We start from the raw sequence: 144179 nt of genomic DNA, 5'->3' as shown, positions 1-144179 counted from the left end.
GGAATTGCGCACCATATTTTGCGTTTTGATTAAACTTTGCACACACAAGGCTTGTCAAAAACATTTTAGATGGTCCTTGTCCTATTTGACAGTACCCCAACGTGCCAGTATCCCGACGTGCAAGTACCCCAACGTGGCCCGGGTTGCGAGGGCCCTTTATAGCTGCTCGCAGCTCTAGTTATTATTCTTCTTCTTCTTTTTCTTTGTTATTATTCTTTTCCGCAAACAACCACATTTTTGAGGCACTAAACATGAACGAAAACTCACCAAACTTTACACGCAGATCGGGCCTGGCGAAAAATTTGATATTTTAAAGTCGCCATACATGATAACAGAAAAATGGCTCTGTAGCGCCACCTACATAGGTTTAACGGATCCCTGTCCCGCTACGATTGTCCTATGGCTACGAAAATTGTGTGGCACCTGTAGCACATCCAGATGAACAAAAACCTCTTTGATATGTGTACCCTAAAATAGACAGGAAGTGAGGTATGAGTATTTGAATGTCCAATTTTGGCCCATTTTTGCACATTTACAGGGGTCATACTTTTGCCCGCTTCTCCTACACGGTTAACCCGATTGACTTCAAACTTGGGCTGTACCATCTCAACACCTGGGACAACATCATGGTAAAAAAATCTAAAGTTTTTGACATACTATATGACGGTGGCGGGGCATCAAATTTACAGTTTCAAAATTCTTACTTAACAAAGCATTGCCGGTGGTACGTTTAATTGAGAGCCACGAAAATTGGTACACATATGTAACAGACTATGATCTACAAAAAAGCCTGTTGGTGCCATATGCTAAACCTAACAGGAAGTCCGCCAGAGGCGAGGCATCAAATTTTGTGTTTCAAAATTCTTATTTAATGAAGCATTCCCGGCTGTACATTTCACCTAGAGTTACCAACATTTGAAGACATATGTAACAGCCCTCAAGGTACAAAAAACTCTTTTTGTACCATATGCTAAACCGAACAGGAAGTCCGCCATTTTGATTTACTTTGGAACGTGTTGCCATTTTTTGGGCCATTTCATAGGGGTCTTATTTTAACGAACTCCTCCTACAGAGTTTATCCGATCATCTCCAAACTTGGTGTGATTCATCTTAAAATGTTGAAGATGAAAAGTTATTGAAAGCTTTTTATTTCGTCGCACGCTGTTGCCGTGGCATGCACAGTTTGCAAAGGAAAAAAATTCCCTCTTAATGAAGCATTCCTAGTTGTACGAAGCAGCTAGAGCTACGAAAATTTGGAGACAAATTTAACAGCCCACGATGTACAAAAAAGTCTCTTGGTGCCATGTGCTAAACCCAACAGGAAGTCCCGTAGGGGCCGGTCATCACATTTTGAGGTAAAAAACTCCTCTTTAACGAAGCATTCCCGGTTGTACGTTTCACCTAGCGCTATGATAATTTGGAGGCATACATAAGAGCCCACGATGTACAAAAAAGTCTCATGGAACCATCTGCTAAACCAAACAGGAAGTCCGCCATTTTGATTTACGTCGGCATTTGTAGCCATTTTTTGTGGCCCTTCCTAGGGGTCATTCTTCTTCTTCTTCTTTGTTATTATTCTTTTCCGCAAACAACCACATTTTTGAGGCACTAAACATGAACGAAAACTCACCAAACTTTACACGCAGATCGGGTCTGGCGAAAAATTTGATATTTTAAAGTCGCCATACATGATAACAGAAAAATGGCTCTGTAGCGCCACCTACATAGGTTTAACGGATCCCTGTCCCGCTACGATTGTCCTATGGCTACGAAAATTGTGTGGCACCTGTAGCACATCCAGATGAACAAAAACCTCTTTGATATGTGTACCCTAAAATAGACAGGAAGTGAGGTATGAGTATTTGAATGTCCAATTTTGGCCCATTTTTGCACATTTACAGGGGTCATACTTTTGCCCGCTTCTCCTACACGGTTAACCCGATTGACTTCAAACTTGGGCTGTACCATCTCAACACCTGGGACAACATCATGGTAAAAAATCTAAAGTTTTTGACATACTATATGACGGTGGCGGGGCATCAAATTTACAGTTTCAAAATTCTTACTTAACGAAGCATTGCCGGTGGTACGTTTAATCTAGAGCTACGAAAATTGGTACACATATGTAACAGACTATGATCTACAAAAAAGCCTGTTGGTGCCATATGCTAAACCTAACAGGAAGTCCGCCAGAGGCGAGGCATCAAATTTTGTGTTTCAAAATTCTAACTTAATGAAGCATTCCCGGCTGTACATTTCACCTAGAGTTACCAATATTTGAAGACATATGTAACAGCCCTCAAGGTACAAAAAACTCTTTTTGAACCATATGCTAAACCGAACAGGAAGTCCGCCATTTTGATTTACTTTGGAACGTGTTGCCATTTTTTGGGCCATTTCATAGGGGTCTTATTTTAACGAACTCCTCCTACAGAGTTTATCCGATCATCTCCAAACTTGGTGTGATTCATCTTAAGATGTTGAAGATGAAAAGTTATTGAAAGCTTTTTATTTTGTCGCACGCTGTTGCCGTGGCATGCACAGTTTGCAAAGGAAAAAATTACTTCTTAATGAAGCATTCCCAGTTGTACGAAGCAGCTAGAGCTACGAAAATTTGGAGACAAATGTAACAGCCCACGATGTACAAAAAAGTCTCTTGGTGCCATGTGCTAAACCCAACAGGAAGTCCCGTAGGGGCCGGGCATCACATTTTGAGCTAAAAAACTCCTCTTTAACGAAGCATTCCCGGTTGTACGTTTCACCTAGCGCTATGATAATTTAGAGGCATACATAAGAGCCCACGATGTACAAAAAAGTCTCTTGGAACCATGTGCTAAACCAAACAGGAAGTCCGCCATTTTGATTTATGATGGGATTTGTAGACTTTTTTTGTGGCCTTTTTTAGGGGTCATATTTTAACTCCTCCTACAAAATTCATCCGACCGTGTTCAAACTTGGTGTGTTTCATCTTAAGATGTTTAAGATGCAAATTTATCGAAAGTTTTTTATTTTGTCGCACGCTGCTGCTATAGCGATGCATTGGTTGCCAAGTAAAGTGCTGCTTTGTTTTTTTTTATCTATACATGTGTGAAAACTCGTGAAACTTTGCACACACATCAGACTTGTCATTAACATGAATTTTTAGAGATTTCTTGTGCAATTTGCAATAAATCGCACCCTCTATACATTTTTTATGGAGCATTTCCGATTGGATGATTCAAGCGCAAAATAACTAAAGATGACTTGACTTGACCTAGATTTGTGAAAACTCAGAGGCATACCTATTATATTATTATTATTTTTTGTACCTTACAAGATTATCTCTTGTGCCACATTAAACCCCTTTGCAGGCCTGAGCCAAACCACGGTCCATACATTTGATACCACTGCTTTATTTCAATGGTCAAGTACTTCATAACCACACCTACTTATGCTTGTCCTTGCATATATAGTAGACAACAAAGAGCTCTTTCAACAAAAGACATTTCCATCTACAAAGTCATACAAGGTAAGCACTCTATAAATTCTGCAATCACTACACTTCTATTCCTAAATTATCACTTCAAATACCAACAATGGTTAATACAGCTACAAATTTCTTGTATGTTTATGAAGTATGATACTGTATTTATTTCTACTCCTTTGCTTTTCTACAGAACATGCACAAATCAACAAGCAAATTCTCTTTTGATAAAGACCCTCTAATCATCTCCATACGCAAAGATTGCCAACTTTTTTCCGTAAGTATACAATACATGAACTAAACAGGTCAACTTTCTCAATCATATACAGTATGCCATACATATATGTATTAAGTTCTCATTTATTAACAGGTTTGTTAAAGGCACCTTTAGTGTGTTTTTCTGTTTGTAATGTTTCTCCACGAGCACGTCTAGCCATTGATATCATGTAGAACACATATGCTAACCTTTTAGAGACAATTGAAGCTTACTTGCACAGTAGCCACTATCTTAACCACTTAATTCACATGTCTACTTGACAACTTATTACATGTAGTGAAATGGTACTTTGTGCGTCTTATGCTTTTTTCTGAACACTGCTTTTCAACTCTTTCCTTAAAACCAATACATGCGGCACTGTTATACTGTATAAATATATATGTCCGTGTGTATATATAACCATTTATGTACCTGTCGTATCCTTACTTTTATTCATCATTTCATCACACAATCCTAAAACATTGCTTTTTGACCCAGAGGATTCAACTATACCATTTTTGCGTGTCTTATTACTTACTAGCTATATTATTTATTAACGGGCAAAAACTATGAATATAAGATCACCGTCAAATATTACGTCTGTAATATCCATATACAGTGCATTACATAATATGCATTTGTATTAAGACACTACCATGCTAAAAATATGCACACGACTGTTCTGTAAACTACACCTAAGACAACCAAACTTCACAGATCTAACATGATTCTTCATTCTTTTTTGTTCTACAGATGTATCAAATGCTGCCACACAGACAGAAGAAGCCACTGAGGACATGCACGAAGACGATGATCACAATATAACAGGACAGGTTAACCCCCCTGAAGTTTTAGCCCGCAGGTCAAAGCGTCCTAGGACTAATTCATCCATGGAGGTTACATTATCCTAAGACAGACTATGTGCTAACCCAAACTCTTTGACCCCAAGGGATTCATCTGTCCCAGAAAACTTTTACACTAAAGAGTTTATCTGTCCTAGGGCGCTGTTAACCCCAGGTTAAAGTGTTATTTAATCTGTCCTGTTACAACAGCTATACATAAACAGCTGCATTCCTCTCCTGTTCCATCTCTCGCACTTCTTTCATCTCTTTTTCTCCTCTACTTATACCTATGCTTGCTCATGTGCTTTTTTCCCCTTTAGATGATGTCATTGGTTAGCCTGCTTCAAAGCTAAATTTTTTCTTGAATAACTGTCACACATTTACTGTTTGCTGGACCCTACAAAACTGTCACAATACTTCACTATGTCATGAATACATATGTGTTGCACAGCGACACCACATTAAGAGTCATCAAAAAGCTTTTTATTTGATCACACACCATCTCTGTGCCATGCAATGTTTTCAAATAAACAGATGCTGGTTTTGAATATCAAACGAGCGACTTTTCATGAAACTTTGCACACACATCAGAAAGTCCACACTTTTGAATTTATTTTGGGAATTGTGCATCATTTTTGGCCTTTTACTGCACCTTTTTACACACAAGGCACGGCAAATGCATTTCTATTTTCCATGGTCCTTGTCTATTTAACAGTACCCCAACGTGCAAGTCCCCCGACTTGCATATACCCCAACGTGGCCCGGGTTGCGAGGGCCCTTTATAGCTGCTCGCAGCTCTAGTTATTCTTCTTCTTTTTATTTGTTATTATTCTTTTCCGCAAACAATCACATTTTTGAGACACTAAACGTGAACGAAAACTCACCAAACTTTACACACACGTCAGGCCTGGCGAAAAATTTGATATTTTAAAGTCGCCATAGGGGATAACAGAAAAATGGCTCCATAGCGCCACCTACATAGGTTAAACAGATCCCTGGCCCGCTACGATTGTCCGACGGCTATGAAAATTGTGTGGCACCTGTAGCATATCCAGATGAACAAAAACCTCTTTGATGTGTGTACCCTAAAATAGACAGGAAGTGAGATATGAGTATTTAAATGTCCAATTTTGGCCAATTTTTGCACATTTACAGGGGTCATACTTTTGCCTGCTTCTCCTACACGGTTAATCCAATTGACTTCAAACTTGGGATGTACCATCTCAAGACCTGGGACAACACCATGGTAAAAAATCTAAAGTTTTCGACATACTATATGACGGCGGTGGGGCATCAAATTTAGAGTTTCAAAACTCTTACTAAACGTAGTATTGCCGGTTGTATGTTTAACCTAGAGCTACGAAAATTGGTACACATATGTAACAGACTATGACCTACAAAAAAGTCTGTTGGTGCCATATGCTAAACCCAACAGGAAGTCCGCCAGAGGCGGGGCATCAAATTTGGAGTTTCAAAATTCTTACTTAATGAAGCATTCCCGGCTGTACGTTTCACCTAGAGTTACCAAAATTTAAAGACATATGTAACAGCCCTCAAGGTACAAAAAACTCTTTTTGAACCATATGCTAAACCTAACAGAAAGTCCACCATTTTGATTTACTTTGGAACGTGTTCCCATTTTTTTGGCCATTTCATAGGGGTCCTATTTTAACGAACTCCTCTTACAGAGTTTATCCGATCATCTTCAAACTTGGTGTGATTCATCTTAAGATGTTGAAGATGAAAAGTTATTGAAAGCTTTTTATTTCGCTGCACGCTGTTGTCGTGGCATGCACTTGTTTGCAAAGGAAAAAAATTCTTCTTAATGAAGAATTCTCAGTTGTACGAAGCAGCTAGAGCTACGAAAATTTGTAGACATATGTAACAGCCCACGATGTACAAAAAAAGTCTCTTGCTGCTTTGTGCTAAACCCAACAGGAAGTCCCGCAAGGGCCGGGCATCACTTTTTGAGCTAAAAAACTCCTCTTTAACGAAGCATTCCCGGTTGTACCTTTCACCTAGCGCTATGATAATTTGGAGGCATACATAAGAGCCCACGATGTACAAAAAAGTCTTTTAGAACCATATGCTAAGCCAAACAGGAAGTCCGGCATTTTGATTTACTTTGCTATTTGTAGCCATTTTTTGGGGGCCTTTTATAGGCCTCATATTTTCTACAAAACTTATCAGATTGTCTTCATTCTTTGGCATGTTTCATCTGAAGTATTGCCGGTTATACGTTTAATCTAGAGCTACGAAAATTGGTACACATATGTAACAGACTATGATCTACAAAAAAGCCTGTTGGTGCCATATGCTAAACCTAACAGGAAGTCCGCCAGAGGCAGGGCATCAAATTTTGCATTTCAAAATTTTTACTTAATGAAGCATTTCCGGCTGTACGTTTCACCTAGAGTGACCAAAATTTGAAGACATATGTAACAGCCCTCGAGGTACAAAAAACTCTTTTTGAACCATATGCTAAACCTAACAGGAAGTCTGCCATTTTGATTTACTTTGGAACATGTTGCCATTTTTTTGGCCATTTCATAGGGGTCTTATTTTAACGAACTCCTCCTACAGAGTTTATCCGATCATCTTCAAACTTGGTGTGATTCATCTTAAGATGTTGACGATGAAAAGTTATTGAAAGCTTTTTATTTCGTCGCACGCTGTTGTCGTGGCATGCACTGTTGGCAAAGGAAAAAAAAATCCTTCTTAATGCAGCGTTCCCAGTTGGACGAAGCAGCTCGAGCTACAAAAATTTGTACCGGCAAAGACGACACGAAATGCACACGGGATCAATTAACACGGAAATATCAACAAAAGGCGACGCGGAAACACACACGTGAATAAAACTTAACTAAAGACGACGGCAGATTCAAAAAACTTTACCAACAGGAAAACGCCGGAGAACACTTGGACACAATGGTGAGCAAATAATAATCCGACAGCTGGCTGTTGCTTGTCGGAGTCCTCTTATAGTCCTGATTGCCAACTCGATGCAGGTGCGGAGCTGGGGAACGCCCCCCTTGTCATTGACACTGAAAACACACACAAGAGCACAACAGGGCTGAGAACCGAACCATGACAAGAGCTATGATAATTTGGAGGCATACATAAGAGCCCACGATGTTCAAGAAAGTCTCTTGGAACCAAATGCTAAACCAAACAGGAAGTCTGACATTTTGATTTACTTTGGTATTTGTAGCCACTTTTTGGGGCCTTTTATAGGGGTCATATTTTAACGAACCCCTCCTACAAAATTTGTCCGACTGTCTTCAAACTTGGTGTGTTTCATCTTAAGATGTTTAAGATGCAAAGTAATCGAAAGTTTTTTATTTTGTCACACGCTGTTGCCATAGCAATGCATTGTTTGCCAAGTGCTGCTTTTCTTTTTTTATTTATACATGTGTGAAAACTCATGAAACTTTGCAAACACATCAGACTTGTCATGAACATGAATTTTTTTGAGATTTATTGTGCAATTTGCAATAAATAGCGCCCTCTAGACATTTTTATGAAGCATTTCCGATTGTATGATTATGCTAGACCTACAAAAAAGTATTATGTAGCCATTTGCCAAACCAAAGAGGAAGTCCGCTATTTTGATTTTATTTTGGGAATTATACATCATTTTTGGCCTTTTTCATTATACTTTGCACAGACAAGGCATGGAAAAAACTAACATTTTAAATGGTCCTTGTTCCATGTAACAGTACCCCAACGTGCCAGTACCCTGACGTGCAAGGAACCCAACGTTGTGCTCAATAGCGCCCTCTATGCATTTTTATGGAGCATTTCCAATTGTATGATTCAAGCGATACACAACTAAAGATGACTTGACCTAGATTTGTGAAAACTGGGAGGCATACCTATTAGCTTAAGACCTACAAAAAGTATTCTGTAGCCGTATGCTAAACCTAAAAGGAAGTCCGCCATTTTGAATTTATTTTGGGAATTGCGCACCATATTTTGCGTTTTGATTAAACTTTGCACACACAAGGCTTGTCAAAAACATTTTAGATGGTCCTTGTCCTATTTGACAGTACCCCAACGTGCCAGTACCCCGACGTGCAAATACCCCAACGTGGCACGGGTTGCGAGGGCCCTTTATTATTCTTCTTTTTCTTCTCCGCAAACAATCGCATTTTTGAGACACTAAACGTGAACGAAAACTCACCAAACTTTACACGCACATCAGGCCTGGCGAAAAATTTGATATTTTAAAGTCGCCATACATGATAACAGAAAAATGGCTCCTTAGCGCCCCCTACATAGGTTAAACGGATCCCTGTCCCGCTACGATTGTCCGACGGCTATGAAAATTGTGTGGCACCTGTAGCACATCCCAATGAACAAAAACCTCTTTGAAGTGTGTACCCTAAAATAGACAGAAAGTGAGGTATGAGTATTTAAATGTACAATTTTGGCCAATTTTTGCACATTTACAGGGGTCATACTTTTGCCCGCTTCTCCTACACGGTTAACCCGATTGACTTCAAACTTGGGATGTACCATCTCAACACCTGGGACAACATCATTGTGAAAAATGAAAAGTTTTTGATATACTGTATGACGGCGGCGGCGCATCAAATTTTGAGTTTAAAAATTCTTACTTCACGAAGCATTGCCGGTTGTACGTTTAATCTAGAGCTACGAAAATTGGTACACATATGTAACAGGCTATGACCTACAAAAAACTCTTTTTGAACCATATGCTAAACCTAACAGGAAGTCCACCATTTTGATTTATTTTGGAACGTGTTGCCATTTTTTTGGCCATTTCATTGGGGTCTTATTTTAACGAACTCCTCCTACAGTGTTTATCCGATCATCTTCAAACTTGGTCTGATTCATCTTAAGATGTTGAAGATGAAAAGTTATTGAAAGCTTTGTATTTCGTCGCACACTGTTGTCATGGCATGCACTGTTTTTAAAGGAAAAAAAAATATCCTTAAAGAAGCATTCCCATTTGTACGAAGCAGCTAGAGCTACGAAAATTTGTAGACATATGTAACAGCCCAAGATGTACAAAAAAGTCTCTTGGTGCCCTGTGCTAAACCCAACAGGAAGTCCCCCAGGGGCCGGGCATCACATTTTGAGCTAAAAAACTCCTCTTTAACAAAGCATACCCGGCTGTACGTTTCACATAGAGTTACCAAAATTTGTAGAGGTATATAACAGCCCACGAGGTACAAAAAACTCTTTTTGAACCATTTGCTAAACCTAACAGGACGTCCGCCATTTTGATTTACTTTGGAACGTGTTGCCATTTTTTGGGCCATTTCATAGGGGTCTTATTTTAACGAACTCCTCCTACAGAGTTTATCCGATCATCTCCAAACTTGGTGTGATTCATCTTAAGATGTTGAAGATGAAAAGTTATTGAAAGTTTTTTATTTCGTCACACGCTGTTGTCGTGGCATGCACTTTTTGCAAAGGAAAAAGAATCTTATTAATGAAGCATTCCCAGTTGTACGAAGCAGCTAGAGCGACGAAAAATTGTAGACATATGTAACAGTCCAGGATGTACAAAAAAGTCTCTTGGTGCCATGTGCTTAACCTAACAGGAAGTCCCCCAGGGGCCGGGCATCACATTTTGAGCTAAAAAACTCCTCTTTAACGAAGCATTCCCGGTTGTACGTTTCACCTAGCGCTATGATAATTTGCAGGCATACATAAGAGCCCATGATGTACAAAAAAAGTCTCTTGGAACCATGTGCTAAACCAAACAGGAAGTCTGCCATTTTGATTTATGATGGGATTTGTTGCCATTTTTTGTGGCCTTTTTCAGGGGTCATATTTTAACGAACCCCTCCTACAAAATTTATCCGACTGTCTTCAAACTTGGTGTGTTTCATCTTAAGATGTTTAAGATGCAAAGTAATCGAAAGTTTTTTATTTTGTAACACGCTGTTGCCATAGCAATGCATTGTTTGTCAAGTGCTGCTTTTTTTTTTTTTATACACATGAAAACTCATGAAACTTTGCAAACACATCAGACTTGTCATGAACATGAATTTTCAGAGATTTATTGTGCAATTTGCAATAAATAGCGCCCTCTAGACATTTTTATGAAGCATTTCCGATTGTATCATTTTTGATTGCCCTTTATAGCTGCTCGCAGCTCTAGTTATTATTATTATTATTCTCCGCAAACAATCGCATTTTTGAGACGCTAAACGTGAACGAAAACTCACCAAACTTTACACGCACATCAGGCCTGGCGAAAAATTTGATATTTTAAAGTCGCCATACATGATAACAGAAAAATGGCTCCATAGCGCCACCTACATAGGTTAAACGGATACCTGTCCCGCTACGATTGTCCTATGGCGACGAAAATTGTGTGGCACCCGTAGCACATCCAGATGAACAAAAAACCTATTTGATATGTGTACCCTAAAATAGACAGGAAGTGAGGTATGAGTATTTAAATGTCCAATTTTTGCCAATTTTTGCACATTTACAGGGGTCATACTTTTGCCCGCTTCTCCTACACGGTTAACCCGATTGACTTCAAACTTGGGATGTACCATCTCAACACCTGGGACAACATCATTGTGAAAAATGAAAAGTTTTTGATATACTATATGACGGCGGCGGCGCATCAAATTTAGAGTTTAAGAATTCTTACTGAACAAAGCATTGCCGGTTGTACGTTTAATCTAGAGCTACGAAAATTGGTACACATACGTAACAGGCTATGACCTACAAAAAACTCTTTTTGAACCATATGCTAAACCTAACAGGAAGTCCACCATTTTGATTTACTTTGGAATGTGTTGCCATTTTTTTTGGCCATTTCATAGGGGTTTTATTTTAACGAACTCCTCCTACAGTGTTTATCCGATCATCTTCAAACTTGGTGTGATTCATCTAAAGATGTTGAAGATGAAAAGTTATTGAAAGCTTTGTATTTCGTCGCACGCTGTTGTCGTGGCATGCACTGTTTGCAAAGGGGAAAAAAATCTTCTTAAAGAAGCATTCCCAGTTGTACGAAGCAGCTAGAGCTACGAAAATTTGTAGACATATGTAACAGCCCAAGATGTACAAAAATGTCTCTTGGTGACCTGTGCTAAACCCAACAGGAAGTCCCGCAGGGGCCGGGCATCACATTTTGAGCTAAAAAAACTCCTCTTTAACGAAGCATTCCCGGTTGTACGTTTCACCTAGGCGCTATGATAATTTGGAGGCATACATAAGAGCCCACGATGTACAAAAAAGTCTCTTGGAACCATCTGCTAAACCAAACAGGAAGTCCGCCATTTTGATTTACGTCGGCATTTGTAGCCATTTTTTGTGGCCTTTTTTAGGGGTCATATTTTCACGAACTCTCGTACAAAATTCATCCGACCGTCTTCAAACTTGGTGTGTTTCATCTTAAGATGTTTAAGATGCAAAGTTATCGAAAGTTTTTTATTTTGTCACATGCTGTTGCCATAGCGATACATTGTTTGCCAAGTAAAGTGCTGCTTATTTATTTTGGTCTATACAGGTGTGAAAACTCATGAAACTTTGCACACACATCAGACTTGTCATGAACATGAATTTTTAGAGATTTCTTGTGCAATTTGCAATAAATCGCGCCCTCTATACATTTTTATGGAGCATTTCCGATTGGATGATTCAAGCTCGAAATAACTAAAGATGACGACTTGACCTAGAATTGTGAAAACTCAGAGGCATACCGATTAGTCTAAGACCTACAAAAAGTATTCTGTAGCCGTATGCTAAACCTAAAAGGAAGTCCGCCATTTTGAATTTATTTTGGGAATTGCACACCATATTTTGCGTTTTGATGAAACTTTGCACACACAAGGCTTGTCAAAAACATTTTAGATGGTCCTTGTCCTATTTGACAGTACCCCAACGTGCCAGTACCCCGACGTGCAAGTACCCCAACGTGGCCCGGGTTGCGAGGGCCCTTTATAGCTGCTCGCAGCTCTAGTTAGGGCCCGAGCAGCGGCGGCGGCGGTGCCGCTGCGAGGCCCTATTGTTTTTGTAGGAATTCTTCTTATTATTATTATTAGGGCCCGAGCAGCGGCGGCGGCGGTGCCGCTGCGAGGCCCTATTGTTTTTGTAGGAATTCTTCTTATTATTATTATTCTTATTATTATTCTTCTCCGCAAACAATCGCATTTTTGAGACGCTAAACGTGAACGAAAACTCACCAAACTTTACACGCACATCAGGCCTGGCGAAAAATTTGATATTTTAAAGTCGCCATACATGATAACAGAAAAATGGCTCCATAGCGCCACCTACATAGGTTAAACGGATCCCTGTCCCGCTACGATTGTCCTATGGCGACGAAAATTGTGTGGCACCCGTAGCACATCCAGATGAACAAAAACCTCTTTGATGTGTGTACCCTAAAATAGACAGAAAGTGAGGTATGATCATCTGACTGTCCAATTTTGGCCCAGTTTTGCACATTTACAGGGGTCATACTTTTGCCCGCTTCTCCTACACGGTTAACCCGATTAACTTCAAACTTGGGATGGACCATCTCAACACCTGGGACAACATCATTGTAAAAAATCTAAAGTTTTTGATATACTATATGACGTCGGCGACGCATCAAATTTAGAGTTTAAAAATTCTTACTTCATGAAGCATTGCCGGTTGTACGTTTAATCTAGAGCTACGAAAATTTGTACACATATGTAACAGGCTATGACCTACAAAAAACTCTTTTTGAACCATATGCTAAACCTCACAGGAAGTCCGCCATTTTGATTTATTTTGGAACGTGTTGCCATTTTTTTGGCCATTTCATTGGGGTCTTATTTTAACGAACTCCTCCTACAGTGTTTATCCGATCATCTTCAAACTTGGTGTGATTCATCTTAAGATGTTGAAGATGAAAATTTATTGAAAGCTTTGTATTTCGTCGCACGCTGTTGTCATGGCATGCACTGTTTGCAAAGGAAAAAAAATATCCTGAAAGAAGCATTGCCAGTTGTACGAAGCAGCTAGAGCTACGAAAATTTGTAGACATATGTAACAGCCCAAGATGTACAAAAAAGTCTCTTGGTGCCCTGTGCTAAACCCAACAGGAAGTCCCCCAGGGGCCGGGCATCACATTTTAAGCTAAAAAACTCCTCTTTAACAAAGCATACCCGGCTGTACGTTTCACCTAGAGTTACCAAAATTTGTAGAGGTATATAACAGCCCTCGAGGTACAAAAAACTCTTTTTGAACCATATGCTAAACCTAACAGGATGTCCGCCATTTTTATTTACTTTGGAATGTGTTGCCATTTTTTGGGCCATTTCATAGGGGTCATATTTTAACGAACTCCTCCTACAGAGTTTATCCGATCATCTTCAAACTTGGTGTGACTCATCTTAAGATGTTGAGGATGAAAAGTTATTGAAAGCTCTTTATTTCGTCGCACGCTGTTGTCGTGGCATGCACTTTTTGCAAAGGAAAAAAATCCCTCTTACTGAAGCATTCCCAGTTGTACGAAGTAGCTAGAGCTACAAAAAATTGTAGACATATGTAACAGCCCACAGTGTACAAAAAAGTCTCTTGGTGCCATGTGCTAAACCCAACAGGAAGTCCCCCAGGGGCCGGGCATCACATTTTGAGCTAGAAAACTCCTCTTTAACGAAGCATTCCCGGTTGTACGTTTCACCTAGCGCGATGATAATTTGCAGGCATACATAAGAGCCCACGATGTACAAAAAAGTCTCTTGGAACCATGTGATAAACCAAACAGGAAGTCTGCCATTTTGATTTACGATGGGATTTGTTGCCATTTTTTGTGGCCTTTTTCAGTTGTCATATTTTAACGAACTCCTCGTACAAAGTTCATCCGACCGTCTTCAAACTTGGTGTGTTTCATCTTAAGATGTTTAAGATGCAAAGTTATCAAAAGTTTTTTATTTTGTCGCACGCTGCTGCTATAGCGATGCAGTTTGCCAAGTGAAGTGCTGCTTTGTTTTTTTATCTATACATGTGTGAAAACTTATGAAACTTTGCAAACACATCAGACTTGTCATGAACATGAATTTTTAGAGATTTATTGTGCAATTTGCAATAAATAGCGCCCTCTAGACATTTTTATGAAGTATTTCCGATTGTATGATTCTGCTAGATTTGTGAAAATTAGGACAGACCCCTATCAGCCTAATACCTACAAAAAAGTATTATGTAGCCATTTGCCAAACCAAAGAGGAAGTCCGCTATTTTGATTTTATTTTGGGAATTATACATCATTTTTGGCCTCTTTCTTTAAACTTTGCACAGACAAGGCATGGAAAAAACTAACATTTTAAATGGTCCTTGTTCCATGTAACAGTACCCCAACGTGCCAGTACCCTGACGTGCAAGTAACCCAACGTTGTGCTCAATAGCGCCCCCTATGCATTTTTATGGAGCATTTCCAATTGTATGATTCAAGCGATACACAACTAAAGATGACTTGACCTAGATTTGTGAAAACTGGGAGGCATACCTATTAGCTTAAGACCTACAAAAAGTATTCTGTAGCCGTATGCTAAACCTAAAAGGAAGTCCGCCATTTTGAATTTATTTTGGGAATTGCACACCATATTTTGCGTTTTGATTAAACTTTGCACATACAAGGCTTGTCAAAAACATTTTAGATGGTCCTTGTCCTATTTGACAGTACCCCAACGTGCCAGTACCCCGACGTGCAAGTACCCCAACGTGGTCCGGGTTGCGAGGGCCCTTTATAGCTGCTCGCAGCTCTAGTTCTTATTCTTATTATTCTTCTCCGCAAACAATCGCATTTTTGAGACACTAAACGTGACCGAAAACTCACCAAACTTTACACGCACATCAGGCCTGGCGAAAAATTTGATATTTTAAAGTCGCCATACATGATAACAGAAAAATGGCTCCTTAGCGCCCCCTACATAGGTTAAACGGATCCCTGTCCCGCTACGATTGTCCGACGGCTATGAAAATTGTGTGGCACCTGTAGCACATCCCAATGAACAAAAACCTCTTTGAAGTGTGTACCCTAAAATAGACAGAAAGTGAGGTATGAGTATTTAAATGTCCAATTTTTGCCAATTTTTGCACATTTACAGGGGTCATACTTTTGCCCGCTTCTCCTACACGGTTAACCCGATTGACTTCAAACTTGGGATGTACCATCTCAACACCTGGGACAACATCATTGTGAAAAATGAAAAGTTTTTGATATACTGTATGACGGCGGCGGCGCATCAAATTTTGAGTTTAAAAATTCTTACTTCACGAAGCATTGCCGGTTGTACGTTTAATCTAGAGCTACGAAAATTGGTACACATATGTAACAGGCTATGACCTACAAAAAACTCTTTTTGAACCATATGCTAAACCTAACAGGAAGTCCACCATTTTGATTTATTTTGGAACGTGTTGACATTTTTTTGGCCATTTCATTGGGGTCTTATTTTAACGAACTCCTCCTACAGTGTTTATCCGATCATCTTCAAACTTGGTGTGATTCATCTTAAGATGTTGAAGATGAAAAGTTATTGAAAGCTTTGTATTTCGTCGCACGCTGTTGTCATGGCATGCACTGTTTTTAAAGGAAAAAAAATATCCTTAAAGAAGCATTCCCATTTGTACGAAGCAGCTAGAGCTACGAAAATTTGTAGACATATGTAACAGCCCAAGATGTACAAAAAAGTCTCTTGGTGCCCTGTGCTAAACCCAACAGGAAGTCCCCCAGGGGCCGGGCATCACATTTTGAGCTAAAAAACTCCTCTTTAACAAAGCATACCCGGCTGTACATTTCACCTAGAGTTACCAACATTTGTAGAGGTATATAACAGCCCTCGAGGTACAAAAAACTCTTTTTGAACCATATGCTAAACCTAACAGGGCGTCCGCCATTTTGATTTACTTTGGAATGTGTTGCCATTTTTTTTGGCCATTTCATAGGGGTCATATTTTAACAAACTCCTCCTACAGAGTTTATCCGATCATCTTCAAACTTGGTGTGATTCATCTTAAGATGTTGAAAATGAAAAGTTATTGAAAGTTTTTTATTTCATCACACGCTGTTGTCGTGGCATGCACTTTTTGCAAAGGAAAAAAATCCTTAATGAAGCATTCCCAGTTGTACGAAGCAGCTAGAGCGACGAAAAATTGTAGACATATGTAACAGCCCAGGATGTACAAAAAAGTCTCTTGGTGCCATGTGCTAAACCCAACAGGAAGTCCCCCAGGGGCCGGGCATCACATTTTGAGCTAGAAAACTCCTCTTTAACGAAGCATTCCCGGTTGTACGTTTCACCTAGCGCGATGATAATTTGCAGGCATACATAAGAGCCCACGATGTACAAAAAAAAGTCTCTTGGAACCATGTGCTAAACCAAACAGGAAGTCCGCCATTTTGATTTATGATGGGATTTGTTGCCATTTTTTGTGGCCTTTTTCAGGGGTCATATTTTAACGAACCCCTCCTACAAAATTTATCCGACTGTCTTCAAACTTGGTATGTTTCATCTTAAGATGTTTAAGATGCAAAGTTATCGAAAGTTATTTATTTTGTCGCACGCCGTTGTCATGGCGATGCATTGTTTGCCAAGTAAAATGCTGCTTTTTTGTTTTGGTCTAAACATGGGCAAAAACTCATGAAACTTTACACACACATCAGGCTTGTCATCAGCATGAATATTTTAGAGATTTCTTATTAAATTTGCAATAAATGCTTCAATAGCGCCCTCTAGACATTTTTATGAAGTCTTTCCGATTATATGATTCAGCTAGATGTGTGAATATTGGCAGGCATGCCTAATATATTCAAAAAGTATTCTATATAGCCATGTGCCAATCCATTTTGATTTTATTTTGTTAATTGTGCATCATTTTTGGCCTTTCCATGAAACTTTACAAACACAAAGCATGGAAAAAACGTTTAAAATTTAGATGGTTTCCTATTTGACAGTACCCCAACATGCCAGTACCCCGACGTGCAAATACCCCAACGTGGCCCGGGTTGCGAGGGCCCTTTATAGCTGCTCGCAGCTCTAGTTATTCTTATTATTATTCTTCTCCGCAAACAATCGCATTTTTGAGACACTAAACGTGACCGAAAACTCACCAAACTTTACACGCACATCAGGCCTGGCGAAAAATTTGATATTTTAAAGTCGCCATACATGATAACAGAAAAATGGCTCCTTAGCGCCCCCTACATAGGTTAAACGGATCCCTGTCCCGCTACGATTGTCCGACGGCTATGAAAATTGTGTGGCACCTGTAGCACATCCCAATGAACAAAAACCTCTTTGAAGTGTGTACCCTAAAATAGACAGAAAGTGAGGTATGAGTATTTAAATGTCCAATTTTTGCCAATTTTTGCACATTTACAGGGGTCATACTTTTGCCCGCTTCTCCTACACGGTTAACCCGATTGACTTCAAACTTGGGATTTACCATCTCAACACCTGGGACAACATCATTGTGAAAAATGAAAAGTTTTTGATATACTATATGACGGCGGCGGCGCATCAAATTTAGAGTTTAAAAATTCTTACTTCACGAGGCATTGCCGGTTGTACGTTTAATCTAGAGCTACGAAAATTGGTACACATATGTAACAGGCTATGACCTACAAAAAACTCTTTTTGAACCATATGCTAAACCTAACAGGAAGTCCACCATTTTGATTTATTTTGGAACGTGTTGCCATTTTTTTGGCCATTTCATTGGAGTCTTATTTTAACGAACTCCTCCTACAGTGTTTATCCGATCATCTTCAAACTTGGTGTGATTCATCTTAAGATGTTGAAGATGAAAAGTTATTGAAAGCTTTGTATTTCGTCGCACGCTGTTGTCATGGCATGCACTGTTTGCAAAGGAAAAAAAATATCCTTAAAGAAGCATTGCCAGTTGTACGAAGCAGCTAGAGCTACGAAAATTTGTAGACATATGTAACAGCCCAAGATGTACAAAAAAGTCTCCTGGTGCCCTGTGCTAAACCCAACAGGAAGTCCCCCAGGGGCCGGGCATCACATTTTGAGCTAAAAAAAACTCCTCTTTAACAAAGCATACCCGGCTGTACGTTTCACCTTGAGTTACCAAAATTTGTAGAGGTATATAACAGCCCTCGATTTACAAAAAACTCTTTTTGAACCATATGCTAAACCTAACAGGACGTCCGCCATTTTGATTTACTTTGGAATGTGTTGCCATTTTTTTTTGGCCATTTCATAGGGGTCATATTTTAACAAACTCCTCCTACAGAGTTTATCCGATCATCTTCAAACTTGGTGTGATTCATCTTAAGATGTTGAAAATGAAAAGTTATTGAAAGTTTTTTATTTCGTCACATGCTGTTATCGTGGCATGCACTTTTTGCAAAGGAAAAAAATCCTTCTTAATGAAGCATTCCCAGTTGTACGAAGCAGCTAGAGCTATGAAAAATTGTAGACATATGTAACACCCCAGGATCTACAAAAATGTCTCTTGGTGCCATGTGCTAAACGCAACAGGAAGTCCCCCGGGGGCCGGGCATCACATTTTGAGCTAAAAAACTCCTCTTTAACTAAGCATCCCCGGTTGTACGTTTCACCTAGCGCTATGATAATTTGCAGGCATACATAAGAGCCCACGATGTACAAAAAAGTCTCTTGGAACCATGGGCTAAACCAAACAGGAAGTCCGCCATTTTGATTTATGATGGGATTTGTTGCCATTTTTTGTGGCCTTTTTCAGGGGTCATATTTTAACGAACCCCTCCTACAAAATTTATCCGACTGTCTTCAAACTTGGTATGTTTCATCTTAAGATGTTTAAGATGCAAAGTAATCGAAAGTTTTTTATTTTGTCACACGCTGTTGCCATAGCAATGCATGGGAATTGCACACCATATTTTGCGTTTTGATTAAACACCTAAAGCTATGATAATTTGCAGGCAAACATAAGAGCTCAGGATGTACAAAAAAAGTCTCTTGGAGCAATATGCTAAACCAATCAGGAAGTCCACCATTTTGATTTACGTTGGGATTTGTAGCCATTTTTTGTGGCCTTTTTTAGGGGTCATATTTTAACGAACTCCTCCTACAAAATTTATCCGACTGTCTTTAAACTTGGTGTGCTTCATCTTAAGATGTTTAAGATGCAAAGTTATCGAAAGTTATTTATTTTGTCGCACGCCGTTGTCATGGCGATGCATTGTTTGCCAAGTAAAATGTTACTTTTTTTTTTGGTCTAAACATGTGCAAAAACTCATGAAACTTTACACACACATCAGGCTTGTCATCAGCATGAATATTTTAGAGATTTCTTATTCAATTTGCAATAAATGGTTCAATAGCGCCCTCTAGACATTTTTATGAAGCTTTTGCAAATGTTTTGTGTTTTATGATTCAGCTAGATTTGTAAAAATTGGGATACCTATCAGCCTAAGACTTACAAAAAGGTTTCTAAAGCCATATGCTGAATCAAAAAGGAAGTCTGCCATTTTGATTTACTTTGGTATTTGTAGCCATTTTTTGGGGCCTTTTATAGGGGTCATATTTTCAACAGAACTTATCAGATCGTCTTCATTCTTTGGCGTGTTTCATCTTAAGATATTTAAGATGAAAAGTTATTGAATTTTTTATTTTGTCACACGCCTTTGCTGTAGCCATGCATTGTTTGTGAAGAAAAATGCTTTTTTGAGAGTCTAAATATGGGTGAAAACTCACAAAACTTTGCACACGCACCAGACCTGTCTAGAACATGAATATTTTATTTAGAGATTTGTTGTGCTATTTGTAATAAATGGCTCAATAGCGCCCTCTAGACATTTTTATGAAGTCTTTCCGATTATATGATTCAGCTAGATGTGTGAATATTGGCAGGCATGCCGAATATATTCAAAAAGTATTCTATATAGCCATGTGCCAATCCATTTTGATTTTATTTTGTTAATTGTGCATCGTTTTTGGCCTTTCCATGAAACTTTAAAAACACAAAGCATGGCAAAAACGTTTACAATTTAGATGGTTTCCTATTTGACAGTACCCCAACATGCCAGTACCCCGACGTGCAAATACCCCAACGTGGCCCGGGTTGCGAGGGCCCTTTATAGCTGCTCGCAGCTCTAGTTATTCTTCTTCTTTTTATTTGTTATTATTCTTTTCCGCAAACAATCACATTTTTGAGACACTAAACGTGAACGAAAACTCACCAAACTTTACACACACGTCAGGCCTGGCGAAAAATTTGATATTTTAAAGTCGCCATAGGTGATAACAGAAAAATGGCTCCATAGCGCCACCTACATAGGTTAAACAGATCCCTGGCCCGCTACGATTGTCCGACGGCTATGAAAATTGTGTGGCACCTGTAGCACATCCAGATGAACAAAAACCTCTTTGATGTGTGTACCCTAAAATAGACAGGAAGTGAGATATGAGTATTTAAATGTCCAATTTTGGCCAATTTTTGCACATTTACAGGGGTCATACTTTTGCCTGCTTCTCCTACACGGTTAATCCAATTGACTTCAAACTTGGGATGTACCATCTCAAGACCTGGGACAACACCATGGTAAAAAATCTAAAGTTTTCGACATACTATATGACGGCGGTGGGGCATCAAATTTAGAGTTTCAAAACTCTTACTAAACGTAGTATTGCCGGTTGTATGTTTAACCTAGAGCTACGAAAATTGGTACACATATGTAACAGACTATGACCTACAAAAAAGTCTGTTGGTGCCATATGCTAAACCCAACAGGAAGTCCGCCAGAGGCGGGGCATCAAATTTGGAGTTTCAAAATTCTTACTTAATGAAGCATTCCCGGCTGTACGTTTCACCTAGAGTTACCAAAATTTAAAGACATATGTAACAGCCCTCAAGGTACAAAAAACTCTTTTTGAACCATATGCTAAACCTAACAGAAAGTCCACCATTTTGATTTACTTTGGAACGTGTTCCCATTTTTTTGGCCATTTCATAGGGGTCCTATTTTAACGAACTCCTCTTACAGAGTTTATCCGATCATCTTCAAACTTGGTGTGATTCATCTTAAGATGTTGAAGATGAAAAGTTATTGAAAGCTTTTTATTTCGCTGCACGCTGTTGTCGTGGCATGCACTTGTTTGCAAAGGAAAAAAATTCTTCTTAATGAAGAATTCTCAGTTGTACGAAGCAGCTAGAGCTACGAAAATTTGTAGACATATGTAACAGCCCACGATGTACAAAAAAAGTCTCTTGCTGCTTTGTGCTAAACCCAACAGGAAGTCCCGCAAGGGCCGGGCATCACTTTTTGAGCTAAAAAACTCCTCTTTAACGAAGCATTCCCGGTTGTACCTTTCACCTAGCGCTATGATAATTTGGAGGCATACATAAGAGCCCACGATGTACAAAAAAGTCTTTTAGAACCATATGCTAAGCCAAACAGGAAGTCCGGCATTTTGATTTACTTTGCTATTTGTAGCCATTTTTTGGGGGCCTTTTATAGGCCTCATATTTTCTACAAAACTTATCAGATTGTCTTCATTCTTTGGCATGTTTCATCTGAAGTATTGCCGGTTATACGTTTAATCTAGAGCTACGAAAATTGGTACACATATGTAACAGACTATGATCTACAAAAAAGCCTGTTGGTGCCATATGCTAAACCTAACAGGAAGTCCGCCAGAGGCAGGGCATCAAATTTTGCATTTCAAAATTTTTACTTAATGAAGCATTTCCGGCTGTACGTTTCACCTAGAGTGACCAAAATTTGAAGACATATGTAACAGCCCTCGAGGTACAAAAAACTATTTTTGAACCATATGCTAAACCTAACAGGAAGTCTGCCATTTTGATTTACTTTGGAACATGTTGCCATTTTTTTGGCCATTTCATAGGGGTCTTATTTTAACGAACTCCTCCTACAGAGTTTATCCGATCATCTTCAAACTTGGTGTGATTCATCTTAAGATGTTGACGATGAAAAGTTATTGAAAGCTTTTTATTTCGTCGCACGCTGTTGTCGTGGCATGCACTGTTGGCAAAGGAAAAAAAAATCCTTCTTAATGCAGCGTTCCCAGTTGGACGAAGCAGCTCGAGCTACAAAAATTTGTAGACATATGTACACATTTGTCCACATATATATATTTACATATGCATGTAAAAAAATTATGTCAGGCTAAACTAAATGGTTGATTAGGCCCCACACATTCTCACCTTACCATACCCGGCCCTCTTTGCAAAAGGTTTGAACACTCCTGGCCTAAACCTAGGTGTATACTCAAACTATGCACGCACATAAAGCCTGGAACAAAATGTGTAATTTAGAGGGTTCTTGTTTTGTTTTTTGTATTCCTTATATTTCAGGTCATTATACTTGACACACTATTTTTACTACTCACTGAATCAGTTATAAGAACATTTAATTGATACAATCCAATCACATCCTAGAGAATTGAAAACACATTCAATCATGAGGTTGTTAAGACACATTTACTTCTGTAGCACTTAACCACAAACAAGTTGCGACATCCCCTGATCTAACCCTCCAACCGGGCAAGGAAAAACTTTCAGGGGTCATATTTTAACGAACCCCTCCTACAAAATTTATCCGACTGTCTTCAAACTTGGTGTGTTTCATCTTAAGATGTTTAAGATGCAAAGTAATCGAAAGTTTTTTTATTTTGTAACACGCTGTTGCCATAGCAATGCATTGTTTGTCAAGTGCTGCTTTTTTTTTTTTTTTATACACATGAAAACTCATGAAACTTTGCAAACACATCAGACTTGTCATGAACATGAATTTTCAGAGATTTATTGTGCAATTTGCAATAAATAGCGCCCTCTAGACATTTTTATGAAGCATTTCCGATTGTATGATTATGCTAGACCTACAAAAAAGTATTATGTAGCCATTTGCCAAACCAAAGAGGAAGTCCGCTATTTTGATTTTATTTTGGGAATTATACATCATTTTTGGCCTTCTTCATTAAACTTTGCACAGACAAGGCATGGAAAAAACTAACATTTTAAATGGTCCTTGTTCCATGTAACAGTACCCCAACGTGCCAGTACCCTGACGTGCAAGTAACCCAACGTTGTGCTCAATAGCGCCCTCTATGCATTTTTATGGAGCATTTCCAATTGTATGATTCAAGCGATACACAACTAAAGATGACTTGACCTAGATTTGTGAAAACTGGGAGGCATACCTATTAGCTTAAGACCTACAAAAAGTATTCTGTAGCCGTATGCTAAACCTAAAAGGAAGTCCGCCATTTTGAATTTATTTTGGGAATTGCGCACCATATTTTGCGTTTTGATTAAACTTTGCACACACAAGGCTTGTCAAAAACATTTTAGATGATCCTTGTCCTATTTGACAGTACCCCAACGTGCCAGTACCCCGACGTGCAAGTACCCCAACGTGGCACGCCTTTGCTGTAGCGATGCATTGTTTGCAAAGAATTATTTTTTTTATATGATTCAGCTAGATGTGTGAATATTGGGAGGCATACCTATCAGCCGAATACCTCGACAAAGCATTCCATAGCAATGTGAACAAACACAAAAAGCATGGCAAAACATTTACAATTTAGACGGTTTCTTATGAAACAGTACCCTAACGTGCCAGTACCCCGACGTGCAAATACCCCAACGTGGCACGGGTTGCGAGGGCCCTTTATAGCTGCTCGCAGCTCTAGTTATTATTATTATTATTATTATTATTGTTATTATTGTTGTTGTTATTATTGTTATTATTATTTTTATTATTATTGTTATTAGCAGCAGTAGTAGTAGTAGTAGTAGTAGTATGTGATTAACAGCTGAGCAGGGTGTGGTTTCAGCACATTCAGCAAGATTCAGATTCAGATTTTTTATGATATTAAAAACTCATTTTATAAACTGTACTTGCTATTTTTTATTGTTGAAATTTGTCAGCGTTGTAAACAATACTTTTCTAAAATATATCTTTATTTATTTATTTATTTATTTATTTATTTATTTATTTATTTATTTATTTATTTATTATTTTTATTTATTTTTTACTTTACTTTACCATCAGTGGAAACTGATTTTTGTTTCATTTTGTTTTTGCGTTTTACATAGGAATATTTACAATCCACACACAATCCTGAATGTTAATTTAGCAAGATGTTCATTTAGTTCTTTGTGTATTAACCATGCAATTGTAACCCACTTACCAGGAGTGCTGTAGGGACGAAAAAAGCCCTGAACATTCTTAGGGCCCATGTCTGATAGAGGCCCAAGAAAGTAACACTTAAAGTTTGTGGCATCCGTGATCCCAAAGTGATTTTTTTTTTTTTTTTTTTTTTTTACAACACCCAAAATCCAGATTGTCTAGCAATGATAAAATGAATTTCAAAAGTCTTTCTCCACCCATCCACGTTAGTATATCTTTTTTTTTTTCTTGTTGAAATAAAAGAAGCAAAGAAATATTTGCGCTAGGCTTGTATTCTGCTCTACATGTTCAGCTTTGCCATTTTGCTCTCGGCTAATGTGGTCAAGGGTGTGGTTTGTAATGTATGAGTAAGAGAAAGTCAAGACAAGCTTTCTCATTGCCAAAAGATGCATATTTCTAGCCCACGGAGGAAGCTGCAGTGCTAATGTTAATTGGATTATATCTGTCTGTTGTGAAATACAAACCACAATTTCAATGAAGTTGGGACATTTTGTAAAATTAAAATAAAAACACAAAACAAAGATTTGCAAATTATTTTCAACCTATATTCACTTGCGTACACTACAAAGAGCATATTTAATATTTAAACTGATAAACTATCATCTATCATAAATGTTCACAAATTTTGAATTTGACATGCAACTAGTTAAAAAAATAACATGTGGGGGGCATGTTTACCACTCTATTACATAAGCATTCCTTTAAACACTCACTAAACATTTGGGAACTGAGGACATTTATTGTTGAATCTTTGCAGGTGGAATTTTTACCGATTCTTGCTTGATAAGCATCTTCAATTGCTTAACAGTTCATGGTCTTCATATTGCAACACATATTTTTAATGTGAGATAGCTCTGGAGTGCTGGCAGGCCAGTCTAGTACTCACACTCTTTTATGACAAAGCCATGTTGTTGTGACACATGCAGAATGTGGCTTGACATTGTCTTGCTGAAATAAGCAGGGATGTCCTTGTAAAATGCATTGCTTGCAGAGCAGCGTATGTTGCTACAAAGCTTTATATGTACCTTTCATAATGAATGGTGCCTTCACAGATGTACGAGTTATGAATTCCATGGGCACTGTCTAACACAGCCCCATACGTTCACATATGCCGACTTTCAAACCACACTGTTAAAAATCCGTAATGTCATTTTCCTCTTTGGCTCAGAGGACACAATGTCCAAGATTTCCAAAAGGAATTTGAAATGTGGACTCGTCAGACCACAGCACCCTTTTCCACTTTGCATCAGTCCATGTCAGATGAGCTCGAGCGTAGATAAGCCAGTGGCGTTTCTCGGTGTTGTTGATATATGATTTACTTTGCATGGTAGATCTTTAACTTGCATTTATATTTGTGGCGACACAAACTGTGTTATCTGACAATGGTTTTCTGAAGTGGAAATGGTCAATGCAAGCGTCTATAAATAGAGCAGGAACTTTTAAAAGTTTTCAGGTTCTCAAAGTTAAAACAAAAATAGCAAAACAGAAAAAAAATAAGCTGCTATTCTCAATGTGGAACTCCAACTGAAGTTTTCAAGATAAGCAGACTTGACAGCGTTGACTATTACACACTGTTCCCTGTTCGATAAGTGTGACATACACATGTATGGTGTCTGCCGAAAAATTAAAGCATGTCAGCTTTGTCAAAAGAACCTGATGGTCACCAGTGCCAAATGTCTTCCTCAGGTCCAGGAATACACCACCTACATACAAACTTTCAACCAACAGGCTCTCCTAACCTTTTCCAAAAGCGCCCAGTTTGCTCACTCAGGAAGGTGATAAGGACATAAATCCAATCTGCATAAAGTGGACTAGGATGATTTGGGTTATGGTTCCATCTTTTTTCACATAAGTGATTGTCAATGCCTATTGCAAGCTGTAAGTCCTTTTTATGGATTGATGCCCGTTTGGGCTTGTGCCACAAACGCACCCAAATGTCTTTGGTGAACATGATGATTTAGCTCATGTGTATGTGAAAGAGAGGCTAATCCTCTCTGGGAACGCATGCAGCTCTCATGACCACACCTTGATCATGGAGCAGTAGCACATGCACAGTGAAACTGTCATAATTTGTGTTTGTGTGTTTTTGCATTGTTGTGAATAGATTTAATTTTGTTTCATGTTATGTCTTGCTTCCCTATGTACCTTGTTTATGTTTTGTCTGTTTGGATGGTTTTGGTCACATGTAAAATTGTTCCAATCATGTTATGTGGAGCTTGTGTTTCTTTGTTACTGTGAAATTTGCTTTTTACTATTTTAATGTAGAATTTTGATAATCCATCATGCCTTGTTTTGTTTTTGTTTTTTGTTTTTTGTGAACAAATACTTTTCTTGGAATAACCCAGCTTCAACCCCCTGTATTTGGGTCCACCATTGGGTCCACCAGCACACGTTTCACACTTCCATGAGGGAAAATAGTCAAATGCAGTGGTACCACATTTTTTTGTTTGTTTGTTTGTTTTTTATTTAGTACATGACAAACATTTTGTGTCAGTTACCAACTTACCAATGCAACTTGTATTAAAGCAGGAGAATACGCAATTATATGAGGGAATCAGTTTACACTTAATTATGGTTTTCAGTTGGCCAGGATTTATCAGCGTAAACTCCCGTCTCTATGACAGTTCTCACAAAGAACATTAGCCTGCACACATTCCACCACATGTGCAAACAGGGCCGCTTGAGATGTCACTCATATCATTCCAGCTACATTAGAATCCACATTGTAAAAAAAAAAAAAGGCTTTGTGACATTGAAAAAAATAAAGAAAAGAAAAATTAGCATATTCTTCATGGATTGTTTTTAAATGTCTTTGTCTTTAATAATGACATGAACATGTCTGCTCTGTCATTCTGCGCATTGTTTTTGTATTTAAATGCATACCAAATACAACTTATAATAATATATACTTATAAATAATTTACCTATTTTCAACAGCTTTAATGTGCTTGTAAGTATTGTAATGAAATGTTAAAATGAGTTGAGTGTTCTGATCAAAGTTGTGCATCTGAGAAACAAATAGCTCATGTTGCAGAAGACAATGAAAATGTGAATTTTTCAGATTCAGACAACTTTATTGATCCCACCCCCAAGGAATTCCTTTGCAGCTCCAAATGCACATTCATTCTCAACAAAAAAAAAAAAAAAAAAAAAGAAGAAGAAGAAGAAGAAGAAGAAGAAGAAGAAGAAGAAGAAGAAGAAGAAGAAGAAGAAGACAAGGTAATATAAGACATAGTTAAGTAAATAATAGGCTATGGAAGAGGTTGCTATAAGTATATACTGTACATAAAAGCAACTTAAAAAAACCAATGCCACAAAATGAAATATTTTCATTTTAGGGTAAAAAGAGAAAATATCATATAAGCTGAAACACATTAATTGAAATGCTTCACAAGTCCTGCTCTTCTAATTCAGTTCCATTGTAAGGCCACCAATTCAAACCGTGAGAAACCTCAGCAGGCCTCATAGAGCTGACTTCCACAAGAATCAAAGCTTCTAGGTTGGGCGTGCGTGCGTGCTTTGCTGGCTTTATTTTTTCTTGGGTAACAATGCAATTGAGGCAGCTATAGTGACCAATGCATCTGAACATGGTTACTTAGTATGTCTAACCACAAAATCAACATGCAAAAACCTTCAATGAGAGCATTTTGGATCTAAAACAAGAAGCCATGGAAAGTCTTGTGGGGTGTGACTTGCCCTCCAGCACTTTTAAGAAGGAACATTTGCAGAAGAGCGACTATGAAGACAACAACACCTCAGCCACAGTGAATGTGATGAGTTTCAACAAGTAGAAACAGGGCATGAAACCTTGTCTTCTCTTTACCTCTGATGTTGGGTCATACGTAAAATTACATAATTTACAAACTACCAAAAAGTATTTGAGGTGACCTGCTTTTAAACATGTCTACACTATTGCTAATGTAGACTAATTCCAAGCTGGAAAATTTAGCCATTAGCTTTTTTTTTCTCTTTCTTTTTTGTTCAAAAACAAATGCAACTAGTTGTTGGAGGGATGCTCGTCTGCGTCCTGACTACTGACATGCAGTACTGTTTGCACACACCTTTCACTGTCATCTCTCCTTGTATGCTTGCATGTGTGTGATCTGATTCTATGTGGTGTGCAAAACAAGAGTGAAGTGGATTTCCTTCTTGAGGGTTTAGTATATTAAATTATCCAGCCATCCTTTTTCACTTCTTCGTTCAGGGTCGCAGATAATCTTATTTTAAATGGGTAGTTGCACCCACTACTATAGTACAGTACTATGACTAATAAAATAAAATAAAATAAAATAAAATAAAATAAAAAATAAAATAAAATAAAATAAAATAAAATAAAATAAAATAAAATAAAATAAAATAAAATAAAAAAATAAATAAAATGAAGAAGAAGAAGAAGAAGAAGAAGAAGAAGAAGAAGAAGAAGAAGAAGAAGAGCTAAGTGAACATGGCAGTTGTGGTAAAATCTGGGGTGGGTGAGAGTCTCCAGGATTTGTTAACACATAATCTGCAAGCCCAAATGCATAATTACTTGGATTAAAAGGAGTTTTTGTGAAGAAAAAAAAAAAATCCAAAATAGGTGGAATCACAAATTATTGAGGGAAAGAAGAAAATTTCATACTGTCCTGATCTAATTTGTGTACTATAGAACCTGCTGGAGACTGGAGAATTTTAATATTATGTTTTGGTAATAATATATTTGTATTGGGTGTGTACTGGTACATGCTGCTGCCTTTTGTACAGACGGGATCGGCTCTCAGCCATTGCTCAAATACATAGCCATTGCCAGTCCCAAGCCCTGATACAAAATGGGTGGGTAGCATCAGGCAGGGCATTCCACGATAAAATAAAATGAAAAATAAATAAATAAAAATGAATAAAAGGAAGCAAGCAACTTGCTGTTTTGACCTCTGATGGGACAAATTAAAGTCACAACAGCAACAATTTTGACACCTTTTTTTTTTTTTTTTTTTAAACATACTTCATCCATCTAGGTGTGTCAGGCCAGCTCATTTTACAAGGGTGGCAACGTTGCTTGTTTGAAAGCCCCAATTCCTGCAGGTGAACCCTCCATGTTCCTTGTGATTGGAGCACAGTTGGGAGGTGCAGAGGAGGTGGAGCTCAGTCGGTACCTCCCTCGCTGTCAGAGGCGCATAAAAACCCATCAGGTACTGAGAGCAGGTACTTAGAGGGACTTGACTCTCCTCTTAGTGGAATCCTCTGCTCTGCCAAACCACTCTTTCCCTCTGCTCCTCCTTTTGTCTGTAACTCCTTTTCTTCAAAATGTCGTCCATGCGTAGCTCTAGAATTGTGCGGACGAGTGCCGTAAGTGGTGGCGGTGGCTATGGAGGTGATCTTGGCATGTATGGCGGTAGCAAAGGGGGATACAGCTCAAAATCTGCAATTAGTTTTCGATCAGTTCCAATGTCATCCTCAAGTGTCACTATGCTTAGGTCAAGCATGCGTGGTGGTGGTGGTGGTGGTGGTGCTGGAGGTTATGCCATTGGTTTTGGAAGTGGTGCAGGGTATGGTGGTAGTGGTGCAGGTTATGGTGGTAGTGGTGCAGGTTATGGGCTTGGTATGGGTTTCGGTTCTGGTAGTATGATGGGTGGCGGTATGATGGGTGGAGGTATGATGCCCCCACCTATTACAAGCGTCCAAGTCAACCAGAGCCTGCTGGCCCCAGTGGACATTAAGATTGATCCCACCATCCAGGTGGTCCGTGCACAAGAGAAAGAGCAGATCAAGGGTCTGAACAACCGCTTTGCCACCTTCATTGAAAAGGTATGTGGCCCTTTGATTTTTGAGGTTCATCTGTAGAAAAAAAAAACTCAAAACATGAATTGGTGTGTTTATGCAAAACTGGACATTTATTTTCTGTTAATCTGAAGTGGTGCCTCTTTAAACAACGATCGAAATGTGGATGCTGCATATGATGTCTAAATATAGATTATAGACTACATACTGTACTATAATTCCAAACTGCTTTCTTCAATGTACATATTACATAGGAAGCCACTTCCCATTTAACGTATCTATGACCGTAGCTGGCCCTCTGCCATTTGTCTCTACAGTGAGAGGTAGAAACACGAGAGTGGTCGTATCTAGTGTCTGATGCTTCTGACCTCAAGGGAGATCAGGTTATAAATGATTGGACTGGAGAGTGCAGCAGCACTGACCTATAACCAATAGAATTCATGTAAAAGTGAGAGTGCACGATAATGCGTGTTTACCTTGTTGGACTGTAGATAATAATGCACCCATCTGCAATAAATGACTAGAGTATCATTTCAGGGGTCAGTGTGGCTGAAGCCTAATCCATCTGTTTTAGGGCAAATGGCAGAAAATCCCCCAGAATGATCACTAGTCAGAGGAAATTGATCAGTGACACCACAGTGCTTAAGATTTTTCAGAAATTCTCGAGGACAGGCACTCGTTGAAAGGGTGCTCCCTACGGGCCAAAAAGCTGAAATGCACGTCTTGAGGGAGGGGCTTAATGAGGTGTGGAAGTTAAAATGGAGGGATAGGCCTCACCCTCCTCTGGGCACTTCAGCTTTCAATTCATGTTCAGGCAGCATAAGTTCAATCATGTTTGTCAGAACACCGCATGCTCTGAAATGATGTCATTACATTTTCACAGCATTTTAGTTCAAATTGGATGGTGCGTGAGGGTGCCCCAAGGGGACTTTCAAATTCCAGCAACGACAATATAAGTACATAAATGGCCCTATTTGGAGTGGTGGTGGTGATGCGCGGCAATGCCAGGAGTCACCACAGACACCACACAAGGAATTATCTGTATAACACTATTTGCATGCCATAAAGAAATTCCATCCCTAACTCTACTAAGTGTGGATTTGAACCTTCCTTGTAGGTGCGCTTCCTGGAGCAGCAGAACAAAATGCTAGAAACCAAATGGAACCTTCTGCAGGAGCAGACCTCTACCCGCTCCAATATCGATGCCATGTTTGAGGCCTATATTTCCAACCTGCGCAGACAGCTGGATGGACTTGGTAACGAGAAACTTAAATTGGAGTCAGAACTGAAGAACATGCAGGGCCTGGTGGAGGACTTCAAGAACAAGTGTGTCCCATTTATTTACGTCTTCTTAACAGGATTTGATAGCCGCAGTCTATTTTTACTTATCGTGTCCATGCTTCCATTGTTTCAGATATGAGGATGAAATCAACAAGCGTGCTGCAGTGGAGAATGAATTTGTTCTCCTTAAAAAGGTGGAGGAATCTTAAAAATAAAACAGCAAATGGAAAGCTTATATGTGAAGAAATTTAAATTCACTATTTCTTTGTCTCTATCACCGCCTCTTCTTGATACAGGATGTTGACAGTGCCTACATGAATAAGCTTGATCTTGAGGCACGGGTCGATATTCTTCAGGATGAGATTGACTTCCTCAGAGCTGTCTACGACGCAGTACGTAAAACAAAAAACTCACTTCAGTTCTCTTAATGAACCCAGCAAATAAGCACGCATTTTCCGAATTCTAATCCTTTCCAGGATTAGAATCTGTCCTGTGAACCTGTAGCTTAATAACAACCAAACTTCACAATCATCAATGCCAAATATGTTTTCTATACAAAATATTAGGAGCTGCGTGAGCTCCAGAGCCAGATCAAGGATACTTCAGTTATTGTGGAGATGGACAACAGTCGCGAGCTGGACATGGAGGCCATCATAGCAGAAGTGAAGGCTCAATATGAGGACATCGCCAACCAAAGCCGTCAAGGCACAGAGGAGTGGTATCAGCAGAAGGTAGGTGGCAAATGCAATGTCAAATGTAGACCTCTGCCAAGGCCAAGCAATAATGCTTGGTGATGGTAGACTCCTCATAATGTTTATAACTTGGAATTGGAAGCATAGATAGATACCGTATGCCAACTTGTTCTGGTCACACGTAGAAAAAAATGTCATTATAAACTGTAAAGGTAAAGTTTTGGTTGATAATGTTCCACCCCAGTCCTGTAAGTGTCAGTAAGGAACATTATACAACGTAGTTAGCAACTACCAAAAACATGCAGCAAATCCTGTATCCATAATTGTTCTTTTAGACCATGCTACAGTCATCTGTTTATGATTCGTGCTGGTAAAAACATTCAAATAACCATCTGTTCAAAAACACAACATCAATAGCTGTGATGTTTCCACTCTTGCCCTTCCAGTATAAGGACATGGAGAGCTCTGCTGGCCAGTATGGAGATGACCTTCGCACCACCAAGAACGAGATCGCTGAACTCAACCGCATGATTAGCCGTCTCCAGAATGAGATCGACGCAGTCAAGGGACAGGTAGGTCGTTTAATTGAAGTTAGTTCTGCACAAAACGTAGGTCATTGTCTATGTTTTTAAACCTTCTTCTTGAACACATGGTGACCTCCTTTCTACATGCAGCGTGCCAACCTGGAGACTCAGATAGCTGAGGCCGAGGAGCGCGGTGAGCTGGCTGTAAAGGACGCCAAGGTCCAAATCAAGGAATTGGAGGATGCCCTGCAAAGAGCCAAGCAGGACATGGCCCGCCAGGTCCGCGAGTACCAGGAACTCATGAACGTCAAACTGACTCTTGACATTGAGATCGCCACCTATAGGAAACTGCTGGAGGGCGAGGAGCAAAGGTACTTGGCTTGGCAACTTTCAACTCTGAAATTGTTTGTGATTCATTATTGGTGTAGTTCATTTTTGAATTTCTTTGCAGGCTGTGCAATGCAGACACCACCATTCACATACAGTCATCCGGTGGAGGCGCTGGTAAATATTGACATTCAATTCTTTCATTTTCAAGAATCATACTGAAGCCTCATTTACATTATTTATGTTTCATTTGTCCCATTGCCAGGTGGTGGTGCAGGAGGCGGAATGGGTGGAAGCATGGGTATGGGTATGGGTATTGGTGGAAGCATGGGTATGGGAATAGGTGGAGGCGGCATGACTGGAGGCTACGGAGGCATGACCCGCATGAGCATGGGTGGAGGCGGCAGCAGCGGCGGCGGCGGCATCGGCAGCAGCAGCAGCAGCACCATGATGACATCGAGAACCGTCTCTCGCCGTTTATAACAGTCCTACTGGGCCCATTTTGTCTCTTCCTGTCTGTCATCAGGCCACTACTTGGAAAAACCTTCCTTAGCTTCCACATACCAATGCATTTACTGTTCTCTATACTTCTATACTTCTTCGGTTTGAGCAGCACACACATTCAGAGAGTCAGAGGTTCCATCAAAATCCAAGCAGAGGCAGAGCCATTATCAGAGGACCAACGAAAAGCAGAGCGTCCAAATGAATCAGTCCTTTCTTGTGCTCGTGGCTGTCTTTTAGATGCTAGACAAGTGCAAACTTGTAGTTGCATGACAGAGAATCGGAATCCCTGCAATGCAACTAATCAGTGCATGCTAACATGTTAGACACAAGAGGAGGTGCAGATGTCTTACATAGTATTTTCAAGAAAGAAATATATGACATGGTCCTCTTTTCTACTGTCTTACAACACAGCGTGTATGAAGCAGCCACATACCATATATCACTTTCATGCAATTTCTGGCTTATCTGTCTGAGAGTGTTAACTCGACAGCAGACACATTTTCATCACTTCCGCTTGACTATGAATGGAAAATTAAAAGAGTCTCACTGGGACAACCATGTTGTTCTCCACTAAGTCTGGAATAAAGGCCACTTGAGTTCATCTGACTTTCAGAGTTTCTTGTGTATATTAAGATAACATTCACTAAAGTCTGTTCCATGCTTGCTTTGTTGCTGTTACAAGGGGATGTTCATATACAATAATTAATTGGAGTACAGTATGTTGAAATATAAAGCACAGAATAGCAGATAATTAACATCTATCATATAGCTTATTTAACGTTTCAATCAATAAAATACAATGTATTGTGTGCCCACTAGACGCTGTAAACAATATGGGCACTTGATTCAAATAGGTTGCTAATGATATGTGCAAACATAGCAACATAACAGCAAAGTCACCAAATAGTATTGAAACTAAGAAATAATTGTAATTGTAGTCTTCAGACTTCAGCCAATTATGTTGTTCTTGAATGTTTTCTTTGAATGGTTCCTCAAAAAAAAAAAAAATTCTGTGCACTTAAATGTTAAATCTTATTTTGAAAGTGAGTCATCATCTTGTGACATTTTCAAGTCTGATCATGTAAATTGCAACACACATCTGGGAAAGATCAACATGGATTCAAATTTGGCCTAGAAATTTGACAGACTAAATCCACTTTGATGTGCAAATGAGTCTTTGTCACACATCACTTCAGGTCATTTGAAGTAAAAGAACCGGATTTTTATCCCTCAGTTTCACAGAGCTGTGTAATATAAATAACAGTAGTCAAATCATTTCAGATAATCTGGCATCAATTGATAGAAATAGAATAAAAAGTGCAATTGCAACCATGCAGAACCCTGTGGTAACAAACCATGCTTGTGGCAAACAAAACTATTTTCCTGGACAGGCGCCCATGTGTTCAGTGTAAAACGAGCATGCCGGTGCAAGTCTATGTTACCATGTTTGGGAATTTAGCAAACCGTGTTGCACCTCACTGGCCTTTGCGGCTTATTCTATTGCACACCCCCGGCACAACTGGCAATTTCGTGACCAAAGGTACACTTGATTTTAGACCAACTAAAAGCAGGTCAACGTTGTGGCGCAGATTGTGTTAGTTAAAGGTTATAGTACCACTGATTGTCACACCCACCTAAATGGGTCCCAATCATTCTCCACATTTAACCCACACCCTGAGGGAAACGGTGAGCAGCAGCAGGGGCAGCGCTAGGGAATCATTTGGTGATCTAACCGCCAAATCTAACTCTTAATGCTAAGTGTCAAGCCAGGAGGTAAACGGGTCCCAATGTTAAAGTCTTTGGTATGACCCGGCCCGGGATTGAACCCAAGGCATTCCAGTGTCAGGGCAGATACTCTAACACTAGTCCCTGTGCTGATCTGTGTGGTGCAGGTCGTAATATTTCCTTCATATAGGCCCTACGTTTGAATAAAAATGCCGGAATCCCTCTGAATGATTGTATAAAATCAATTAATCGAAAGAATTATTATTATTATTGTTACCTTAAAAGTATTTGTAATAGCACACCACTGCTCGCATAGCACAACTATGTGGGGTGGGGGTGACGCCTGACTAGGGGTAGAAGGCATTCTCCAAGTGCCCACCCACACAGACCAAGCTTACATTTTGCAGTTTCTAATCATATATACTTTGCATGCACAGATCTGCTGCATCTCCATGGCAGTGCTCGATGCCGTCAATTTAAAGAGAATGAAGGGAGGTGGTTCGATTAGCTGTGATTCGGCTGCTTTCCTTCCCACAACGTTGCACAATGGAGCAAATGCGCACTTCTACCTGTGTTCGTCTAGGAAAGTACACAAAAAAAGAAAAAAAGAAAGAAAAAATTCCCCCCATGTGCAATGTTTGACTGCTCCTTGCGCTAGACTTGCGCTGGACACAAACATAGGGCCCAAGGTCTTCTGAACACTCCATGAGAAACATAAATGAAAAAAAAAAATCAGATCTTGTGCTGTCGGTAAAACTTTCGACTGCTATCTTTAATAGCTGACATTAAATCTAATTTAGAAGCAGTGTTATTGCTATTAATGATGCAATTTAATAATCAGTGACCATACTATTGGTATACATTTAAAATCTGAGTTTCCTTGGAAGAGATGTACAAACACGAGATTTTATTTGTTTAAACAAAAGGTGAGTGATTGACATGGTCAGAGAGGTATTCATTTGAACAGTTTATTATTGCAGCTGTTGTAATGGACTGAAGTGCATCGTATTGATAGGTGAATTCCATTAGTTTGTATGTTGTCTTGTCACATGCAAGCAAAATTATGAGCTCTGCAATTGACCCAGAATAAAAAATAAACTAAAAAAAAAAACTTGATTTCACATAAACACAAATTACCTCAAGTTGTCAAAAAATAAATAAATGAATGAATAAATAAATAAATAAATAAATAAATAAATAAATAAATACATACTGTACATGACCCAACACTAGTTTATATTGCGTTCACACTGTTTAGGCTTGTTTGACTTGATCTAATGCTGCTCCCTAGTGGTCATCACTAGAACTCCATATGACTACTGCTACGTCTCCATTGCCTGAGAGAATCACGATATTTAGTGTAAGGCTTTGATTTTAAAGCCTTACACTAAGGCTTATTTATACACAAAAGTATAAACAAAAACAAACCAGATATATAAATGAATAAGCACATAATAACCAAAGCTAGCACTATAGATTCCATATATTATTATCAATCCATCATTTGAACCGCTTAATACCTCACAAGGATCGCGGGCCTGCTGGAGCCTATCCCAGCTGTCTTTTGGGAAGTAGGTGTGGTATGTATGGCCTTTTCAGATACGGGGATAAGGATTTTATTATTATTATTATTATTATTATTATTATTATCATTATTATTATTATTATTATTATTAATTCAATCTCTGGTATAACCTTATTTATTGATTGAATTATTATTATTATTATTATTATTATTATTATTATTATTATTATTATTAATTCAACCTTATTTATTGATTGATTGAATTATCTTTTTATTTTATTATCTGTTCTTATTGCTGCTGGATATGTAAATTTCCCAGAGGGAGCCATCCCAAAGGGATCAATAAAGTCAAGTCTAAACTCTGCTTTATGATGTTATAAAACATATGCTAAATGTGTATGTAGGCCTACTGATTATATGGTAAAGAGGTTAGTGAGGCCGCTATTGTTTTCCGTATCAAAACAAAACAAAACAAAACAAAACAAAACATTTGACTAATTAAGTCATTTGAAATTTTAACAATTGGTCCCAGTTTAGTAATTTCAGTCAGGCAGGCAGTTAATGATTAGGACACGATATCTTAGGTTTATTCAACATTAAACATATTTAAATACTTACATGCTCACATTTGTTTGAATCTTTTTTTTTTTTAACAGCAAAAACATCGTATTAATACATACATACATACATACATTATGACAAAGGTAATAAATGGAACATTTCAACATCATATTTGTTATGAAAAGTAACTTATGAACTGGCCACAGAATTACTGTGTTAGAGCGTAGCAGAACATAATTTCAAAAATGTGATGCACCCACTTTTCCAACAGGAAGGGGATTCTTTTTCCTTTTTTTCTTTTCTTTTTTTTTTATTCGTATGTCAGCTCCTCTAACTTTCTACTGGCTCTTTTGTCAAAAATAGGTGTACAACTCATAGAATGATTTTCACATGGGCAGAGCTAGCTTATAATCATTTACATTTAGCTTTATATGGTGGCAAGAAGAATGCTAAAAGGAGTGTTAAAAATCAAGCACAATGTTGGTGCCGACACATCTCCCTATATGGCTGTCTGAATGGGGTCATCAGGGTCAAAAGTCATGATCTCCATGTGGATGAGACCTGAGAGGATGAAGAAAATATATAGTGTATAAATCTCAGTTGTGAAAAAGTCTCATCCATCATTATAAGACTACCAAAACAGTCCTACTTACTCTTCCACTCCCCAATGGCAAGCTCGAGGCTCTCAAAGGAGTCATCATAAGGCTGAGAGTCTGGCTCACACTCCGGGTCATGGTATTCTGCCATGAAGGGGTGTGAGAGTCCTTGTTTAGCTGTCAGCCTTGTATCCGGATCCAGCAGCAGCATGCCCTCCAGCAGCGACACAGCTGCAGGCACCAATATGCAAGAAATCTCACAAAAGGATCAAGTATGATCTACTAAGATGTCAACATTAGGGGTTTATTCATGAAACAGTTAACTGAGTGGGGTTTTAAAACTAGGTATAGGCAGATGTAAAAACAGAATAAAAAAAAAAAAAACATACATTACTTACTATGTTTTTTATACAAACAAGATTTGTGGACTATTTTGTCTTATTTATATAATATGTCACAAATTACACTGATGAGATACTACTTGTACTATAAAGCTACTTTTGCACCAGACGGAGTAATAAGGACCTAATTAGTCACACGTTAATATAAAGTTAACAGAATATAACTGTTTGCCCACATCAGGGTCACTGGTTAGAGTCTATCCCAGCTGACTTTAGTGACTGACACAGTGGATAAATAAGAATAAATCTTAACAAAATATTCAATTGTCAAACAGATTGAGATAACACCAAGCCTTTCCTATCCAGACACACTATGGAAAAAGTCACCTGGCTAGAGTTTTCAAAAAGACACTTTCAACTGATCTAAAAACAGTTCACATGTGGGAAAAAAAGTAGAACTCCATATTAACATCCATATTTGTCCATAGTTTGGAGTCAAAGAAGATCATCCCACCTTTTTCTTCCATGGACGGAAACACCTCTTTAAAATTTTTCTTCTTTTGCACGGGGAGACCTTGAACATACGACTGTGCCTGGAAAACAAGTGCACACATTCCATTATTTAATGGTTTTGGCATATTAAATGCCCACGAACATGTGCCAGATATGAACTCTGGCATGAACACCAAAACTCACATCTTTACTCTGCATCTTCTGCACCAAGGTGGAGTCTGGTGTTCCAGTCAGGCGGAGGATCTTTTTCAGTTGATCAATACCTGTGAAAGCTAATTAAAGAAATCTCAGCTTGCTAGAAGTATTATGAAATAATGCGGCTGCGAAATTCAGTTCAAATGCATTTAAGCAACTGTCCTCATTGGCACAACTGTATTGCAGTTCAAATTAACTGCTGGATTTTTATATTAACTGTTTGTAGTAACTGCACCATCATGCTTAATAACTACGGTGAGGACTGGTTAATATTAAAAGTTTACACACCTGTTCAAATGTCAGGTTTTTATTATATAAAACATCACATCTAGATAAATAATTTCAAACTTCTTTCACAAATGTGAAAAATGTGACCTATAATCAGTACGTGTGTACGTGTAGATGTGGCTGTGTTCATAATAAACCAAGCACATTCAAACTAATGTTAATTTGGAGTCAGCACACACCTGCCGCCGTTTAAAGTCCATCTGCGGTTCCAGTAGGCTTTTCCAGACAGTGTCTAGTTTTAATATACAGTGTCTGGCAGACACTGTATATTAAAACTATTAATTTTTCTTTGATATACAGCACATCACAAACGAACCAAGGTGTCTGGGTAAAATGACAAATTGGCACAAGTGCATGTTAATTTATGGTTTGCCGTCCTCTTGTTCTACATCAAAGCAAGACAATCACTGAGACAGAGACATAAGCATCCTACAGTTAGTGTTCAAGCTTGTGTCTCTTGTAATGGAGTCTCCATGTTTGAGGATACTGTCGTGTCCAGGAAAGAGAACCTGACCGGTGATCATCTCAGCCAGGATACAGGCAGCTGACCAGACATCCACTGTGACATATGGAAGACACATATTTTTCTGTGATGTAATTGAAAGTGACCCGTTTGACAAATATTTGTTTCCAAAGCCTACCTGTCTGACTGTAGTGCATCCAGTTGAATATGACCTCTGGAGCTCGGTACCAGCGGGTCACCACATAACCAGTCATCTCAGTCTCTGTCTGCCTCGCAAGCCCAAAGTCCAAAATCTGATGAGATGAAACGAAACATTTACCATGAAGGGCTTTCAAAAACGGAACAAAAACATTGTGAAGCATGTTGCTAGCTGTTCTTTTTTTGTTCCCCCCCCCCAAGTGTACCTTTAGTTCACAGTTCTCGTTCACAGCCAAGTTACCAGGTTTTAGATCCTAAAAACAGAAATATTATTATGAAAAATATAAATTATAAAAAAATAAATAAATAAAAATACATTTTAAGCTTTGTTGTTGGCAAGTCACACTAATTAGAGCAGTGGTGCCCAAGTCCAGGCCACTAGAGAGCCTGTTTTAGATGTCACCCTCCTCCAACGCACCTGAATCAAACGATCAGCTCACCAGTAAACTTTGCAGAAGCCTGATAATGATCCAGATAATATGAATCAGGTGTATTGAAGGAGGCAAACATCTAAAACGGGCTGGATAAGGGCTCTTGAGGACAGGATTTAGGCACCCCTTGATTAGAGTTTTAGATTTTAGCAGTATGTCTTTTCACCTAAGCAAAGTTGACCAGCTTTCAGATTTTTGTTAACCAGCGAACAATATGCCATGCAGTGTAAATCAACATTTTTACATACTAACCCGGTGGATGATGCCAGCAGAATGAATGTACTGAAAACAGGGAAAACACAAGTCAAAGAAAATTATATTTTAAAAAATAATATTTTTGTTCTTTATGTCCATTTTAACTCAAGACAAGCAATGTGTCAAATTTCCATCATTGAAACGCATATTTCCTTCATATTACATAACACACATAACCCTCTAATGAATTAAACTGCAGTTACAGCAGCTACACACAACGTTTTTTGACAACAGCGTTTATAGCAATTGTTATAGAGTGTTGATGTCATGTTCCATGCCTGCAGGCTCTGATCTCAGTTGTCTTGTTGTAATTTCAGTTTGAGCCTGACTTGCGTGGCGCCCATGAGGCTCTGCACAGCTGATGCTCCTCGGCAATTATGTCTTGTATATTTAAGAGGCTGCTTCTGCTCCTGTCTTTTGTTGGACTATTCGCTTGCTCATGCCTCAGTCCAAGATAGCCTCAACTCCGAGACCTCGTTAGCGGTCTCAACCTTGACCTTGTCTTCCTGTCTTGTTTCTTGTAAGTTCTTAAAGATTTCTGTTTTACTTTGCCTAGTTGCTCTTTTGGATCAGATTTTTTAATTTCCTGAATACATACAGTGTATCTGTATTATGTGTCACTACTTGTTTTGTTTCTCTTAGGTCACTGAAAAAGGTTCGTGTGTGTGTGCCATGTCACTTATGTAGTGAATATAAACTTGTAGAAAAAAAGATCCACGACACAAATACACAAAATCACACACTTTACCTTAAGTCCTCGAAGAAGTTGGTAGAACAGGTATGTAATAATACGATTAGTTAATCTCCGCTTCTTCATGATGTGGCCCAAATCCTGCGCTACAAACGGCATCACCATATAACTACACATTTGGAAAAGAAAAACAAAAAGCAAGCATGAAAAAAACACAATTGATAAGCAACAGAACTGTAGGCAGCCAAAACAAACATGCACACACTTGCTCTTAACTATCTTGCTTGAACCTCTCATACATCCATGCACACACGCACACACACTCTCAAAGGGTCTCAACAAGCTCAAACAACTAACAGAAAAATGTGCTTGCTTGCTCACTCACAAGGTTTGGAATTTCTCCACAGAGGAATCAGGTGTGAAAACGTCCAGGAGGCATATGACCTTTGGTGGCAAGCATGGGGAAAGAGGGACGTTCAGTACGAGAGACTTCACACTCACATCCATTAAAAACAAATATAAATCACAAGATACAAACCCTGAATACTATAAAACCTTTCGGTTCTTATTTAAATCCATTTATACATTTTTCTCTCATTCACACCCACATTGGCACTATCTGAGTGGGACCTATACTGTATGCGTGTACAGTGATTGCACAACATAATTAATGCACAAAACAACAAATGATTACAAGTGAAATAACGTTTTAGATGAATTGTTGCATTGCATTGTTATGTTTCCTAGTCACATAACATGTTTTTCTGGACATTTGCTCTGAGGTAGAATTCATAAAGCACGATCATTTGTTACCAAAAGCCCAATTGTACTGCGGTAATGATATTGGTGCTCATTCAGACTGATTCAGTACACCTCAGTCACAAGACTCTACCATGAATATTTAACCACAGAAAGCGAAGTATTGATGTATACAGGCATGCATGGACATTACACTGGTGGGATAACTAACAGAACTCTGAGGGGCCAATTCAATAAAGGTTTGTGTCGGCTTTGGACAGCGCTAACCGGTAAAAATGGAGCAATCCGGGAGCGCCTAATTCACTAAACACGCGCAGATGGGGAAATCCGTCACTAAGTGCTCTTCCAACCAGAGTGCGCCACGGTGCGTCGGTGTTATTTGCGCGTATGTAAATGAGGTAATTTGCATACATTTGACACAAAATATGCCCACCCCAATGCAAATGAGACTCATTGATATACAGCGTCTAATTCACTAACACCAGCGCAAATAGCAACATGGAGTTTGCGTGACGCAAATAACATTTTTGGAAAGCATGTATAAACCTGCCACAACCTCGATCCCGAGATCATGACAGCAGTGGCATGTCATTTGTGGTACAACATGCACGGCCTTCTCTGATCATGCATAGAGGAGAGAGAGAGAGAGAGAGAGAGAGAGAGAGAGAGAGAGAGAGAGAGTGAAGGGGACATTCCTCAATGTTGGTTTAGGACAACGTAACCCAGGCTGCTCGGCAATGGCAGGGAGGCATTTTACGATCATTTTTACGTGCCAGAGGCATACTGTACGCGCACGCCAAACTCTGAAAATATATTTTGGAAAAACGACCGCACCAATAATTTGTACTTTATGAATGAATGACGTCGTTGTTATCCTCTATGCTCTGTACATAATGGCGCTTACTATAAACTATACTACTTATAAACGCTTACTCTCGGTCCAACCTCGCTTTCTGATAATGTCATCTTTCTCGCAACTGTTATTATAACAACCATGTTCTTGGTGCAAATCCATTGCCATGTGTGGTAAATCAGGTGCAAATTTGTTCCCAGCTGTCAGTTTTGTAGGCATGTTTACGCCGGTATATGATCCTTAGTGAATAGGTGGGTAACTGGGCGCAGACTGCAGGTGCAGTTATGGTGCAATATTTTCCGCTATTACCGGATGCAGCGCATTCTTAGTGAATTTCCCCCTCAGTGTGAAAGCTGTGTTTGAAATTAGTATGTGGCATCCATGAACACAATAGTTGCCTTGGCATCACATGGGCAGAGGGCTCAGCTGCCCCATGATGAAGAAAAAAGAGAGTTAGCATGAGCTCATTTACACATCACTTTACAATGAAATCATTTTATCTATGAGAAAAAGCATCTGTCAACCTCCAAGTGTTATAGTTTGGCATAGGCCTATGCGTCCTGAATACAAATTGTCATTATGTGTTGTGTAAATTGTTTCTGTTTCAGTGGCACTCAGAGAGTACGCGGAGTTCTTTTACTGCATTTCTTCTGATTTTCGCTGAATGAAGATTGAGGTCATGCTCAAAGCAAGCCTGTTTGTTTTTTTTGTTTTTTGTTTTTTTTGTTTTTTGTTTTTTGTTTTTTTAGGACAATGACATCCAAGGACAATTATGAAGTAATCTTCTGGTTTTTTTTGTTTTTTTGTTTTTGTTTTTTTAGCCTCCTTCACGGATTAGGCACAAAACCAAACCACTATATAGTGCTGTATACAGGAAAGCCTGTCACAGAAACACTGCATGGACCATGCGGGTTTTAACAACAAACAACGCTCCCAGCTTGGCCTAGGGCTTGGATAAGATTATAGGCTTTTGTTGAATTGTCAACAAAGTTTGCTTGTCCTCAAAATCGACTTTGTTGAATGTGACAGATGAAGAAAATTGACGTTGTTATGTATGCATCAAAACCTAAATCTCATCATCCAGCCTTGAGGACTGTACTTGCACTTGGGAACATGCAGTTAAATGAACTAAAACAAAAAACATACATTTTCATGCTCAATGTGGCGAAGAAGCCTGAGTTCCCGGTAAGCTCGTTTGGTGTGGATGAGGGACTGGAAAGGACGATACAGCTTCTTAATGGCCACCTTCTCCTTGGTCCTCTGGTCTATGGCAGAGCTACCACGAACACATTACAGACAGGACATTAGAGACTATCGCCACCACTATCTTCTTCTCATCTACACTGGTAAGAACTGTCACTGGCAAAATGTGATGATGATGATGATGGTAAACAATAATTACATAATATATAACAGTATATGAAGAACAAAAACTGAAGGTTTAATGGATGACAATCTTGTATGAGTTTAGAATGCATAAATAGAGGGGGAAAGAATTGAGTTTTTGCCCACGAGGTGGTTGGATAGAATTTGCAACTGCAACATGGCTGCAAGCTACAAGCATATTAATGAACATATTAATACATAACTAGTTACATTAGAAGTAGCCCACAGGTATATTGTGGAGGTGTGCCTAGATGTTGAGAACATTATATTATTGAGGAGAAGCTAATGCAAATTTGTTGGTCAGTAGTTTATCATTAGATGCAGTATGTGTTATCACTATGGGCTCAGTGCTTCTCTGCTGGTGGATGAGATTCTTGCATATCAGTGGACCTGCACTGACTTGCTGACTTGCCTGTGGCGCACAATAGTGCTTCTGTTTGCAGAAGGCAGATAGCTGCGGGTGCAACAGTCCGATGAGTGGAATACACACTTTAAGCATATGCACACTCTGCATTGACAATACTGCACTGTAAGTTTCAAGAAGCTGTGGTCATTCATAAACAGGATGAATAAATGGCACAGCTCTTTTATGGGCATTTTAGAGGACTGATGTCATGTTGATTCTACATACAGTATATCCCTGACATACTACCTTCTACCTTTTGAATACTGCAACATAGCTAACTTTGTCAAGTGTTACATATTAAACATTGGTATGTAAATTTAAATTGAGTAAAGTAGAGGAAGCCAAGGTAAATGTAGAAGCTACTGCGACATGGATGATGTGCTGTGCTCTCACACCTCCCAGTTAAACTCACCAAACTGTCCCGTAGGCACCAGAGCCAACTGCCCGCAGCGCCGTGTATCTTTGCGGGACTTCCCACGTTGTCTTCTGGATCTCCACTCTTTGAAAGCCATGTCTAACTGGAGAGTCCCTCGGTGGAGAGTCCATGACTCAATTGAAATGTCTACTTTAAAAGTCTGGCTAGTACACAGTGTGTGAGTGTAACCAGACAGGTGAGAGTAACAAAGGTTGAAGGAGCCACACCTCTCAGCTCAACTTAACCATGCCCCTTCGTGACACATAAAACTTCTCTTTCCCACTCTACCTGCACCAAAGACAAAGGCAAATGTACTTCATTTTATAAGCATCTCTGGAACTGTCAGATTCACTTACACCATATTCCACATGAAACATGAATATTACTTATATATATATATATATATATATATATATATATATATATATATATATATATATATTAGGGGTGTTAAAAAAATCGATTCGGCGATATATCGCGATACTACATCGCGCGATTCTCGAATCGATTCAATAAAAAAAAAATCGTTTTTTTTTTTTTTTTTTTTTTTTTTTTTTTTTTTTTAAAGAGCTCAGAATTGTTCATTCGGTAGTCTTACCGATTCAACGTCTTATCATCATTGCCTTTTTTTTTTTTTTTTTTTTTTTGTGTGTGTGTGAATCGATTTTTAAACTTCCATTTTTAATGGAAAAATATTCAACAAAACGTCTGACTTCGGGTTAGGATTCACACCTTGAGCATGGAAGAATGTTATATGAACGGAACATAAAGCCTTAATATTTTATTTTAATGCTGTTCAAACATGAAACAGATTACAACCTCTATAAGACTGAAATTTCAGATAAATAAATAATACATTTTCATATAAATCTTACACTCTACAAGCTTACTGATTAGTATTTTCTAAATTTGAATGAAAAAAAATCGCAACAATCGACTTATAAATTCGTATCGGGATTAATCGGTATCGAATCGAATCGTGACCTGTGAATCGTGATACGAATCGAATCGTCAGGTACTAGGCAATACACACCCCTAATATATATATATATATATATATATATATATATATATATATATATATATACACACTCACAGTGCTTCTCAAAAGTTTGTGAACCTTTTGAGCTATTTCGTTTTTTTCCAATTGTTTCAACCTGATTTTGTTGTTCAATCTGATTCTGAACCATTACATTTTATATGAAATGACAGGGCTAGGTTTATCAATTCAATGTGTTGTTCTTTTTTTTTTTCTTTTTTTTTTTTTAAATCAATTGTGTAGTTAAAACTAAATTAAAAAGAGGTTTTGGTCAATTCATGTTGGTGCAAAAGTAAGTGAACCGCTCACATTACACCTCCATATGCAATGATAACTTCATCCGAACACTTTTTTAAGTGACTTTTCAGTCTTTTACATCTACTTTGGGGGATTTTTGCCACTCTTCCTTGAAAAATGCAGCCAATTGAGAGGTTGGATGGCCATCTAGCATAAATTGCCCGCTTCAAGTCCCGCCACAGCATTTTGAAAGAATTTAAGTCAAATTTTGACTGGCCACATCCAGAACAGTGCCCTGGATTGACTGGCAACCAGTTCAGGGTGTACCCCCCCTACTGCCCAAACCCAGCTGGGATAGGCTCCAGCACCCCCGCGACCCTAGTGAGGAAAAGTGGTTAAGAAGATGGATGGATGGATGGACATCAAGAACATGAATCTTGTTGTTCGTCAGCCATTCCTTGGTTGTATTGCTGGAATACTTTGGATTATTATCATGTTCAATGTTGCATGATCCATCTTTTGCCAAGCTTTAACTTCACAAAGGCCAGCTTCAGGTTGTGTTCCAGGATTTCACAATATTCCTCTGAATTCATGATTCCCTGGACTATGTGGAGTTGTCCAGGTTCTGATGATGAAAAGACAGCCCAGAACTTAACATTCTCACCACCATTCTTCACTGTAGGATGAAGTTTCTTTTGCTGCTATGCAGTGTTGAATTTTCACCAAACATGACTGTTTTTAGTTGTGCCCAAAAACAGTTCAATTTTGGACTTATCTGTCCACAGAAGGGACTTCCAAAAGGCTTCAGGTTTGTCCAAGTGCTCTCTGGCAAACTTGAGATGGGCAACTTTTATCTTTTTTGTGAGCAGAGCCTTCTACCGAGTGTGGCAGAGATGCCCCTTACCACAAGGGGGCAGAGTGCCTCTAATTAAGCAGGTGCCTATAAATAGGTCAGCGCAGCGCCAGTCTGTCTCTCTTCCACTTCCTTTTCCTCCTTTACGGAGTTGACAGACGTGACGCGTGCGCTGACGTGGTCTGTGTGCGGGTGGTGTCGGACCCAAGTGAAGGTATGCGTGCTTTTATCGACTTGGCCCATTCATGATTTTAGAAACTTACTCTAGTACTGCTTGGTTACAGCAACGTGGTAGATGTTGGAGCGTGACTGTTCCCTGGTGTCCGGGTGGGTGCGCGGCGCTTCCTGCAGGTAGGGCGTTGACTGTCCGACTTGTGCAAGGGCGGGGCAGGGGAACAAGCTTTAATTGCTTTTACCATGTTGTCCAGCCATTAATTGTGGAGCCGCGCTGGGTATCTCCTCCCCACGCCGTGACCTTGCCATTGTGCGCTCTGGTAAGGAATATGAATTACTTTTTGTGCTAGTTGTGAAGACTTTTTTTACTTCGAATTAATTTGTAATTGATTAATTTGTCTTCCAGTGTGGCACTACTCCGGGTCATGCTATTGTCTTGGCTTTTTATCATCTTAAAACTGGATTTTAAACACCGTTACCTTCCTGACAACTTCCCCTCCTGTTTGGGTGGCGACCTGGGTTGACTGAACTGTTGGGACCGACCCAGGCGAAGTGTCGCCGCCGCGGAGCCCTTATTGAACATTTTAACTGTTTGGATTCTTTGTTTTATAAAGTTTTTTTTGTTTGTTTCTTTTAACAGTATGGGTATTTTATATGTTTAAGATTTTTATTTTTGCTCTGCCAGATGACTTTGGGTGAAGTGGTATGGGTTGTTTGCTTCTTTTAATTTGTTTTTATCGTTGACAGGTACTGAGGGCACCTTGCTGTGGTGGTCCCGTTTTTCCCCACTTATTTGGTTTGCTGTGTCACGGGTGCTGTGTAGTTTTTTTTTATTTTATTTTTTGGTACCGCTGTCGTGAGTCCCCCAGACCTGTGGTGTTTTTAGCAGTCCCACACCACTTTCTTTTGTCAGTTTTTTTTTTTAAGCTTTTCATTTGTTAATAAACTCAGAATATTTTGGAATCACATCTTGTCCTGTGGATGTTTAATCTGCGTGCCTTTTTATTTGTGAAGCTTGTTTTAGACTCCTGGGGTGCAAGTCCCCAGGTGGCGTTGTCCCCCACTAACTAAGCCACTTTGCCACAAGAGCAAGCCTTCCATGAAAGCCTTGTTGATTAACATTTCTTCTGGTAGTTGAAGTATGCACATGTGTCCCAGATGCAGCAAAAGAGGTCTGCAAATCCCTTGAGATGTTTGGGTTGTCGTTTACTTTAATTCTCATTTTTCTTGTCTCTGCTGATATTTTAGAATAGTATCCACATGGTTGTAGTAATTTTCACTGTTCTCTGGTTGCAGATGATTTGCTTCACAGTGGATTGATGAAATGTTTTCTTTTTTTTTTTTTTTAAACATGACTTTATAGCTTTCCGCCGACAGATGTGTTGTCGCTACCCACTCCCTGAGGTCCCCTGAAATATCTCTTCCTCTCAGCATGATTGACATGTATGGGTTCACCTGGGTGAGATGAAAGTGATGTGGTTTTGTCTGTTTCAATCAGTGATGCACAATTGCTTCGCTAAACCTTTCATTTCATTGGTTCATTTCAATGGTTAGTTTAGCTACCAATTTGTTCTACTTGACAGCTCGTTTTTAAGCAATACAGCTCAGGGTTCATTTACTTTTGCACCCACATGAATTGACCAAAAACTCTTAATTTAGTTTAGACGACACAATTGATTTAAAAAAAAAAAAAAACACGCATTGAATTGATAAAACTAGCACTGTCATTTCATATAAAATGTAATGGTTCAGCTTGAACAACAAAATCAGGTTGAAACAATTGAAAAAACAAAATAGCTCAAGAGGTTCACAAACTTTTGTGTGTAAAAATAATCATTGTTATTAATGGGACAAACATTTGGTTTTCTACATACAATAAGCAAACTCGACATAAAAACGGTACGTTTGCGAAGAAACATCAAATCAACTTTTGTGGAGCACCCTTCATAACGACGATTGCCGATAACTGGATTTTCAATGACAGGGGGAAAAAGAATGAACAAACATTTCACTTTCACTCAACACAAACTCAAAATTTCTGGCCAGCAGAGGGCGCCGACAAGCAATCTTGAAAATGACGGCTTACAAGAGGCAGCAAACATTTCAAAATGCATTGCAAATTTATACTGGCCGCGGGATAATGGCTTCCATTTCATGCTATTAGTATGAATAAGCAATAATTATTTTACTTTAGCGTTATAATAGACACAAAACCATACTAGATGTATAAGTATTGGGCTAAAATTAAACTTTATGTGACAACAGAAACTTAAGGATCAACTAGTCATAACACACAAATGAAGCTCAAATACCTGGTTTGTTTGGGCACAGCATTCATTAGTCCATTTGAACAGTTTATCATTTTCACAATCCCGCCAGGTTAGGTCTACTAATGTGGAATAGAACATTCAAAACTGGTATGAGCCTACCGTATTTCCATTTGTGATAGGCCCAAACGTAAATCTTCCCACAGGTTCACTGAAAAGTCAAAACTGTCCATGGGTGGGTGAGCGTCATTAAAACTAATTACCCTTTTTCCAAAATGTTTACTGTATTGAAATAAGTGTACGGTGTACAATATTTTGATAATGCAATGTCGCGTTGTTTGCAACACGTTCTACTTCGTAGTCGCTGTCATCTTTGATCTTATTTTGACAGCATGATCTGCAGTTTCCTGTCCCGCTCCGTCATACTGTTGGTGCCTTGACTCCTCTTCATTCAACTCTGAGACTGGACAGTCGGACGCTCGCATTACAGCAACCTGCTTTAGGAAAACACTTTACTTTGGTTTGAGTGAACAGACGTAGTCTTACACATTTTTCGGACACGGGTGTTTTCTTACAATTTGGCAAGCGGTTGTCCTACCCGCTCAAAAAAGACTGAGCCAGCGAGCCGCAAAGTGTGTTGAGGTGGATCTACTTTGCTGGTTGTGTCGAGGTGAGAAGTGAGCCGCGCTGCTCGTCTTCACATCCTGGACAGCCGAGGGACCTTCTTGGCCCAAACTACAGGTACGTTCACCGCCTACTGTCGTTTGAAACAATTTAAGAAAAATAACTTTTAGCATATACTGATTTTCCCAACTCGTTGCTGTTTTGCGTGTTCTTGTGGTCTGCTTACACTCGTTTGACACTTTCATTTTTTTTAATTTTTTTGGGGGGAAATATGTACTTACTTTTTTCTTTTTTCTTTTTTTAACTGCGTTTTCAAGACAGGCTCCTCAAAACAAACGTCATTGTTATTGCTATTTTGCTGTCTCGTGAGTTTCAGCATCTTGTGCACGCACAGCTACACATCCCTGGACGGACTCCTCTTTTGTCAGCTGACAAAGGAATGTGTCAGGCGCCTGCACCAATGCCAAATGCCTTATGCCTTGTTCACCTGCTAACAGTGTCTGCTGTACAAGTGCTCTGCTGACGCCTCAGTTGCAAAATCAGAAGTCATACACTTGCTGCTGATGTTGATTTGCTGGTTACTGGAGTACAGTACCTGAAGTCTTCAGTCTTTTTACTTTGCAATCTGCAGAATGTGTCTCATGAATAATGTGCCCCCTTATTCAATTTAGCCCTTTCCAATAGAGTTGTGAATCACACTCACTCGTAAATGCCAATAACGTCAGTTCCAATCAATATTTATGTATACACATTGGAAAAGCAAATCCATCACTATCTATGCAACTGAGGACTGAAAAAATGAGACATTTTTGATTATCCATTCAACAGTTTTATGTTCATTGTACTTATTTGGCTGGCAGGTGAGTTGGTACCTATTTCAGTTGAATTTAGGCAAGAAAGGAGTCACACCCCTGACTGGTCGCCAGTCAATCCTAGGGCACTAAATAGACAACCGTTCATACTAGGGCTGGGTATTGCCGCCAACCTCGCGATACGATACGTATCACGATACAGGGGTCACAATACATATCGCGATACAAATGTATACCAATACTTGATCTTCCGGGCGATACGTATTCCGATATATTACATTTTTTTTCTTGCATTTTATAATAAGTCATATCTATACCTAAAGGATATGTTTGTTATGCTAACTTGCAAAAATATATAGCAGCTCTTCCGGTTTACCACCTTGTGGCATGCCTGGTATAAATGTGCACGCACTGCAGAGCCAGGAGCAGTTTTCACAGACACATCGGGAATATTTATTAATAGGCATGTGCCGATTATATGAGCAAAACTATCAGAGTATTAAAATTACAGCTCTAAAATGTGCTTATTTGAAATATTTGGGGAAATAAAAACAGCAATTTTTTGATGTAACACATTCTATTTCATTTTTAAACAAAATATACGAAAATTGGTACATTAAGAAATGTGCCATGTTAAGTTTATAAGTAAATAAATGTTGATATTCTTCCTCTGCTTTCATTTTTCTTAGCAAGACACAGTGTCTAATCACTGGTGAGCGATTTTCGCATTAATTGAAAGCAATTAACTTCAAAGACGCTGCAGGTTTTTATTTTTTAGGTACAGTGCAAGCTGCAAAGGCAAACGTTAACTGCCTATTTAAAGTTAACGAGCAATATCGATTCTGACGCCTGCGTATCGATACGTGTATTGTCATGAGGCCCGCAACGATATATTGCCGTATTGATTTTTTGAGTACACCTCTAGTTCATACCCACATTTATCACCTACAGATAATTTAGAACAGGTGTGTCAAAACTTTCTTTTCATCTTAGCACGGCCCACATTGTAACCCCCTTGGGAATTGTAATGGTAAAACACAAATGTATAAACACTAAGGGTGTCATGATACAGCAAAACAAATCATGTTTGATATGGGGGTTCTGCAATATATCTTCAGTTTTGAATGGCAAACCCTGGCTATAGTGACGCCATGGAGCATGTAGGCGTAATGGAGACAGCTGCCATAGAGTCCAACTCGTCAAGTGGTTTTAAACACACAAACAGGTGTCATGCAGTGTTCTGTGATGACAATATTTCAAAACACATATATTTTGATGGGGCATCAGCAATTAAAGGTTGTGTTCAAGTACATTTCTTAATGGAGGGCTTCATCATCGTAAACTTTCACAGATGCTGAAAAATATATTTCTGGATTTTAAGTGACAGTCACATTAAGTATACAGTACACACACATTGATCAGTCAGCAGTGTCACCATGGAGGTTTAAAAAAATAAATAAATACATAAAAGACAGTACAACTGAGAACCAGTCAGGGGCTGTGACTTCTTGCTGGTCAGTCAGTCTCAGAGGGAAAGAGAGGAAAAATGTCCTTGAAAAAGGGTGTCCCGCTTATTTCCAAGTTTCCAACCCAAATTATCTCGCAAACCCGATAAAAGGACATACATTGTGGCAAGGGACCTTTTAGGCAAACCACGATTTTACTCTTTTGTTCCTCTTTGATGTCACACTCCGATGTCACACTCCACTTCAAAAGTTTAAGGGGAGTGATGTGTCGGAGAAGACACCCTACCACTATTATCTACTACTTCTGTAATTGCTACCCAATCCCAAAACAAAAATATACTGAAAATTACAGAGTGTATATATTTTTTTAATTTCCCTTACAAAATGTGAATTCAACTGAACTGTTCAAATGACTGGACCTTGTGGAAAAGTTTACCTTAATGTACTCTTTAGGACCAATTATTGGTTGACAGGACTAAACCAAACTCAAAACATGCAAGGATGCAAAAGCAGTGGCTTTTGAGAGCATCACCGCAATTTGTTGTTGCCTTACATGTTGTGATAAAGGCTATTTGGGCAAGCCCAAAGATTTACAGATAGATTATTATGTCTCGTTTACAACCTTTGAAAAGATTTTTGTCCTGATATATGCCAAGCCCATTGTCTCCTCAGTCTGCCCTTTCCTCTGCTCCCTCATGATCAGGGTGTTCCAGCTTCCGCACATTCTTGGATAGCTGGCCATCTGCTAACCAAGGGTTGCTTCCAGAAGTGCTAGATCACATTACCCACTCTTGACTTATTTAAAGGATATGAATAAAACTGTGCATATTTGTGGCATCATGAGTCACTTTTGTGTGAGTCCATGTCTGTCACGTTTGCTTGGATGGCAACCAGATATTCTCACAATTATATGACAATTGGTTCCTCTTTCTGTACAGAGCTTTTCATGCTATTCCACAGGGCAGTTGTCAATAGGTGGCATGCAGGAAGTAGTTTGGTTACCATCTGGACCTCCAACCCCTTAGACACACTACACACACAGTAGTAGGTTGAAAGGGCACTTAAACTGGCAGCTGGTCACTGAAAAGTGATGCTCCGCAGCTGAAACGACCACATTCTAGGCTTTTCCATGAATCATAAAAGTAAGACTGTGGAAGTATGAACACAGCAGTCAACTGGCTCTTATAATTTATAGTTGCCAAGTCGGACCGGCTGCCTTTGAGCAGCACCAGGACAATGAATAATGAGGAATCCTAATGCTTTTGAAAAGAGACGCCAAGTGAACCCTCCCTTGCATCTGTTCAATCTCAGGTGTCACTGAGGGGCATACATAATGTTCTAGTGGTTCATTGTTTAGTCAGATGTTCTGTCTGTGTAGTGAGGAAATGTATTTATTTTTGCTTTGAGGAACAACATGTGCATTCATATAGGAATTCTGATGAACATGTGGATTTTGATTGATCCACCTTGTGGGTTTAGGCATTGTTTTAAGTTGAGTCAATGAAGAAATAATATGCTTCACTATTTTAAAAAACGTAATTCCCCTTGACCAAATAGGCTGCTGTACCGGAATTGCCGGACTATAAACCACGACTTTTTTCACACACTTTCAACCCTGCAGCTTATACAATGATGTGGCTAATATATGTATTTTGTCTGACGGCCACCAGAGGCGCTCGACCAGAAAAGGTAAGAGTGAGACAGGTGGAATATATGTTTCGAGGAAGCCGCAAGTTTAATGTAACTTGGCACTTTGTGCATGAATAAAATTAGCATGAACAGACCCTCATCATGAAAAATACAAGAAGTCTCAGTCTCAGTGACTTTTACCGGTATGTTATTTTTAACCAGCCCTGTTAGTTACTACTAGGGATGGGCGAGTAGATACCAGGTATCGGTATCGGGCCGATACCAGCCTTTTTTCAAGTACTCGAGTACTCGCGATGCAGATGAGTACAAGTGACCGATGGCAGAGGGGGAAGACGTTAAGTGAGTCCTCCTTGCCTGTAACTGGCGCTAGCTTGAAAGAACAAGATCCCGGCCGAAATGAATTTCCTCCGCAGGGTGTCCAGGCTCTCCCTTAGAGATAGGATGAGAACCTCAGTCATCCGGGTGGGACTCAGAGTCGAGCCGCTGCTCCCCCGCGTTGAGAGGAGCCAGCTGAAGTGGCTCGGGCATCTGGTTCGGATGCCTCCTGGACGTCTCCCTGGGGAGGTGTTCCGGGCATGTCCCACCGGCGGGAGGCCCCGGGGACAACCCAGGACACGCTGGAGAGACTATGTCTCTCGGCTGGCCTGGGAACGCCTTGGGATCCTGCCGGCGGAGCTGGTTGAAGTGGCTGGGGAGAGGGAAGTCTGGGTTTCCCTCCTGAAGCTGCTGCACCCGCGACCTGACCTCGGATAAGCGGTAGAAGATGGATGGATGGATGGATTTTCATAACAGAGAAATTAGTGTTTCCTTTTCTTGGAGAGCAGTCATGCTGTCTTTTTACTTGGATTCCATCTTTAACAAGGGCCAGTGGAAGTCCATTGGGAAAAGTCCTGATAAAGAGCGGTTAAAGTTTGGATATTTCAGCTGTGAGAATGTGCATGTTAGATCTGGATATTAGAAGTACTTTGGGCGTTAACTTACCAGCCCGTGCAGCAGCTGGTGGTCTTGCATGGTGCATTCTTCTCTTATGGGTGTTTGTGCTACTGAGGGGTGTGGGAGTGAAGAATTTGCTTTTGCTGGAGCAGTACCGTGGCCACAGGCATCGCTGGTTAGATAAGGAAATCCTGAACCCATATTATCTTCCCATGTCCATACCACACAGTCAAAATTTCTCTCAAATAGTTCATTCAGATATACACACTGCTGTATCTGCTCTCTTGATTGGATGTGGGGCTTTAATTCAAGCCTGTGAAGGTGTTTGGCTGACTGTCACATTGGCAACCAAATGAATGCCTCTTTTCATGAGTAGCAAGTTTCCATCCTACTGTACTTACATGCAAATCCCCAATAACCTTTCATGCTGACTGCACACAACGGAGAAAAGAGAAAATAGCTCACAGATGTAATGCGCTTGGTTGCAGTTAGTTATTGTTCAAACTTTGCCAGCGTGTTTTTTAACTTTTTGTGATTGTCATAGCTGGTCAGTAAGCTTTAATAATAGACCTGAAATGGATCATGTTATGGTGTATGCCAGCCCCGAGGAGTGGTCTAGAAGATAATATTAAGTAGTTCACAAATTGCATGGATGGATGGAATAAATATACTGGAATACATATACTGTAATATCACTAATGGAATTTGCACTACTGAACGCATTTCTCATTTAATATAGGTCTCTTTAATGTCACTTCAAAATAAAGTGAAAACAGGTAACCATAGTGTATAATTCTTCATAGAATAACTGAAAATATATCGTGGTCCTTCCCCCCTTATTACCTAGCTCTGCTGTGAAATTTTACTTCAGGACCACATGGACAGCTACCAAAAAATGTCTCTCATGTATTGTAAATAATAAATAAACAGTAGCGTCCTGCTTAATCGATGCACAATCTTCGACCTTTCTGCTGGTCTGACCACTATGCCCTGAAATTTAGAATAGAATCAGATTTATATTTGTCCATGCACATTGTTACAATTAAATTACTTTGTGGTTTCATTTAATCAGCAAGATAACCCCCTGTTTGTGTTTGAATTTAATGCAACATGGGCAAGATTAAACCTTTGCAATTTAATCCACTTTTCAAAAATAATCTGTTTACAGCAGGACAAAAGAAATAGTAAGAGGAGGGTGTGGTTCTATTATAAGGAAGCAGCCTCAGGCCCAACATTTGCTTTTGCCTTTCCACGATCTCCTATCCTTTTACTCAACTCTTTAGAGATCCTCAGTTTAGCCAATAACCTAGACCTCTGAAACAAAACTCACAATTTTAACCCTCTCTATAAACCACATCCAGTATATTCACTAAGAAGTTATGATCTAAAACAGGTGTGGATAACTGGTGTACACACACAGAAACACATCTGATGTTTCTTAAGATCAAAGAAATGGTCTAAATTAATTGCTATGGGAAATAATGCCACCTGGTTGAAGTGTCTTTGTCTTATTGTAATAAAGAACTTGATTTAACAAAAATTAAGAGAAAAAATGTTTGCACTTTAGCCCGTTCAGTCATTTCCCCGTGCAAGATCAGTTGCTAGAAGCCAGGAACGTAAACCTGCTTCCCCCTAAGCCTTTGGCCCTAATACCCTCTGACAAACCCCAGGACAGTTGCTTTTGCCGAACTATGCCAGCGATCAGAGTCAGACTAACTCACAGCTGGAGAATTCCTTTCTATCAAGAAGTACGTTCATTGCATTTTTATGACCTGGTGGTATAGGCAGCTGTCATCCATATTATTCATTACAGCACATAAATGACACTCCCTACAATAAATATATAGAAATGATTTTATACCAAGCATTGCCAGTAGTCAGTGTAATCAATATAATTTGCACAAGTGTCAAGATAAAATCCTGGGAATTGATTGATCTGGCAAACCCAGCTCAACTGCTTTATTCTCCTGTCAGTATTGTGAATGGATTTAGGATTACGTGTTTGTACACATACAAAGCAGGTCTTCAGGCCATTGCTAAGTCTGATCAACTCAGAGCTGACTTTGGGGCCTGCAGGTGCTCGCTATTATCAGGAGGTTCATTTGATCCTTACGTTTATTAGTAGCGAAGGGGATTTGAGAGTATCTATCTCGATGCAGTAAGATAGTACATTGATCAAATCTCTTTAGGTTACTCAGGACAAGAGGATGAATAGGAATTTTCTCCGCTTAGGGCCACATCTGTCTTGGATCTTTGTTAAAAATGTTCTTGGCGTTAACTCTAGCTGGTCACTAATGTTACAGTGTTATTGAAGCTCTACATTTGGTTTTAGGATGTTTTATGTAATGATAAACATTGCTGTAGTAAAAAGACTTGTTTGTTCTTGTACTTCCTGTAAAATATGCTGACAGTGCTTACTCGTCTGTTGGGGGCACATTTAATAGTGGGCGTTGATCAAATCAAACAGTTGACAATTTCTTATGTTTTTCTCTTCTTGAGAGGATTATTGTAATGTTTACATTGGAGAATCAGCTTACACTGTACTTTTTTGCTGCTGTGATGTTGGGGGCAGTAAAACCCTAAGTCTCACAGATTTGGGTGAAAAAAAAAACTGGGGAAGTAATAAGGTTGATGATTAAGCTATAAAACCTCCAGGCTGCCCGCCACCCAGTATGAATCAACACCCTCAAAAGTTTTCCCTGGGTTTTGTGGTATCTCAGCCACTGCCTTAATTGAAAATTCCTGCAAAAACCTCGTGGCTTAACTTTTGTTATTGTATTTTTATTTATTTATTTTTTTTTTAGAACAAAAATTCAACACAGCGCTCATTTAATTTTAGTAGACGAGGGAGCGCAAGCACGCTGCAACTGTCTTAGTCTACAGTGTTTTTTATTTATTTATTATTTTTTATTTTTTGGGGGGGCAGTTTGCATAATGCACAACACATTTCCAATTAGAAACATTGAGATACAGGACAAATAAGTGCATGACCTATACTTGCAATCTTTCTGTCGAAAATGATGTGCAAATCAGTTGTGTTCAGAATTTTTTCATGTATTAATTATCACACGTTGTGTAGGGTAGTATAAGAACTATGACCCTTTTTGTCAGCGTTCTGTTGGTTTACCAACTGGAGAAATACAGCAGTAGTTGTAGAGACGCAGTCTGATGATTAATTACCGGTTTTGCGCGGCAAATAATGAAGAAATAGGAAGAACACTATTGACACAGCTCTTACAATTCCACCTACGCAGCCTGGGAAACAATTCAAACCACATCAGGCTTTACAGTTTCAAAACCTACCGTGACGAATTGATCTGAACACACTCACACTTTCTCGAAGCATGTCTTCATATTTCATACTATTTGCACAAGCAACATGCTAAATGAATAATGACATCCCACTCATTCTAGTAGCATAGCAGCCATCCCCATACACTGATGTGATTATTATTTAATAATTTGTTATACCTCATTTATGGGAACCTTTCCTTTCCTCTCCTTGAAAGGCATGCCTATCCCTTTTCATATAAACTGTCAATTAAAAGTGTAATTTTTATATCAGGCTTCAAATGATTGTGTACTGTTATGACCTTCTGTTATTTGAAATTGAATTAAAGTGTATTGTAAGCACCAGGCAGCACACAAGTGCATGACTTTACTTGGTGAATGAAAAGTTATGTTTCACACTCTCATGTCTCAGCCATTTTTGCTTAGTTTGCATGTTCTGCCTGCGCTTGCAGGGATTCTTTCCTGGTACTCCAACTTCATCCCCCAAAGCAGCTCTAAAATTACCCCTAGGTGTGAATGTGTGTGTGAATTATTTGCTGTCTTTTTATTCTATGTTAATCCTGCAAATGAATAATGATCATCTATCCAAGATGATCGTACCTCTCGTCTCAAGTCAGCCTAGGCTCCTCTTTACTGATTATGGTAGTGATATCCTCATGCAGTTTCTACATTATTCGTGTTGCATTCCAGTTACCCATAAACGGCAGTTCAACAGGAAATACTTATCCAATTTAGTTTGAAACGTATCGCAAGTTGGTATTAAACCTGAAAAGTGGCTTTAAATTACTCATTTTTCATACTCATGGGATATGCAGTCCGTAAGTGGCTGACTGTTTTATTAGATATCGAGAGAATCACTGTAAGGGAGAGGATACATTTCCATAGTTAACAACAGTTAAAGCCATTTGGTAAAGGACTTTAGCCTATGGACAGTGAAGACAGAAAACTATTATTATTCACATTTGCTATATAAACCAGGGTTGGCGCTAGGTCATGAAACCTTTTAGCCAATGTGGCTAAACAGTCTAAAAATCTCCTAGACACATTTGAGTGTAGCTAGCCACAACATCACATGTTTATGTGGTGGTAGTGGCGCCTATTTTGCCGCTATCTCACTACGTACACCACTCATGCATGCACTCGGCAGAGACATTGTAGCCCAACTAACAAACACACAACACATATGCGAAGATGGATTTTTGGTGGGGTTCTAGGCATAGCTTGATGACTAACTACATTGTAGTGGTAGAAATGGACAAAGTCCTTATAAATGTGCCAACTGCGCCAAATCGCCACAGGTGAAAAATAAAGACACTTGTACACTGTTCCTTGGTTGCATCAGCTTGTCACCGTTTTAGCCCACACAAAAATAACACAAAACAACTACAAAAATCGGGACAATTGAGAGGGTGAACAAGTTTCACGAAATAAGCAAGTTCAATTCATTCTTAGTTAATTAATTATTAACATTATCCTAGATGATGCTCAACTATTGGATGGTGATGCACATTTAACTTTGTGTCTGACTTGTTGCTAGGGATGTCACGATACCAGAAATTTAGTAGTCGATGCCGATACCACTGAAATTCCACAATTCTCGATGCCATTTCGATACCTCGGTAAAAATAGAGAATAAGCAATAAATTCCATGTACTTCAACATTCACTCCTTTATTAGAAGTGAACAACAAACAATGATACTGTGTGCTTAAACAGAACAACTGGTATGTACATGTACCTTTTAAAGCATTAAATTAAAATACTGTGCATGTACTAGCTAAGTACAGTAAGAGCACAAATAATGTATAAAGCTTACAACAATCTACTCTGCCATAGTATTCAGAATCCATTTGAAATTAGAGAGAGTTCTTATGACATAAGGAGAACAAGTGTCAACAAAAAAATATCAAAATAAGAACAAATATTAAGCAAATGTGTGTTTCCGTAAGAGGTGTTCATTTGTGGGATCATTTTGGTAATGACTTGAAAAGATGCAAGTCAATTGTTGAGTTTAAACAAATGTTTCAAAGCAAAGTTCAAGAGTATTATTTAAATCAGACATGAGCTAGTACAATTGCAGAAATGGTATTTTTTTCGATGTACCATTGTGAGTGTAATGAAAATTAGAGGTGGGAATCTTGGGGCACCTCACGATTCGATTGCGATTACGATTCAGAGGCTACGATTCGATTATAAAACGATTATTGATTTCCCCCCCAGGCAGCAGAAAAAAAACAATGTATTTTGGTGCTTTTAATGTTTCGTACATTAGTTACAAAAATAGTACAAAAGTCCTCTCAGGCCTACATAAACTACTATTTCAGTATCAAGTTAACAGTTCAAAACAGTAAATAAAATACTCAAGTCCTCATTCTGTAACAACAGCTTTTAAGTATATTCAGTCTTCAACAGAATAAAACATAGCACTGAGCAAAAATATATTATTTTTATCCACTCAAAAGTGCACTGAGGTATAAATGAAAGACAATGTGAACTACTACTTCAATACAAATGCCTAAAAAAAAAAAAAGTGCTTTCCTGCTTTTTAAGTTGTGTAAAGATGAACATGTAAACATTAAAGTTTCTCAGAGGTACAAAAAAAAAAAAAAAAACCCTCAAGTGCTTTTCTGCTTTTTAACTTGTGTAAACATGAACGTGTAAACATTAAAGGGATCGTTCGGCTTTTTTAACATGAATCTCAATTTGATCCTCACCTCCCGTGTGTGCGATCAGCACTGACTTACCCCTGACAGCGTTCGGTGACACCAGTTCTGGTTCGACGTTGGACGAGAGGAAAATAGTCCAGCAAGCTGGCTGGGGTCTCGGAAATAAAGCGTTTTTCTTCTAAAAACTATTTGTTTTCAAAAGCGTGATACATTTCCACCACAATACTCTTTTCTGAATAAAATCAGACGCCATTACCGCCAGCCACTACTTTTCTGTTCGTTCGTTCGTATCACTGCGCGGTGCCCTGTAGAACGCTAACCGACGCATTGCAGCCAGCTAGCTGATACTTCCGCCTGAAGTTGTTTGCCTTTTCGGAGCAGGTCTGATCTCACGAAGAGGTGGGTTGGTCAGCTCAGCCATGCTTGTTTTTGTTTTGAATCTCGAGGCGTGAGTTGTGGATGTGTACTCTCGGTCCGTCCCATTAAGCGTCCCGAAGACCGCGCGCGCTACTGCGTTTCAGTTCCGCGTACTTTTCGCTCCGGTTCACTTTTAGTTTCGGTTCCCTTGGCATATTTATATAATCGGAATTTGGACGTTTGTGAATCGTTCTCGATTGTTCCACGGCCGAATCGTGAATAATCTAAGAATCGGAAATTTTGCACACCTCTAATGAAAATTGTATATGTGAGTACGAGGATGTATTATTATTGTGTATGCCTAAGAAATTCATGTACATATGCTACGGACAATTGTACGTATGTTAAAGTGAAATTGCCTACATGAGCAGGATTACACATTTTCTTTTATTGTAATGTGTTAATTTACTGGATTTAATAATGAAACAAGTTAAAAGATACAAAGAATAAGGAGTAGGACTAGATAAGTTTTTAACTTCTTCCTCCTTGGACATTTAAACCATCACAAATAATTGCTATGAGTTCCTTCATTAATTTTTTATTTGCTACTTGTTTATGTTTATATGTTATGTTTATATGTTCAATAAATAAACAAACAAACAAACAAACAATAAGTACTAAACACTAAAATACTGTAAAATGAAAAATACACACGCGCACACGCAGTCACACACGCAAACCAACAAAATAACGATTAACGTTTGATATATTATTTCAGGATTGTTTAATGTTCCTTTAGGTGATTCAGTAAATTAGCTTCCCGGCAAAATTTCCTAACTTTATTATGCGGGACAGACGAGGCTGAACATAACGCTAACGTTACTTCGCTCATTTAGTGTGGGGTCATCATAATAATGTTATTAGTTTAGATATGGACAACAATGATAACACGGGAATTCAAATACACTTGCCTTGAATTCTTTGTACAAGTCTGGATGTCCATGTTTCGCTAAGTTGGATGTGTTCCCTTTTCGTCTGGAAACTGTTTCGGCATCTCAATCCCTGCGCATCAACCTCAAATCCAAAGTCATACGCAACTTTTGGTGTTTTTTCTTCTCAACTAATTGAGGGGCCGCTGCAGTTGAAGACGACGCAGATGTGTGGGCTACTTCCATGTTGCACGCATGTTGCTCAACTTCCTTGTTATTGTCGCACCGGGAGGGTAGTCATGTGACGTCATTAAACGTTAGGTGGGTTGCCAGATAAGCACTCATATCCAACCCCCAAAACAGTTTACATGATGTAAGCTTGTGTGAGTGAGTGCGTGTGGGATTAAAGAAAAAAAAATAATCCCCAAAACAACACAAAAGACGTGGCCAGATATGCCGCCTCGATACCAAGGATACTTCGGGTATTGTAGAAAAGGCAGTACCGTCACATTTTCAGAATCTTGGCATCGACTTGACACCGAAGTATCAGTTCTTGTGACAACCCTACTTGTTGCATTTAGATAAAAGCATACGATCAATCCATCCATCCATTTTCTTGACCGCTTATTCCTCACAAGGGTCGCGGGAAAAGCATACAATTCCATATGAAACTTGTTGCATGTCTTTGCAATATGCATATTGCATGGGTCAATATTGCGATACTGATATTTTTTTTTGATACATTGTGCAGCCCTAGTTGGGAGGCCTCACCATAAGTGCTGTTTGTGTGTGTCGAACACCACCCCTCCCCCCTGCCACCCTGGTCAAATCTCCAGATTTGTACAAAATATGTACAAGTATGGCCTGTCCCCGCTGCTGAAAAACAATTCTAGAGGAAACACTGCAATAGATAAATAATGTCGATAAATGGGGATTTTTGTCTGAGACCCAAACGCAAATGGTGTGTCAGTAAATATATTATTTTGTTAGAACGTAAACATTAGATACCACCTTGAATCATTTTACACTTGCGTGGCCATTGCTATCAAAACATGACAGGTATGAGGTGCATCGATCTGCAATACAGATTTCATCATTGTATTACTCTCTTCATTCTTCTTTAAAATTGTTACGTCCCTTTAAAGTTCCATTGCAACTGGCATAGGAAGTGTCATAAACACTAGTTGTTTGGACAACAGCTAAAAATGACTTGAAGCCAATTAATGCATTTTCCAACTTCTGCAACACTCATTGCAAAGAAGACACCTAAATCTTCATGTCGACTTCATGATCTCCTCAGTTATAAACAGATGGTAGCAGTTCACTGTGTCTATCTCCAGGTGCGGTCCTCCGTCTTCCAGTCAAATCAACACCATGATTATTATTCTAATAACATGCTTTCAAATGAAGGTGTGTGACAGAAGCTTGAAAAATAGAGCAGAAGTTGCTTTCATAGTGCGTGTGTGTTTACACTTAGTAGGGTGCAATTTAGCAGCTGGACAAACATACTTGATCCAATTACTGCTCCACTAGAAGACCACTAAGGAGCCTGAAGAGGCTCATGCTCTTTCTTCACACACAAATCTTATGTAACAACATGAATCCATCCGAAACCATTTAAATTAGAGGACATGCCAAAAAAACAAAAACAAAAATAATAATAATAATAATATCAAATCCATTCTTTGATCATTTCCTGGTAAAGGTAGTAAAATTGTTGATAAAACAATTTTGCCGAAATAATCATATAATCACATCAACCCTGATTTAGCCAAGGGACTGAAACAATGACTTGTCATGTATCCCTTTATCCATCATGCTTTTGTTCTCTGGCTAAATGGAACTTCCTCTCCCCCCTCATCTTACTCAGCCCAACCTTGGCAGGCCATGTATGCCTTCTTCTCTCTCTCCCAGCTGCCATTTGTTGCATCTTTTCTTTTTCCAGTGCACAGTTTGGCCCCAGTTGCCCTTGACACTTGCATTTGTGTGGCATCAGCCAATCAATAGAAACTACTATGGCCCAGTGTCAGATGTTGAATCCACTAATTGAAACCAACAACAAGCCACACTAGATGACAATGAACATTTTTAGGCACATGTGTGTGTCAGGGTGATGAATGTGGAGGATAGAAAATCTGCCACATTCACATGGTGATCAGGTCATGAGCCTTTGTTGAGAAATAAAATCCCAACAACCATTTGACAGAAGTATTACATTGTGATTAGGAGCATGTCCTTGTCCTTATCCTCATTTATTTCTTCTAAACAGATGAAATTAAATGGTAATCCAAAAGTTAGATAGAATATCCATAAGTTTGATAGAATAATTTGCATAATACCTTGTTCATGTTTTAAAAAATTTGCATGGAGCAGTGTACTACACTGTATAGATTTATTTAGTCCCTTGCTTTTAATTCATCTGGTTTAACTTTAAAGGATATCAGTTGCCTCATGGTGTACATCACTGCAAGGATGACACTTGTGTTAATTTGAATTCTAATTTGACTGTAATATATCCTTGCTGTATCTTATTTTGACTATTCAAAATGTAATTCCCTGTATTCTCATGCAGTATGGTTAAAAGACAATATAAAAGTCGTCTAACTTTCTCTGTATGTATTTCCATTCACATTTGTTTTGAAGATGAATGAACAAAAATGATGAACAAAAAAAGTGATGGCTCTTATTCAGAATAAATATGCCAAATGCCTTTTCCACAATGCAGTAGGGCTGGTCAATATGGCCAAAAACTAAAATCCCAATTTTTTTTTTTTCCTGTCATTCTGGACAATTACGATTTTACTCGGTTTTAATCAAAACTTTAAAAAAAAAAAAAAATTAAACAAGGTTTGATTTATTCAAAAATTAATCTTGTGCACAATGTTCAGACAATAACATGCACAAATTTTTGATCAGTTTTACATAAAATTTAACATAGCTTGTTCAAAAAAAAGCTCCTATCATTTGCATCATTTAAATGCAACATAACTTGTGCAAAAAACAAACAAAAAAAAACAACTACTCACAGCCTTTTGCTCAACATAAATGCCATACATAGCTTATACAAAAAAACAAAAAAACAAAAAAAAAAACTACTTTTGCTTTTGCATAACCTAAATGCCACAAAGCTTGTGCAAAAAGCTACTCATAGCCTTTTGCTCAACTTTAAATGCCAAATATAAGCTTGAGCAAAAAAAACTACTCATATCTTTTGCTCAACTTAAATGTCACATACATATCTTGTGCAAAAAAAAAAGAAAAAAAAACTACTCATAGCTTTTGCATAACTTAATTGCCACAAGTAAGTAGTTCTAACAATTGTAAACAGGTATTGTAAACCACACATCCAGTATTCTGCAAATATACAACTCACAATAACATTTGTATATAACAGAACATCAAGATCAACAGCGTAAAAATAATCAGCATCACCTTTTATTGAATTAAACTCAAATCCCTTGCAAGAAAAACTATCCTGTCAACTGACTCTGGCAAAAGACAAGCTCTGGTGCATGTCACAATGTTTCCCCCGGTACTAAATACAGCTCAAGTTTGTTGTTTCATGGTGTGCGTGTACTTATCTTTGCTAGCGTTAGCCACGCCGCACTCTCGAAGACGTGAGCATTCCTCCCATTCTTTCGGATGCATTTGGCGCAAGTGCTGGAAGAGGTTAGTTGTGCTGCCTGCTATTCTTCGTTTTAATAGCTGTTCGGCAAACCTTGCATACGCTTGTACTTTGCTCTATGTCGCTCTTGTAAAAGCCGAACCAATGCCATACAATAGACGTAACATGAGTCCCATTTCTCATTTAGTCTTCTGGAGCAGACATAATGTGCGCGAGTAGGCAGCGTACCGTTTGGCCAAAGTAGCTGATGTGGGGCTCCCGGTGATTTGGAAGCGTCACTTTCGTTCGCTGCCGGTTGGCGTGGGTTGGCTTCGCTGCCTGGGAGACCGTGTAAAGGCCTCAGTATACTTCTGCGTCTGGCTCACGCGGAGACGTTACGGCGGAGCTTTGCTCCTGCGTTTGCTTTCAAACTTTTGCGCAATACACATCAGATTAATTAATTAATTTGTTCATTAATTTCTGTGCGTGTTTGTGCTAGTGAAAAGAAACGGGGGAAAAAAAAACAGGCGGTGATGTGGACTGCCTGCACGGCTGTTGCGGGCTCCTGTGCGCCACACGATGATGTCACATACTGCAGCTTCGCGATATCAGCAAGCGCGCCAGCCACCAAACGAAGGACCCCAAAACAACGAGCGTAAACAGAAGTGAGCCGCTCAAGGTTAGATGATGTGTATTTATTTATAAGCACCTCGAATTCACGATTTAGCTCATTTTCACATCGTGGCACTTTCAATGGACGAATTAATAAAATTAATTCGATTTATCGCCCAGCCCTACAATGCAGTTTCTCCTACAAACAAACAAAACATAAATATGACACACTCTTGTCATTGGACAGTAACAACTAGGGGCGTGAATTGCCTCGTACCTGACGATTCGATCCGTATCACGATTCATAGGCACGATTCGATTCGATACCGATTAATCCCGATATGAATTTACAAGTCGATTGTTGCGATTTTTTTTTTTTTTTACTCAAATTTAGAAAATACCGTTCAGTAAACTTGTACATATACAGTGTTCCCCTGTTTTCCGCTGGGGTTAGGTTCCAAAAAATACCCGCAATTGCGAAGTAGTTAGCTTTATGTTTTACAGCTCTTATAAATGTTTTAAGGCTCTAAAATCCCCGACCGCACAATTTATACACATTGAGGCATTTACATGTTCTCACATTTCTCTCTTGTTCAAACTTTGACAATGTTCAAACCTTCATAAATTTTATAAAATGTGTATATTACTGTAAAAAAAATATGCAAAATTGCACTTAAAAAAAAAATCTGCGATACAGCGAGACCGCGAAAAGTGAACCGCGTTATAGCGAGGGAAGACACTGTAAGATTTGTATGAAAATGTATTATTTATTGATCTGAAACTTCCGTTTTATAACTGTTAGCCACTATATTTAACAAACAGGTTGTAACCTTTTTCATGTTAAAACAGCATCGAAATAAAATATTAAGGCTTAATGTTCCATTAATATAACATTCTTCCATGCTTAAGTTATGAAAGTTAGACATTTTGTTGAATATTTTTCCATCAAAAATGGATGTTAAAAAATCGATATGGCTGCCTATTTAATCGATTCGAGAATTGCGTGCTGTAGTATCGCGATATATTGCAGAATAGAACACCCCTAGTAACAACTTTATACTTGGTGCCTGTGAGAATACTTTGGTGTAAAACACAGCTCTATTGACTACAATATTGACTTCACATGAATCAACATTTTTGCTGAAGATTAAATGAAAAGACCGATATTGATGTTTTTTTGTTGTTGCATTAAACACAAAGGGAAAGGTCTGGTTTCAAAGATAACAATTAAGCCGAAACATCACTGAGACTCTTCTCATTAATAATTCATCTCTGAGCATCAGTTCTGAGATTGAGCGTGCATCCAAGCCTTTATTCAAATATTCAGCATTCATGCCAGGCGATGGTCAGAGCCAGTTCTACAGCTTTCTCAAGTTGCCTGACATACATTTGAGGATTACTTATCTTCTGCGGAAGCGCTTGAATTCAACAATACATAAACAAAATTTAGTATTATTAAAATAACAATATTAATACTTACCACAGGTTTACTCAATTTCCATTACTTTTGTTGTACCAATAAAACATGTTTATTTTATAAATGACATATGTATATGTATATATATATATATATATATATATATATATATATATATATATATATATATATATATATATATATATATATATATATATATATATATATATATATATATATATACATATATATATATATATATATATGTGTGCGTGTGTGTGTAATAATGTTATTATTATTATTATTATTATTATTATTATTAACAACAATAATAATAATAATAAATACATTGTCTTTTTTTTTCCCCTGTTGAGCTGTTTTTTGCACTTTCTAAAATTTATGTCAACTTATAGACCTTGAGTGTTTTTCTTCCCTTTACCTTACTCTGTTTTTGTTAAAATCCCCCAGGTATGATCAATCATTGATGATCCCAGGTGTCGTAATGTCTCATGGGACATTCTAATTTGCTAGCCAGTCCTTCTGTAGACTGCCCTACTCTCAAGAGTCTCGCGCATGCACATGCACACGCACGCACACACACACACACACACACACATGCACACCTTCTGCGTCCCAGCCCCTCCTTGCTTTTCAAGATCAGAGTTAAACCATATTGCTCTCCCAAATCTGCCAGCCGCCTTGGCTGTTTCTTATCTCTGCTTTTTGCTCTCTTCCCCCACTGGACGAGGGGAGCAGCGGCCTCATTTAAAAAAGCAACGGGGTTCCCTAAGCCATTAGCCATATTAGTGTTGGGTCCATGCCCATGCCCTTCTCAAACAAAGACATCTTGATGCTTCGTGGCACAGTTTGGTTGGAATTTGTCAGGCCTGACCGATCTGTAGTGCTTTCGCCTGTTGGAAACGGGGTCTAGCATTGCGGCTGTCTGATAACACTGTTTTTGATGCTTTTAATTTCATTATTATTCGATGACATAGCCGATGTACTTTTAAGTCAGTAGAGGCCAACTACAGCTGACGGAGACACTGGTGGCCATTCATTTGAAAGAGATGACAGGTAATTGAAAAGGGTGTTGTCCTTGTGATTAATGACATCTAGAATCCTATGCCTGCTTTCTCGCAGGTTTTATCGGACGCTTAACCCTTTGGCAATAACTCCTTTGTCTCCAGATCACAATCACACACATCTGAGCTTTAACACAGGCAAGCTCCTCTCATCAATCATCTTTGATTTTCTGCCAGCGATTCAGATAGTGGGGCAATGTCGAGTGTGAGTGGTACTACACTGTGTGTGTGGGTGTGTGTGTGTGTGTGTGTGTGTGTGTGTGTTGCATATTGAACAAGATTGAGAGAGTGCAGTCTATTAAGCATTTGACAATTGAAGACCTCCCACTCAAAAACAACCTGCTTAGATTGTCCTCCCTCTTCCAGACCAAGGAAGCTGAGGAGGGTGGAAACTGGGTTTGAAGGCGTGTCTCTGGGGGCGTTCTTTTACTTACTAATGAAGCTGTCTGTCACTCAGCTTGCTGACAGAAGGCCAGAATATCACACCCACCCCAAAATGCCACTCATTTGTCAAGAGAAGAAAGTATTAGGAAATTGGATTCAGTCATTCACTTATTAGAACATGCAAAAGTGGCATTGTTCATATAACCCCTACAACATATCCATTGTGATGTGTTGTGTACTTCTGATGGTCCCTAACCAGAACATTATTATTCACTAATCTTACTGTATATCCATTCATTTTACAGTCTACTACAAGTGTTTTACTGTCATGTTTGAATTTGTAAAGCCTTACATTTTCATTGCATTTTAAGCCCTTTGTCGCTGACATTTTGGAGATGCTGTCCAGTCGGAAGATTTTTCATTGTGATTGAATAGTTTGTGTTTGCTTATGTAAGTTCATTACTAGCATACCTTAAAAATTCACTTGCATTTCATGGCACTTTGTTGAGTGGTGTTGGATGAGCACAGAAAAAAAAAAAAGAGAATACAGATAGGGGGATCCAGAAAGCATGCATGCATTAATCAAAATGTAAACACCCTCAACCACAGACGATGGAGGACATTACAGGCTACAGGACGTGGGTGTTCTGCCTTGAGGCAGAGGTCTACTCTTCACTGAGTGTCCCACAACCAGTTGCACATCATAATTCTCAACTCCCCTAAATTTGCAATTGAATGATAGTTTAATGAAATTTTGGCAACACATACGTTTTTTGTTTTTTTTAATTGCAGACACGTTTTAAAGTCATAAACCTATCATTGTACCAAAAAGATGATCACCCTGCAACCAGGATGTTCAGTTTGAACCAGTAGCTTCCCAATAAGCCTTTGTTTGTTCTTATGTGCTATCAACAATGAAAGGTGAATTAGGAACACCCATCACTGGTGCTTTCTGGGGGATCCAGGAGGATTATGCCTGCATGGGTGCCCTGGCCTCAGATGAAACATTGTCTGGTATGAAAAACAGTGTATGTGCCAGTACACTGTTAGGACCAAGTGTTAGTTGTCTTTTTTTTTTTTCTTCTCTTTTTTTTTTCTTGTGCATTCCTTAGGCAACATTTGACTTCTGCATGATAGTCCAATACTCAAAATGTAAATTTGTTGTTGACAAGGAGCTAGGCTTACCAGGGATCACCTTTGCATGTTCATCTTCTAATACATATGTTTCAGGAATGACACATGAACAATTCCTACATTATTATCTTATTCCTTCCCAGACTGAAAGCGTAGACAGTCTGGTGGTAGAACAACTGTTCTTTTATCAGACTGCCAGTGGGGTTAAAAGTTCAGCCTACCACTCCCAGATTTGCTCAAAGCCCAGATTGGCACTTCTCAATTATAAATAAATAAAGCAATTCAGAGTACTGTACAGTAAAATGCTCCTCGACAGCACATAACTGTTTAATGAGCTGTCTGTATGTTGGTATATATTATGCCATCAAGCCAAATTGATTTTGTCTTATTGAATCAGGTAACAATATTGAAACACTGTCTACACAAAATAAATAATTCAAAGCTTGTTGGTTTAAGCAAAAATAAGTTGTCTCAAGAGGTTATTGCGTATTCAGTATTTTTTCCAATAACATCATAAACTACCTAAACGATTCAACTAAAAATGTGGCTGCGTAGTGTATTCAAGATTTATTTGTATTGCTAAAATGCAAATCTCAATTATTATTATTTCTTTATTATTGTAAACAGGGCATTTTTCATTATTTGCCGTAGAGCAAACACCATGAAAAGGAAGCAGTGCTATGTCGATGAATATACACAACTTAGGGTTATATTCACTAAGAATGCGCTGCGTCCGGTAATAACGCGAAATATTGCACCACAACTGCACCCGCAGTCTGCGCCCAGTTACCCACCTATTCAATAAGGATATTGCTCTAATCATATACCGGCGCAAACACGCCCACAAAACTGACAGCTTGGAGCAAATTTGCACTTGATTTACCACATGGCAATGGATTTGCACCAAGAACATGGTTGTTATAGTAACAGTTGCGAGAAAGATGACATTATCAGAAAGCGGGGTTAGACCGAGAGTAAGTGTTTATAGCGCCATTAAGCTGTACAGAGCAGAGAGGACGACAACGGCGTCCTTCATTCATAAAGTACAAATTATTGGTGCAATCGTTTTTTAGAAATATATTTTCAGAGGTTGGCGTGGGCGTACAGTATGCATCTGGTCTCGTAAAAATGATTGTAAAATGCCTCCCTGCCATTGCCGATCAGCCCGGATTACGTTGTCCTAAACCAACATTGAGGAATGTCCCCTTCACGCTCTCTCTCTCTCTCTCTATCTCTCTCTCTCGCTCTCTCTCGCTCTCTCTCTCTCTCCCCTCTCTCCTCTCTCCTCTCTCCTCTCTCTCCTCTCTCCTCTCTGCGTGAACAGCCAGAGAAGAGCGAAGAGCGACGGTGCACCGTGCCATGCACTGCTGTCATGATTCCGGGATCGAGGTTGCATCAGGTTAATACATGCTTTCCAAAAACGTTATTTGCGTCACGCAAACTCAGTGTGGCTATTTCGCTGGCGTTAGTGAATTAGACGCTGCATATCAGCTCTAGGCCTGTGTTGATAAGTTGAACATTGCCGGTAGAAGAGCATCGTCTACCTCCCGAGTTGGGGGAGTTGTTTAAAAGTGACACCGAGGATGAAGATTTCGTTGGATTTAGTGATTTGGAGTGAAACTGATAGTTTGGTAAACTTGTTAGCATGTTGTTTATGCTAGAGTTATATGAATAGCTTGTAGTGATGGGAACACACACGGAACGTTGGAACCAAGAGAGAGTTCCGGGTGGGAAGGTTTTGTTATGTGGAAAAGGGGAGTTAGCCTGTTAGCTTCTAGCTGAGTGGGGAGTTGCTGTTTAGACCTCACAAGCTGATGTCAATAAAACACCAGCCTTTGGCTCCGTGCTTCAACACTCCGCCTCCGACTCCCGTCATTGCTCGCTACAAACTCTTAATATGTTACGTCGTTACTGACATTACCAGGCATGTCAGTCATGTAACGTTAGTATACCGTACACTTATTCAGCCTGTTGTTCTCTCTTTTATTTTTATTTTAAATTGCCTTTCAAGATGACATGTATGTTTTTGGTGTTGGATTTTACCAAATAAATTTCCCCCAAAAATGTGACTTATACTCCAGTGCGACTTATATATGTTTTTCAATCACAGGGGAATTGTGGATGGGCCATTGAATTTGAATTGATCTCAAGTTACCCACGTGTCTCAAATGTGAAACAATACATTAGCATAATAGAAAAAAAATATTGATTCATTTCTCATACGCAACAAGTGAGATTCTCAACAAGTTTGAATATTTTTTTATTTGTTTGTAGTGTGGTGGTTTTGTGTTGATACTGCACCAGTGTTCATCACAAGAGGGCACAGAGAATCCCATGCCTGGTTAAACATTTAGAAAATGCTGGGCATCCAGATAGACACCTAAGATAGCAGCCACGTGTCAAGTGTTTAGTGAGAGGGGTACAATAGAGGAAGATGAAGGACTTGTTCCACTTAACATGTTACAAGTTAAGTTTTGCCTTTGCAATGGGTCATGTGCTTTAAAACATATCCGTGAATAAAAAAAAATCATGGGCTCAACATTTCTACTACTAGTTCCTGTAGGAATAGATGTGGATTCGTCAGACTCTTTCAAGGGCTCCTGAGGCTGCTTTTCATAACTATAAAATTGATTTAAACTGGTGGCTCTGCCGAAAGCAGCTCTGGCATATTAGCAATAATGCTCTGGTTCTGTGTCACTTGCCTTGTGGCTGAATATGAGACCTTTTTTCATTGTAGCATCTGGAATTCAATAATGGCAGCAGAAAACCAGGCTCGATGTTTCCCAGAGCCTAACCATAAAATTAACTGTCCGTATAATGTTGTAAAAACAAGTTAAGTAGCATCCTTGCCATTGGGGACACGTGTATTGGTTGACCGCAGACAGTGTGACAAGCTGATTAAAATGCCCACAGACCAGGAGAGCGAAACGTCCACTCTGCATTTGCTCAGCCCAGTCTGGTTGTCACGACAACGGAGGGTGACAAAGGGCTCCCTCAGACGATTGAGTGCACTGAAAGGAGAGGTGGGCATGCGTGTGTGTGTGCGTGCGCGTGCGTGTGTATGTGCCTTTGTCTTTGCTACATTGTGGAGACCATACATACAGGCGTGTTTTCCAAGTTTAACTACCATTGTGGGGACTGACTTGAAATTGTGGGGATATTTTGGTGGTCCCCACAAGTTCAGACCTCTTTTTTTTCAGACTTGGCTTTAGAGTTTAGGTTTGAGTTGGGTTATGGTTGATGTTAGGGTAAGGAATGGGTTTAGACAATCATATTTGATGGTTGAGGTTAGGGAAAGTGTTAGGGAAAGGCATTATGTCAATGAGAAGTCCCCACGATGACACAAAGACAAACGTGTGTGCATGTGCGTGTGTGCGAAAGAGAGAGCGAATGAGAGTGACATGGTGTGATGTTGGCTGTACAACTGGTAGGTGGTAATGTATTCAGACCATCCACAAACAAATGAGTAGGCAAGCACGCCTCCTTAGCATTCTGCGACACAATGACCCTGCCAGCGTGTCCTCAATGACGTCATGCTTCATCTGAGCATATGGCCAGACTGTATTGAGAACCCCGGGCTAGGTAAAGATTTTATTTTTTATTTTTTTTTAAATACAAATTATAATCTTTCATTGTGTTGAGCACCAGAATACAATGGGCTTTCTTTACACACTGTATTCCTTAAACTTAATTGAATACATCCCATCATGAGTTCAAGTGCAATTTCGTTTGTGACAGTATACGAATGTAGTTTCCATGCTTCTGCTACATCAAGTTTGTGCACGTATTTATTATTTCATTTTTAAGTATTCAGCAATCCTCTTATCTTTAAGACAGGCACTGAAACGCCTCCACCCCTGTACCCCTCAAAACAGCAGAGATCATGCCAGTAGTTGATTTGCAAAGCAGCAGTAACTGCTGCAAATAGAATTAACTACATGGCCAAAGGCGTAGTATTGCATTGGAAGCAGCAAAGCCTTCAAAACAACACCATCCGGCATGTTTTAACCCAGGGCCATTTGGATCTCAAAGCTGGTCACTTGTCCAAAAAAAATAAAAACAAGTTAAAATTGGGTCTCAGCTGCTGTTGTCAATCATACTCTCCCTTGTCATTCTTATCCTAAATGTCTTTCAAGTTGGAATCTGTTCACCTGACAGATTGTAACAACCTATAGCATGATTATATCTTTTTTTTGTTGCCTCATATGCAGTCTTGAACATTTCTCATTTAAGCGGTATCTGTCTGTCTTCTCTGAACAACATCTTGCTAGATTGGTGCATACTTCACATGCTAATCAAGGGAAATATATACAGTGGTAACATTATTCAATAGAACCAATACAGAGAGACTCCTGTTTTGTTAACAGCAGTCTTCTGTATAGTGTTTAGAATTTACAAAACAATGACATTTCTATTTTCACTTTACAGGGACTTAAAATAGCATCGCCTTGTGTGTGACATCAGGAGCTTGTAGTCAGTTGGGTTGGGTGGTGTGAGTATCTCCTCCATGCTCCTTGTGAGCATGTTCATTTAGTTTGGCTGTTTGTGTCATTAAATAAATAGTTGAAAGTGATTTGTAACTTAATTTGAGCCACAGCACATCTTAAGCCTGCACATACCTCAAATTTTGGCTCGTAAAATTGCTGGAGTGGAACTGACCAAACTGTTGTGTTGTTTGTGGGGTTTGGCAATTAATGAATGGCCGCCTAGTGATCACTGGTTTTGCTGCGATTCAAGATTTTAATCAATGGTGAATGGTGTAGCATATCCAATCAAAATATATTCCCCAAATAATGAGAACACCAGTGATTGAAGTTATTCTATTGCAGAAAGTTTGTTTATATGTGCTTAAGTCAATACCCTGTTCTGAGTTGGGGAGTCTCTTAATGTATTTGCAAGTGTCCAGTTCAGTTGTTTTCATCTGCTTTGTTTGGTATGTGCTGTGCCTATGAGAAACCAAGTGTCGGAAATGGCTGAGCCATTTGTAAAACTGTTTTTTCTGTTCAGGAAATAGATATACAGTATGGTTGCAGTCTTAAGTTGCGGGGTTGGACTACTCCAGTCATGAGGGTGGCAGTGGAGAGTACAACCAAGCGGTTGACGACTAACGTAGAAGTTTCCACGAATCCTGGTTCTGCAACCTGAATCTGCATGAGTACAGCTCCCCCCCCCCCCCCCCCCCCTTTTTTTTATGGCTTCTCATGCCACAATCTTACTCTTTCGTTGTGCCAAAATCTTAACAGGGACATAATATACATACTGAACCATTTCTCTTCAGACCCTTTTATTTTTGCTAACCTGTTGTTTACCCCTATGGTTCATATATTTAATAAAATTATGCAACATGTCGAATGCAGATCTTATTTCATACCAAGCAGCTAGGCTCAACACCTGCTTTTCCCTCAAGAGAGACTCTGGAGTGAAAGGATCCTGCTATAAATCGGCCTCAGTGAGTGTGTTTGTGTCTGTGCACTTATGTGGATTTGTGTGTTAGCTCGCTTTCCAAGGGAAGTAGCTTTTATCCTGTGTCCGCTTGGGCCGACCTCTCGGCCAGAGAGCAGTGAAAAGGACACTATTCCCTCCAGCGTCGGCACACAGAGAGTTCCTTCAGCCCACCGGAGGAGCAGAGAAAGAGACCCTTCTGTATCTGCATGTGAAATGAGGACAGAGAGATGACCATTGACAGTAAAGAAGGTGACGGAAATGGAGTGGGGCCAAGCATGGCCACATCTGCCTCTCATAATGTTAGCGCTTTCACTTATCTAACCGCCCCCACACAAACGAAAAGACACTTTGTCAAGATGCTCTTACCATATGAACCTGCAACTGGAAATGATAATAAAATGAGATGAAGCTACCAGTTTATTTTTTTAAGTGTTGTTTAACTACTAGTTTATTGGAGTTTAAACCTGTAAGAGCACCAGGTTAGTTGATTACTCATAAAACTGAAAACTGATCATATTTAGTTAGTTGTATTATAGAAGTGTTTTTAAATTCCAACTCATTCTGTGAGTAAATTGCCTCTGACAGAAAGTGCTCACACTGCACAATTCACAAGTTGACTGCTGAGCTCACACTGTATGTTAGTTATTGTTGTTCCACTGAAAGTGTTGTCTATTTGTTTTATGTCAACTGTCAAAATGAGGGTGAATGAGTTTGCCCTTTTTTTTTCTTTTTTTTTAAACCTTTGCACTCAAACTGCTTTGTCCTCTCATTCACATCATGACGACACAGCATCAGGAGCTACTGTGGGATCAGTATCTTGCTCAAGGACACTTTGGTGTCACTCGTGATTATTAAGGAATCTGCCTACTTTGTCTATTCATCTAATCTATCAACCTGTTTGTTTGTTTTTTTTAATTATGTGTGACTATTTGTATGGTAATGCTCAAAGAGAAACAAAGTACAGTAGAAACTTGCCAATTGTTTTGCTTCTGTTCTTTCCTTGATGACAATGGCCACAGATGATGAAAATAGGCCTTGATTCAAAAGTGATTTGCACCAACTTGCACAGCTTAATATGGTATTGTAGGTGTTCAATTTTCTGTTATTTGCTTATTATTATTATTATTATTATTTTTTATTTTTTATTTTTATTTTTTTTTTAATTATTATTATTATTATTTTTTACAAAAAAACATAGTGGCCAAAAACGCCAGCCTTTGTCCAAGTAAACACCTGCCGAAATTGGGTAAATGTATTAAAGTGGTTTATTCCTTCTCTTTATTTTGGGTTGCTATGAACACCGGAGTCAAACTTGGGTGTGGACTGACAAAATTGTACCACTATTAAACTAATGACTCATCATTGTACAAATGTGATTTTGCTCATAATTTGTAACTGCTCAAACATTTTGCATTAATACTTCCTGATTTGCACATGGGGATTTGGATGAACAGAAAATAAGCAAAAAGCTGTTAAACAAATTAAGGTCAGACATAATGCTTCCAAGAAATTCTGGCTGTTTTCTGACAGTAAGAATGGAGACGTATCTTGTTGCCTTTTTGTTGTGATAGTAGTAAAAGCAAACAATATTTCTGACACACTTAGTGTCCCTCAGTCATATTGTACATTTTGTACAACAAAATATAATGTGGCAAAAACACAAGAGCAGAGTTTTGTGATATTGTCCAGCCGCTGTCCATCAAGTGACAGTTGCAGCAAATCTTTTATCATGTTGCAGGGGGCCAATGTCCAGACAGTGATTCTCTCCTCTGCTCTTTTAATGCAAGTGTGTAGAATGCATTTTACATGCCTGCCCCATTCTATTTTCATTGTATTTTGTGGTTAATACTTTTGATTTATATTTACTGGTCATTTTAATTTTCTATCCTTCATGAGCTTTCGATAGAGACTCTTTGAAACCCTCACCGAGAACTGTTTAAAACAATATGTTTAACAGAGCTCTGGTTCTATAACTTTAAAGCTGATCTCTTTAACAATTTGGCCAAAATATTTTTACAATTGACTGGCTTTTTTTTTTTTTTTTTTAATTAGCCATTTATGACTGAAACATATTCTAATTAGTAGATTAACACCTTAGCTGTTCACAATCAGCCCTCCTAAGAGCCTTGGCCAATAGTTTTCAGACTGGATTCAGGTTTGACGTTCCGCACTCTGTCTGCGGATGTGACATCATGTGCCCTTTGTGTACGTGAAGAGGGGTGTGTGCAGTTTCATTTTTTTGTCAACAGGTGGCAGTAGTGAAGCAAAATCAAATTATCTGCATTCAGTAGCTTTAAATCGAAGGTGAAAAAACTGACAGTGATCATGAAAATTAGCTCATATTTTGCAGATGAAAGCTGAATTGATTATATAGCAAGGGAAGTATGCTGTAGGTTTTTCTTTAAGTTGTAAGTCCAAAATAAAAAAATAAATAAATACTATCGCATACATGTGACCCAAAAAAAGCATTAACCAGCTTTTTTTGGTTACACCAAATAATTGTGTGTTGGGTACCTCAATCAGGCCACCTTTGCTGTGCGTTGCACAGGAGCGAAGGGGACCTAGCCGAGTCGCTTATGCTCATTCCCTTCCCCAGCACATTACTTATACCAGTTAAATAAAATGAACACAGTGCCTTGGGTACAGGCCATTTTCCTAACTGTTTGACTAAGACTGTCTCAGCCTTCCATTTTCACAAGATAGTGTTGTAGTTCCGAGCTATATTTTCATTTTTATGGAGGATCATGTCATGACGGGCTATGGCATAACCAGTGTTTCTACAAATGTACAACCCATCCCAAAAGACATTAAAAACCTCATTCTGATTTCATATTTTAAGTTAATTCTGGCTGTTTTGCCCAGCCATGTACTGTATCTGCTCTGTGTCTTCTCTCTAAGTGCCTGCTTTTGTTGATCTCAACCAGGCATGTTACTTTAATGTAGTCAGTGGATTGGATGCACACATGCGACTGCAAATGTGCAGAGTCTGGGGCCCAAACCCAATCCAAGCCACCAGAACACAAGAAAACAAGGCCAAGCTCCATGACTCCAGTCCCAAAGTCTCCCGGTGCACAGCTACTGCTGACCTCCGCATATTTTATGGGGTCGTAGTCATTCAGTGAGTTGTCATGGCTCATTAGGGGCTTTAGTGATGAACTTGCACAGTAGAGTTTCTCACTGATTTATGAATGTGAACAGATAGAATAGACACAAGAATGGGGTTGGCCAAGAGGTCACAGATAAACACATTACTATAGAAATGTATAGAAACATTTGCTGTAACATACAAGCATACAATAGCTAAGGTAGTATGTGATCCAAATGAAATTGAAATCATATCACTACAGTTACTGAACACCACAGAATAAATTCATGTTCTTGAGCTATTCCATATTTCCCATCATGAAACAAGTGATGAACATGGGTAATTAAGTTTGTATGCTTCATCCAATGAATAAAGTGATTAAAAAAAAAACACACAAAAAAAGTCCCAAGAGCAACACCCCAAACTAAACTTCCGCTTCATCCTTTCACACAGCTGCATTAGGCTTTCCCCATGTTCCTAGTAGTTCCACACCACAGACTCATCACATGGTAGCTCACGTGGAACCATCATAACTGGTCTGCAAAAGGAAGTTCCCATGGCGATGGGGTCATTTACGAGCTATAAATAAGTTGACCGCTGTGTGTTTACTGGTCAAAGAGCAGGTGAGGGCGCCAGCATAGTGGGAATCTTTCCCAGCCACGTTGAGTATTTACAGTATAAAGTATTTACAGCAAAGTATTCAAAATGAAGTATTTATAGGGAGCTGTAAAGAGAGAAAACTGCTTTCTCAGTTTTCGTAATCTCAGAAGTGCTTAGGGCCTGTTGAAGATTCTATAATAGACCAATTCCTGTCCATACAGTATTTAACCAACCCAATGACAGCAGGCATGGCGGATTATACTTATTATATTTATTCAGCTCATGAATAAGTGAAGAACAGTCCTTAGACACATGCATGCACCCCCCCTTACCAGACATAAGGCACAACACTTGCAGCTGCTCCTTGATGGCCTCCGGTCATGTACTCATCTAGACACCCTTTCATCTCTCCTCCCTTCTAAACCCTCCCCAGCTTTGTCCTTATTGTTTCTGTGAGTGGAGAAGTATTAAGCGAGATAGAGAGGTGCATGTCTCATGTCTGGACAATCATGTCACATTTCAACATGATTGTATGTAATGGTGTACAAATAGGCCTTATGTCACACATACATTTATTCCATGGTCATTGTTGATTATCAAGCTCTAAATGACACTTGTTAGTAATGACTATCAATATAAATGATGGTCCTTTGTAAGTGTCTTGTCACTAAGCGGTTTAAAAGGTTTGGTAAAACTGTGGTGCTTGGGAGTCGGGACATTCATTCATCCCTCTGACCTTTTCTCTGTGAGGTCAGTGGAAGGGCTGCAGAACCTGCTCAATAATTAAAGAGATTTTTAGCACAAATGGGAATGCTCTCAGTCCACAAAGTACTCTCTCAGAGGTGTTGAGTGATGACTCTTGAGATGGGAAGTGAGAGTCGTTTTCAATCCTCAAGCTATAAAGAACACTGCCCATATTCAAAGATGTGTGAGTAATCTGATAGAGGTGACAAGTAGATGAATAATGCGATTATGTGGTTATCATGCAACTTGCCCCAATCGTTTTAAGAATGTCTTATGTATCATTTTAATGTCTGAACCTGATGACTAATTTTATTTATGCTTTTTTTTTCATCTTGACAGAGGGAGAAGAAATGGGATATGATTAGCTGGTGGGAGTCTTCGGCTTAACAAAGAACATAGATGGTAAGACAGACTGTTAAGACTGCAGTACTATCAGTGTGAAATAATCTCTTACGCAACTGGCATCTGCAGCATTTGTTTAGCAGCGTTCTGAGCTGCAATTGTAATGAACCTCTGCATACTTGTATTTCCACTATGATTTATTTAAGGATTTAAGGATGGATGACACTGAAAAAAGAAGTTTACATGGATTCGCTGTGGTGGTCTCAGCATCACTCAGTGTAACATGTGGCTTGTTGATATCTTTCAATCTGTCAGATTTGACCATGTATATAATAATCAATAGTATAACTAGTTTACACTCGTCTCGTCACTGGAGTTGTTGGGGGGAAAAAAATGGTGGCAGGCAGACGGAAGTGTGCATAATTATCTACCTGGAACATGTATCTCCCCCACCGCCTCCCCAACTTAATTCACTGTAATTTTCTCCATATACTCTGTTCCCAACAGGTCCCCACCTGAATAAGCAAAGACATCTTAGCATAAAACTTCAACACAACAAAAAAAATTGTGTAACTCTGCTGCTTTTCCCTCCTCAGAATATCTGCCATGCTACATGGGAAGGCTCAGCACTCCTCCCTCGTCTTGTTTATCATCGTCGTCGTCATCGTAGCGTTAGTCCATGGTCACACTTACCCAAGTTTTTCCCGTGATGACACAGAATTCCAGCACCTGGTGCTCCATCCGGACCCATCCATAGGGAAAGTTTATGTGGGGGCCAGGGACCACCTGTTTCAACTTGATGGATTAGATGGACTTCGGTTGGAACAAGAGGAGAGGACAGGTCCTGTGAGGGACAGCAAAGACTGCATCCCTCCTGTCACTGAGTCCAACTGTCCCCAGGCCCGAAGAACTAGTAACCACAACAAATTACTGCTCGTGGATCCGAAAGGATTGGAATTGATCACCTGCGGCAGTGTTTACCAAGGTACCTGCCAAAAACGGAGCCTGTCGTCAATCAGTGAGGTTCTTTTCTCCACCGAGAGGCCAATGGACACTCAGTATGTGGCAGCCAATGATCCGTTGGTTTCAACCGTGGGGCTTGTGGTGGGGCTTCGGGATGAGGAAAGGTCTGTGATGTATGTGGGTAGGGGCTACACTGCCAGCCAGCCACCAATTTCCACCCGGCATCTTTCATCAGAGCCTATTTTTTCCTACGAAGAGACGGCTAAGCTCGCCGTAGCTGGCCGTCTGTCAGAGTATGATCACCATTTTGTCGCCACATTCACAAGACGAACATATGTGTACTTCTTGTTTTACCGCCGAGACATAAAGTCGTCATCAAGGGAATATCAGACTTATGCAGCCAGAGTTTGCCTTGATGACACCTCTTACTATTCCTATGTGGAAGTTCCTCTCGTTTGTCGATCACCATCCTCTCCTTCCAGAGTTTACAACCTGCTCCAAGCAGCTCAGGTAAACTTATTATTCCTCCTTGAAACATGTTGCTCTACAAAAGCATTTGTAGCTTTTGCCTTCAGTTTAAGATATCACTGCTATGACACGTACCTGTTTGAATTACTTGGATTTTGTCCCCCTTCACCTTATTTGTAACAGGTGGGTCAAGGTGCGGACAGGGAGGGTGAGGACTTGTTGGGAGTCTTCGCCACCCGTGTCAGCTCCACTAACCAAAATCCCTTGGATGGCTCAGCTCTGTGCATCTACCCTTTGGATACACTGGACAGGCGCATTGACTCCATAAGAGACCTGTGTTACACCCAAGATGGGATGTTGGAAGATGGAAGAGAGGTGGCCTACATAGAGTATGAGGTCAAGTCTAGCTGTGCCAAATTACTCAGGGTATGCACGCAGTACGTAGAAATAGCATAAAATAGACATGTTTCTTGTCTATAATCTTGTTTTATTGAAGAATTAATTGCACACTTAAACAGTTTTTTTTTTGTTCTTGTAAGAGCTTGTACACTGGCTAATAACTTAATGCAAGCCATCATCATAAATCATTTCCTACTGTTTACCTGAAGTACAAGTAGATTGACTCAATTGGTTTCTGTGGTCAGAGAAAGGCTATACATCGTAAAAGTCCAGCCAAGCCGGGGGCGGCATGGCTCACTGGTATGGTGGTCGTCTCCCAACCCAGAGGTTGTGGGTTCGATCCCAGGCCATTGTGACCACGTCGAAGTATCCTTGAGCAAGATACTGAACCCCCAATTGCTCCTGATGCTGCGTCATCAGTAGGTGAATGGGTAGTCAAAAATGTAAAGCGCTTTGAGGGCCTTGAAGGTGGAAAAGCGCTATATAAATGAAGTGCCATTTGCCAAGCAACAAAGAGTTCCAACATTACTGGGATTAGACTGCATCAAGATATGCACTATGCAGTGAAGTGATTTTTAGGCAAGTCTTGTAATTAGGCCACAGGACTAAAGCCCAGATGCCCCAGAAGTAGCTTTGGCCAGCTGCAACCATCTAGTTCAACCCCTCTGCTGTCCACAGATGCTTACATTTTGGCAGCCCTCAGAATCATTGAATGGGATCATTAGAGATCAGTAAACCGAGGCAGCTTGGAATCAGCTGTGCAGCAATGTAATGAGGTCTAGTGGGGAGGAACAAGGTCACCAACATAAGGACAACATGAAAGGAAAAAAATGCAAGGGGTGCTAAAAACATGGCTACAGAAAGAATTGAAGGATGTAGTTGGGATAAATGAACAACGGGTAAATTAGCTAAACCATACTCATGTGTATGTTGTAGAACACCCTTCAAGCGTATCCCTGTGGCTCTGATCACACCCCAAGTCCAATGGCAAGCAGAGTACCTGTAGTAGCCAAGGCTGTGTGGCAAACCTTTTCTTCCCACCTCACTGCTGTGGCTGTCAGTGTGAGGTACGACCACAGTATTGCTTTCCTGGGTGACTCCAAAGGGACACTTCACAAGGTAGCTTATCCCATTCACTCCGTACCTACAGTTTGTGTGCATCTTTGAGTCTAGTTTGTTTTTCATACCTTAAACCGTTTTTTTACGTGGTAAAATAATAATTTCCAAGATGTTTCTACTTAATATTTAAAAATGGATATTTGAAAACTTGTCTTGTTGGATAAATGACCTTAAAATACCTTGAAGATTCCGATCATTCCGTGCTTCACAGTACACCAGCATACACAGACAAGCATAGCTCCATATCCTGTGTCCAATCCATTTGGTTTTTATTATGTGCACTTTATTATGTGATTGTTGGCCATTTGGAAGTGATGCATTTTTGAGCTAATACTGTAAGTTAGAAATATATTTTTCTTTGTTTTGGAAGTACAGACATATTATTCCAAGAGTTTAATTTGTAGCTGCCAACTCAGCAGCTGAGTATCACCACCTGTAGACCACTATACATCCATCTGATAAGGTTTCAAAACTGATGTAGTTAATGAATAATGACAGATTGAATTTATAAAATCTGCATGAGTACTTCTAAACCACCAAGCACTACAAAGCAACTTCCACTGACATTATGTGTTGAGTGCATCCTTATAATGGTATTCGGCTCACAGTGATCACGTGGCCTCCGGATGGAGTGAGGCCAAAAAAAAAAAAGTCTCTTAATCTCATAAACGTGAGGTAATATGAGAGTTTGAAGGCCGGGGAATCACTTGAAACCAGAGGTGTCTTCCTGTGCTTATATTGGATTTTTCAGCGTGCTAATCACATTCATTGCCACTTTGGTTGCGTACTGTACAAGTTTAATTGGGTTTTGATTTCAGTTGCATGTTACACAAGATGTTTCTTTTATTGTACTTTATCTTAACTTTTAAGTGTATTTTTTTCTTACTTTTAACTTTAACCTTTACAGTTAAAATATTAAGTATGATGCTGCCAATCATATTGTACTATTGCCGATGTCAGACTACACGAAAACAGCCCGATTTCAGCCCGACCGACGTGTCGCGGACAAACGGGCCATGTCGTAAACGATTTTGGGTTGACTTGACGTAGCCTCGCCCGTGTAGTGTGACACGTTCAACGACTGGTCGCCTGCGGTCCGGGACGGTTGACGACCATCACGACGAAAGTAGAATTTTTGCTCGTCTTGACGCATAATGTGACATACCTACGTCGTCGTCTGTTTGGTTCCACAGCATTGACCAATAGCGAGAGGGAGAGAAACGTCAATCACACACTGAACAGCACTTTATAGCTCTTTTTATTTATGTATACATTTGTTTATTTATTCGTTTATGTATTTATTTATTTATCCCCTGGATATTTCATGGGATGGGGCCAGACAGGTGCATCTCGAGGGGGAAAAAAAAAAAAAAAAGCGCCCCGCTGCAGCGCTGCGGCTGCATGGAGCGCGCACGCATCCTTGCAACCCGTCAGGCAACGGCGACGTGAATAGAGGACCAAAATATATTGTGACTGTTGTTCTAATAATTTCAGAAATTTGGGCATATGAGATGGGTACATATTTAGTGAGGATCGATCACATTTTCATATAGTCGGACCAGGCCTCGCCGCCTTAACTGTCACCCGCTCTCACTTGAAAGTTTTTTTTCCCCCCTCGGAGTGAGTGGCCTACTGTCCAATGCACCATACTAAAACAAGTCAAATATGAATAAATGAAGCAGTAGAAAATACTCAAACAATATAATATTTCAGTGTTTGATAAAATAATAAAACAAGATGTCATCCCGCAAATTAATTAACAAAATCAGCTATAATTACCCCGTCGCATATAGGCTTAAATAAATTAAAATACAGTGTTGGCTACTAAATCATATTTTAAACACTATTGCGGAGCAGGGAACGCAAGCAATGCGCTCACATCACACTTGTCCCATGCGTGCTCCATTCACGCAAACACTTCCTGTCCATGTTTTGTTTTTTTTTGTCCCACCTCCCCGACAAACAGTGGCCGACGCGTCTCTCTTGGCAAGACAACACACGATGATCGGCTGGTGTCTTGTCGCGTTCAGACATGTAGTGTGACTACACGCCCCGTCCACGACACGGAGCGAGTTTGTCGTATAATGTGACAGCGCAACTGTCGTGTAAGACAAAAAAATCGCGTAGTCTGACATTGGCATATGTCAACCTCAAGTCCGCTCACCAGATTAACCACGACAAAATTCCTTTCAACTCATTGCGTTTCCGTGCATCTAGGTCATTGAAACATAAATTGATAATTGGTGCTGGCCTCTCCCAGATCAGATTTCTGGGTGTGCTGTCCCAAGTTTTAAAACCAGTGTTACGCAGAACGGGCACATACTTGTACATCCAATTGCCACACACTCAGAATGAGTTAACTCAAACTAAACGTCCTTTTTGCAGGTGGTGTCTTCCCCAAAATTGTCAGTGATTGATTTTGTTTCTGTAATTTAGTAATATATTTTAATTCATATTTTTAGAGTAAGTTGTTTGCCTCTTCCACTAACGCTTCCAGTTCTATCATTTCAAAATTCCTTTTGCACCACAATTTCCATGGTGAAAACCATCAGTACTACCTGATGCGCAAAACTCTTAAATACTGCAGTTTCAACCACATTTGTACCCGTTTCCAACAGCGCATGCAATCTGTTAGTGATAAACATGCAATTTTGCGCCCACTATTTGGAATCTTAAGAAATCAAGCCCATTCTCGTATTTTCAAAACAGGTGCAAAGCAACTAATAAATACATCTCTCAAATGTTTGTTAATGCAATGCAACAATACAATCATGTATCTCATAATTTAAGTGTCTAAAAATTGTTGATACAATTACTGATGTTCTATTAATCTTCTGTATGTTTCATGAAATATCTTCTATCCTCGGATGGTCTTTCTCAGGTGTATCTGGGCCAAGATAGCCAAGTGGAGGTGTATGCCAATGTGACTATCCAGCCCAAATCCCCCATTAACCGTGATCTCTTATTGGACCAAAAAGGCGCACACATCTACATCATGACCAAAGCTTCTGTAAGTCGTGTAAGAGGATAGGTACATTTTCATGGATAAAACTGATTATTTAGTCTCTCTCTCTATTTAAGTCTTTTTTTTTTCATGTCTTTCCTCATACCTCTATCAAGGAGGGTATGGGCAACAGTCGAACGTTTTTAGCTTGTGAACCTGATGTGTTTGTCGTCATGATGGAAAGGAATTCTTCTCTTTTGTTCTTTAATCATTATAATAACTGGGACTTTATTTGTGAAGTTTTATCCATTTGGGGTAAAAAGTTGCTCTGTGAACTATTCAAATTGAATTTGCATATCTGTACTGTGCGACATAGGTATACACGTAATTTGCAATTCTTTTGCTTTGCCATGTAGACCCGAGCTCAATTTTCATCTGTACCTGGTCCAGATTTGGTTGCAAGTCCATTTTATATGCATTTTGTTCCCATGCATTCAGGGGAAGTTCTGGATGTGGATGAAATTTGATTCCATTTGAGGTATTAAAATCTTAGCAGCTTATTGATATTGCAGGTGACAAAATCTTGGCTCTCTCTGAGTGCTTCGTTTGAAATACTTTAACAGCTGTAGCCTTTTCAGTGTGGTGGCCTGTCCATTCAACCACTCACTCGGATGCCTCCATACACAAGACTGTTGTCACTAGATAATTGATTGTTTGTCACAATTGTCCACGCTTTGATACTTCTTCAAGCTGCGTCTCCCAAAGAAAAAAATGGCATAAAGAATTACAAGGCAAAGAGCATAATAGCAAAATGAGAGCAGCTGGCAGTCGAGGCCAAAGGGCACTCACCTTCTGTGTTGGATATAAAAGTCAGCGGGAGGTGTGGGGGGTCAGAGATAACAATAGTATTGATCAGAGGATGTGGCCTCTTTTGTGAAGGCACACTCCCTACAAAGTGTATGTGTGGGATCTGTGAGATGCGGATATATGGGAAACTGCTAGGGGTGTTAAAAAAAAAAATCGATTCGGCGATATATCGCGATACTACATCGCGCGATTCTCGAATCGATTCAATTAAAAAAAAAATCGATTTTTTTTTTTTTTTTTTTTTTTTTTTTTAAAGAACTCAGAATTGTTCATTCGGTAGTCTCACCGATTCAACGTCTTATCATCATTGCCTTTTTTTTTTGGTGTGTGTGTGTGAATCGATTTTTAAACTTCCATTTTTAATGGAAAAATATTCAACAAAACGTCTGACTTCGGGTTAGGATTCACACCTTGAGCATGGAAGAATGTTATATGAACGGAACATTAAGCCTTAATATTTTATTTTAATGCTGTTCAAACATGAAACAGGTTACAACCTCTATAAGACTGAAATTTCAGATAAATAAATAATACATTTTCATATAAATCTTACACTCTACAAGCTTACTGATTAGTATTTTCTAAATTTGAATGAAAAAAAATCGCAACAATCGACTTATAAATTCGTATCGGGATTAATCGTATCGAATCGAATCGTGACCTGTGAATCGTGATACGAATCGAATCGTCAGGTACTAGGCAATTCACACCCCTAGAAATTGCTATTCATGAGTTGCGTTATCTGAAGGGATTACTAGCTATTTATGCTGTTTTTTTGTTTTTTTTTAAAGAATTATTATTATTATTATTATTATTTTATTTTTATTTTATTTTTTTACAGCCACAGCCTTTTATATAATACTACACATTTGGGGTGTTAAAAAAAAAATCGATTCGGCAATATATCGCGAAACTACAGCACGCAGTTCTCGAATCGATTCAATAGGCAGCCGAATCGATTTTTTAACACACATTTTTGATGGAAAAATATTCAACAAAAGGTCTAACTTTCACACCTTAAGCATGGAAGAATGTTATATTAATGGAAAATTAAGCCTTAATATTTTATTTCAATGCTGTTCTAACATGAAAAAGGTTACAACTTGTTTGTTAAATACAGTGGCTCACAGTTATAAAACTGAAGTTTGAGATCAATAAATAATAAATTTTCATACAAATCTTAGTGTACATATACAAGTTTGCTGAATGGTATTTTCTAAATTGAGTAAAAAAAAAGTTGTAACAATCGATTTGTAAATTCATATCGGGATTAATCGGTATCGATTCGAATCGTGACCTATGAATCGTGATACAGATCGAATCGTCAGGTACTAGGCAATTCACACCCCTACTACACACCATGCTTTAATAGAAGTCGTGAACAGTAGCTTTTGGATTTTTGCATCCTGAATGACCGTTAGTTTTGTACACTTGAACTCAAGAGTTAGTAAACACAAAGTTGTTCATAAAGCCCATATCCCACTGAAGGGCGAACTTGCGGCGCTAACCAATTTCACGTCAGGGACTGTTAATGATCATAGTGTTTCCTAAATATTCTCTAAACGGCCTTAAATGGTTCTCTAGATCGTCTCAATTGTCTTTCTTGTCGCAAGGAAATTTCGAACTTGAACATTAAGACTGTGCAGAGAACGTTTAGGAAACGCTGTGACCATTAACGAACCCTGCCGTGAACTCAACATTTGTTAGCGTCTCCAACGTTCATCCCTCAGTGGGATAGCGACTTCACTTTTGAACACCAGTTACCTTGTAAATTTATTTTGTTTTTTCAGTGATTTAGACCGCCAAACAGTTCCTTCTTGAAAGGGTCCACTCTATAAAATTTCAGCTCCTTAATGAATGTACCGTAACCGGAATTCACTTTGGTTCATTCAAAAAAAATATTTGACCTTCAGGTGGAGAAGCGTCCTGTGGCAGAATGTGGAGATCACCTGGATTGTCAGTCTTGTCTGTCGGCCAATGACCCATACTGTGGCTGGTGTGTCCTGGAGGGGCGGTGAGTGTACAGATTTGTTTGTGGCAAACTGAGCCACACTGAAATTATTTTCTCATGTTCTTTCCTTGCATTTGACTCTTCCAACTCACATTGGTACTTCAGGTGTGGACAACGTTGGGAGTGCCGACGAGGGTCAGTCAAGGGTCAGTGGTTGTGGAGTTTCAACCACACACAGCAGTGCCTCAGCATCCAGCATCTCAGCCTGTACAACATCAGCCGGGGGGAGAAAACAAATGTAATTTAGGGGGAGAGGAAGTAACATCTTTTAATGGCAGCCCTAAATATAACTAGAAAATAGCCAACCCTAGTCTTATGTGAATGTGTATTTTTGTCATTAATGCTCCACCAGAATGTAAATATGTAGTAATTTATTTTTTTTTTGTGGGGGTGGTGGTGTACGGGAGGAGGGCTTTAACTGCAATAGAATTTCAAAGTGAAGTTACTGTTGAAACTGAAATTATCCCATCTGATGCATAATAGAAAGGAAAAAAGAATACACCGAATCGTAGAAGAAGGTCATGTCAATATTTTTCCCATCTACAAAAAGGAATCGACTACAAATGGCAACTTAATCCAATATATCTACCCTTTATGCAGGGAATCTGGGAAAGAAGACGTAGATCACTCTAACCATAGTCAGTCAATATTGCAATGATACATCATGATGACCATGATAATTCAACAATACTATTTACTATAATCATTATGAAATTTTCATCGTTTCATCTCTAATTGTTGATGACTTTCAATTTGTGATGCAAAAGACCTTTAGTCATAGCTACTTTGCAAATTCCTTATTTGTTATGGCCCTATAACTAGACAATGTAATCTCAGTGTTTTCAAGGTTTATTTACAGTAAAATAATAATTGATGATTGTTCTTTTCCTCTCCCACAGATAACAGTGTCAGTCGAAGGACTCCCTAGTTTGGGACAAGGAGAGGCCTACTCATGCTTCTTTCATGATACAGAAACTCCTGCCTTGTTCACAAACACTGGTGTCGTATGCCCCACTCCTGATGCCAATAGTCTACCCCCCATTGGGCATGGAGACGGTGAGCCTCAGGTTTTGTCCACTTGTATACAGCTATATTTTAGAAGCACATCCCCTCTCACCCACCAAAATCAGGCTACAAAAATTACAGTTCAAAAGGAAGTCTTGACAATCCTGTTTAAACAAACAAAATGGCTAAGTGCAGTGATTTATTTATTTATTTTATTTTAAATGCAACCTTTGACCATTATCTCACTATATTTTTCCAACTTATATCTGTACATACAAATATAGCGGCCATGATTAAAATGCACTTTAGTTAGTAAAGAAATCTGATTATTGTTATCTGTGTCATCCAGAGTTTGTGATGGTGATCCTCTCCCTACGTTTTCTCAATGTAACGGTAGCAGAGACGGAATTTACCTTGTACGACTGTAGCCTTGTGCAGAAGCTCTCTGAACGGAGGCCGTGAGTATACGTGCCCTCACGTGCGCGAGCACACACGCACACTGGCACACACACACACACACACCCACACACACACACGCTGCATGTGTCACCATAACATAATTACATCCGATACATCATGTGCTGTCTTGCCTGAGTGAGGCTATTTTCTTCAGCCTACAAGCACAATTACATATTCATGTGACAATACTTTCAATGATACATTTGTTTTTGTACTTCTGTGTTAGCATTACCATTTTCCTCTTTGAATTTTTATTAGTGATACACTTATGACCTGTTAAAAGCCATATGTTGTCATAGATGTGTTTATGAGATATTTTACCTTATTTTTTTATTTGTATTTTTTAACCAGATGCCAAGGGTGTGTTAATAGTCGCTGGGGGTGTAACTGGTGTATCCATGAGCATGTCTGCACGCACAGACACACCTGCAGCCAAGGAGTCACCATCTACAATCAAAATGTGAGTGAAGATTTTTGGCAAGTCTCTGTCTAGTATCACCGGCTTGCATCTCGCCATATATGTTTGTTTGCCTTGTCTTATTTGCTCCACCTATGTACATTTTCCATTTCCAGTCTTGTTTTGTTATCATTTTGGATTCTTCAGTCTTCTTGTTTATCCTAATTTTGTCCTCCCCTGCCTTTTTTTTTCTTGCCCTTCCCTGCTTGTTCGTTTGCACTTCTCCATCAACAAGTTCAAACCGCCAACACCCACCATTGCACCACCCACCAGAAAGCAGACCACTTTAACTGTGACGACTGCTACAACAACAGCAATGACAGCAACGCAGCTGCCACCCTCCATGACTCCTGCTACGACCACTGCAGCTGCCACCACAGCAACAACCCCTCCCACTCTTAACAGCGAGTCCACATTACGCCATGCGACGGACACCACACCCCACTTCATCGGGACCTTCAGCCAGGCCACCAGTTTGCACTCAGATGCCAGCACCACAGACAGCCTTATCTTTGGCATGCTCACAACTTCTGATGGAAATATGGCCACAACTACATATATTTCAGAGGATGCGACTGTTGATTGGCTGATGGAAAGTGGAGAGAATGCTGGCAACACAACTCACACAACACTACCTAGCGGCACAATTGGGCCCATAGACTCAGAAGTAGGCCTTGTAGAACCCTCCAGTGAGGCAGCAGGCTCTTCCTCTGGTTCAAGCACAAGCTCAAGCACATCCGGTGAAGTTGCTACTATGCCAGACCTTGCTGGCAGTGACTTGACTGAGGAAATCCCAGTAGTAAGCTCTGATAAAAGTGCCACTTTGACATGGGAGTGGGAGACACCTGAGGGTGGGGCAGATGGGGATAAAATCCCATTTTTACTGACAGGTGCAAATGAAAACTTCACCTTTGCACAATCACCTGACATGAGGTTTGAGCCCAACTCTGAGTCTGATGAAAATTACCAGGCAGACTCCTCTGTTTCTTACTTCATGGTGAGTTCAAAAGCTGTGTGGACACATTGAATAGTCACCCCAAATGATTTGATCTTTTAAGGCAAGCAAAGTTTCATTGGAAATCAAATGAAAATAAATACTGTAACTGAATCAACATAGACCAAACGAGGATTGCTTATGCATATCATTACTGCAGCTATTGATGGTTGTTAATTGGGCCATGTCCACAGAAACATGAGTGTTTATCACTGCATGTATTATTTACACTATGCCAAAATCTTAAAGATAGTCTGACAGATTTAGGTGAACCGTGAGGATGAAAGTAGAATCCACTATAAAATCACGAGTGAACTTAATCTGACCTTCTCTAAACATTTAAATGCACATGCCCAAGTATCCAAATGTTCCATTTATCCAATAACAAATTTAATGGCAACATTTAAAACAGGTGTTATTTGTATTTTTTAAGGAAGTCAACTTATTTGCCTTTGAGTGAATCTTCCAGTGTCTCCGTATCCATAACCTGTTGGCGACACTGTGACGCTCTTAAGTTGTGTGACCACTTCCCTCTGTGAACATCCTGTTTAAAGCCTCGCAGCAGCGAGGTACTATTGATCAATTGTTAGATGTAGTCTTAGTCTCATGATGTCAAATAAAATGAAATACCAATTCTAACTGAAGCAGGGCATTTAATGGTTCATTCATGGACCAAACATGTTGTGAATTTGGTGGTACAGCTCCATGTGAGAGACCAGCAAGTTTGGGAAAAACAGTTGGTTAAATGTGCACTCAAAAGTTTCAAGAAGGTCAAATTAATTTCACCTGTAAAGGTTGCTGCCAGGAAATTGCTCATCCTAAAATTTTGCCTGAAAGTCAACTATCTCAAACTTTTGTGAGTAGTCTATTTTAGCTTTTACATCACTGAACACTGATCTTTTAGGTGCAGTCTGGCCAAAACTCCCAATTCAGTATCATCATTGATAGTCTTACAATGTAAGAAGTATTAACACAACATATGTGTACTGGATTCATTCACCATGTGCTTGACCACCTGCATTTTTTTTCTTACTCTAATATTTGATTTTCCTGAATTTATAATCGAGTCCATGTGTTCCATATTCACATATTTTCCAGGACTGTCCTTGCGTGGAGAAAGTTCAGGATTTGTCCCTCCTTCCTGTCAATGTGGAAAAAAAGATTACACTGGTGGGACAGCACCTCAACCTGTTTCAGGTTAGGTTAAGTTTTTTGTTGTTGTTGCAAAAGCAGTTATTTTGAAATCCATTGTTTTTGTTTGCCATTGATATGTACCTCTCGAAGTTTTGAATAAAAATTACATCTTTTACATTTAGGATGAAAATCTGGACTACGAGTGTGTGCTGGAAATTGAGAATCAGTCAGTGGTGGTCGAAGCGTCTGTGGAACCGGATGCCAGACAGCCTTCCATCTTTTTGATAACCTGCAAACCTCATCAGGTCAGAATATTTGTTTTCCAAAAGCCATCATGTTCGTTATTTGTTTGAACCTGTTCTTGTTTGTTTTATACAGTGTACACATGAAACCTAAATTTTGCACGGATACAATTTTGAATTGGTCCTTCTCTTTTTATGGCTTGTTAAGATACATTTGTAAAGATTCAATGTGGTAATTGTTAGAATTTTGATGTTTCACTAATCTAAACAGATGAAAACAGAGGACTCACTCGTACATCAATAAAACATTTTGTTTTGAAAAATCAGTAAATTGTACTTCCTTATCAATATACTGTTGTGTTTGCATAAATTGTACTCATTATCAGCCTTAGCCAGACAGACGACATTAGTGCCTTGCAGTTGACTTTGCATAGTGTGTTTATAAGTCTAATAACATGTTTGTTGTTTTATTGCTTATTTTTCAGTTTTCTTATTCTGCTTTGATGGAGGAATATCCAGCCATGATCAACGTGAGAAGGAAAGATAACTTTCTCATTGACAGCGCCGATGACCTTTTTGGTGGGGGCTAATTCCTTATGTGTCACAAGTAATCAAACACGTGGGCAACCCTCCACGCAGAATGTCCTGTATGTTAACCTAACGTTGACCTTTTTTTTCCTCACTGATCTCCCTCTCTCTGCCCTGCTTCAGTGACTCTGTATAACTGTTCCGTGGGGAGATCCGACTGCAGTCGATGTCGTACCGCCGACCCCAAGTATGGTTGCGTCTGGTGCGGGGGTCCTGCTAGCTCCCACTGTGTTTACCATGGGTCCTGTACCAATGACGTCAAACACACATGTCCTGCACCTGTCATTCATTTTGTAAGCGTTTTGTTACCTTCTTTGGACTTTTAGGGGCGGTTTGAAGAACAAATAACACTAGCAATCATGCCAACAACAATTTTTTCAATGCATAATTATGCATAATATGTGATAGATAGATATTGATAGATAGATATTGATAGATAGATATTGATAGATATTGATAGATAGATAGATAGATATTGATTGATAGATATTGATTGATAGATATTGATAGATAGATATTGATAGATATTGATAGATATTGATAGATAGATATTGATAGATAGATATTGATAGATATTGATTGATAGATATTGATTGATAGATATTGATTGATAGATAGATAGATAGATAGATAGATAGATATTGATAGATTGATACTGCTGATATTTTCCCACTAAAAGCTGTACATTGTGAGCTCATTTACATGAATCATTTTTAAGGTTTTACTGACTACTTTGTTGATGTCCCAAATTGTATTGATTTATTGATTATTATATCTGTTCTGTTTAGTCATTTTTGAGGCGTTTGATCTAATTTGACACATGTAAACTGATTTACAGTATCGTTCAAAGGAAGCTATTGTAGTCCATGGCCAAACCAGTGGAGAAAAGCTAACAGATGCAACAGCGATGAGGATATGATAATGTGTGCAGATACGTGTTTTAGATTTTTACATTTTAGAAGTGTATATAAACTGGTAGCCCTTCTCATTAATCAATACCCAAGAAGTAGTTCTAAGTTTCAAAAAGGTTTTTGACCTCCGTTATAGAATGGGTGTCCCACTCCCAAAATCTGCCTGAAAAAATATTTCTCATTATTCATGTTTTTTGTTTTGACTGTTTTTCTTTTATGCCATTAAATTATCTTAAATGTTATGTTATTGTCTTTAACATTTTCAACTTAAACATCGAAGTGAAACATAGGGAAGATGGCCAATAATAGAATAAGTACATTATTGGAACACCCATTTTAGAGCAGGGGTCACCAACCTTTTAGGAACTGCTTCTTGAGAAGGGCTGCCAGTAGTACTTCTAAAATAACCTCTATGTTATACCCACTGAGAGACAGTGAACACTAAGATGTAAAATAGGAAACAGTCATCCATCAAGTTCACCATTCACCCAGTATCATAAACTCATGTTCTATCAATCTTAGCACCTCTCTTCCGGACATCCTTCTTGACATGTTATATTGAGCTATTATATTATATGGACAAGGCTGCTGTGACTGTGTGCGCAATATGATCTTGTTTAAATCAGAAATTTATCAAATGAGTCTTTTGTCTTGTGTTTCAGTTGGATCCCATGTCTGGCCCTGTAGAGGGTGGAACCTTGGTGACTATTTCAGGCTCCAATCTTGGCCAGAGGGCTGAGGACATCCACAACTCTGTCACACTTGCTGAGGTTCCCTGCAATGTCATCCATAGCAGATATGAGATTTCTTCAAGGTAAGTAATGTATGCCAAAAATAAAATGGCACATGAAACGTTGTTTATTAAACCTGAGACTTGTAGGATTGTGTGTGAGACTACAAGCAGCCGTGGAGAGAAGAGTGGACAGGCCTCCGTCAAAGTAAAGGGGGGAGGACTTGGAGTGTCTGCTCAGACCTTCAGATTTCAGGTAAATGTTTGTTAAAATAAGCTTCAAATGTTTGTTTGTTCTTTAAGAATGTGTTTGTTACAGCTTAAATTTTGTATGTGTGATTTATTTATTTATTTATTTATTTACGGTATTTATTTTTATGAGGTGTCAGAATGAGCACAACCTGCTTTCAATCCAGCAGCTCATCTCTCCTTAGTTGCGTTAACAGGAAAAGGATGCCAGCCTTTAATTAATTAGCACAAAGTGATAAGCAAATTGATGGCTGTAGGCTGTGAAACAACCCTCCAGTGTTTCCACACCCCTCCACTGTTGCTTTTATCATGACAATAAATCACCACATGGCTGCATGCTAGTGGATTATTGAAACGTACATTTTCATTCTCATTGTGAATTCTTCTCGTGCTGTATTTTTGTTTCTCATTGCTAGGATCCCATATTGAGCAGTCTCTCCCCCCAGAGAGGGCCTAAAGCAGGGGGCTCGTCTGTCACCATCAAAGGTCACAGCCTTAAGACGGGCCACCCAAGTGATGTCAGCGTTCTCATCGGAGGAATACCATGTATGGTGTACGTGTTGGCCCATCATTATTGATGTAGTACCTTTTTTAATTTTGATGTATACAGCTCTCGGTTGCTAAAATGTGAGCTGTCTTTGCTCAGGATAAGCATTGAGGAGGATCAGATCTGCTGTCTGACCAGAGGCAGTAACCGAACAGGCGAACATGGAATTATGGTGCGCTTTGGAGGGGCAGAACGCCACCTACAGGGCATTGTGTATCACTACACGTCCAACCCCAACATTTCTTGGGCTGCACCATCCAAAAGCTTTCTCAGGTGCTTCTGAGTTGATTGAAAAGACATCCAGAATTGTTCTGGATTTTTTTTTTTTTTTTTTTTTAAATATAAGTAGTGCATACAGCATTTTGCTAGGTAAAATATGTACAGTACTTGAAAAGAGCTAAACAGAATGAAATTAAATCTATAATTTACACTTAATTTATTGCTATGATCAAATGTTATGCCATCACACTTTGAGCAAGGCATTTTCATGTTTTTATTATCTACTGAGAAACTGAATTTCTCTAGAATTTCTGGAAAAAGTCAATATTTATAATGCTCACCCTTAGTCTTCATCACTCAAACAGAATCAGTAAGTTAGTGAAACATACAATAACATTGAAAACTTTTGGACAAAACTAAAAAAGAATCTTTATTTAGAAAACCAGATTTTCTGGGTTAATTTAATGAGCATTATATAAACAATAATATCAATATTATTATTCCTTTTTGTAATTCTGTCATCATATCAAAGGAATATGATATGAGAAATCTCCATCACAAGTTTTCATCATTTGTTCAGCTTTTATTTATCTGCTGTTAATGTTTTATGTTATGTTTGATTTGTTGTGTTTCTGTAAAGCGCTTTGTGACAGCTAAGGCTGTTTGAAAGTGCTATATAAATAAAGATGACTTGACTTGAAGTCAGACATTGAAAACTTTTCAAGTTTAAATGCTGTGATGTTAGCCATCATAAAATGAATTACATCAAAAGAACAGTCTCTGAACTTTGCTGGATTATATGCAATTGAGATTAAATGGTGCCTATTTTGTGCAAAATGTCACTTAGATGACAAAGTACATAAGGTCATCTGTCAAGCATTTGTTTTTTCCTTGCAGCGGAGGCAGAATCATCCGAGTGTCCGGTCAAAACCTGGATGTGGTTCAAGACCCAAAAATTCGCGTCACCCTCAGCCCGCCTGATTCACTTCCTCCCAGGAGGAGGCGGAACACCGCTCGATGGAAAGAAGGACAGGGCCAGCAGACACCACTCAAGCGACGGCGGAGGATCATCCCAGAGGCAGACTGCTCTCAGGGTGCACTTTGCCATATCAAGCAGGTTTGCAAAGTGGCAAAAATACTCATTTTTTTCCCTCAAAAATGAATATTTATTGTATTGTTTCTTCTTCATTCCACTCCAGTTTGAGTCTCGCTGTACAGTGAACAGCTCCTCCCTCATCTTGTGCCCGACACCGGCTGTGGGACCGGATGCCAGGAGAGCTAGGGTCAAAGTTCATTTCCTGTTGGACAGTCTTCATTTTGATTTTAACGCTGTGGGCGGTGAAGCGTTCAGCTATGAACCCAACCCAAAACTGTACATGCTGAACCGCAACAACCCCGACAAACCTTACCACCACAAACCTGGCAGCATCATCTCTGTTGAGGTTTGTCGTGATGATTTATGATACATGATTTACAGACCAATTTTCTCCCACATTCCGAAAAGTGTGCATGTTAGGTTCACAGAAATCTCTAAATTGTCCACAATCGTGAATGTGAGTTTGGATTTTTTTTTTTTTTTTTTTTTTGTCTATGTGCCACGCAAATGACTGGCGACAAGTCCAAGGTGTATCCTGCCCCTTGCTGAAGTCAGCTACAATAGGCTCTGTAGGATTTCATGTTTTATTTTGTGTTTAATTATGTTATTTTTAATTGAGCTAATGTATTTACACAGTGGATTTTTTTTTTATCTTAAATTCACATGTTTACCCCTGCTGTTCAGAAAACAAATATTTGTAAACAATTGTATAATGCTCGACTTTTAAAAACTGGATTTATCGCACAAGTGTAAAAATAAGGTTTAATTGTTTAAATTATATTTTGCAGATTATATATATTTTTTTTACTATCATGTCCCCTTAGGGAGAGAATCTGGACCTGGCCATCTACAAACATGAGGTCCAGGCCCGGATCGGGGATGGCGTATGTTCGGTGAAGACCCTGACACATAACCATTTGTACTGTGAACCACCAGCCAAGCAGCCATCAGTACGCACCAACCAGAAAAAGGAGGTTATGGACAGTCTGCCTGAGTTCACCGTGAGTAAACGTCCAGACTTGCACCCCAGATCTGTCGTACAACTTGGAGAATATGAATCAAGCAGCAGTATTGTGGAATCTTTATTATTCATATGAATCATTCTTTCATATACAGTAGATGATGGTCCGAATCATAATCTTACTTGCTGTAAGGCTCACCACTCCATCTGTCCTTGTGTTTTCCAGGTGAAAATGGGCAACATGAACTTCTCCTTAGGTAGGGTTCAGTATGACAGCAATGCCCTGTCCATATTCCCTTTGGAGGCCCAAGTGGGAGTCGGCGTGGGAGCCTCAATAGTGGTTCTCATTGTACTCATAATAGTCCTCATTTACAGGTAAAAATTAAGTCAAATATAGCTTTCTGCAGGTTGCACACCTTAGAAACATTTTTTCCATATAGCATGGCCTTTGTGTCATTATTATTTGTTGATTGCCAGGAAAAAGAGCAAGCAGGCTATGAGGGACTATAAAAAGGTCCAGATCCAACTGGAGAATCTGGAGACCAGTGTGCGAGACCGCTGCAAGAAGGAGTTCACAGGTATGGATTTTTACAATCTGGTGTTGTTTCAAGATGTCCCAATTTTTCTTTTACTCCCATCAGATCTGATGACCGAGATGATGGACATGTCCAGTGACTTGATGGGCTCGGGTATTCCCTTCCTGGAATACAAGGCGTATGCAGAGCGCATTTTCTTCCCGGGCCACCAGGAGTCGCCACTGAGGCAAGATTTGGATGTCCCGGAAAGCCGGAGGCAGACTGTAGAGCAAGGGCTTGTGCAGCTGTCTAATCTGCTCAACAGTAAACTGTTTCTCACCAAGGTCAGCAAAGTATTTAAGTTACTTGTCAGCTTTTGTATACATATTATATTATGCTTGCAAGTGTTTATTATGTTTATAATGTGTTTGAAAAGTGTGCTTTCACAGATGAAAGAATTTATGAGTTTAAATGTGTTTAAATTATAGGAGTAGATGAAGGGTCTTCTATATTGTGACGTTTCACTTGTTGCGGGTGGGTTTTAGATCATGTAATAAATGCAAACATTCACTGCGTCTTTTTCTTGCTCCTGCAGTTTATTCACACACTGGAGGCCCAGCAGACATTTTCCCCAAGGGACCGGGCCTATGTGGCCTCTCTGCTGACTGTGGCCCTTCATGGTAAATTGGAGTACTTCACAGACATCCTGAAGACTCTACTTAATGACCTGGTGGAACAGTATGTCGCGAAAAACCCAAAGCTGATGCTTAGGAGGTGAGAAAAGAGGCAAAGTTGTCCATTTGTTTATTATTAAGGGGTTGTATAATTTTGAATTTATTATTATTATGCTGATTTTTACATACCTGCATGTACTTTATTTTTATTTTCCTAGAACTGAATCTGTGGTTGAGAAGCTCTTGACAAACTGGATGTCCATTTGCCTGTTTAACTTCCTACGGGTATGTAGCATGTTGACTGTGTATTAAAAACACTAGTTTGCTTCTACCTTTGATCACTTGGAGAACAGCTTAATAATATTGACTCTCGTCCTCACTGGATGGTTACTCACTGGTTCCTATAAGTTGGACATTACAATTCCATTCAGTACAGTCACTGAACGAGTGTTGAATGAAATTCTGTTGCGCACTGACATTGTTGACCCGCCATAATAATTTCTGGCCAGGAATCAGCAGGGGAGTCATTCTACATGCTGTTCCGGGCAATAAAGCACCAGGTGGACAAGGGACCTGTGGATGCTGTAACAGGAAAAGCCAAGTACACTTTGAATGATAACCGGCTGCTTCGAGAGGATCTGGAGTACCGCAGCTTGGTCAGAGCATATACTTAAAGTATAATTATTGTACATTGTTCCTTTTTGTAATAGGGGAATGTTATGGCCCAACCTGATTAAGAATTTAAATATATTGAAGCTTAATTCATTTGTCATGTACATGGCTCTGTTTTGATATTTGGCTTAAGACTTTAAACATGACTCGTTGCAGCGCTTTAGTCACCATTTGAAATATCATACATTAGCATGAGACATAAGGTAGGGATTTGTTTTCTCCCTTTGTAATGCTCAAATTTATTTTTTGTCAATGCAGACCCTAAATGTTGTGATGCCATCTGCTGCTGCCGTTGGAGGAGCTTCTACTCAGACGGTGCCCGCAAAGGTCCTGGACTGTGACACCATCACCCAAGTCAAGGAGAAACTTTTGGACCAAACTTGGAAGGGGACATCGGTCTCCCGGAGGCCACATGTTGACTCTTTACACCTTGGTGAGTCTTGTGTGTGCAGAAAACAAGAAAAAAAACAAAAAAAAACACAATTTTTAGCGAGCATTTTTTTTTTTTTTTTTTTATCAAAACCTTTCTGTAGGATAGAAATGTTTCTTGTCTTTAGTCATTGAATATGTATTTTTGATATCAGTCGTATCTTCAATGACAGTCAACAAGAATGAACTGACTGCTTTACAGCACCTTATTGCTTGTATCATAACCATAGACCTCCAATGTCGTGAAAACTAACCAAATTTAGCAATGACATGAAGACATGTCATGATTTGATTAGAAAGATGCCCGTGACCCTTGTGAGGATGAGCGGTTCAGATGATGGATGGATGGATGGTAAGAAAAATATTGCTTTTAAAGAATAGTCTGTCTGTGATAACATTGTTTGTATACCAGATTTTTACAAAATTGCAGCTGAAATTGGTGAGTGAAAAATCATTTATGAAAAACAATAACAAATTAAACTCAAATATATGATAGTTTTTATTATTTTATTTTGTTTCATTTTTAATCTGATGAATTCTCTTTATGAACACTGAGGATATGTCTGTATCGAAAAAATATTTAGTTGAATGTTTTCTTTCCATTTTACATGATTTACCATAATAATACTAATATAAAACTTGTTTTCAATAAGTTGAACTCCAATGTTGGAGGTTATGATACCATAGATGTACCTCACTGTGCAATTTTTTTGCCAATGTACTCCATAACGTACTATATTATTTATTTAACCTTTCCTGTAAAAAAAATAAATAAATAAATACATCACTACATAAATAAAAAAAATTGTCTCCAAAGGGATTTCTCACCTTCAGGATGCTATTATGCTTGTACCCTTTTTCTAATTTACAAAAAAAAACAAAAAACAAAACGTGTAGCGCCCCTATGACTGGTGCAAATTGTTTTCATTTACACAGCAGCCTAATATAATGTGATTATTATTTTCCATCCAGAGTGGCGGTCGGGTGTGGCAGGTCATCTAATCTTGTCAGATGAGGATCTGACATCAGTTGTGCAGGGTCTGTGGAAGCGCCTCAATACATTGCAACACTATAAGGTCAGTCTCAGTCACACAAATGTACTGTAAATGCAAATCAGTTTAAAATTAGCCTAATGAATACAACTGGGCAAAACTACTGGAAGTAGTTATAAATAAACCTGACAATGTTGTTTTTAGCTTTTCTTTGTTGATGCTATGCTCTGAAAATAGCATGCTTTTCCCTCTGTGCTGGTGCAGGTCCCTGATGGAGCCACTGTCGCACTCATCCCAAGAAGCACTAAAAATCACCTCCACGACAGCCATGATTACATGCCTGGAGAGAGTGAGTTTGTTTCCATACAGGAATAGTATACAACTACACATACAGGATTCAGCAGCTAAGAAAATACGATGAAGTAACCACACGAGGGCGCTGTTTGACTGTATAAATAATTTATGTTATTAAATACTGTAGAGTTTACTACATTGTCGCAGGATTAAATTGGCAATAGCAGATATCTGTCCACCTATACTTTTTAGATACCTTGTGACTTAAAACATGTGAGTAAAATGTTCAGCATAAGGTTATAAATAATTGCAAATGCAATGCTTTCACTCATTTTATCTTTGTGACTCATACCATAGCATTTTGTGATTAAAAACCTCTGTCTTTTTTTTTTTTTTTCCTCTCACCTCTGATCAGAGACTCCTATGCTGGATGATGGTGAGGAAGGAGGCGTTAAGCTGTGGCATTTGGTGAAAGCCAGCGAGGAGTCGGAGCTGCCCAAGCACAGACGGGGCAGCGTGAGGGAGAAGGGCGGTGAGCGAGCCAAGGCCATCCCAGAAATTTACCTCACGCGCCTTCTCTCCATGAAGGTAACCGAGTGGAACCTCAAGTCACAAATGAAGAGCACCTCAGCGTTTATTATTAAAGTCTGTGAAAATATGATGCACTGTAATGATTTCTAATCCAGATACAGACACTTGCGCTATGTGATGTCAGTAAAAGAAAAAAAAAATGTTTTAAAGTGCACACATGACACTTTAGTAGTGTTGCAGACTGAAATATTTGGAATTACACTCCCCCAGCCCCCCTCTAATCTATTTGTCTTGCATGACTCTTTGTCAGGGCACACTGCAGAAGTTTGTGGATGATTTATTCACGGCCATCCTCAGCACCAGTCGTCCCGTCCCTCTGGCTGTCAAATACTTTTTTGACTTGTTGGATGAGCAGGCCCTGCAGCACAACATCAGTGACCCGGAGACCATCCATATCTGGAAAACCAACAGGTAAAAAAAATGTCATAATTTTAAAATGCACTGTTGCAAACAAACATTGAGGTATGCCGCAGAATATATAAATCAAACCAAAAAGAAGCCTCCCTTTTCCTATACAGTTTACAGTTTTGTTTTGTTTTTTTGTTTTTTTTGTGTATGGTTCTCGTGCTTAGTTTTTCTTTCGATACAGCTGATGCGTGTTATTGTCTCACCAAACAGCTTACCGCTGCGATTTTGGATCAACATCCTGAAGAATCCGCAGTTCATTTTCAACGTGCAGACCTCGGAGCACGTGGACGCTGTGCTGTTTGTCATTGCTCAGACTTTTATGGACTCGTGCACAATTGCTGACCACAAACTGGGACGGGTGAGCTAATCATAGTCAGCCAATATGAAACTGCTGCAGAGAGCAATCTTAAAGCAGCACACCAGTATGTCACTGCAATTACTGTGTCCACCCGCCACATTATTAGGTACACCTGCACAGTCTGATGAGAGCTAATACAAGATGCTGTATGCTTCCATTTTCTGTAGTTTGTTTTTGCCAGCATTCAACAGAGCAGGTGCACCTAAAAGTCAAATCTATGAGTGCATGGCTCTTATACATTACATTACTTGACCATAAAACTTTTAAAAGTTCAGTCATTTGATACATATTATTTGATTTGAGAGTAGACTTTTGATCCTTGTTTATAGTATACATTGAAAGGAAACCGTTTCTTGTATAACCTTCCTGAATGTTTATTCAGGACACCATTTCAATTTGTCTTGCTTTCACAGGACTCCCCCATCAACAAGTTGCTCTACGCTCGAGACATCCCACGCTACAAACAGATGGTGGAGAGGTAGGAAATGTTGGGCAAGCAGGCAGCAGTCAGCCCACTGACCAGGGGCACTCTGCAATGGAGGAGAGGGAGGCCTGCATGTGACAGTCTGTTATGGCCAGACAGTGGGTAGACGAGGCCTGCGAGGCTTACATGCTTGGATGCTTTCGAAGCAGACACGCCACACACTCATTGCTGTCTGCTGCACATTACACTGGTGATGGGTTCAAGCTTCATTTGACAAGTTTTTTTTGTTTTTGTTTTTTTTAAATAATGTAACAAATGTCTATTTTATTAGTCTTGTTATTGTAGCAAGGGTGGCTCTTGTGTTCTTTATATTTTAAGCACACCTTAAATATGAAAATATAAATGCTACGCTAGTTCTTATTTCTACACATTCCGCTGTCTGCTGCAGGTACTATGCCGACATCCGTCAGACCATCTCAGCCAGTGACCAGGAGATGAACTCGGCTCTGGCAGAGCTCTCCCGTGTATGTTACCTTCCGTGTCTTCACATGTTGGAAAATGTTGTCCTTGCTTAGAACCTGTGAATCATTCATAGCGGTTTCCTTTTGAGATGGTTGTGGCGTTTAAAATAAATTATGAATGGAAACCAGTGCGGCTCTTTCACCCCTCCTGATGGTTCATCTCTGTTTTCACCCGTCTAAAACAGAACTATGCCGGTGAGGTCAACTTCCTGGTGGCTTTGCATGAGTTGTACAAGTACATCAACAAGTACTATGATCAAGTGAGTGTCAAAAAACCCCATCTATTTTGATGATTGCATATAGACTAGGTGTAGATGGTAAGATTCTCACCAGTTAGAGTGTACAATTGGAAAACACGGTAAATTGAATGTTCCATATGACCGTGAAGATGAATTCAACACTTTTACAGATCCACCAGCTTGTTTATAGCTGCTTTCTTTGGCAATCCATCAAGAGTAATTTCACAGATATTTGACCACAGCATATGAAAACTGGCAATTAAACAAATATTTTCAAAGTGGACCTCTGCAAGATTTGTATGTCTATGACCGATATGTGTATCATTATATTGTGAGGAGTCCTATACATGCTTCTTTAGACGAGAACATTTTCTCCTGTTTGCCATCACTGGCACACATTTGTGGGTAACGCTAAGAAAGAAAAAAAAATTGAACTGGACACAGGTTTGGGTAATAAGTTACTTTTTAAAAAGTCATTTTTTTATTTTTTTTTACATGTCGAGGTATTAATGGAGAAATGGAGCACAAAATGTTTGGTAAATAGCTGGTGTTGCCATTTTTGTGTTTAGTCTTTTATTTGCCAAAATAAATTTAGCTCCTTAATTTTAATTCAGGGAAATTTTATGTATCAAAATTACTAGTGGCATTGGTACTTGGTATCAGTGACAACTCAAGAGTTGAGTATTCATCCTGTTATCGGACTGAAAAAAAAGTGGTATTAAACATCCCTAATTAAATACATTTACTATAATAAGACTATGTAAAACAGCCAATTTATTTGAGTTAAAACTCTGCATGTCCTGACTCACATTTGCAAATTTAATACCTCACAAATATCATAATACATCATAACAGGAAAGTCAATGCAATCAATATAATAAGGAATATTGTATTGTAGTTAAAAAAAATGCAATTCATATGATAATACATGATATTTTTTCTAATTTGACCATATCTATCCAACGCGATCAGATCATCACCGCCCTGGAGGAGGACTGCACAGCCCAGAAGATGCAGCTTGGATACAGGCTGCAACAGATTGCTGCAGCCGTTGAGAACAAAGTCACAGACCTATGACCCAACATCCCTTTTAACTGCAAAGACTTTGAAAGGAAAATATTCACACCTCTTGGAAAGAACCATTTTATACACAAACAAAAAGGAGGCATGGTGGAGCATTTGAGAAAGGGAAAGATGGAAAAAGGAAGGATGTTTGCTTTCCTTGGTGGATCTTGATGAAAAACCACACAGAACATTCCTAAAAAAAAAAAAAAATGTACAAAATACATATATTAATCTTCACAAGACACAATAGATGAAGAAAAGGACGAAAAGGCGCAAGAGGAGTTGACTTGAACAGTTACCCCAAACTGCCCCCCTTTGATGGAAAGAGACCCAAGACGTATTTGCTTCTATTTTCCTTTAGTCGTTCATTCAAGTCTTACTCAATTCAATGTGCACTGATTTACTGGTATTTCTTATTGGATATACTGTACTAATTATTGTCACATTATACCTGCAGTGTAACAGAAACACATTTTTTTTAAAGGTTTTATCAATTCAAGACATACTGTACCTTTTCACTCAAATTGATCCGTCCAACATGTCATATGTTAAATAGATTATTTGGGCCTCCTCTTGTCTAAAGTTGGTACAAAATAGAAACAGTTTGGCCTTAAAACGTTACAAAAGAAATCCCATTATTAAAAACATTTTCAATATTTGTTTTAGTTCATATTTGTGAGTAAGTCAACAGAGACAGTGTTTGTTTTTGCAGTTAGCATCCTGACATTAGCAAGTGTGCCGTTATTGATGCGTCTATCCCAATTTGTTCTTGATTAATTTGGTGATTTGTCATATAATCATCAAGTTCTTTGCAACATTCATCCAGTTTGTCTTCTCCAAACTAAAACATATTAAGATAAACGTGCGTAAAGTGTGTCTCCGCAAAACAGCTAACACGTTATTTGGCTGGTTTCAACGTCTTATGTTAGGTTCATGAAGGTACATTTGTTCCTCTGTGAATTATTTTGCTTTGATTTGTTTTAATTTATTGTTTATTTATTTAATAGCTTATGATGAAAAAAGTTTGTGGATTTTTGCCACGGAGAGATGCCCTTCCAACTTAAATGTACGTCATTTTTATTTTCAAAGCAGAAAAGAGCTATGCTTATTTTAGACCTTTATTTTTTTGTTTTTGTTTCTAAGATGTGAGCTCTTGCTGTGACTAAAAAAAAAAGTTGTCAATTTTCACTTTTTTGTAATGTGGTACTGTGTATTTTTGCAAGCCTTCAACCTGTACATACACGTTAGTGTTGCTTGTAGTTTGCGTGCGGATGCAAGTCACACTTAATGTGACTTTGTTCCTGTAGATGCACACTCTTACAAAGTAATTTTAACCTAACAATACCTGAATGTGTTGCAATAAAGTGTTCCCCGGTCTAACAATGCTTTGAATTATTATAGCACATTGGAGTACAACGGATTAGTTGTCTTTGTCTGTTGTCTTGTCTTTATTTGGGGTGTGTTTACATTTTGTACATAACATGAGTTGGCATCTTAACACCTGACAATTTGTTGACCTCTCTTTAGTTGTCTTTTTTTAAGATGTGCCATTATCTGCCAAGATTGGGGAAAATAATCATATTTTGACAAAGTAATGAATAAAATGTACTGATATTTGTTTTCAAATGTAGAGAGTCAAAAGTAAGAAGCTGTTACAAAAGTAAATACCAAAGTACAGTGCACTGGGGGGGGGAACATCTACTTAGGCCTATAGGCTTTATGGTGGCAAGATTGCCAGCCGCCCCCCCATAACCCCCCCCCCCCCATTTAGCATTTTTAGTCGGATCAATCTGTTTTGGAGCAGTTTGTAAATCAAAAATTAATGTGGAACACCCCTTTTTTATTCCCATAATCAATAACATGCATGTCTTGGTGTGACATCAGCAAAAGAACAAGACAATTAGCCCAGTTGAAACCACTACTACAACTACTTCTCTTATATTGTTTACAATCATCACCAAAATTTACAGGTGGACATCTCTACTCTAGATATGTTGCACTGGGTCTCTTGCATAGGATGATCAGATTTTTAAAATTAAAACCTGGGACGCTACATTTTAGCTTATGTTAAGTGCTATCTTGGTTGACAGTTCAACAGCACTAATCTGACATCTATGACACTACACTACACTACACGCTACACTCTACTTGAGCTTTTGTCTACTTTTGCACTGGAATTAAAGAAAATCCAGAAAATGTGATGGTATACTATCCTATATTGCTAGCACAAATACACGAATTCCCGTACCCTGAATCACTTGTGTTGACAAACCCTTTCTGATACATATCAATCATGTGCATCTGCCTGTATTGAAACCAAATACCACTAACCACTGACATTTATGTGCATCTTAAATTAGCTGTCGTAAATAAATGCAGGTCATATTTCAGTCCAGATTCCGGAACAGGGTCATGTTAAAGGTCAACTAGTATGTGCATGCCTGTTTTCATTTATAAGTGCGGCAAAATGCAGGCAGTCTGGACTTTTATCTCAGCAGAACAAAGGGCAGACACCACAATTTTGGTTGCAAGTATTTGTATGTGTGTGTGGACTTCCACCACTGGGTTAGTGATGTCATGTCATCTCATCAATCACCTTGTATAAACAGCCCTGTTTGAAAAAGCGGTGGCAGTTCTGTTTTGTGGCACGTAGGTAAAGTTCATTCAGGTTTTGCAGGCTGTGGTGGCTTAGTGTAACGTGACCCAATGTGTTTATATGCCAGTTTAGGTAAACACTATTATGTGCATCCAACAACACTGCAGCTCTGCTTAGCTTTTAGCATCAAGGTGATAGTGGCTCCTTGTGATCCATGATAAGAATAGTACAAGTGCTTGTGCGACCACATCGATCGTCATCTGAGTAAACAGCTGCGCGCAAGAGGGAAGGCCAGACATTCACATACATTCACACTGTTCACTCACTGTCTCTCTTTTTTTGACACACACAAATGTGTGCACACTTTTGTTAATTTCTTATCCTCGCAGGTGTGCTGGAGCCTATCCCACGTGAATTTGGGCAAGTGGTTGGTGACTAACTGATATTAACTGGTCATCACCCAATCACAGGCCACATATAAACAAATAAACATTCACACTCACTTTAAGGGGGAATTCGTCTTCATTTAAACGCACACAGGCATGGAAAGAACAAAGAAACTCCACACAGGAGAGCCTGCATTTGAACCCATGATGTGCCGACCTACAGTTAAACTTTATTCACTTTACTTTAGTTATCAGAGAATGGCAAAGGAATCCCAATGACAAGATTCCAAGAACAGATATGGAAGATGGATTATGTGTCGGGATACATTGACATGTTTCTGCCACTCTATTTTTGGTGCGTTGGAGGACGGGGATGCCGCTTTCGTGCCAGTCGACCCATATAACCGCAAGGTCAAAGCAGCTATAATTAAAAAATAATAATAAAGGGCAACAACAGCTGTTAACTTTTTTTTTTTTTTTTTTGGTCAAGCAGGACTTTGAATTTCCACGAGAGAGCAACACACCAGTGAACGGTGAATTTTGGACCAGGACCAGAACGAGTTTCAATTTCCATTTGTGGCTGAATGGATCTGATGACTATTAGTACTTAGAGATCGTTTGCACTTGGACCACTGTTGTTTCTGCAGGTTGGGCACGATGGAGAGGAGTCGCCGCTCGCACTACGCCACCCCTCTTCAAAATCACACGTGAGTTGCAAGCCTTTTGTTGAAAGCAAGTTAAAAAAGTGCACATCTGCAAACAACAAAGGAAAGCATGCTTGTGCAGTTGATATTCTACATGCTGGATTTGTCGTCTTGTTGACCGTTCTGCTGATTTTCTGTTGAAACAAAATGGTACATTCATTCTGGGAATTTTCCAAATTAACATTTCGATGCAAAAAGGAATGAGTAATTCCATTAGAATTTCCATCCATCCATTTTCTTAACTGCTGATTCCTCACAATGGTCATGTGGGGTGCTGGAGCCTATCTCAGTTGGCTTTGGGCAGTAGGCGAGGTACACCGTGGACTGGTTGCCAGCCAATCTCAATTTTTTTTCAGTCTCATTAGTCTCTTGTTTCCACCCTCACAGCAGCTAGTTGTCAGGCTACAAAATGCATTAACATCTGAGTTGTAAATAGTGTGACTTCCGTACATCCTCTTTTAGCAGGCTGTGCGGCAGGCCAAGTTTCCATGAAGAGATTTGAGTCAGTGATAACTTAGTTAAAAGTAGTTCCTTCGTCCTCAGGGACCCGCTAGCAACACGAGCCCACCCTAAATTTATGATGTCAGCATAATCAGCAATGCGGGCAACTCCAGGTTGGAGGTTATGTGTTTGCTGTCACTCAGCAGGATTACGGAAAAAAAAAGAAAAAGAAAAAAGTATTGCTAACTGATCCAGGCTGCTTTGGATGAATGAGTGGCAAAGGAGACATTTGGCCTCGTTTTCCTTCAGTTCTCAGTGAATAAATGTATGCATCTTTATGAAAAGGAAAAAAAATGCAGCCACATGCAATTGGTACTATAATGGTGTGGTGGCTTCAAATTAGAATTGTTTGGCCTTGATAGAGCTATGCTGAGTATGACTGTGGTTGTTGTTGTCTTCATATACTTGTGTGTTCGGGAGAGTGTGTGGGGGTGCGTGTGCGGGTGTGTGTGTGTGTGTGTGTGTGTGTGTCAGGAGTAAATCTGGGTTATCTCTTAGTTCCGCGGCCCTGGGATGCCTGAAGCAGCTGGAGCTCAAGGACGCTGAGAACCCAAGAGAATACTGTTATGGTATGACAACGTTTCCTTCTTCCCCCTCTTACACCGTGCTCATTTACACATGCACTCATAAAACTCATACTACTAATAAATAATAATAATAATAATAATAATTATTATTATTATTATTATTATTATTATTATTATTATTAGTATTATTATTATTATTAGTATTATTATTATTATTATTATTATCCATCCATCCATCCATTTTCTTGACCGTTTATTCCTCACAAGGGTCGCGGGGGGTGCTGGCGCCTATCTCAGCTGGCTCTGGGCAGTAGGCGGGGGACACCCTGGACTGGTTGCCAGCCAATCACAGTATTATTATTATTATTATTATTATTATTATTATTATTATTATTATTATTATCCATCCATCCATCCATTTTCTTGACCGCTTATTCCTCACAAGGGTCGCGGGGGGTGCTGGCGCCTATCTCAGCTGGCTCTGGGCAGTAGGCGGGGTACACCCTGGACTGGTTGCCAGCCAATCGCAGTATTATTATTATTATTATTATTATTATTATTATTATTATTATTATTATTATGAAGATGTACATTAAATCAACCACATAAGTTACATAATTTAGTTTTTCATAGACTTTTGTAGCAATGTGTTTTTATTTTTGGATCGTCTTTATCAATCAGCTGTAGTATTTTTCAGTTGCTATAAAGTCTGTGGAATTACTTGGATCTATGCATAAGATGGTTATAAAATGTGATCTCATCTGCACTCTGTTCAGCCAATAGACAAACACATATCTTATTGCTGATGAGAAATATACTTACAATCAATATTTGCGAACTTCATTGGGGTCAAAAGGGTCACAAAAGTGTGTACAGTAAAATAGAGAAGAGAGAAAATTAAGCACTTTTGCTACACTTGCTGTAAACATTACTGAAAGAGTACAAAACAGAAAAATCAAAACGCTGGCTAAAGACAAAGAAATCAAATCAAATGTGTCTGTTGAAAAATTTACATGAACTAAACCATGAAACAGTCACTGGAGGACCTCACTGCTATCCAAAAAAAACCAAAACAACTTGCTACAGGTTTGCAATACTACGCTTGGATGTTCCATAGCTCACTGTCAAACTATTTTTGTGGAGAGATGAAATGGAAGTTGTGTGTTCTTTCCAAACAACACTGTAATGTCTGCCATTTGAAAACATAGCTGTAATAAAAAGAATGGACTAAAATCAACATAGAAGAAACTTGTGCCAATTTGATCTTGGATGAAGATCCCCTTTTTCTAAAATGTGGTTTTAGTCTCTTACTACAATTATTTACTGTTGTGACTCGTCATGCTCGGGACCTCCCATGCCCTTAAATGAGGACAAGCTGAAGGATGGATGGATGGATGGATGGATGGATGGATGGATGGATGGATGGATGGATGGATGATTAGCCATTACATACACAGCAAGAGATGAGATCCACAAATAGCTTGAAGATAATGTTCGCCACAAAATATCATCCCCATATTTGTTTTCCCTTTTTTATCTCCTCAGGTGGCTATCACCCTGTGCAGATAGGTGACGTATTCAACAGAAGATACAAGGTGATCTCCAAGCTTGGCTGGGGTTACTTTGCCACTGTGTGGCTCTGCCTGGACCTTGGGTAGATCTAAACTGATATTATCCATTAAGTTACCTGTAGGGTTAGTACGGTTATGGTTAGGTAAGTAGAGTTACAGTAGTTAGGCAGGTACCATATACTATACAGTACCATATACTGCCATCAGCAATTAAACAAACGTCCCTTTAACTAATTTTAGAAAAAAAAAAGAAAAAAAAAAGAGTGAAGGGCTTCATTAACTGCTTTTAAAGTCAACATGATATCAGGAGAATTTATTGGGAAATTGTACACAAATGTTTGTACTACATTACCTATGAGTTTTCAACAGACATAAAGAGTAGAATTTAAGCAATAAAAACTACAACAATACTACTACTATTCCAGTATATACTAATAACAATAATCATAATATAATAATTATGCTGTTTTCAGATCAGGTGGGCATGTTGCAGTGAAAGTTCTGAAGAGCGGAGCTGGTTTCGCTCAAGCAGGACAGGATGAACTCACACTCCTACAATGTGTCAGTCCAACTATCCTCTCCAGCTTCTCCTGCAAATTTCGAATTGTCTTGACTCATTCTCTTCTTGTTCGCCACACTGCATGGCTTCTTCATAGGCCGCTGGTCGCGCTAGCCGACATCCGCACAGTCAAAGGATCGTTCGTCTGCTGGATGAGTTCAAGATGGCTGGAGACAATGGTGTTCGTATCCTCACAGACCAGCTCCATTCATTTCTTATAATTGCCCTTGATTTGGTTCATTCTGTTGAAAGTGCTCTTATTTGCAATGACTTCAATGGCTCAATGGCTTCAATGGGCCACCAAGTACCGGTTACTGCTTGACTCATTACCACTGTCCTGCAGATGAAAGTCATTTGTCATTAAAACACTACTCTTGTAGGACCTTGTGTAACAGTTACGAGTGTGAAATTGTTTGGTAAAATATTTGACTGGAGAATAAACAAAACTTTTATGAGGGTGAGACTTTTAGGCTGTAACAGCTTATTTCTATTTCCTAAAGTGAAAATTGTTTCCAAATGTAAATAAATGGCTGGTAAAGCTGCATTTCGGAACAGATGTTGATGGCAGGTGTTTCATATTGGAGGCCCCACTGCACTCCTGGTCATTGGATGGCCCTTAATGACAGCTGTTTAGACATGTGTCTGGTACTGGAGCTGCTCGGACCAGACCTGAGAAGCTTGCAGGTGCGCTCTGGGAATGCGCGAGTGTTGCAGCCATATGTCAAACAGATACTCACCCAGGTACATTTTGATGACTGTTTGTCTTATCAAGGGGGCAGATTTTTCGTATTTGCTGGTTAGCTGGGAGAAACCACCATTATTAAAAAAAAATAAAAAAAATAAAATTAAAATAAAAAACACCACAAAATAATTACTCAGGATCTGAAAATTGGGCTTGAAATTTTAACACTTGGGCCATCTTGAAATCTGTTTGAAATCTTTCACCGTCTCACCAAACTACATAATTTCTTAATTAGACTCTGGTGGATTGATTTTTTTTTCAATCAAAACGAATATATTATTTACCATCTTGTTTTTGAACACTATTATGTATTCATCTTCATGCACATAAACATTATCAGTGACGAACAATGAGTAACAAAACAGGTACAGTGGAATAATAATAATAATAATAATAATTTATCTTTCTTGTTGTAATCATTTCTTTTAGGTTCTGCAGGGTTTGGATTACCTTCATTCTCAGTGTAAAATCATCCACACAGACATCAAGCCAGAGAACATCCTGCTGTGTCCAAAAAAGCAGTCCCACCCCGGACCAGTGGGAAAAGGAACTGTGTCCACTGTACCAAGTGGAAATGAGGCTGAGTCCACAGGCACCGTTTGTTTATTTTCTTGCTACAGATGCGGAGTGATGTTCAAAAATGAATTCTCAGTGCTACAGCGTTGAAGGAACTCAGTTAAAATGTTAATTTGACATTCAGTGTCCTGTGTTCTACTGTAAGGTTTTGTAAATTTTTGGGGTCATTTTTGCATGAAATTATGCTTGCCATCCAAGGGCAGAAGAGCAAACACATTTATACATATATGTATTTCAAATCAATATTGTTTCTGCACCATTTCAAAAGTTCTCTGATTGAATTTCACTAGTTCTTACAATGGATAAAACCTGTAATTAATTTTTTCCTTGTCATTTTCTTCTAGGAGAAGATGATCTGATTCCCTGCGTGTTAAATGATGCTGCAGTGAAGATTGCTGACCTAGGCAGTTCTTGCTGGGTGGTAGGTCACTCATATTGTTTCAATTTATTCTAATTTCATTGCGTCATTTAAATCCCTAAACAATATATGTCATAATTAACCCAAAACAAAGGGGAAAAAAATAGCTGTAAAAATGTATAGCATCCGTCTAAATATGTCCATGAGCCACATACAAAAAGATTGATGGTGATTGGGGAAAAGAGAGTATGCATGGAATCAGAGTAGAGAGAAGGTGGACTAACAAAAGAGTGAAATGTGAAGTGGTGAGTGGAACAGTTGACAACTCCCACCATGTTGACAGGAGAGCCTCTTTCAGCTCATGTTTACCAGAGCTTCATTAGCATACTGTGTGACGCTGTAGCATTAACGAGATTATCCATGTAATGTGTTTTTTAATCAAAGTAGAGGTAAGAAACACTTTTTTTTTTTAAATGTATGTATTTATTTATTTTTTATTTAGTTAATTAGTTTTGCTCCAGGGATCATGCTATTATTATAATTTGACACTCTGGTAAAAACAAATGGATAGTGGTAAACATAAGAATTAAGAGTTTGTTTTTTTTCTATCTCTTTTTTTTTCATGTATCTTTTTACCCTCTGTTTCTTTGAGCAGTACAAACATTTCTGTGAGGAGATCCAAACTCGACAGTATCGTTCACTGGAGGTCTTACTGGGGTCCGAATACGGCCCGCCAGCAGACATCTGGAGCGTCGCCTGCATGGTGAGAAACCAATTATGAATGCTTATTGGCACTAAGTGAAATTTCCAAATGAGCTAAACCTCAACACATTTAAAAAACAAAACAAAACTAGAGCTGCGAGCAGCTATAAAGGGCCCTCGCAGCCCGGGCCACGTTGGGGTACTTGCACGTTGGGGAACTTGCACATTGGGGTACTGGCACATTGGAAGCAGAATTTCTTTGAAAATGGCATGATAAACATGTAGATTTTTTTTTTTTTTTTTGCCAGGTGTGATGAGTGTGTCAAGCTCAATGGGTTTTGATGATTGTTAAGATCTGCAAAAATCAGCGTCTTTTTTTAATTTTTAGGCAATGAGTTGCCCTGATTGGTATTTTTCGTAAAAGTATATATACACACATCATCGCCCGTACTCATTGCACAATGTTGCTTTTATTGTCCATAGAGGCGATCAAAAAAAAAAAAAACTAAATAAAAAATACGTATGTTTGGATCAGTCTGATACCAGTGAACATATTGAGTGGTGGAAAGTAAAAGAATATTCATAAATGACTTAGTTATCACACTTACAATGAGTTTACAAAAATACCGTAAGTGAGGCATTTTTTTTTTTTTTATGCCTCAAGGACTAGGTGGCGCTGTATTTATAACTGAATTTTGTCATAGAGATACTTTCAGGCCTTGACTATAAATATACATTTCAAGTATGGGATTTTTTGGAGCATGTACCTGGGAGTTATTCAGCATAGCCTTCATTCACGATATTGCTTTTAATGTCCATAGAGGCTATCAAAAATACATAAAACTAAATAACTAAAATATGTATGTTTGGTTAGGTCTGATGCCAGTGAATATTTTGAGTGGTGGAAAGTAAAAGAATATTCCTAAATGACTTAGTTATCACACATAGAATGAGTTTACATTTTTTGTACAAAATACCGTAAGTGGGGTATTTTTTTTTCATGCCTCAAGGGCTAGGTGGTGCTGCATATATAACTGAATGTTGTCATAGAGATACCTTCAGGCCTTGACGATAAACATACATGTCAAGTTTGGGATTTTTTGGAGCATGTATCGGGGAGTTATTAAGCATATCATTTTTCAGTGCGAAACACAAATTTTGATGCCCCGCCCTCATCATATAGTATTTCCAAAAGTCAAGATTTTTCCGTCTGTTGTTGGCTCAGGTCTTGGCATGGTCCAGGTCAAGTCATAAGTCAGTCGGATAAAACGTGTAGGAGAAGTGGGCAAAAGTATGCCCCCTGAAAATGTGCAAAAATCGTCAAAAATGGGACATTCAAAAATTCGTAGCTCACTTCCTGTTCATTTTAGCATATGGGTCCAAGAGACTTTTTTGTAGGTCTTTGGCTCCCTCATACACCTAAAAATATTCGTAGATCTTGCTTAAACGTACAATCGGGGCTGCTTCGTTAAAAATTTCTAGGGGGCGCTATTGAGTCATTTTTGTAAAAATAGGACAATACATGATAAAATATTGCTCATTTTGCCAGGCCAGATGTGTGTGCCAAGTTTCATGAGTTTCTGCGCATGTTTAGACCATCAAAACTGGCGTTGTTTTCTTGGCGAACAGTGCTTAGCCACGCCCACAGCGATTCGCGAAAACTCACAAACTTCGTGTTGTGACATCATGAAGGCCGAAACCCTCATCTGAGTAAATATGAGGTTGGTCCAGTTAACGTGTTTGGAGAAAAATGTACAAGAAAATTCGTAAGAAAAAAAATTGCCACTAGGTGGCGTTATCAGTAAGATGAAATATAAGTTCGTAGATGTCTTTAGGGCTGGACTCTCATCAAATGTGTGAAATTTTGAGAAGATAGGATCATCTCGGTCAAGTTCATGCAGCTTTTATTGTCACGAAAAATCTTCAGACTTTGCGGCACCGTAGCGGCCACGCCCTTTGGCGAAAAGTTACAATATTCGGTGTGGGGCATGATCAACATCTTAAGGCTTTTCTGACCAACTTTCAACTGGATCCCTTCAACGAGCTCAGCGCAGTAGCTAAAAACGTAAAGTATGACATTTATTGTTACCACTAGGTGGTGCTATATGTATAACTGAATTTTATCATATAGATGTTTTCAGGCCTTGACTATTATGTTGCCTGAGAGGTTTGAGATTTTTTGGAGCTTGAACATGGGAGTTATTAAGCATTTGCTCTTTCTGGACAAATGAAATTTTAAAGACAATATTTGATGCCCCGCCCCATCATATAGTATTTCGAAAAGGCAAGACTTTTTGCCCAGTTGTTCTCTCAGGTCTTGAGATGATAAATGCCAAGTTTGATGTGAATTGGATGAAAAATGTTTGCAGAGGGGGAAAAAGCATGACCACAGTGAATGTGCCAAAATAGGCCAAAATTGGACATAAAAAAATTCATAGCTCATTTCCTGTACATTTTAGCTACATGGTCCCAATAGACTTTTTTGTGCGTCTCGGGGTGCTACACGTGCCTGCCAATTTTCGTTGCTCTAGCTCAAACGTGCCAGGCTTGGTTTTTATTTTTCTACGCTAGGGGGCGCTATAGAGTCGCGTTGTTATGACGACTTCATAATATAAAATTTTTCGCCGGGCCTGAGGAGTGTGCAAAGTTTGGTGAGTTTTCGTGAATGTTTAGGTACTCAAAAATGCGATCGTTTACGGAGAAGAAGAAGAAGAAGAAGAAGAACTAGAGCTGCGAGCAGCTATAAAGGGCCCTCGCAGCCCGGGCCACGTTGGGGTCCTTGCACGTTGGGGTACTTGCACGTTGGGGTACTGGCACGTTGGGGTACTGGCATATTGGAAGCAAAATTTCTTTGAAAATGGCATAATAAACGTTTACATGTAGAATATTTTTTTGCCAGTGTGTGTGTCAAGCTCAACGGGTTTTGGTGATTGTTAAGACCTGCAAAAATCAGCGTCCTTTTTTATTTTTAGGCAATGAGTTGCCCTGATTGGTATTTTTTTGTAAAAGTGTATATACACATCATCGCTCGTTGTACTCATTGCACAATGTTACTTTTATTGTCCAAAGGGGCAATCAAAAATGAATAAAACAAAATGGAAACGTACATACGTTTGGATCGGTGTGAAGCCAGTGAACAATTTGAGTGGTGGAAACTAAAAGAATATTCATAAATGACTTAGTTATCACACTTAGAATGAGTGTACATTTTTTGTACAAAATACCGTATGTGGGGTATTTTTTTTATTTTTTTATATAAGCCTCAAGGGCTAGGTGGCGCTGTATTTATAACTGAATGTTGTCATAGAGATACCTTCAGGCCTTGATTATAAGCATACATGTCAAGTGTGGGATTTTTTTTTGGAGCATGTACCGTGGAGTTATTAAGCATATCCTTCATTCACGATATTGCTTTTAATGTCCATAGAGGCTATCAAAAATAAATAAAAATATATATATGTTTGGATAAGTCTGATGCCAGTGAACATTTTGAGTGGTGGAAACTAAAAAAATATTCATAAATGACTTAGTTATCACACTTAGAATGAGTGTACATTTTTTGTACAAAATACCGTATGTGGGGTATTTTTTTTTCATGCCTCAAGGGCTAGGTGGCGCTGCATATATAACTGAATGTTGTCATAGAGATAACTTCAGGCCTTGACGATAAACATACATGTCAAGTTTGGGATTTTTTGGAGCATGTACCGGGGAGTTATCAAGCATATCCTTTTTCATTGTGAAACACAAATTTTGATGCCCCGCCCTCATCATATAGTATTTCGAAAAGTCAAAATTTTTCCCCCTGTCGTTGGCTCAGGTCTTGACATGGTCCAGGCCAAGTCTTAACTCAGTCGGATGAAACGTGTAGGAGAAGTGGGCAAAAGTCTGCCCCCTGTGAATGTGCAAAAATCGTCAAAAATGGGACATTCAAAAATTCGTAGCTCACTTCCTGTTCATTTTAGCATATGGGTACAAGAGACTTTTTTGTAGGTCTTGGGCTCCCTCATACACTTAAAAATATTCGGCGTTCTTGCTTAAACGTACAACCGGGGCTGCTTCGTTAAAAATTTCGAGGGGGCGCTATTGAGTCATTTTTGTAAAAATAGCACAATCAACAATAAAATATTGCTCATTTTACCAGGCCAGATGTGTGTGCCAAGTTTCAGGAGTTTCTGTGCATGTTTAGACCCTCAAAACTGGCGTTGTTTTCTTGGCGAACAGCGCTTAGCCACGCCTACAGCAATTCGCGAAAACTCACAAACTTCGTGTTGTGACATCATGAAGGCCGAAACCCTCCTCTGAGCAAATATGAGGTAGGTCCAGTTAACGTGTTTGGAGAAAAACGTAGAAGAAAATTCGTAAGAAAAAAAATTGCCACTAGGTGGCGATATCAGTTAGATGAAATGTAAGTTAGTAGATGTCTTTAGAGCTGGACTCTCATCAAATGTGTGAAATTTTGAGAAGATAGGATCATCTCGGTCAAGTTAATGCAGCTTTTATTTTCACGAAAAATCTTCAGATTTTGCGTCACCGTAGCGGCCACGCCCTTTGACGAAAAGTTACAATATTCGGTGTGGGGCATGATCAACATCTTAAGGCTTTTCTGACCAATTTTCAAATGGATCCCTTCAACAAGCTCAGCACAGTAGCTAAAAACGTAAAGTATGACATTTATTGTAACCACTAGGTGGCGCTATATGTATAACTGAATTTTGTCATATAGATGTTTTCAGGCTGTGACTATTACGTTGCCTGAGAAGTTTGAGATTTTTTGGAGCTTGAACATGGGAGTTATTAAGCATTTGCTCTTTCTGGACAAATGAAATTTTAAAGGCAATATTTGATGCTCCGCCCCCGTCGTATAGTATTTCGAAAAGGCAAGATGTTTTGCCCAGCTGTTCTCTTAGGTCTTGAGATGATAAATGCCAAGTTTGAAGTCAATTGGATGAAAAATGTTTGCAAAGGGGGAAAAAGCATGACCACAGTGAATGTGCCAAAATAGGCCAAAATTGGACATTAAAAAATTCATAGCTCACTTCCTGTACATTTTAGCTACATGGTCCCAATAGACTTTTTTGTGCGTCTCGGGGTGCTACACGTGCCTGCCAATTTTCGTTGCTCTAGCTCAAACGTGTCGGGCTTGGTTTTTATTTTTCTACGCTAGGGGGCGCTATAGAGTCGCGTTGTTATAACGACTTCATAATATCAAATTTTTCGCCGGACCTGAGGAGTGTGCAAAGTTTGGTGAGTTTTCGTGAATATTTAGGTACCCAAAATCGCGATTGTTTGCGGAGAATAAAGAATAATAATAATAATAACTAGAGCTGCGAGCAGCTATAAAGGGCCCTCGCAACCCGGGCCACGTTGGGGTACTTGCACGTCGGGGTACTGGCACGTTGGGGTACTGTCAAATAGGACAAGGACCATCTAAAATGTTTTTGACAAGCCTTGTGTGTGCAAAGTTTAATCAAAACGCAAAATATGGTGTGCAATTCCCAAAATAAATTCAAAATGGTGGACTTCCTTTTAGGTTTAGCATACGGCTACAGAATACCTTTTGTAGGTCTTAAGCTAATAGGTATGCCTCCCAGTTTTCATAAATCTTGGTCAAGTCATCTTTAGTTGTGTATCGCTTGAATCATACAATTGGAAATGCTCCATAAAAATGCATAGAGGGCGCTATTGAGCACAACGTTGGGTTACTTGCACGTCAGGGTACTGGCACGTTGGGGTACTGTTACATGGAACAAGGACCATTTAAAATGTTAGTTTTTTCCATGCCTTGTCTGTGCAAAGTTTAATGAAAAAGGCCAAAAATGATGTATAATTCCCAAAATAAAATCAAAATAGCGGACTTCCTCTTTGGTTTGGCAAATGTCTACATAATACTTTTTTGTAGGTATTAGGCTTATAGGGGTCTGTCCTAATTTTCACAAATCTAGCAGAATCATACAATCGGAAATACTTCATAAAAATGTCTAGAGGGCGCTATTTATTGCAAATTGCACAATAAATCTCTAAAAATTCATGTTCATGACAAGTCTGATGTGTTTGCAAAGTTTCATGAGTTTTCATGTGTATAAAAAAAAAAAGCAGCACTTGACAAACAATGCATTGCTATGGCAACAGCGTGTTACAAAATAAAAAACTTTTGATTACTTTGCATCTTAAACATCTTAAGATGAAACACACCAAGTTTGAAGACAGTCGGATAAATTTTGTAGGAGGGGTTCGTTAAAATATGACCCCTGAAAAAGGCCACAAAAAATGGCAACAAATCCCATCATAAATCAAAATGGCGGACTTCCTGTTTGGTTTAGCACATGGTTCCAAGAGACTTTTTTTGTACATCGTGGGCTCTTATGTATGCCTGCAAATTATCATAGCGCTAGGTGAAACGTACAACCGGGAATGCTTCGTTAAAGAGGAGTTTTTTAGCTCAAAATGTGATGCCCGGCCCCTGGGGGACTTCCTGTTAGGTTAAGCACATGGCACCAAGAGACTTTTTTGTACATCCTGGACTGTTACATATGTCTACAATTTTTCGTCGCTCTAGCTGCTTCGTACAACTGGGAATGCTTCATTAATAAGATTTTTTTTTCTTTGCAAAAAGTGCATGCCACGACAACAGCGTGTGACGAAATAAAAAACTTTCAATAACTTTTCATTTTCAACATCTTAAGATGAATCACACCAAGTTTGAAGATGATCGGATAAACTCTGTAGGAGGAGTTTGTTAAAATATGACCCCTATGAAATGGCCAAAAAAAATGGCAACACATCCCAAAGTAAATCAAAATGGCGGACGTCCTGTTAGGTTTAGCATATGGTTCAAATAGAGTTTTTTGTACCTCGAGGGCTGTTATATACCTCTACAAATTTTGGTAACTCTAGGTGAAACGTACAGCCGGGTATGCTTTGTTAAAGAGGAGTTTTTTAGCTCAAAATGTGATGCCCGGCCCCTGGGGGACTTCCTGTTGGGTTTAGCACAGGGCACCAAGAGACTTTTTTTGTACATCTTGGGCTGTTACATATGTCTACAAATTTTCGTAGCTCTTGCTGCTTCGTACAAATGGGAATGCTTCTTTAAGTATATTTTTTTTTCCTTTGCAAACAGTGCATGCCATGACAACAGTGTGCGACGAAATACAAAGCTTTCAATAACTTTTCATCTTCAACATCTTAAGATGAATCACACCAAGTTTGAAGATGATCGGATAAACACTGTAGGAGGAGTTCGTTAAAATAAGACCCCAATGAAATGGCCAAAAAAATGGCAACACGTTCCAAAATAAATCAAAATGGTGGACTTCCTGTCAGGTTTAGCATATGCTTCAAAAAGAGTTTTTTGTAGGTCATAGCCTGTTACATATGTGTACCAATTTTCGTAGCTCTAGATTAAACGTACAACCGGCAATGCTTCGTGAAGTAAGAATTTTTAAACTCTAAATTTGATGTGTCGCCGCCGTCATATAGTATATCAAAAACTTTAGATTTTTTACATTGATGTTGTCCCAGGTGTTGAGATGGTCCATCCCAAGTTTGAAGTCAATCGGGTTAACCGTGTAGGAGAAGCGGGCAAAAGTATGACCCCTGTAAATGTGCAAAACTGGGCCAAAATTGGACATTCAGATGATCATACCTCACTTTCTGTCTATTTTAGGGTACACACATCAAAGAGGTTTTTGTTCATCTGGATGTGATACGGGTGCCACACAATTTTCGTCGCCATAGTACAATCGTAGCGGGACAGGGATCCGTTTAACCTATGTAGGTGGCGCTACAGAGCCATTTTTCTGTTATCATGTATGGTGACTTTAAAATATCAAATTTTTCGCCAGGCCTGATGTGCGTGTAAAGTTTGGTGAGTTTTCGTTCACGTTTAGCGTCTCAAAAATGCGATTGTTTGCGGAGAAGAATAATAATCAGAACTAGAGCTGCGAGCAGCTATAAAGGGCCCTCGCAACCCGGGCCACGTTGGGGTATTTGCACGTCGGGGTACTGGCATGTTGGGGTACTGTCAAATAGGAAACCATCTAAATTGTAAACGTTTTTGCCATGCTTTGTGTTTGTAAAGGTTCATGGAAAGGCCAAAAATGATGCACAATTAACAAAAAAAAACAAAAAAAAAACAAAAAAACAAAAATCAAAATGGATTGGCACATGGCTATATAGAATACTTTTTGAATATATTCGGCATGCCTGCCAATATTCACACATCTAGCTGAATCATATAAACGGAAAGACTTCATAAAAATGTCTAAAGGGCGCTATTGAGCCATTTATTACAATTGCACAACAAATATCTAAATAAAATATTCATGTTCCAGACAGGTCTGGTGTGTGTGCAAAGTTTTGTGTGTTTTCGCCCATATTTAGACTCTCAAAGAAGCATTTTTCTTCACAAACAATGCATGGCTAGAGCAAAGGCGTGTGACAAAATAAAAAAATTCAATAACTTTTCATCTTAAATATCTTAAGATGAAACACGCCAAAGAATGAAGACGATCTGATAAGTTCTGTTGAAAATATGACCCCTATAAAAGGCCCCAAAAAATGGCTACAAATACCAAAGTAAATCCAAATGGCAGACTTCCTGTTTGATTCAGCATATGGCTTTAGAAACCTTTTTGTAAGTCTTAGGCTGATAGGTATCCCAATTTTTACAAATCTAGCTGAATCATAAAATACAAAACATTTGCAAAAGCTTCATAAAAATGTCTAGAGGGCGCTATTGAACCATCCATCCATCCATCCATTTTCTTGACCGCTTATTCCTCACAAGGGTCGCGGGGGCTGCTGGCGCCTATCTCAGCGGGCTCTGGGCAGTAGGCGGGGGACACCCTGGACTGGTTGCCAACCAATCGCAGGGCACACAGAGACGAACAACCATCCACACTCACACGCACACCTAGGGACAATTCGGAGCGCCCAATTAACCTGCCATGCATGTCTTTGGAATGTGGGAGGAGACCGGACGCTATTGAACCATGTATTGCAAATTGAATAAGAAATCTCTAAAATATTCATGCTTATGACAAGCCTGATGTTTGTGTAAAGTTTCATGAGTTTTTGCACATGTTTAGACCCAAAAAAAAAGCATTATTTTACTTGGCAAACAATGCATCACCATGACAATGGCGTGCGACAAAATAAATAACTTTCGATAACTTTGCATCTTAAACATCTTAAGATGAAGCACACCAAGTTTAAAGACAGTCGGATAAATTTTGTAGGAGGAGTCCGTTAAAATATGACCCCGAAAAAAGGCCACAAAAAATGGCTACAAATCCCAACGTAAATCAAAATGGCGGACTTCCTGTTTGATTTAGCAGATGGTTCCAAGAGACTTTTTTGTACATCGTGGGCTCTTATGTATGCCTCTAAATTATCATAGCGCTAGGTGAAACGTACAACCGGGAATGCTTCGTTAAAGATTTTTTTTAGCTCAAAATGTGATGCCCGGCCCCTACGGGACTTCCTGTTGGGTTTAGCACATGGCACCAAGAGACTTTTTTGTACATCGTGGGCTGTTACATGTGTCTCCAAATTTTCGTAGCTCTAGCTGCTTCGTACAACTGGGAATGCTTCATTAAGAAGGAATTTTTTCCTTTGCAAACTGTGCATGCTACGGCAACAGCGTGCGACGAAATAAAAAGCTTTCAATAACTTTTCATCTTCAACATCTTAAGATGAATCACACAAAGTTTGGAGATGATCGGATAAACTCTGTAGGAGTAGTTCGTTAAAATAAGACCCCTATGAAATGGCCCAAAAAATGGCAACACGTTCCAAAGTAAATCAAAATGGCGGACTTCCTGTTCGGTTTAGCATATGGTTCAAAAAGAGTTTTTTGTACCTTGAGGGCTGTTACATATGTCTTAAAATTTTGGTAACTCTAGGTGAAATGTACAGCCGGGAATGCTTCATTAAGTAAGAATTTTGAAACACAAAATTTGATGCCTCGCCTCTGGCGGACTTCCTGTTAGGTTTAGCATATGGCACCAACAGGCTTTTTTGTAGATCATAGTCTGTTACATATGTGTACCAATTTTCGTAGCTCTAGATTAAACGTACCACCGGCAATGCTTCGTTAAGTAAGAATTTTGAAACTGTAAATTTGATGCCCCGCCACCGTCATATAGTATGTCAAAAACTTTAGATTTTTTACCATGATGTTGTCCCAGGTGTTGAGATGGTACAGCCCAAGTTTGAAGTCAATCGGGTTAACCGTGTAGGAGAAGCGGGCAAAAGTATGACCCCTGTAAATGTGCAAAAATGGGCCAAAATTGGACATTCAAATACTCATACCTCACTTCCTGTCTATTTTAGGGTACACATATCAAAGAGGTTTTTGTTCATCTGGATGTGCTACAGGTGCCACACAATTTTCGTAGCCATAGGACAATCGTAGCGGGACAGGGATCCGTTTAACCTATGTAGGTGGCGCTACAGAGCCATTTTTCTGTTATCATGTATGGCGACTTTAAAATATCAAATTTTTCGCCAGACCCGATCTGCGTGTAAAGTTTGGTGAGTTTTCGTTCATGTTTAGTGCCTCAAAAATGTGGTTGTTTGCGGAAAAGAATAATAACAAAGAAAAAGAAGAAGAAGAAGAAGAACTAGAGCTGCGAGCAGCTATAAAGGGCCCTCGCAACCCGGGCCACGTTGGGGTATTTGCACGTCGGGGTACTGGCATGTTGGGGTACTGTCAAATAGGAAACCATCTAAATTTTAAACGTTTTTGCCATGCTTTGTGTTTGTAAAGTTTCATGGAAAGGCCAAAAATGATGCACAATTAACAAAATAAAATCAAAATGGATTGGCACATGGCTATATAGAATACTTTTTGAATATATTAGGCATGCCTGCCAATATTCACACATCTAGCTGAATCATATAATCGGAAAGACTTCATAAAAATGTCTAGAGGGCGCTATTGAAGCATTTATTGCAAATTTAATAAGAAATCTCTAAAATATTCATGCTTATGACAAGCCTGATGTGTGTGTAAAGTTTCATGAGTTTTTGCACATGTTTAGACCAAAAAAAAAAAGCAGCATTTTACTTGGCAAACAATGCATCGCCATGAAACGGCGTGGGACAAAATAAATAACTTTCGATAACTTTGTATCTTAAACATCTTAAGATGAAGCACACCAAGTTTGAAGACAGTCGGATAAATTTTGTAGGAGGAGTTCGTTAAAATATGACCCCTAAAAAAGGCCACAAAAAATGGCTACAAATCCCAACGTAAATCAAAATGGCGGACTTCCTGTTTGTTTTGGAAGATGGTTCCAAGAGACTATTTTGTACATCGTGGGCTCTTATGTATGCCTCTAAATTATCATAGCGCTAGGTGAAACGTACAACCGGGAATGCTTCGTTAAAGAGGAGTTTTTTACCTCAAAATGTGATGACCGGCCCTTACGGGACTTCCTGTTGGGTTTAGCACATGGCACCAAGAGACTTTTTTGTACATTGTGGGCTGTTAAATTTGTCTCCAAATTTTCGTAGCTCTAGCTGCTTCGTACAACTGTGAATGCTTCATTAAGAGGGAATTTTTTCCTTTGCAAACTGTGCATGCCACGGCAACAGCGTGCGACGAAATAAAAAGCTTTCAATAACTTTTCATCTTCAACATTTTAAGATGAATCACACCAAGTTTGGAGATGATCGGATAAACTCTGTAGGAGGAGTTCGTTAAAATAAGACCCCTATGAAATGGCCCAAAAAATGGCAACACGTTCCAAAGTAAATCAAAATGGCGGACTTCCTGTTCGGTTTAGCATATGGTTCAAAAAGAGTTTTTTGTACCTTGAGGGCTGTTACATATGTCTTCAAATGTTGGTAACTCTAGGTGAAATGTACAGCCGGGAATGCTTCATTAAATAAGAATTTTGAAACACAAAATTTGATGCCTCGCCTCTGGCGGACTTCCTGTTAGGTTTAGCATATGGTTCAAAAAGAGTTTTTTGTAGATCATAGTCTGTTACATATGTGTACCAATTTTCGTGGCTCTCAATTAAACGTACCACGGCAATGCTTTGTTAAGTAAGAATCTTGAAACTGTAAATTTGATGCCCCGCCACCGTCATATAGTATGTCAAAAACTTTAGATTTTTTACCATGATGTTGTCCCAGGTGTTGAGATGGTACAGCCCAAGTTTGAAGTCAATCGGGTTAACCGTGTAGGAGAAGCGGGCAAAAGTATGACCCCTGTAAATGTGCAAAAATGGGCCAAAATTGGACATTCAAATACTCATACCTCACTTCCTGTCTATTTTAGGGTACACATATCAAAGAGGTTTTTGTTCATCTGGATGTGCTACAGGTGCCACACAATTTTCGTAGCCATAGGACAATCGTAGCGGGACAGGGATCCGTTAAACCTATGTAGGTGGCGCTACAGAGCCATTTTTCTGTTATCATGTATGGCGACTTTAAAATATCAAATTTTTCGCCAGGCCCGATCTCCGTGTAAAGTTCGGTGAGTTTTCGTTCATGTTTAGTGCCTCAAAAATGTGGTTGTTTGCGGAAAAGAATAATAACAAAGAAAAAGAAGAAGAAGAAGAATAACTAGAGCTGCGAGCAGCTATAAAGGGCCCTCGCAACCTGGGCCACGTTGGGGTACTTGCACGTCGGGGTACTGGCACGTTGGGGTACTGTCAAATAGGACAAGGACCATCTAAAATGTTTTTGACAAGCCTTGTATGTGCAAAGTTTAATCAAAACGCAAAATATGGTGTGCAATTCCCAAAATAAATTCAAAATGGCGGACTTCCTTTTAGGTTTAGCATACGGCTACAGAATACTTTTTGTAGGTCTTAAGCTAATAGGTATGCCTCCCAGTTTTCACAAATCTAGGTCAAGTCATCTTTAGTTGTGTATCGCTTGAATCATACAATTGGAAATGCTCCATAAAAATGCATAGAGGGCGCTATTGAGCACAACGTTGGGTTACTTGCACGTCAGGGTACTGGCACGTTGGGGTACTGTTACATGGAACAAGGACCATTTAAAATGTTAGTTTTTTCCATGCCTTGTCTGTGCAAAGTTTAATGAAAGAGGCCAAAAATGATGTATAATTCCCAAAATAAAATCAAAATAGCGGACTTCCTCTTTGGTTTGGCAAATGGCTACATAATACTTTTTTGTAGGTATTAGGCTGATAGGGGTCTGTCCTAATTTTCACAAATCTAGCAGAATCATACAATCGGAAATACTTCATAAAAATGTCTAGAGGGCGCTATTTATTGCAAATTGCACAATAAATCTCTAAAAATTCATGTTCATGACAAGTCTCATGTGTTTGCAAAGTTTCATAAGTTTTCACACATGTATAGATAAAAAAACAAAGCAGCACTTCACTTGGCAAACTGCATCGCTATAGCAGCAGCGTGCGACAAAATAAAAAACTTTTGATAACTTTGCATCTTAAACATCTTAAGATGAAACACACCAAGTTTGAAGACGGTCGGATGAACTTTGTACGAGGAGTTCGTTAAAATATGACAACTGAAAAAGGCCACAAAAAATGGCAACAAATCCCATCGTAAATCAAAATGGCAGACTTCCTGTTTGGTTTATCACATGGTTCCAAGAGACTTTTTTGTACATCGTGGGCTCTTATGTATGCCTGCAAATTATCATCGCGCTAGGTGAAACGTACAACCGGGAATGCTTCGTTAAAGAGGAGTTTTCTAGCTCAAAATGTGATGCCCGGCCCCTGGGGGACTTCCTGTTGGGTTTAGCACATGGCACCAAGAGACTTTTTTGTACATTGTGGGCTGTTACATATGTCTACAATTTTTTGTAGCTCTAGCTACTTCGTACAACTGGGAATGCTTCATTAAGAGGGATTTTTTTCCTTTGCAAAAAGTGCATGCCACGACAACAGCGTGCGACGAAATAAAGAGCTTTCAATAACTTTTCATCCTCAACATCTTAAGATGAGTCACACCAAGTTTGAAGATGATCGGATAAACTCTGTAGGAGGAGTTCGTTAAAATATGACCCCTATGAAATGGCCCAAAAAATGGCAACACATTCCAAAGTAAATAAAAATGGCGGACATCCTGTTAGGTTTAGCATATGGTTCAAAAAGAGTTTTTTGTACCTCGAGGGCTGTTATATACCTCTACAAATTTTGGTAACTCTAGGTGAAACGTACAGCCGGGTATGCTTTGTTAAAGAGGAGTTTTTTAGCTTAAAATGTGATGCCCGGCCCCTGGGGGACTTCCTGTTGGGTTTAGCACAGGGCACCAAGAGACTTTTTTGTACATCTTGGGCTGTTACATATGTCTACAAATTTTCGTAGCTCTAGCTGCTTCGTACAACTGGCAATGCTTCTTTAAGGATATTTTTTTTCCTTTGCAAACAGTGCATGCCATGACAACAGCGTGCGACGAAATACAAAGCTTTCAATAACTTTTCATCTTCAACATCTTAAGATGAATCACACCAAGTTTGAAGATGATCGGATAAACACTGTAGGAGGAGTTCGTTAAAATAAGACCCCAATGAAATGGCCAAAAAAATGGCAACACGTTCCAAAATAAATCAAAATGGCGGACTTCCTGTGAGGTTTAGCATATGGTTCAAAAAGAATTTTTTGTAGGTCATAGCCTGTTACATATGTGTACAAATTTTCGTAGCTCTAGATTAAACGTACAACCGGCAATGCTTCATGAAGTAAGAATTTTTAAACTCTAAATTTGATGCGTCGCCGACGTCATATAGTATATCAAAAACTTTAGATTTTTTACAATGATGTTGTCCCAGGTGTTGAGATGGTCCATCCCAAGTTTGAAGTTAATCGGGTTAACCGTGTAGGAGAAGCGGGCAAAAGTATGACCCCTGTAAATGTGCAAAACTGGGCCAAAATTGGACAGTCAGATGATCATACCTCACTTTCTGTCTATTTTAGGGTACACACATCAAAGAGGTTTTTGTTCATCTGGATGTGCTACGGGTGCCACACAATTTTCGTCGCCATAGGACAATCGTAGCGGGACAGGGATCCGTTTAACCTATGTAGGTGGCGCTATGGAGCCATTTTTCTGTTATCATGTATGGCGACTTTAAAATATCAAATTTTTCGCCAGGCCTGATGTGCGTGTAAAGTTTGGTGAGTTTTCGTTCACGTTTAGCGTCTCAAAAATGCGATTGTTTGCGGAGAAGAATAATAATAAGAATAATAATAATAAGAATAATAATAAGAAGAATTCCTACAAAAACAATAGGGCCTCGCAGCGGCACCGCCGCCGCCGCTGCTCGGGCCCTAATAAGAATTCCTTCAGGAACAATAGGGACCTCGCAGCGGTCGCTGCTCGGGCCCTAATAATAATAATAATAATAATAATAATAACTAGAGCTGCGAGCAGCTATAAAGGGCCCTCGCAACCCGGGCCACGTTGGGGTATTTGCACGTCGGGGTACTGGCATGTTGGGGTACTGTCAAATAGGAAACCATCTAAATTGTAAACGTTTTTGCCATGCTTTGTGTTTTTAAAGTTTCATGGAAAGGCCAAAAACGATGCACAATTAACAAAATAAAATCAAAATGGATTGGCACATGGCTATATAGAATACTTTTTGAATATATTCGGCATGCCTACCAATATTCACACATCTAGCTGAATCATATAATCGGAAAGACTTCATAAAAATGTCTAGAGGGCGCTATTGAGCCATTTATTACAAATTGCACAACAAATCTCTAAATAAAATATTCATGTTCCAGACAGGTCTGGTGTGTGTGCAAAGTTTTGTGAGTTTTCACCCATATTTAGACTCTCAAAAAAGCATTTTTCTTCACAAACAATGCATGGCTACAGCAAAGGAGTGTGACAAAATAAAAAAATTCAATAACTTTTCATCTTAAATATCTTAAGATGAAACACGCCAAAGAATGAAGATGATCTGATAAGTTCTGTTGAAAATATGACCCCTATAAAAGGCCCCAAAAAATGGCTACAAATACCAAAGTAAATCAAAATGGCAGACTTCCTTTTTGATTCAGCATATGGCTTTAGAAACCTTTTTGTAAGTCTTAGGCTGATAGGTATCCCAATTTTTACAAATCTAGCTGAATCATAAAACACAAAACATTTGCAAAAGCTTCATAAAAATGTCTAGAGGGCGCTATTGAACCATTTATTGCAAATTGAATAAGAAATCTCTAAAATATTCATGCTGATGACAAGCCTGATGTGTGTGTAAAGTTTCATGAGTTTTTGCACATGTTTAGACCAAAACAAAAAAGCAGCATTTTACTTGGCAAACAATGCATCGCCATGACAACGGCGTGCGACAAAATAAATAACTTTCGATAACTTTGCATCTTAAACATCTTAAGATGAAGCACACCAAGTTTAAAGACAGTCGGATAAATTTTGTAGGAGGAGTTCGTTAAAATATGACCCCTAAAAAAGGCCACAAAAAATGGCTACAAATCCCAACGTAAATCAAAATGGTGGACTTCCTGATTGGTTTAGCATATGGCTCCAAGAGACTTTTTTTGTACATCCTGAGCTCTTATGTTTGCCTGCAAATTATCATAGCTTTAGGTGAAACGTACAACCGGGAATGCTTTGTCTGTTTAATCAAAACGCAAAATATGGTGTGCAATTCGATGCATTGCTATGTCAACAGCGTGTGACAAAATAAAAAACTTTCGATTACTTTGCATCTTAAACATCTTAAGATGAAACATACCAAGTTTGAAGACAGTCGGATAAATTTTGTAGGAGGGGTTCGTTAAAATATGACCCCTGAAAAAGGCCACAAAAAATGGCAACAAATCCCATCATAAATCAAAATGGCGGACTTCCTGTTTGGTTTAGCACATGGTTCCAAGAGACTTTTTTGTACATCGTGGGCTCTTATGTATGCCTGCAAATTATCATAGCGCTAGGTGAAACGTACAACCGAGAATGCTTCGTTAAAGAGGAGTTTTTTTAGCTCAAAATGTGATGCCCGGCCCCTGGGGGACTTCCTGTTGCGTTTAGCACATGGCACCAAGAGACATTTTTGTACATCCTGGGCTGTTACATATGTCTACAATTTTTCGTCGCTCTAGCTGCTTCGTACAACTGGGAATGCTTCATTAAGAAGGATTTTTTTCCTTTGCAAAAAGTGCATGCCACGATAACAGCGTGTGACAAAATAAAAAACTTTCAATAACTTTTCATTTTCAACATCTTAAGATGAATCACACCAAGTTTGAAGATGATCGGATAAACTCTGTAGGAGGAGTTTGTTAAAATATGACCCCTATGAAATGGCCAAAAAAAATGGCAACACATTCCAAAGTAAATCAAAATGGCGGACGTCCTGTTAGGTTTAGCATATGGTTCAAAAAGAGTTTTTTGTACCTCGAGGGCTGTTATATACCTCTACAAATTTTGGTAACTCTAGGTGAAACGTACAGCCGGGTATGCTTTGTTAAAGAGGAGTTTTTTTAGCTCAAAATGTGATGCCCGGCCCCTGGGGGACTTCCTGTTGGGTTTAGCACAGGGCACCAAGAGACTTTTTTGTACATCTTGGGCTGTTACATATGTCTACAAATTTTCGTAGCTCTAGCTGCTTCGTACAACTGACAATGCTTCTTTAAGGATATTTTTTTTTCCTTTGCAAACAGTGCATGCCATGACAACAGCGTCCGACGAAATACAAAGCTTTCAATAACTTTTCATCTTCAACATCTTAAGATGAATCACACCAAGTTTGAAGATGATCGGATAAACACTGTAGGAGGAGTTCGTTAAAATAAGGCCCCAATGAAATGGCCAAAAAAATGGCAACACGTTCCAAAATAAATCAAAATGGTGGACTTCCTGTTAGGTTTAGCATATGGTTCAAAAAGAGTTTTTTGTAGGTCATAGTCTGTTACATATGTGTACCAATTTTCGTAGCTCTAGATTAAACGTACAACCGGCAATGCCTCGTGAAGTAAGAATTTTTAAACTCTAAATTTGATGCGCCGCCGCCGTCATATATTATATCAAAAACTTTTCATTTTTCACAATGATGTTGTCCCAGGTGTTGAGATGGTCCATCCCAAGTTTGAAGTCAATCGGGTTAACCGTGTAGGAGAAGCGGGCAAAAGTATGACCCCTGTAAATGTGCAAAAATTGGCAAAAATTGGACATTTAAATACTCATACCTCACTTTCTGTCTATTTTAGGGTACACACTTCAAAGAGGTTTTTGTTCATTGGGATGTGCTACAGGTGCCACACAATTTTCATAGCCGTCGGACAATCGTAGCGGGACAGGGATCCGTTTAACCTATGTAGGGGGCGCTAAGGAGCCATTTTTCTGTTATCATGTATGGCGACTTTAAAATATCAAATTTTTCGCCAGGCCTGATGTGCGTGTAAAGTTTGGTGAGTTTTCGGTCACGTTTAGTGTCTCAAAAATGTGATCGTTTGCGGAGAATAATAATAATAATAATAATAATAATAATAATAATAACTAGAGCTGCGAGCAGCTATAAAGGGCCCTCGCAACCCGGGCCACGTTGGGGTATTTGCACGTCGGGGTACTGGCATGTTGGGGTACTGTCAAATAGGAAACCATCTAAATTGTAAACGTTTTTGCCATGCTTTGTGTTTTTAAAGTTTCATGGAAAGGCCAAAAACGATGCACAATTAACAAAATAAAATCAAAATGGATTGGCACATGGCTATATAGAATACTTTTTGAATATATTCGGCATGCCTGCCAATATTCACACATCTAGCTGAATCATATAATCGGAAAGACTTCATAAAAATGTCTAGAGGGCGCTATTGAGCCATTTATTACAAATAGCACAACAAATCTCTAAATAAAATATTCATGTTCTAGACAGGTCTGGTGCGTGTGCAAAGTTTTGTGAGTTTTCACCCATATTTAGACTCTCAAAAAAGCATTTTTCTTCACAAACAATGCATGGCTACAGCAAAGGCGTGTGACAAAATAAAAAAATTCAATAACTTTTCATCTTAAATATCTTAAGATGAAACACGCCAAAGAATGAAGACGATCTGATAAGTTCTGTTGAAAATATGACCCCTATAAAAGGCCCCAAAAAATGGCTACAAATACCAAAGTAAATCAAAATGGCAGACTTCCTTTTTGATTCAGCATATGGCTTTAGAAACCTTTTTGTAAGTCTTAGGCTGATAGGTATCCCAATTTTTACAAATCTAGCTGAATCATAAAACACAAAACATTTGCAAAAGCTTCATAAAAATGTCTAGAGGGCGCTATTGAACCATTTATTGCAAATTGAATAAGAAATCTCTAAAATATTCATGCTGATGACAAGCCTGATGTGTGTGTAAAGTTTCATGAGTTTTTGCACATGTTTAGACCAAAAAAAAAAAGTAACATTTTACTTGGCAAACAATGCATCGCCATGACAACGGCGTGCGACAAAATAAATAACTTTCGATAACTTTGCATCTTAAACATCTTAAGATGAAGCACACCAAGTTTAAAGACAGTCGGATAAATTTTGTAGGAGGAGTTCGTTAAAATATGACCCCTAAAAAAGGCCACAAAAAATGGCTACAAATCCCAACGTAAATCAAAATGGTGGACTTCCTGATTGGTTTAGCATATTGCTCCAAGAGACTTTTTTTGTACATCCTGAGCTCTTATGTTTGCCTGCAAATTATCATAGCTTTAGGTGTTTAATCAAAACGCAAAATATGGTGTGCAATTCCCATGCATTGCTATGGCAACAGCGTGTGACAAAATAAAAAACTTTCGATTACTTTGCATCTTAAACATCTTAAGATGAAACATACCAAGTTTGAAGACAGTCGGATAAATTTTGTAGGAGGGGTTCGTTAAAATATGACCCCTGAAAAAGGCCACAAAAAATGGCAACAAATCCCATCATAAATCAAAATGGCGGACTTCCTGTTTGGTTTAGCCCATGGTTCCAAGAGACTTTTTTGTACATCGTGGGCTCTTATGTATGCCTGCAAATTATCATAGCGCTAGGTGAAACGTACAACCGGGAATGCTTAGTTAAAGAGGAGTTTTTTAGCTCAAAATGTGATGCCCGGCCCCTGGGGGACTTCCTGTTGCGTTTAGCACATGGCACCAAGAGACATTTTTGTAGATCCTGGGCTGTTACATATGTCTACAATTTTTCGTCACTCTAGCTGCTTCGTACAACTGGGAATGCTTCATTAAGAAGGATTTTTTTCCTTTGCAAAAAGTGCATGCCACGATAACAGCATGTGACGAAATAAAAAACTTTCAATAACTTTTCATTTTCAACATCTTAAGATGAATCACACCAAGTTTGAAGATGATCGGATAAACTCTGTAGGAGGAGTTTGTTAAAATATGACCCCTATGAAATGGCCAAAAAAAATGGCAACACATTCCAAAGTAAATCAAAATGGCGGACGTCCTGTTAGGTTTAGCATATGGTTCAAAAAGAGTTTTTTGTAAATCGAGGGCTGTTATATACCTCTACAAATTTTGGTAACTCTAGGTGAAACGTACAGCCGGGTATGCTTTGTTAAAGAGGAGTTTTTTTTAGCTCAAAATGTGATGCCCGGCCCCTGGGGGACTTCCTGTTGGGTTTAGCACAGGGCACCAGGAGACTTTTTTGTACATCTTGGGCTGTTACATATGTCTACAAATTTTCGTAGCTCTAGCTGCTTCGTACAACTGGCAATGCTTCTTTAAGGATATTTTTTTTCCTTTGCAAACAGTGCATGCCATGACAACAGCGTGCGACGAAATACAAAGCTTTCAATAACTTTTCATCTTCAACATCTTAAGATGAATCACACCAAGTTTGAAGATGATCGGATAAACACTGTAGGAGGAGTTCGTTAAAATAAGACTCCAATGAAATGGCCAAAAAAATGGCAACACGTTCCAAAATAAATCAAAATGGTGGACTTCCTGTTAGGTTTAGCATATGGTTCAAAAAGAGTTTTTTGTAGGTCATAGCCTGTTACATATGTGTACCAATTTTCGTAGCTCTAGATTAAACGTACAACCGGCAATGCCTCGTGAAGTAAGAATTTTTAAACTCTAAATTTGATGCGCCGCCGCCGTCATATAGTATATCAAAAACTTTTCATTTTTCACAATGATGTTGTCCCAGGTGTTGAGATGGTACATCCCAAGTTTGAAGTCAATCGGGTTAACCGTGTAGGAGAAGCGGGCAAAAGTATGACCCCTGTAAATGTGCAAAAATTGGCAAAAATTGGACATTTAAATACTCATACCTCACTTTCTGTCTATTTTAGGGTACACACTTCAAAGAGGTTTTTGTTCATTGGGATGTGCTACAGGTGCCACACAATTTTCATAGCCGTCGGACAATCGTAGCGGGACAGGGATCCGTTTAACCTATGTAGGGGGCGCTAAGGAGCCATTTTTCTGTTATCATGTATGGCGACTTTAAAATATCAAATTTTTCGCCAGGCCTGATGTGCGTGTAAAGTTTGGTGAGTTTTCGGTCACGTTTAGTGTCTCAAAAATGCGATTGTTTGCGGAGAAGAATAATAATAAGAATAATAATAAGAAGAATTCCTACAAAAACAATAGGGCCTCGCAGCGGCACCGCCGCCGCCGCTGCTCGGGCCCTAATAATAAGAATTCCTACAAAAACAATAGGGCCTCGCAGCGGCACCGCCGCCGCCGCTGCTCGGGCCCTAATAATAAGAATTCCTTGAAAAACAATAGGGACCTCGCAGCGGTCGCTGCTCGGGCCCTAATAATAATAATAATAATTTTTACAAAAACAATAGGGACCTCGCAGCGGTCGCTGCTCGGGCCCTAAAAAAACTTGTTATTTGTTTTGCTTGTATGCTTGTGTTCCTTTTTGTTATGATTTTAGCTTGTTCAGGCACAATTATACTCATCCAGTTAGAAAATAGTCCATTAAGAATACAATAAATAACCTATTCATACATGTTTCTAGTGCTTTATTTTTATGAATGGAGTAATCCTGCACGACATGTGGCAAAACTGCCCAGAGGCAGTTTAGACCCAACCTTGGTAATTTTACAGATGAGTTCAGGCCAGCCGATCTGTAAGAGGGAGTCATGCGCTGCTGTGGTAGAGGCCACATTCCACTTCAGTCATGGCCAATCAAAGTGGCTCCTTCCATTCCCTTGAAATACGCCTCACTAGTCGCGCACTAGGCAGAAAGCTCCGTCAGTTTGTGTGGGAGGGTCAGCTGATCAACATGCTGGATGTCTCTGCCGGTTATTTTGAATGAATACTTGCTACTTCACACTATTCATGATGCAATCTCCTCTTGCATTTACTCAGGCCTTTGAGTTACTCACAGGAGACTCTCTGTTTGAACCCAAAGCAGGCGCCACCTTCTCTCTGGAGGAAGGTACGTGTCCATTACAGATGATGAGTGACACTAGATTAAATCAAATTATGAGGCATATCCACTATATCCATCAGTAACACACCCATCCATATCCATCTGTGTGCTTAGATCACATAGCCCAGATCATGGATCTGCTTGGCAAGATCCCACCTGCCGTCGCAATGTCTGGGAAATACTCTGCAGAGTACTTCAACCATAGAGGTAAGAATCCATTTGATTTCATCTCCCATTGTAATACAGAACATTTCATTGTTGGTCCCACAGACCACAATTATATTGTTCTATGTTGATTATTACACCCACCATACAGTATGTGTGTTTGGAGCTATCTGCTGCTAAATGTGGATAAAAGTAATGAATACATTCCTGACGCTGATTAGCTATTTGCGCCACGATGCGGCCGTGAATTCACATTTTCTTTTTTTCTTTTTTTTCTAGAGCTTAGAATTGTTCATTCGGTAGTCTTACCGATTCAACGTCTTATCAACATTGCTCTTTTTTTTTTTTTTTTTTTTTTTTTTGTGTGTGTATGTGTGCGTGCGTTTGCGTGCGTTTGTGTGCGTGCGTGCGCGTGCGTGTGCTTGCAAATACGTATAAATTTATACTCATTAATTCACCTAAAACCTTATAAATATCCCATTACCCTTCACCTTAACCAGGTACTTCAGAGTCTTGCCAGAGTCGTGAGGTTCAAATGGTCAGGAGACCAGAGAAAAGGTCAGAAAAAATAAAGAGAAATAAAGATAAATCAAAGTGAAATCCAGCACCGACCAAACACTTCCTGCCTTCCCCATGGTTACAAAATCAAAGTCTTACGCCAACCCCGGAAGCCTCTAAATTCCAACAAATTAACGAGATCTCAAGAGACCAGAGGAAAATCTAAAGAGAGGAAGGAGGGAAGGATCGATGAGGCAGAGTGAGATCCATAGAAGCCAGTACATCCAATCCATCAAAGTGAAATCCAGCACCAACCAAACCCCTCCTGCGTGGTTACAAAACCAGAGTATTATGCCAACCCCAGAAACCTCAAACTTCCAATAAATTGAGATCTCAAGTGACCAGAGGAAAAACTAAAGAGAGGAAGGAGGGAAGGATAGATAAAACAAAGAGATCCACAGACACCAGCACCCACTGATTCAAGAGGCTGTGGGAGGGAGAGGCAAATTCTGTTTGAGTTTCAGTAGATGCTGGTGCGACGGATCTGGCATGCATAAGGACCACCACCAAAGAAAGAAGCCGTCAACCGCGGTCCAGCAAAGCGAGCACCCCCCCCGGAATCCCCAGGCCGCGGCAGCACCAAGGCCACCTCCACGCCACCCGAGTGGACACCGGTCGGCGACCCAGACGCCCAGAACACCCCCGCCCCAGCCCCGGCCCACACCCCCGAGCCCAAGGCCGCAGCCCAAAACCGCCACCCGCCACGACCCAGGCCCCGCCACCCCCGGCCCCCAAACCCCCGAACACACCCCGATGCATGCAGTAACACCAAGTGTTGATGCTTAGTGCCCACTAGAAATAACTCTTAAGGAGTTAGTGAGTATAGTGTCGTATAGTGTGGTATGCTCGAGCCCACTAGCAGCAACTAGGTTCCTGACTATATAAAAATAAAAACAATCAGATACAAAATACCAAATACAGAAGCAGCGAAAACAGAAGTTGTAACGATGTGGTGGCTCTCGTTAACAGGCAGAATCTTGGCAGGATTAAGTTGCCAAATTAAGATTAAAATATTCTATGTACATAGACCATATTTGTTTAAATCTTGATACTTGATTTTTATTTAAGGCAGAGATTTTTTCCATTGAGATATAATTTATTAGTAAATTTAACCAGTGGTCGATATTTAGAGATTGTTTATTTTTCCAATTGACAAGGATTATTTTTTTTAGCAATAGTAAGGGCTATAAGTATAGATTGAGATTGTTTACATGGTGAATTCACATTTTCAAATGCCAGCAAATGGGCGAATGAGCAAAGTTCACCCCCACTCGTGCATGAACTGCATTGACTTTATGGGCCCAGCTATTTTAATGCCCAGTGCAAGATGAGCATAGAAGAATTTGAACTGTATGCATGGGAGAAGTTTTTTTTCTAGTTAACCGCCCCTTTTGGTATGTCAATGTTTGTCGTTACCTAGGCGACCTGCGACGTGTTGGACCACTGCGTATCTGGAGTCTGTATGACGTTCTGGTGGAGAAATACCACTTCCACCTGGACGAGGCCACCACTTTCTCTGACTTCTTAATTGAAATGTTGGATTATTACCCAAAGAGGAGGGCCACTGCATCTCAGTGCCTACTTCACCCTTGGCTGACCTCCTGATATAACCCTCTGGAAAGACCATACAGTGCGTCAACAGGCTCCCCTTAGTGGCGGATTTTGAATGGTGACTTTAGACCAAACGTGATATGCCAGTTATCACATAAATGTGACAGTGTCAATCAAAATTATCTTTTTTTTTTTTTCATAGATCTGAGATTAGACTGCAGTTGTGGCCAGAAGATTAGAAGAAAACAAATGGGTTTTGTTGAACAACTTTAAAGATAATTATTGTACTCATATAATTAGAGGATGATAGGCTGGATACAATGTGGCCAAGCACTTTGTTTTTTAAGATTTTTTTTGTCTGCATATATAGAGTACTGTATATGTCATTGAAATCCATCCATCCATCCATCCATCCATCCATCCATCCATCCATCCATCCATCCATCCATCCATCCATCCATCCATCCATCCATCCATCCATCCGTTTTACCACTTATTGTCTTATAACATTATTGCACTTTGTCATAAACCTAAAGTGATAAAGTGAAAAAAGTAGTATTATTTTTAAAATAACCTCCCAAAATGTTGATCTTGTTGATCATATAAATGTACTTAAAGTGTGATTTACAGTGCATTACTTTTCATTCAAATTTCTCTGTTGTGGCCATCAGTATTTTATGTGGAAAAGGTTTTGGGCTGATAAAAAGTGAGATTATAAAAGTGATGATAACATTTTGCAGTTATTATTCAAAACATAGGGTGGCACGAGTGGTTAGCACGTCCCCCTCCCAGTTCTGAGGACTCCGGTTCGAGTCCAGGCTCCGGCCTTCCTGGGTGGAGTTTGCATGTTCTCCCCGTGCCCGCGTGGGTTTTCTCCGGGTACTCCGGTCTCTTCCCACATTCCAAAGACTTGCATGGCAGGTTAATTGGGTGCTCCGAATTGTCCCTAGGTGTGCTTGTGAGTGTGGATGGTTGTTCGTCTCTGTGTGCCCTGCGATTGGCTGGCAACCAGTCCAGGGTGTCCCCCGCCTACTGCCCAGAGGCAGCTGATAGGCGCCAGCACCCCCCGCGACCCTTGTGAGGAATATGTGGTCAAGAAAATGGATGGATGGATATTCAATACATTTAAATGGTTCCAAAGAAGTTCAGTCACTGTCTCCAAATGTCCAAACAAGGTCTGTTGGATTAAAATGCTCACTTACTGGCAAAAAAAATTTAAAAAGTAAAAATATATTTGGATGACACTTTTCCTCACAAACTGGCATACAGCAGCTCTATTTTGTCCATCAATGGTTAACCATATGGCAACTTTTGACTTTCCCTAAATCCCAAATTCCACTCAGATATGAGTGACATCCAATAAGGCTTTGCTTCTGTGCAGCCCCAAACCAGTGGCAACATAATCGGGTGAATTGTGATACAATCAACAAAGAGAATCGTATTTTCAACTGGCAAATGATGAAAACATTATGACCTGACCTTGAAAAAGATGTGGTGGAAAAAAAACAACACTCTGAAATGGTATCATCGGGGTTGTCTGACATATTTATTCTTGTTGTAGTTGTTTAATATTTATTTATTTATTTATTCATTATTAACAAAACCCTCCATGCCTTTCATGCTATCCAGCTGTATGTTTGGCATTTCACCAGAGGACTTTCTTTATAGACGACTTTGTAACCACACTCAAGGTCTTGAGTTGCTGACACTACCTAGGCTAGGAGGTGAGCTTCATGGGCGTGCTTGGAAAGAGGTTAGACATGGCTATGATCACGGAGGAGAAGGAAAACTCCATGAGAACCAGCTACCATAACAATGAAACATTACTATATAAGTGGAATCAATGAATATAACCTGATGTGAATGTTTTAGGCTACTCATGCAAAGCAGTAGGAGCCAAAGTTGTGGCAATAACACTTCTGAACGACAGCCTCTTCTGAACGAATCCCCGGGATTGTACTACTTTTCCTTATATAAACACAGGCCTGAGAACCATACAAAGATCAATGCGTTATCAAGTATACTTTCATTTCATCATCTAGCTTCCTGTTCCTACATACTGGAGCCGGCCACCATCAAGTGGTTGGTCAACATCAGCATCCTAATTTGCTGGGAGGAGCTTGACCAGGTTTCTTTCTTGCTCTAATTTGACAACGGAGTACATTTTCAGTCTCGCAGAAGACTGCCTTAATCTCCAACTACAATTTAAGTCATTTAAAATCAAAACCTTTTCCATATTTTCTCATATTATACAATTGTATTTGAGTTAAATTACCGTTTTTTCCATTTCATAGTGTTACAATTTCATTTACTTTAGTTTTGAACTGTCATAGGAAATTACAACCTTATCCACATCACAAGTTTCGTTCACAAGATCATTTCTTTCTTGTTCCTTCATTTCAAATGACAATTTTTTTTGTCTCATCATACTATTTTTCCTCCCATTATTATGTTCTTTTTTTTTTTTTTTTTTTTACTACTGTACTCTGTACTTTCTTGCCACATATAAAATGTCTTAAAACAAGTGTTGATTAATTCAATCATGGCCAGAGAGACGAAAAAAAGTAGTGCATTGTGATGGTAAACACTACACAAGAAAAAAAAAAAAGCTGACCTTTTATGTGGTATATGGTAGCTTCTGAACATATTGCTCAAAAGAAGAATGAGGGACAGACAGGAAGCAAACATAAACACTAAAGAGGTTCCTAGAACTTTACTCATTGGCAGTAACATTTTAATTTAAATAAATAAATATAATGTCACCGAATAACAAAAATGTCCTCCCCTGTCCCAGTTTTTCAGTCTTCTACTCGCTTGGAAAAGTGACTGTGACTTTATTCCGAGGTTCACCCACGCTAATCTCATGCGACTGTTGAGTCAACTCCAGTAAATTCTTTGTGATGGCCCGGTAGACTCTGGTGAGCATTTATAGTCTCACATCACTTCTAAGACCGAGAGAAAAAGTGAGAGAAAGAGAGCGCAAGAGAAAGAAAAAAAAAAAAGAATAAAAACATCTCCTTACATTTATTTCCTGGCTTCCTCCAAGAACATCTCAGGGACGTGTGTTGAGACTTTGGCTGTGTATTCATGCATCACTAAATGTTACCTTTGCTCAACTGGAGCCCAGCTAATATTGGACAAAACTACACAATATAAAGATACAGTTCTTTTGCATTTTGTTATTATCAATACAAAATGTTTGTTGTCATTTTTAAGCAGCAAAAACTGTACTCACCTGTAAATAGGGTGTTTATTTTATGGTATTACTTAATTCTATGGTATCTATTCTTTTTTATTTATTTGTAAATTGCTATATATATATATATATATATATATATATATATATATATATATATATATATATATATATATATATATATATATATATATATATATATATATATATATATATATATATATATATATATATATATATATATATAGGGCGGCACGGTAGTTGAGTGGTTAGCACGTCCGCTTCCCAGTTCTGAGGTCTCCGGTTCAAGTCCAGGCTCGGACCTTCCTGGGTGGAGTTTGCATGTTCTCCCCGTGCCCGCGTGGGTCTTCTCCGGGTACTCCGGTCTCCTCCCACATTCCAAAGACATGCATGGCAGGTTAATTGGGCGCTCCAAATTGTCCCTAGGTGTGCGTGTGA

The 144179-nt window shown here is 39.1% G+C and overlaps 4 protein-coding genes and 1 long non-coding RNA gene across 7 annotated transcripts; 4 read left to right on the top strand and 1 right to left on the bottom strand.

Annotated features, from left to right (window-relative positions):
• The first annotated feature begins 29882 nt into the window (after positions 1-29882).
• Positions 29883-34369, top strand: LOC144014636 (keratin, type II cytoskeletal 8-like). Its single transcript, XM_077514766.1, has 9 exons — positions 29883-30467; positions 31558-31766; positions 31855-31915; positions 32018-32113; positions 32288-32452; positions 32860-32985; positions 33088-33308; positions 33389-33441; positions 33530-34369. Exons 1-9 carry the CDS (start codon positions 29967-29969, stop codon positions 33745-33747), a joined length of 1650 nt encoding a protein of 549 aa, XP_077370892.1. The 5' UTR covers positions 29883-29966; the 3' UTR covers positions 33748-34369.
• A 3207-nt stretch (positions 34370-37576) lies between these two features.
• On the bottom strand, positions 37577-50108 carry LOC144014634 (mitogen-activated protein kinase 12). 2 transcript variants are annotated; one of them, XM_077514765.1, is made up of 13 exons: positions 49985-50108; positions 45367-45657; positions 44309-44438; positions 41936-41994; positions 41608-41719; positions 40857-40886; positions 40380-40427; positions 40154-40268; positions 40000-40071; positions 39213-39292; positions 39031-39109; positions 38233-38406; positions 37577-38140 (listed from the first exon to the last, which is right to left on the bottom strand). In XM_077514765.1, exons 2-13 carry the CDS (start codon positions 45498-45500, stop codon positions 38079-38081), a joined length of 1095 nt encoding a protein of 364 aa, XP_077370891.1. In that variant the 5' UTR covers positions 45501-45657; positions 49985-50108; the 3' UTR covers positions 37577-38078. The 2 variants fall into 2 exon arrangements, with proteins under 2 accessions (XP_077370891.1, XP_077370890.1); XM_077514764.1 differs by having other exon boundaries at positions 40154-40427.
• LOC144014635 (uncharacterized) lies at positions 47601-48490 on the top strand. Its single transcript, XR_013282514.1, has 4 exons — positions 47601-47712; positions 47783-47849; positions 47927-47992; positions 48079-48490. It is a non-coding gene; the product is annotated as an uncharacterized LOC144014635 (long non-coding RNA).
• On the top strand, positions 49014-108121 carry plxnb1a (plexin b1a). 2 transcript variants are annotated; one of them, XM_077514761.1, is made up of 39 exons: positions 49014-50680; positions 81113-81175; positions 81712-82588; positions 82730-82972; positions 83882-84064; positions 86946-87074; positions 89789-89889; positions 89992-90124; positions 90786-90942; positions 91241-91349; positions 91702-91810; positions 92043-92804; positions 93900-93998; positions 94118-94240; positions 94663-94756; positions 94889-95058; positions 96339-96490; positions 96557-96662; positions 97072-97208; positions 97302-97475; positions 98319-98538; positions 98621-98863; positions 99342-99518; positions 99705-99853; positions 99956-100056; positions 100120-100337; positions 100589-100767; positions 100886-100952; positions 101177-101323; positions 101598-101772; positions 102741-102844; positions 103025-103109; positions 103470-103642; positions 103896-104056; positions 104264-104411; positions 104825-104889; positions 105284-105359; positions 105542-105616; positions 106568-108121. In XM_077514761.1, the coding sequence occupies exons 3-39, from the start codon at positions 81722-81724 to the stop codon at positions 106670-106672; spliced, it is 6516 nt and encodes a 2171-aa protein (XP_077370887.1). In that variant the 5' UTR covers positions 49014-50680; positions 81113-81175; positions 81712-81721; the 3' UTR covers positions 106673-108121. The 2 variants fall into 2 exon arrangements, with proteins under 2 accessions (XP_077370887.1, XP_077370888.1); XM_077514762.1 differs by lacking the exon at positions 92043-92804 and having other exon boundaries at positions 106568-108119.
• A 2178-nt stretch (positions 108122-110299) lies between these two features.
• LOC144013218 (SRSF protein kinase 3) lies at positions 110300-141181 on the top strand. The gene is made up of 12 exons (XM_077511813.1): positions 110300-110349; positions 111268-111416; positions 112920-113028; positions 113419-113506; positions 113602-113689; positions 114139-114245; positions 114676-114838; positions 115167-115243; positions 115836-115943; positions 138187-138256; positions 138365-138457; positions 140394-141181. Exons 1-12 carry the CDS (start codon positions 110300-110302, stop codon positions 140576-140578), a joined length of 1287 nt encoding a protein of 428 aa, XP_077367939.1. The 3' UTR covers positions 140579-141181.
• Positions 141182-144179: the final 2998 nt, after the last annotated feature.

The sequence above is a fragment of the Festucalex cinctus genome, chromosome 2 (genome assembly GCF_051991245.1).
Source record: "Festucalex cinctus isolate MCC-2025b chromosome 2, RoL_Fcin_1.0, whole genome shotgun sequence".
NCBI classification, from domain to species: Eukaryota; Metazoa; Chordata; class Actinopteri; order Syngnathiformes; family Syngnathidae; genus Festucalex; species Festucalex cinctus.
The sequence above is the reverse complement of the archived record's forward strand: the minus strand, read 5'-3'. Positions and strand labels throughout refer to the sequence as shown.

Excerpts from the sequence above, each read along its gene's own strand:
- LOC144014636 (XM_077514766.1), top strand. The coding sequence starts at position 29,967 with ATGTCGTCCATGCGTAGCTCTAGAATTGTGCGGACGAGTGCCGTAAGT. Across the intron at positions 31,916-32,017 it reads AATTTGTTCTCCTTAAAAAG|GATGTTGACAGTGCCTACAT; the intron begins GTGGAGGAATCT and ends TTCTTGATACAG. Across the intron at positions 32,453-32,859 it reads AGGAGTGGTATCAGCAGAAG|TATAAGGACATGGAGAGCTC; the intron begins GTAGGTGGCAAA and ends TTGCCCTTCCAG.
- LOC144014634 (XM_077514764.1), bottom strand. The coding sequence starts at position 45,500 with ATGGACTCTCCACCGAGGGACTCTCCAGTTAGACATGGCTTTCAAAGA. Across the intron at positions 41,720-41,935 it reads GTGGAGAAATTCCAAACCTT|TTATATGGTGATGCCGTTTG; the intron begins GTGAGTGAGCAA and ends CCAAATGTGTAG. Across the intron at positions 38,141-38,232 it reads TGCCATTGGGGAGTGGAAGA|GTCTCATCCACATGGAGATC; the intron begins GTAAGTAGGACT and ends TCATCCTCTCAG.
- plxnb1a (XM_077514761.1), top strand. The coding sequence starts at position 81,722 with ATGCTACATGGGAAGGCTCAGCACTCCTCCCTCGTCTTGTTTATCATC. Across the intron at positions 89,890-89,991 it reads TGGTGTGTCCTGGAGGGGCG|GTGTGGACAACGTTGGGAGT; the intron begins GTGAGTGTACAG and ends TTGGTACTTCAG. Across the intron at positions 103,110-103,469 it reads TGATTACATGCCTGGAGAGA|AGACTCCTATGCTGGATGAT; the intron begins GTGAGTTTGTTT and ends ACCTCTGATCAG.
- LOC144013218 (XM_077511813.1), top strand. The coding sequence starts at position 110,300 with ATGGAGAGGAGTCGCCGCTCGCACTACGCCACCCCTCTTCAAAATCAC. Across the intron at positions 113,029-113,418 it reads TGGCTCTGCCTGGACCTTGG|ATCAGGTGGGCATGTTGCAG; the intron begins GTAGATCTAAAC and ends TGCTGTTTTCAG. Across the intron at positions 115,944-138,186 it reads TCTGGAGCGTCGCCTGCATG|GCCTTTGAGTTACTCACAGG; the intron begins GTGAGAAACCAA and ends GCATTTACTCAG.